Source organism: Pocillopora verrucosa, chromosome 9 (assembly GCF_036669915.1).
Source record: "Pocillopora verrucosa isolate sample1 chromosome 9, ASM3666991v2, whole genome shotgun sequence".
Lineage (NCBI taxonomy): Eukaryota > Metazoa > Cnidaria > Anthozoa > Scleractinia > Pocilloporidae > Pocillopora > Pocillopora verrucosa.
In genome coordinates this window covers 3,976,772-4,119,238 of record NC_089320.1, presented here as the reverse complement: position 1 = coordinate 4,119,238, position 142,467 = coordinate 3,976,772, and the positions used below count along the sequence as shown (strand labels likewise).

Genomic DNA, 142,467 nt, shown 5'->3' with positions numbered 1-142,467 from the left:
TCCCGGCAAAAAGTAATACCCAAGCGTAATATAATAACCGAAACAGCTTATTGGTCTTATGAAATCATAAATAAACAAGGTAAGAGTGTTATGTTAGATTTTTTTACAAATTGTAGTGATTTATGCCTCGATATGCAAATAAACGGTGGCGACAAGTAGGCACACTATGGATATTTCATGTTCGCTAGCAAGTAATCTGTTCTCTTATATTAATCGTGCTCATTTGTCCAACTATGCCGATGATAACCAAATTTTTTTAAGTGATCGCGATCCTGAGGTGGTCCGTAAGTCCGTAATCAATGGCGATATTGCTGTCGCAAGTCTTTGGTTTGATGATAACAAGCTAGTGCTCAATCCCGAGAAATGTAAGGGTATTATTCTTCGAAAAAGCTATCCTGGTGATCTTTCCTTTAGTATTAATGATGTGCAGGTTCCAATCGTAGACCATTTAGATCTTTTAGGTGTAACTATCGATAACTAGCTAAATTTTAGCAAACACATTGCCAAGATTACTAAGAAAGTTGGAAAGTAGTTAAATGTTTTGAGCAGACTTAGGAACATGCTATCAATCTCCTTGAAAATGTGCCTCTACAACTTGTACGTAATGTCTTACTTCACTTACTGTTCTGCTATTTGGCTCAACTGTAATGAGTCTGATAATCAGAAGCTGGAAAGGCGAGAGTTTTAAGGTGTGTCTACAACAAACGGGTGCCCCTTTATGATAATTATGACTACGGTTTAACTTTGTCTAATCGTCGACTACAGGACATTGCTATATTGATTTTTAGAGCTCTAAACGGCATGTTACCGGAATATAAGCGACTTGTTTATCGTGCGAAATTATGTGAAAAACTTAGGAGGCACCAACAAGCTCGTCGCCCCACGTAAGAATACTACAACCTTTGGCTTAAAATCTACATCTTTTATTGGTGCCAAAGTGTGGAATTCCTTACCGGATGAACTACGCTCAACGACAATTCTTAAAGAATTTAGGAATGCTGTAAGAGAGCTACATTTGCAATGTACAGTCTATTAAGATCTTCTCACTGTTATAATTTTAAGAGTTAAGATTGTTTACTTACTTTAACTAGTTGGAAAGTTAGTCATTAGTCATTTTTCAATTTTTTGTCAGTTATTTTACTTTTCTCGGCATATTAGCATGTACTGCTAGGGGCCTAATCGGCCTCCTTAACCAGAGTTGAAATAAAATTACGTACTTACTTACTTTTTCGCAGGTCTTGCAGATAGGCGAATGGCTGGGTTTTGTAATCAATACCAATACCATGGCTTTTTAAATTCCAGAGAAGAAGGTGCTCAAGCTTAAAAATCTTCTGAGCACCGCAATCATGGACGAGTCGTCTACGTATCGCAAATTTGCTAGAATAGCGGGCTCCATAATTTCGCTTTCCTTAGCAGTGGGTCCTATTTCGCGTCTTTTCACCTGACAAATGCACCTAGCGATCGAGTCTCGATCAGGATGGGATCAAACCTTTCGTTTCCCTGCAGCACTTTTGGAAGAGTTGAAATTCTGATATTCGTACATCGGTTCATTTAATAGTTACTCTCTTCGACCTCCGCCTGACACGTCTACCGTCGTATTCTCTGATGCAAGCGATGTCGCCTTTGGCGGGTTTTCAGCATCGTTAGACGGTTTAGCGGCCACCGGTATGTTCACGTTCGGTGACCTCGGTCAAAGCTCTACTTTCCATGAACTGAAAGCTATCTACGATGTGTTACTGTCCTTCGCGGGCCAGCTTACGCACCAGAGGGTAAAAGTTTTCACTGATAATCAGAGAGTTTCCAGAATAGTGTCCATAGGTAGTTCTAAAGTTCGCCTCTAGTTGGTTACATTATCTTTATTTCAGTTTTGTTCTGCACGGGATATATCCCTCGAGTCGCAGTAGATTCCCAGATCGCTGAATGAGAAAGCTGATCAGCTCGGTAGGTTTTGCGATTAAGATGAATCCATCTGTTTTCCGGCTAGTGGATGCCAAGTGGGGTCCCCACACAATCGACCGTTTTGCAGCCTATGACAATGATCCAAGATTTAACTCGAAGTTCGCTTCTCCTGGTTCCAATGGGGTGGACGCCTTGGTGCAAGACGGGAGTGGTAAGAACAATTATATTGGATTTGTCCCCCAGTCAGCCTGGTGGTCAATTCCGTCCGTCATCTGACATCATGTGTTAGTCGCACAACCTCGATCATTGCAGAGTGGCCCTCGTCATATTTTTGGCCTTTTTTACGTCAGGGATGTCAGTTTAAGCCTTTCGTGGTAGAAGTTTTTGCCCTCCCGGCTATGAGCAACCTTTTGCTAGAAGGGCCAGGACAGAAGCAAAGTCATAAATCACATGCGTCAGTCTTTCGAGGCTGCCCAAAATTCAGAATGTTATAGCTTTACGCTTAGATTTTCAGTGAGATTCTTTTCTATAGCCGCGTAGCATGAGAGTGGGCCTTAATCGGCGTGTGTAACTTATTTTTTGCGTTTTTTGACACGTGTTTAGGCCTCTTTGGTCCGTGTTTTTGGCCAGAGTTCGTCCATGCTTTTGGCTAGATTTGGCCTGTGTTTGTGGCCTGATTTTTCCCGTGATTTTGGCCCGATTTCGCCCGTATTTGTGGCCTGTTTGACCCGTAATTTTGGGTTGATTTGGCCGAAGATCAAGTTGTTTGAGCGTTTTGGGGGGATTTTTTCCCTTTCCAGGCCTTCTACGTTTGCAGCTAGGATCGAAGGCTCCCTCCACTGTCTCTATGTATAAGTCAGGCTGGTTAAGATGGCGGAAGTTGGCTTCTCCAAAGAATGGTATACCTGTAAATGCGGCCAAGCCTTTGTAGATCGCCTTGTTTATCAATGAGCTTACGAAAATGTAAGTGGAAAACAATATGTGTGTGTCACCCATTGAACCTACGCTCTATGGTATTAGATGGGGTCATACTATGGCCAGGATGGAATCTTGCCCCACTGGTCGTCCACTCGTGATCATCTGTCGAATCATCTGTCGAAGCAGCGAATAGGAAGCTGGCTCGTCCAGTGCAGCCAAAAGAGCCTTTGTTGGCAGATAGAGTGCAAGCAATTGCTGATGCTTGAGGGTCGCCAACAGGTTTTTCGGGATCCGGGATTGGGCTTATTTAAAGGCCGGGATCCGGGAATTTAAAGTAAAAGGGGAGCGAGATGTGGGATTGCTATCATAAACGGGACTCGGGAATCGGCGATTTTGAGGAGCGGGATTCGGGAAATAATCACTTAAACGAACCGAGAACCGGGACGTCCGTTGACGAGAATTTATGACGAAATCGATCTTCTCAGTCCACGAAAAGCACCAGGCGAACAGGCTCTTTAGCATTCAGGAGGCGGTCGGGCTGTTCCAGCGACACTCTTTGAGTTATTGTGTGGCAATGAAAATTATATCAGAAGCGAAGTTGCCAATTAACCAAAAATCCTCAATGGCCCAAAGGGTAACCAGGCATCTAAGACTGCTACGTCAGTTGAAATGCTTAACGGCCTCGAAAACCCCCACGGTGTTAGATTACCCAAGAAACTTTGCAAATGCAGCAAAAGATGGCTTAAAGGGGACAACCCGTTGGGCGGTGTACTATTTTACAAATCGAAATTCTTAGTATCCTTTACTTGAACGTGCCATGATCCTGTCGGCCATACCAGCAATTCAACTGTTACTACCTTTACAGGTGACAGTACAGAGCATATAGAAGGTGAGGGACTTAAACATTTGTTGCAGCAGTGCGTCAGCGCTCTGTCAGACAGGAAACAACGGTGGCAATAGCTGAAACTTCTTCCTTTGTACCTCTATCAAAGAGAAATTTAGCCAGGCGAACCGGTCAGCCTCGAACGCTCTGACTTCGAGGAGCAGCAAGGAAACAGCAGAAAACAAGACGAATAGGAAGATGGAATATTATCGTACGATTCCCCGTGTGATGATGATGACATGGTGACATTCCATCTTTGGAACGAGAGGCTGATTGACATTGATTCGCTATAACTTTGATTCGTGTTAAACCGCAACAATGACGTTACTGTGATCTTTTAAGTTCCACCCGGAACCGCATTTTAGTTGGTTGTCTTGCTTTGGGCTAATGATAAGACGTGTTTACCGGAAGAGCGTCTTTTTGCCCACCTACGTTTAAGTTATTTTTATTCATTTCAAACAAACATTTTACAAAAAATATTGAAATCAGTCAATGAAGAGTTCCAGTTGCTAATTTAATTAGTTTCTGCCTCAATTCTTTTGAAGTGCATTATGTACGTTCTGTTTACTATGAAAAGAGTTTCAATTGTGTCACATTGTCTTTGCCCTTGTGGCATTTAAGATCGATGTTATTGAGGAATTAAATATCCTCAAGTATAAATTGGTGTTTGTTTTTTTCAGTCTGCAAGATTTTAATCTTGCTTGCACATACTTCAGCAATATCAGTATTGTATTGCTGTGCCAGTAAACACCATAAGGCTCTCTGGAGCTAAATATTTCTTGTTTGTGTTTAAAATAAGTACCAAGTTTTGTGCAGAACTTAATTTATAATAACTTTGAATAAGATGCATTCTTAAATTGCAGTATTGTCAGCATCAGTTCAACATAATTTTTTGCCTTTGTGTTCCTTGTAGCTGATCAAGCTTTGTGGTGGAATGGTAGAGACAGGGAAACAGTTCAACTCATCCACCAGGTAATACTAGTGCACAATTAAAGAACTCTGATCTCTTTTTGTGGTTTTTCTCTTGGTCTTTCACTTCTCCCTCTTTTGAAAGCTCTACTCTTTAACCCTTTTGACTCTTAACAGTGGCTAACATTGAATTTCTCCTTAACGTATCACTTCTAAATCAAATATTAAGGTGATGAGAATAAAGGAAATGTTTGCCAACAAAAGAAACCTTGATTGTCCAACAAATTCTCCTGCTCAGCACTATGGGAAATGTATAGAGAACAGTATGGAGAATTTGTATACAGATGCAGGGGTGTAAAGGGTTAAAGGATTACTGGGTTTCTAAAGGATCTTGTTTCACATATGAGGGTTGTCCTGACCAGGTCATAACATATTTTATATAACAGCAAAGTGATACAGGTCACCCAATGATATAAGTTGGTTTCCTGTGGCACCTGAAGTCTAAGATAGCACAGTTCGGAATTGAATAGTTCAGACAAGAATTGTTTGTTAGTTACATGACTGTATTTTCACATAAAGGCTTTCGTCACTTTTCCTTCAGTGCTTTAGTGAGTGGTATTGACAACCTGACAAAGTACTTTGCAGGAGATGAGCTGGTGTCATTCACACTGGACAAGTTTTCTTCTGCTCTGACTGAGCTTCAGAGCTTCCTATCAGTGAGTGAGATTTCCTCAATTGTCAACTCTATAATAGTCCATAGTCCTTCCTTAAAATCAAATCTTATTTAAAAAGTAATATTTCAATTAGTAAAAATGATTTATAGAAAAAAAAATTTTCTACATGGAATTGTTTCCCTTTGTGATTTTGTTGTGTTTGTTTTCTGGCAGTCATGGAGAACAATATGTTGATTATATCATTAGACTGGTGGTAAACAGAAGCTGTTACAGTGGAGATTTGCGAACCTTTTATATGGCTTCACATACCCCACACCCAGCCTTAAACAAGAACAAGCATAAACTGATAACTCTTTTATTTGCAATACATTTTGTATATGTGTACATCGTGTTTTTGACAGTTCACTTTTATCACCATTGACTTCATACCTTGCATAGAGAAAAAATGTTTTCTTCTCTCACATCACCTAGAATTGGATATTCGATGACATGTTTGGTGAAATAACCAGTATCTGTATTTTCCTCAGATTCTTTTAGAGCAAGCACAAAAATCAATCTCAAGCACACTGAGAACTTTTATCAAAGAGTAAGTGTGGTTGTGAAAATTCTTGTCAGGTTTGTCTTAAAAAGAGAAATTGGATAACCTGCATTGCACTACAAAAGGGTTAACACCCACCTGTATTTTGAAAATTTTGATGAAATCACATCTTTTCAATTCCTTAACCTTTCTAAATCCATCTCCTCTCTCTGTAAAAGTTTTTTCCTTCTAAGATTTGCATAGTTCTTACACAGCAATGGACAGTTTGAAGTGGGGAGAGGTACATTGTGGGAGAAGTTAAATGGAAAGTAAAGAAGAAAAAAGTGAATTTTTCATTTTTTTACATTGATTGTACAATGTAGTTGTGACAGTTGATTTGTTTGCCTCCTCTGGTAAAATGAGCCTATTTACAACTGTTTTAATTACACAATTCAAGATTGATTCAAGATTCCAATTGACACTGTCAGCTGTTAAAAGCAGGAATTAAAACAGTTGTTATGATGCAACTTCAATTAAATAATAGTTATTGAATCAAATATACTCTTAAAAGAAAATTAAGTGTGTTGTCATTGTTACAATTTTAGAACATACCTGTAGCTGCTCAAAAAGTAGATGAACATCAAAAATCTTTGCAAAACTAAATACTATTTATTTTCTCTCATTTACAGGGAAGTCAAGAAGGTTAAGGATGCTAAAAAGCTGTTTGACAAAGTCAGTGATGATTTGGATAAGTGAGTGTGTAATACTTGACATGTATACTGTCCTTTTTGACATGAGCTCAATAATTGGTGCTGTAACTAAAGGGTCATGTTGGATTTTCTCTTATTTGCCCATTGGCTTTTGAGATAAGGCTCTTTAGCACTCTAAGCTCAAAATTTTATTGCCATTTGGCAACTGAAAATCAGAAAAAAGTCATCAGAGTTGCAGGCAACACCACAGTAGCCAGCAGTCATTGTAAGGTTCACTTAATTTAACATCTCAGGACTCAACACTTGAATAAGGAAAGAGGAAGTGGCAACAGCCTGGAACTGGTTTATGACTGTGCATGTAGATCATAAAGATTTTTGACAAATGCAAACCTTTCAGATTTCTATGTGGCATCTGCACACAGATCGGCCATTTAGCGACTTTTGCTAAAAATGTATCAGCCAAATTTTTTTCCATTCAATTTGGTGACAAAAATGGTCACCACTTGAAACACTACTCCATAGTATGACTGAGTGAATTTTTTTTTGGTTTTGTTTTCTTTTTAGTGCCTTGACAAGAAATGCACAGCTTCCACATCACTGTAAGGCCTCTGAAGTGGAGGAGGTTAGATTATTGTTGTAGAGCTTCATGTGTAGTTGCTAAAAATTTTGCATAGCCACCTAGATGTTTGTACATGTAACTTGCCGTGTGTTACTGTGCCTACCAATCTGTATTATATATGACGATTGAAGGACCACACTGAATACTTAGTAGTTAATTTAATGGTTTTTTTTTTTATTTTTTATTTCCACAAAACAGGTTAAGAATGCAGTGAAAGCTAATCAGACATGTTTTAACCACACAGCATTGGACTATGCCTTCCAGGTTGTAGATAAAGTGTAGAAGTGACGATTTTGAGCTTGTTATGTTCATTGAATCTCTGTCAATAGTTGCTGTATTGTCTAGTAAGCAAGCATGAAATTTATCCCCCTTCCAAGAACTATTGTCAGTTTTTTAAAACCATGCTTTGTATTGCAGATCAACATTTTACAGTCACGAAGAAGGATTGATGTTCTAGACACTGTAAGAAGTAGAGAATAATAGATGGATGCACAGAGATATGGAATTCTTCTTGCAGTGTTTAGTTGAACACTTGAAGGAAAATTCCTTATATACGAGAGACCACATATTATTTTGTTTACTATTTAATCACTATAGGCCTTAAATGACAAGAGTATAATTGCCCATTCCATGATCAAGCCATGCAATTGGAACGGTTTCGCAAACCATTTAAGCAACTCATTCATCCATATGATTGGTAAACCAATCGCACAACCAATCATGGTTTAATAATATTTTCATTCATTTGAATGGCTTGCCAGTCCATTTGACATTATCCGTTTTATTCATTCATTTGAATGGCTAAGCAAACCGTTTGAAGGGCTAATCAAACTGTTCAATTAATTTATTCACCCATTTGAATGGTTTGCCCATCTGATAAAAATTTTTACTCATCTGTTCAAATGGCTGACCAAACCTCTCAAATAATTTATTCACCAGTTTAAATGGTTAGGCAAACTGTTCAAATGCCTCAAGGACTGTTCATCAACCGTTTGTCATCTGTGTGTTTTTGCTATTCTAACAGTTTTCCATTAGTGTCTGTTTTGCCTTCCATGGTCACAAATTTACCAAACAACCTTGTATTAAGAATGGTGAATGTTTAGCTATTCATTTATTAGCCTGACAGAGTGGCACAATAAACAAGTGATGTGTCAGCAGCTGATTGTGATGTCAAACACATTTAAAATATAATTATAATTTTACACATGTGCAGTTGCAGGTTTTCTCAGTGCTGGAAATCCTTGTAGAACATGGCAGTGTTAATTAGACCTCTTCATGCATATAGTCCATCTTTTCTAACAGGTTCTTTTGTCCTTGCAAATGCGAAAAGAAGTCTTAGCACAGATGGAATGAGTAGGACTGACTGGGAGAAGAAACTGAACTTGTCTGTTTTTGTTCCTGTTATAGATTCTGAAGTTTATGCATGCCCAGTCAACATATTTTCATCAAGGTTATGATTTGATGAATGATTTAGATGCATACATGAAGAGGGTGTCAAATCAAGTGGGTTGAATTTGATTTACTATTAATAATTTGATAACTAGATATTGGCTTCTATTATACCATTGGTGCAACATTCAACAAGTTTGGTGTTCTTTGTCTTGTTCTGTCAGACCTTTTAGGATTTTTTGTTCCTTGATGGAAGAGTTTGTATATTAATTTTAAACAATGATTCATTATTTCAGAAGCAGTTGTGAACTTAAAAATTGAAACACTTTCACTCTTAGGATCTAAAGATTTATTCTTCACACCATTTGCCATATATTTCTTATAATTTAAGCTCTGAGAATTTGGTTGTAATTATCAACCAGTATCCCCCATCAGATATTTTTCAATCTTCTTATCAACTTTACTCCTGGGAGTGAAAGGGTTAAAATATTAGAGGACAGGTTTTGATCAATTGGAAATAGTCTGCTGATAGTGACTCTTAACAACTGTGTATCAAATTCTGTAATCCAGGTGGAAGAAGTGTCAGTCCAGTTTACAATGGACAAAAAAGAGATGGAAGAGAGACACACATTGGTCCAGAAAATGGTGGGTATAATATCAATTATTACGATAATGATTTAAGATCTTGAAAATTTTGCTCTGTCCTTAGAGCCATTTAAAATTTCCTAACATGGGCCTTCGAATTTTGTTTAAAAACAAGGTAAAGACAGGCAAAAAAATTGTACAGTTGGGTACAAAACTTATGCATTGGTTATTGTTTCCATACATTTATCATTTACTAGTAATTTTCTATTTCCCATTTTCATTCAATTTCCCCCTAATAAAGTGAGATTGAGTCTTGTTGCAAGGCTTTGAGAAAACAAAAAAAGATAGTGAGATTAGTGGGTGAGTTGTAATTGATTTGGAATGTCTATGAAACCATTCCATTAGATTTCTATGGTCGAATGTGCAAAAAACAAGGGGCAGAAAATTTGTCAAACACCAGATTATGAGATTCATGGTTTTTACTCAAGGCTTGCTATCTTGGATTTGTGATTTTAGGAGGAGAGTGGATGCATAGGAAGAAGAAACCTGAATGATGCAAGGTAAACTGTTATAATTGTTGATGGTGTCTGAACAATACTCAATACATGTTTTACATCATTCACAATGGGAAGTCTCAAAGTTTGTAACTTCTCTGTTTACTTTGAGGAGTGAATCTTGTGCATTCAGTTTGGTGAAAATCATGTTTGTGTTCATGTGCTTATGGGTTAATTTTCATCTTCTATTTGTTTGCAGTTGTTTAGTAATGGAAGGCTACTTATTTAAAAAGAGCAGTAATGCTTTTAGAAGTTGGCATAGGTGAGTGTGTGGTAGCAGTGAGTTAGGGGTGAATTTAGACTGAAATATTCTACAGGTTAGATCTCTGACTCTCAGAAGTTGTAGTGGATCTGAGTACTTTTTAATGGGATACTGATTGACACTGAAGTAAAACTGCAGCAGCTGATTTACCCTCTAACTCCTAAGAGTGACTAACATCTAATTTCTCCTTACAATATGACACCTGAATCAAGCATTAAGGTCTCAAGAATAAAGGAGACGATCACTGACTAAAAAGCTATTGATTGTCAGGCAAATTCTCCTTGTTGGTCCCTTTATGAAATTTGTAGAGAACAGTATGGAGAATATGCATACTGATATTAGGGTGTAAAGGGTTAAGGTCTTAAATAATTTCATTTTAAAATACCTCATTTTTATTTTCCCAAAGGCGATATTTCACAGTTCAGAAGAGATTAAAGGTGTGTATGACTGGATGAATGTAATATTTAGATTACACACACTCACGATTGTGATCACTAAGTGCAATTTCTGGTGTCACATTCTGATTATGTCAATCACATGCATGCTGCAAATGTCAACAGCCAGGTGCATACACCTATTTATGCACATATGTTATCATGCTTTGAATTGTGAATACTTAGTAAATTTATTGAAGTTTTTAATTAAAACCTTTTTTCAGTTGTACAGTCAAATGATTGAAGGGATTCGATGATGACATGCAGTTAATGTATCACTTGCATTCAATTTTGCAGGATGATCAAACAGTACTTGTTGAAGATCTTCGATTGTGTAAAGTTAGGCTTGCAGAGGAAACAGTGGAAAGAAGATTTATGTTTGAAGTGGTATCACCAACAAAGTAAGGCTACTGAATTCTGTTTTTGCAAATCTGTCAAATACACAGTAGACAACTCAGAATTGATAGCATCTGAGTGACCAATAGTTATTGTTTCCAAGATCTGATTGTTAATTCTCCCCTCAAACTGCAAGACATTTGTAAATTGGTTACAGGAATTGGTGTTAGATCAAGATAACAACTTCTTCCTAACAAGTTTGAGTATTCTCTTTACCTGATAAGTTTGAGTATTCTTGTTACCCATTTGCTGGATAATGTGTAGATATTATAGGGAGAAGTGACATGTTAATCACTTTTTGAGTTTAGAGTTAACTGAAAATGATATCTTCTACTCTGTATCACTAGATCATGGTATTTACAAGCAGATAGTGAAGCACTGCAAGTGGAATGGATGGAAGCTATGCAGGTAAGTTTATCAAATTGAGGCAAGTGGAATACATAGGAACTGAGTCTAAGGATGTACACTAAATGTTGTGGGTGAATTTCTGCTGATGGTGAACTTGAGTGAGGTGTGGAGTGAGGTTGGTGACAGGGTTTTGTTTTGTTTGTAAAATAATGTTGTTTTCAAGGGCAACCTTCCTTGTTTCCAATGTTAACCAAATCTCAAGAGCAGTGTATCATAAACTGTCAAGCATGTGAGACAGTGTTAAGAAATCAAATGACACAAATGACCCTGAAAACAGCACCAGTTGCCCATGATAACAACCCCATTTTTAACATCAAAATGTGGTCACCAAACTTTTGTTGCCCCTCTCTCAACTGAAACTTGTAGTAAGTAGGCTTGAAGTAGAAGTAAACAAGTTATCAGCTTTTATAGAAATTGTTGTGTTGTGTTGGCAGAGAAGTGAATCCTTAACTTGGTGATCAATAAGAAAGTTTCTAATAAAATACTGTTACTAAAATTTTAATTGGTGATCAATAAGAAAGTTTCTAATAAAATACTGTTACTAAAATTTTAATTGTTATGTGGTGATTCACAGGCCAGTATTGACAAGGCTTTCAATAGCTCAACCAGTATTCAAAGTAACAATGATAAGGTGGGTGAATTGAAATTACTTACTTGCGCATAGTGCATGTGATCCCTGTGGGTAGTTTTTAAGTCATGGTTCCTTGACCTCAGGATTTCAGAGACAATCCAAGAAAATGTGACTGAGGACAAGGCAGTGCAGTTTTGATGAATCCAAGCAATATATATTTATTTATTTATTTGGCATATTAAAGTTCATTAATTAGCAGCTACCCAGATTAATTGCATGGTACCTTTCAAGATTGCCACATGTACTTTCAGTCCTTTTCTCCAAGAACCTTCCTTAAAACTACTGTATAAAAATTACATGACACAGGGACAAGTTGTTCAATTTATACCTTGAATCAATTTCACTAGCTGCACATGAAATAGATTATTGGCTACTTTTTTGGTCACTGTTACACTGTTCCATTTTTTTTTTCTTTTTTCATTAGCTCTTGTTTAAAATGTTCACAACTTTTAAATTGATTCTTTACACTATGAACTCAAAACCCATGAAAATCTTGTGAAATAATTCATTGTAAATTCACAGATTTTTCACAGGATTTTCATGGTTAAATCAATGACATTTTCATGGTCTCAGTGCCATGAAAAAGACCTGAAAAATCCCATGAAAAACCTGTGAAAATTTCCATATTCACGACCCATGAAATATTGAGTAAAGTGACCTAGAAGCCATGAAATACCCATGAAAATGGCATTTCATGGCCTTTTCAAAGGTACTGAGAAACCCATGAATTTCAAGCCCAAAATTTCATGGTGTCAAAGTTCACTAGTTTTTAATGAGTTGCAGCAAATCATGACCCATGAATATCCTGTGAATATGTTAAAAATTCATTGACCATGAAAATTTTCCTTGAATTTTCAAGAGTCCAAGAAAGTCAGAGCTGACATCGACAGTGATTCCTGTGAAAGCGATCACGAAATCAACAACGATGTTGTAGAAGGCAATCTCAATGAATACATGAAGGTAACGTTTCATCCCGACTGAGAAGATGGCCTGACTCTGTTAACCGGCGACTCTATGAACGAGGTAAAAATAGCATTTTTTTCAGGTTACATTTGCACACTATTCAAAGTTCCAAATTGAGGTGACAAAGTGATTGATTTTTCATTGTTTTGTTCCACATTTCGTGTAGATGCAATGCGTACTATTGCTGTGCAATTTAAGCATCTGTACTCTGCAGCTGCTTTACGGGAAAAGCCCTAGAAGATTCCTCAGCCGTAAGAATGTAAGAGAAGGCCTTGAACAGGTTTCCAGAGTCATTGCTAACAATCAAAGCCAGTAGTGAGGCAGAAAAAAAATCAACAAAGTCGTCCAGGCATGGCGAAGGCAAAAATGCCCCAAAAAATCAAAGTGAGGATCAAACATCTGGGTCATTGCCTCCAGCCCCATTTGTCTCAACAAAGGAGCAAATTGAAGATCCATTGTTTTTAGTCATTGTTTTGTGATTTCCTGTACATTTTACGTTAACAAAGGCCACTTAAGATGTTTAGGGACATTTTCATTCGACAGTTTTCGCGCTGTACACCAAAATTCCATCAGTGGATAGATTTATAACAAGTCAGTTCCACGGATCATGAAAGTCAGCTCGTTGATAAATCAGTGACTGTGATGAACTCATTAATACCACTTTTAATGGCCTATGGATTTATCAATGAAATTCATGGGCAACAGATTTCAGGGAATATTCATGGCCCATTAATTTTGTTCTCCCAAAACAAATAAATTGTTAGCCCATGAAATGCTGTGTGATTGCAATTCATGGGCATGAAATTCATTCTGATGACTTTCTGGGGAAACTAATGGGTCATGAAAGTAGACTTTGAAGAAATTCATGGGTCGTGAAAGTAGGCATATAAAGAAATTCATGGGTCATGAAATTAATTCTGGTGACTTTCATGGCAAATCATTGGGTCATAAATATAGACTTTGAAGAAATTCATGGGTCATGAAAAAAATTCCCCTAATTCATGGAAAATTCAGGGCTAAAAATAACCCCATGAAATTTCATTTTGCAGTATTCATGGGCCATGAAATGATCTTCATGGGTTTTTCACATGAAATTCATGGAATTTTCATAAAACTACAGTTCATAGTGTTACACACTTTCTCTGTGAGCTGTCACTGATGTGCACCTTACCTATAATTTGTGATTTCAGGGAATATCCCTATACTGTCTATACTGAATTTTTTTTCAGAGTGATTTACAAGGGCCAGGCTCTATGAGCAACAGTATGGATTCTCTCAACAAAGTTTCTGGACCATCAAGGTTTGATTGTCTTGCTTTTTGCATACTGTTGCTGGAGATTTCTTTGATGTAGTTAAAAGCAATTTAACAGAGTTGACAACTAAGAGGATCAGTAGTATTCAGCAGTTTTTGCATATGCGCACATGTCAGAATTCCATGTGCTCTCTGATTGAGGCATTCTTGCACGTGCTTTGAGCATGAGCTTGCAGCATGGTTTGGACTGACAGTTCATCATCCAGGTAGTTTTCCCCACCCCTTTCCCACTCTTTCCACCATTTATTCAGTGTGACTGAGGTCTGCTTCCCTTTTCTGCGTGGGGGGCTCATGGCTGGGTTGCATGGATTTGCCATGGTCCCTGCTCTCATCACTGTGCCATCCCTGCACTCATCACTGTGCCATCCCTTCTCCCATCACTGTGCCATCCCTGCTCTCATCATTGTTCCGTCCCTGCTCCTATTACTTTGCCATCCCTGCTCTCATCAATAATGCAAGGGTCTATGCTTCCATCACTGTGCCATCCCCGCTCTCATCACTGTGGCCCAGGTCCCTGCTCTCATCACTGTGTCATCCCCACTCCCTTCACTGTGCCATTCCTTCCTGTTATTTCATAGACAGTACTCTCTTGGATCATACAGATGACACTCCATTTTGGACCTGGTTCACTAAAAGTTAATATTAATAATTACATTCATTTGGTGTTTTAACAGTTTTTATTACTTTTCAATGACAGAAGTAATCTTGATGTTATTAGAGCTGTCTCTGGTAATGACAAGTGTGCAGACTGCAGCAGCACTGGTGAGCATAGTACAACAATCTGTGGGAGAGGGTAGCTTTGAGGTCATAGGATCGTGTAAAAAGTTAACTTTTAAATACCATTTGGCCTTTGCAATGAAAATGTGGGTTTTTTTATTATCCTCCTTTCATGGGTTAGAATGTTTGCTTTTGCCTTTCTTTTTCTTTTTCTTTTTCCTTTTTTTTTTTTTAATTTAATGGTTTATATTTTGTGGTTACCAATAGTAAGTAACTCTAATGCAAATTATTTTTTATCCTTTAGATCCAACCTGGGCAAGTACTAACATGGGAATTGTACTGTGTATAGAATGCTCAGGTATTCACAGGTACTGTTACAAAAAAAGTTCTTTTTTTATGAATAGCCCTTGCTTTTACCATAATGACATGCTCTTAGTCATGGTTACATCAGATCTGTAATATTAGAAGGATCTCAATATGCATTGTAGAGTGCATGTGTTGTCAATAATCTGGTTTATGCCATGATCCTTAAGATCAGTGGTGCAGACAAAAGGCTCAGCTTTGCTGCTGTGTAGTTTTTCTTAAGTCCAATTAGCAGGTAAAACAACCAAACAAACATTCAGTAAATTCATGCCTCTGGGTCCAAATATCATCAGTTGAGGGCAGTGTGTTTGACTGAGTCACAAACTGTCCAGTGCATAATTACCTAAGTATTTAAATTTGATATATAATAATATTATGAGAGATCAAAAAGTAGTTTAGTCATGTAGTTTAAGAAATGACCCACCGGTAATGCTTGTTTTAATAGGAGTTTGGGTGTCCACGTCTCCAAGGTTCGCTCATTGACCCTTGATGCATGGGAACCAGAGCAAGTCAAGGTAATATAGGATGCATACTTTTGTTATTTGTAAGCACAATGCTTTGGATTTACAACTGTTTTACTGGACAATGTGCTGACATAATGTTAATTGAGTTTGTGTCTCAAAGTGATCAAGGCATAATCTCTAACTTGGTGACAGAATATTTTTAATTTTAAAGAAAAGGACTTGGTAAAATAGAACAAAATGAATGTTATAGTAACTTAAGGTTTTGTTTTTAGTTAATGACAGAATTGGGAAATGAATTGGTCAATGGAATTCTTGAAGCAAAAGTCAACTCCCATACAAAGAAGCCAACTCCTCAAAGTAGCAGGTACTGTTTGTTGTTTTAAATAAATTATGAATTCCTAAATTTATATAGTTAACATTTTTTGAAAATAATTATCAAATGATTTTTGTCAAAGGGGTGAAAGAGAGACTTGGATCAAGTTAAAATATGTACAACATAAGTTTGTTTCCCTGGAAACCTTTCTAAAAAACTGTCAAACTTTGGACAAAGGGATCATTAGAAATCTTGCAAGAATGAAAGTTCACCACGAGGAAAGGGGCACAAATTTGGCTGTTGAGAGAACAGACTCCAAAAAAAGTAAACTTTTCAAACGGGAACTTGCCGTGAAGTCAAAGTCAAAGATGGACAACCGAAAGAGTGCCCCTGCTGAAATACTCTCAGCAGATGTTGCTAGTGAAGACTCTGAAAAGTTAGAACATGTTGCTTCAAGTTTTCTCAGTGATGAGACTGCTAGCAGTGACTCACATGATGAGGACAGACCGGGAACTAGTGCTCCATCAACATCATGTCAAGACAGTGAGAGGAGACGGGCAGCCTCCATCGGAGCAGCTATGTCTTCTGACAAGGGTAGAGATAGGGGAGTTTCATTTGATTCAACCATAAGTGAAGATGGTCTGACTCACGAGGCAACCATTTGTGAAAGAGTGCAGAATAATGGGGATGGTGACCTGGAGAAAAGACTGAAGGAGGACAAGGAGAAAGCGATTGCTGTGTTGAAAAGAGTTCATCCCAGTAGGGTATGCACCTTTAATTACCAAATAAAGAGGTCCGCACTATCTATTTATTTATTTGTTATATGATATGCTGTTTTGTAATGTCCTGAGAGTTATTAAGATGATACTTAGTGGTGATTATTGACCCTTTACACTCAAACATCAGCATGCATATTCTCCATACTGTTCTCTATACATTTAGTGACATGATGACAAGGAGAATTTGTTTAACAATTCAGTGCCTCTTTAGTTGGTGATCATGTCCTTTATTCTTGTGATGTTAATGTGTGATTCATGGGTGATACTGTAAGAAAAAAGTAGATGCTGGTCACTCTCAGGGGTCAACAGTTTAATGGTACATGACATTGCTTGTGGCTTGTTTTAATTGTGGGTTTTTTTTGCAGTTACTTTTCAAAGCAGCAGAATGGAAGAGTCTTCCTCTTATGGCTGCATCACTTGCAGAAGGTAGACAAGAACATGCTGCACTTATTGTTTATTTAATGGCTGCACAGACATTTCTGGAAAGTGATACTTACAGTAATCGCACAAACTGTGTGTAACTTTCTACTCTCCTCAAAAATGTACAAGTCATGAAAGTGTTTATGGAAAATTTTCAGGTGCCAAAGTGAACTGGGTAAATGAGGAAGATGAATGAAAAACAGCACTTCACCAGTCTGTCTTAGGGGTAGGTTTGACTCTTTCTGTTGACGGTGTTCTGCTATGCTGAGTAGTTGCAATTCCTTCATGGAAGGGTAATCATGTAATGAAATTATTATTTTTCTTCCTCAAGGGATCATTACCAGCTTGTGAGTTCCTTTTACAAAATGGAGCTAAAATAAACCAGAAAGACAAGAGGGGAAGAGGTGCACTTCATCATGCAGCACTTCTTGGGCAGACAGGGTGAGTTGATCAAAAAGAACATTCTATTAAAACCATTTTCTCTCTTACCATCACTGTTTTCTGCAGTCATTGTGAGTGTATTGAGAACCTTGCTTGTGTCTGTAAGGCAAATAATTTTACTTCTTTTTCTTTCTTGCTTCAAGTCGTTATTATCAGTATATGAATATTGGTAAGGTTAAGACTTACAACCACATGTTTCAGTAAAAGTTCCATAACTGTGTGTACTTAAACCTAGTTCCTGTAGGCTTCTCTCACCTATAAGATTGGAAAACACAATCCTTTGTGGCCTGTGACTATTTTGTTAGAACAATTTTTGTTCTGACCTTCACTATTTCCTGCAGTCTTTGTGAGTCTATCAAAAACGTTGCTTGTTTCTGTAAGGCAAAGCATTTTATTTCTTTTTCTTTCTTGCTTCAAGTTGTTATTATCAATATATGAATATTGGTAAGTTTAAGACTTACAACCACGTGTTCCAGTAAAAGTTCCATAACTATGTGTACTTAAACCTAGTTCCTGTAGCTCTTAGCAACCAGTTCTTTCCTTAGCATAGTGTCTATCTCCAGAACACAATACAGTGGTGTGGCCAGGGCTTAAAACAGTTCACCCAGCTGTGGCATCATCTGTCATCACTTATATTAATACTGCTCCTTTATTTTCAGTCCTATCCTCTTGTTCCTGAAGCGAGGAGGTAACCAGCATGATGTTGATGAGAATGGAGAGGTGAGTGTGAACATAATGTAGCGATGCATGAAAAAAGCCCTTGGAGACAACTTCCCATGAACTGCCAGTCTTTCCTTCCAAATTAATCTGTGTTCCCCTGGAAAACAGAGGAAGCAGTAGATGTTGCATGAAAGGTCACAAGTGGCGGTAAAAACAGTGCTCATGAAAGTTTCTTGATCAATTTCTTTTGTTAATTTCAGGACCCTCTTACAATTGCACTAAAACAAACAAATGCAGATATTGTTACTCTGTAAGTATACAATTGCAATATAACAGTGGATATTGCCTGAATATTATTCTGTTCCTAGGAATTGGTTTTTTTATTTATCCTTCAAGAGGGGAATGAAAGAATCCCAAAAAATTGGAATTGGAATTCACACACAGCAGTCTTTAGTCATTGTCTTCTTTTGTGAAAGAATCATTGTTAGGAATTGTAAATTTTATATCTACACCTTGTTTTTGGATGTCAGGTTATTTTGGTATCTATTACAGTAAACATATAGCTGCTTTTGGTCCATTTCTAACTTGTCAACATTTACTAGACGGTGAAAAATGAAATTGTTTATAGGTTGAGACTGGCAAGACTGAATGAAGAAATGAGAGAAGATAATGAGATTGCCCAGGGTAAGATCTTTTTAAGAGTACTCCATCTATTTTTTTCTGATTTGTTTTGTTTGTTGTTGTTGTTGTTGTTGTTGTTGTTTTAATTATCAGTGAATTTAAGGAGTGGTAAGCAATGTAATCTAACCACTGTATTGTTCATCATGTTTGTCTACAATGAAAGTGCACTATCCCTGGATATTTCTGGGCAAGCAGTATGATGAAAATATTATGATATCATAAATCAAATGCACTCTACTTATCCATGATTATAATTAGTTGCAGAGGGAAATTACTCATCAATCACTCAAAGGGGTGTAAAGGTTAACCCTTTACACCCCAACATCATTATGCATATTCTCCATACTGTTCTCTATACATTTCCAAGGGTCTAACAAGGAGAATTTGTAAAACCATGAAGAGCTTTGTTAGTTGCTGATCATTTCCTTCATTCTCGTGACTTGAACATTTGATATAAGGGATAGATTGTAAAGAGAAATCAGAACCTTGTCACTCTTATGGATTAAAGGACTAACTGCTGTCATTTTTTTTGTTTCAGGTGATGTTACGTTCAATGATGTGTTCAGAGATTTTTCTAATATGGCATCCAGAGACCCTGACAGGCTTAAACACAATTTTGATTCAAGTGGACCAAGTAGACAGACACAACTGTGATAACAAAATCAATTTGTTCCACCTTAAATTGAAAACAAATATTTGAGGTCACTTCACATCAAAATGTTTCATTCCTCAAAAATAAGCAAACAAATTCTCATTTCATCGAAGAAACCAATTTGAATATTCACTCTAGATTTAATCTTACCACAAACACAAAAGGAGTAAAACATTATTTCCAATTTATGTTTAGTTTTGTAGTAATTTGCATCAATCAGGAATTAATGTTCACACTGACAATATTACTAACTGTCATGTAATGTAAGAAAACTGAACTGTACAATTAACATATTTTTTATTCATTAGGAATTTAAAATTATCCCCATGATAATAACAGCATCGTTTAGAACAGAGAATAGAATCTTGCACTGAATAACTTAAGGAAAGAAAACATATCAGTAAATCATTGTAAAAAAAAATAATGAAATTTGTAAATAAAATTTCCCCTATGACAACTGAATGGAAGGAAGGACATCAATGTTTAATGAAGAGTTGACTGTATGAATACTATGGTCAAAAAGTCAAAGTTGAACATGATTATATTAATATTACAATGCTCAGTTATGAAAAATTGTACAGACTAGCTAGTATTGAATCATTATTTAGTTGATTTTGACCAGACTAAGTGGTATCCTCCATTAGATTGATATTGATTTAAAAAAATAAAAACAGAGTGGTCTCTGCCTTTTTGTTTGAAGTCCCATCAGCTAATTTTTGTCATTTTGAATGGTGAAATCTTAAGGTTTGATATATCCTGTCATTTATGTTTACCTTTTTACACCCTGACATCAGTATACATATTCTCCAAACTTTTTGCCATACATTTCCTGAGGGGCTGGTAAGGAGAATTTGTTTAACAAACAAGAGCTGATTTATTTGGTGATAATTCCCTGTATTCTTGTGACCTCAATGTTTGATTCAGGTGTGAGGAGAAATTAGATCCTAGTCACTTTCAGGTGGGGTATTGGGATTTTCGGTTTTGCGGTTTTGGCTATTTTTAAGATTGGCTTTTCGATCTTTGTGCCAGAAAACTTCGGTTTTTCCTATTTTAGTCCCGTTTCTCTGCGATCTGAGCGGCAATTATGCGTCTCCACTGATCTCGAATAGCCCCAAAAAGCTCTGTATGCTCCACTTGTCACCACTGCATCAGATCGATCAGGGTTTTGATCACAAGGATGTTGAAATTTTTAAGACTGTTTTGCATGCGGTTTTCGGTTTTGATCCAATTTTTTTGCGGTTGTGTGGTTTTGGATGATTGCGGCTGCTAATAGACCCCGATGCCCCCCTTCCTCAGCGGTTTAACAGGTTTAAGGGCGTGCATGTCAACTTTTAACAATGCCTCTCAAATATTTTAATTACGACCACTGTCAATTTGTCTCTTAGTCTGATTAGCAAATCAAAAGGTCCGCGTCAGGTTTCATTTATTCTCTTCTTTCGAAGAAGCCAACATAAACTCAAAGGAAGCAAAGATAAATACTTCTGAAGTTGTAGTTGACGCAAATAAAGCATTTTAGAGACTTCAGAGAAAAACAAGGTGCCAAGTAGAAAAAAAAGCACTTCCAAAACTGTTTTGTTTTGTTTTCCATTTCAAACTGTGGTAATGTGGTTTGTTTATGACACCAAATGCTTAGCTCTATAATTATGAATGCAGACAAAACTTGGGATCTAATACTTTTATTTCAATTATTTTAATTTGAAAACAAATCTCCCTGAAAACATACTCCACCTTTCACATTCTTGCCAGAAACAAACCTAAATAAAACTACGAGGATTGCCAACTGTCCATATCATTTTATAATATAGCATCTTTCAGGCTCTAGCGCAGCTCCCCAAGCCCCAACCATTTTGGTCGCCATTGCGAGAGAACATTTGGCGACTGAAATTTCGACAAGTCGCCAATTGGCAACAAACAGGAGAACATGTTGAAAATTTGTCCAACGAAAAACAAAACGTAATCTTTCGATTTCTTTACGTTGGTTCAAATCAGTCAAATGTAAACTTAGCAGCATCATAACGTTGAAACGGTTAGATTGAATTCGTTAAATTTTTCCTAACAGTGGCGCGTTATCGCGAAAAAGAAAATCTTGAAGTTGCGAGGATACCGCTCGAGGAGTTTCCGATACAGTCCGCAAAAATTGTTTAATAACATTAGCATAATAATAGCGATTGCCAAGTCACGCACACTATTTCAATCCTTTAGTCAACAAGTGTGAAATTGGTTCAACCTCAGCGAGGAGACCGAAGAGGGAGTGTTGGTTTTTGAGCGCTTCCAATACAGTCAGTAGGTGTTTCGGAAACTGTTTTCAGCCACCTTAAACTAAAAGAAAATTTAAGGAAAATGCTGTTTTTATTAAAAGAATTACTCGATGCGCGTTAATATTCCGATTTGTAAGACCGACGTGTATAGCGATACTGTTAACTTCAATAAATGAGATCTACGATATTTTGACTTGTGGGTGGTACACATTATAGGTGTTTAGATTCTCGCTATCATCTTCATCTGAATCGGCTAGATTGGTCAAACTCCTTCGAATATCTTTCGTCCAGTCGTCAAAAGTTACGACATTTTGGAAACTAAAATGAATTTGAAACGCTTGAATCGCGAATTTTAATTCCCTTCTTTTGTATCTGCCGGCCTTGTTTTGAGATCGCAAAAATATAACCTCGCAAAATACCGTCTCACCAAAATCATAAAAGTTCTCGCCACATAAAGTACCACTGAGTAAGGTAGAAGAACCGATCTTCTCAGATAAGTTGCAGTTGAAGTGATTGCCAAAAAGAAGCCTGAAATCCTGAGAAGGTTCAAAATCGGAGGAATTTCAAGCCTGTGCCTTCCGAGACTATAACTGAGCTGCGTAGCCGCATGAAGGAAGAGGGAACGGCCAAATTTAAGTAGGTCCTCAGGTTAGATGGTCCGACGGTGCTCAATTAGTATCTGGGAGGAGCGGGTCCGAATCCCGTCGAAGCCTGAATTTTTTCACAACCTACTATTCTGCAACTGCATCGTTTCTTCACTCTTAGTGCTTATTCTTATCCCTTAACTTTCGCAAAAAAAATGCGTGTTTAGAGGCGCTCGTAATTAGTTAGAAAATTACTTTGGCTTAGGTAGAGGGGGGAGGTGAAGGAGATTGTGCAGCGATGAGTCACATCTCTTCTGGTTACACTACTAAGCGTGCAATTTGCCTCAGAAAGCAAAAGCCTTCGCCATACTTGTGATTGTCATTTTAAAGCCTCTATCAAAATAATTTCTGATTAATGACACTTTTAGCACGTGTCCATTTCAGTTTCTGAAAGAAGTCTACAAATGCGTGCAGTAACAAAAACGGCGAAAATTCGTCAAAATCGCTCTGACGAATTTGACTACAATTCGTCAAAATCGCCAAATCCATGAACAACCACTCGGTTTGACAAAGTTTCGTCAAATCTGCCATTTCGGTCACCGCGTGCATTTCTGCACTTAAGTAGAGATATGTTGAGGGAGTTTACTCTCTCCGTTTCCCATATCAGCTTCCTGAGTAGTCGAGAAAAGATGGCAGGCGAAAACAAACCATTGGCTAGATGACAGCTGTAACTTTGCCAAGAATTAAAATTGTAGCTCTTCCCATAGAGAGAAACTGTGAAATCTGTAGCAATGACTGACCGGAAGTCACCATACTTTCATTATTTCAACTTACGACATAATGCGATTTTCATCTGATTGAAAACAGTGAGAATACAAACGCTAACAATGGATAATCTCAAGGAATTACTTAAACCAAAAACGTTTAACACAGTTAGCCACGCTGCAGTTGTTATTTGGATCCTGATCGGTGTAATCTTCCTTGGCATTTTTGCAGACGCAGAAAACAGCGAATCCAGGTATGATTTCCGCTGTGGCGGGGCGAAGAGTGAAAACATCGACCTTGTCCGTGGAAGATGTTTCGAGTTATACGAGAAGCGGTATAACAAACACGATGTTCCTATCTATGCCTTCGTGATCATGAATTTCTTCCTCATCGGAACTGTCTGTGCTATTTACTCCCAAATAGCGAGCCTCACAATCAATCGACTGTCGCCAAGCGCTCGTAACGGTGATCTCGAGGGGCAGTTGCGCGACCAAGGAAACGCACTTTCTAGTAAAAAGCTGTTTATCGCTTACTGCTGTCAACTTTTCGCAAGGATTGTTTTAGGAGTTCTCTTCATGGTTCTACAAAAACAGTTTCTCTATCCTCTGGACTTCCCCCCCAACTTCCCTTGTTATCTAACCTCTGGAGGGATTCAGCCAAGGAATTTTACTGGCGTCTGGCACGATTGTCATAATCAACGAGCAACTAAGAAAAACTCCTGGATGCGCGCTGTTCTTGTCATTAATGGAATTTTTCTCTTTGGCATTCTGTTAGAAACCGCCTATATTTTGCTACGAGCCTGGAAAGAGGATAGTTTCATGAAAAATTCCAAGTTTCTAAAGGCTCACCTGAATCCCTTCCATGCTGACTCGCAAAATGCTACCACATCGACTGTGTTGAGACCTGAACCTCCGCAGCAAGAAGAAAGAACAGAGCAAGAAACGAACGTCCCACAAGAACTGCACCAGGAAGAGGAAAGTAAAGAACATGAAACGAACATCCCACATCTGCCAGGCAAGCCTCAACAACTCCAAAAACCACCGCTTCAGGAATTCATCGAGAATACAAAAGAAATTATTAAAGAGGAGACCAATCAAACTCCCCAACTCCGGTCGCCTTTTTCAAGTACTCCAGGCGAAGGACACCGAGTTAAACATTTGACTCTGGATCAGATTTACACAAAACTTGTCGTTGTTCCAGACATGGCTAATTATGACTTTACTGGAGACAGACTGGAGAAACTGGAAGTCTACACCAGATCGGTTGAGGAAAACACAACACCAAGAGGGCCGGAGGACATTCTTAACCACAAAAACAAAAACGTTTTGATCGTTGGTCGTCCCGGAATCGGTAAGACACTATGCTGTACCAAACTTCTCAGAGACTGGGCATTTAACAAAGTATTCCATAAATCACCTGATTCCAAAATCCATTTTGATGCTACTTTCTTCATCAAATTCAGAGCATTCAACGCGAAAGCCGACCTTAGCCTGAGGGAACTGCTCACATTGTCAGAACATTCCCCCTCAGATCACATGGATGATAAAGTCTGGAAATACGTCCTTGATAACCCCCAAAGAGTTCTCATTATTTTCGATGGAATCGATGAATTTAAACATAATTCAAAAATCGGCGACGAAAATTTCGAGCCTAAATTCAGAAACCGCGCAGACGAGAAGATGCCCCTATACGCCTTGTACGAGAAACTTGCGACTGGGAAACTTCTCAACGGAGCTGCCGTTTTAACAACCACAAGACCCACAGCTTTGTCATGCATCGAACGTGTTTCTTTCGACAAAATATTCGAGATCCTCGGCTTCTCGTCCGAACAAGTCAAAGAATACGTAACCAAATTCAGTGCTGAAGAAGACAAGGATGCGGGAGAAACAATATGGCGACACATCGGCGGCAACAGGAACATTCTCTCCCTATGCTACATTCCTGCGAGTTGCTTCATCATTTGCTCAACTCTCTTTCAAATGGTGAAGTTCTATGGTTCCAAGAGTCTTAGCCTACCAACGAATCTAACAGTTATTTACAAGAAAGCGGTGAAAATTTTTTACTTCAGACACAACGAAGAATTCCGCGGCAAGAATTTCGCTAGTAAATTCTTGGAATCAGACAAGTTACCCCCTGAAGTGGAAAAGAAATTCTCGAAACTTGAAAAAATGGCATTTCAAGGAATTAAAGAAGGAAGGCTGGTCTTTGAAGGACACGAAGTACGCGGAATGGAAGACAACGCTCTTTTTCACCGCTTACCCGACCGTCGGCCTGACACGTTTGAACGCGAGGAAAAATTCTGTTTCATTCACTTAACAATGCAAGAGTTTTTCGCTGCGAGGCACCTAGCAAACATGAATGAAACAGAACTGAGGAACTTTGTTTCTACGAACATCGCGGACGGCAAATGGCAGCTGGTTTTTCAGTTTCTAGCAGGACTAATGAACGAGAAAGAAAACCTACCGAGCGAAATCATCACAGACCTTCTTCCTGTGGAAACTGAAGAGGAAGAAAGCGAGTTGTACAACGAAGTGTGGACAGAGGATATGGAGCCAAGGAAAGTAACTTGTTGGCCGACTAAAGACAAAAAACATTTAGCAGTGACATTATTTAAATGTACTAACGAAAGTAGTGAGATGGAGACAATTGTTCAGAGAAAACTACAACAAATTAACTTTAATTTTGTAAATTTTAATGATTGTCAACTCACACCTGTTGATTGTGCTTCAGTAGTTACTGTAATTAAGAATGTTCAACAAATTTCACATTTAAATTTGGCCGTCAATAACTTTGGTCCAATAGGTTGTTTTGAAATTTGTAAGTTGTTAAAATGTAGTAAATCTCAACTGAGCTGGTTAAACCTCGGAGGAAATCAATTGACAGACGAAGCAGCAAAGTATTTAGCTGAAGCCATCAACAACAACAACTGTCAGCTACGCACGTTAAACCTCACAGCAAATAACATCTCACACATTGGAGCACAGCACTTGGCTGAAGCCATTAACAACAACAACTGTCAGCTACACACGTTATACCTCATGGAAAATAACATCTCAGACATTGGAGCACAGCACTTGGCTGAAGCCATCAACAACAACAACTGTCAGCTACGCACGTTAATCCTCGCAGAAAATAACATCTCAGACATTGGAGCACAGCACTTGGCTGAAGCCATCAACAACAACAACTGTCAGCTACGCACGTTAATCCTCGCAGAAAATAACATCTCAGACATTGGAGCACAACACTTGGCTGAAGCCATCAACAACAACAACTGTCAGCTACGCACGTTATACCTCATGGAAAATAACATCTCAGACATTGGAGCACAGCACTTGGCTGAAGCCATCAACAACAACAACTGTCAGCTACGCACGTTACACCTCACATACAATAACATCTCAGACATTGGAGCACAGCACTTGGCTGAAGCCATCAACAACAACAACTGTCAGCTACACACGTTACACCTCACATACAATAACATCTCAGACATTGGAGCACAGCACTTGGCTGAAGCCATCAACAACAACAACTGTCAGCTACGCACGTTAAACCTCACAGCAAATAACATCACAGAAGCAGGTAAACAACACGCAGAGAATTTACTTAGCAATAGTCAGTCTAACTGTCGCCTTACTATCTAACATCGCCAATTCACAAATAATTGCTTAATCTGGAAAAAAAGTTAAATAATCACTTACAATTCAAAATGTGAGGCAACCAGCTCAGTGACAATTACAACACAACCATTAAAATCGTGAATGAACGAAAGAAAACAAAGTTTGTGAAGCGCTCAGAGCAGAGAGATTATTTGAACCGGATCGAAATGAAGAAAAATGAACCAATGAACATGTTTATTGAGAACAAAGGATGTCAAAGTGTCTTTTTTTGTAAACGAACCAATTAACATTGAAGTTAATACACAAAACTTACTGCATAGAAAACAAACAAACCTCGGACCTCTCAGGAAACTTTATCATTTTATGATTGGTTTATTTTGATCCTAAATTTACTGTATGCTTTTGTATGATTTGATCGTTTATGTCTGTCACAAGAAATAGTTTCTTTTAGTTTATTGAAGTTTTTTTGGAGATTATAGGCGGATCAGATGAGTAAATACGATTCAGATCGCTTGCAAGGATAAAAGTTTTCTTTTTTTTTGGGTTTGTTTTTCTTTTCGATCAAAAGAATCCGGTTCAAGTAGTTTCATACTGTACACAAATTGTAAATATGTAAACCCATTACTTTTCAAAGACAAAAGACTTTATTGTAGGTTAGTGGTGTGAGACATATATTACGTTACACAATTTTTTAAGGCGTATGCAGTAGCTTTAAAGATTGGAGTGTTTTTGCACATATTTTTTGCCTGTTACTATTACCATGATAAAATGAAAAACTTTGACAGTTGAGATTTCACTGACTAGTATTTGTAGATAAGAGCAGAACTCCTAAGTTTATCAGATGATTGTTGAATAAATCATGTAAACAGATTTATTCTTTGTGTTGCTATCAATTCAACCCCTATGGTTAGACATATCAGACAGAGTAAAGAGCTTTACAAAAAGTTTTGAAACAAAACAAAAATTGGACAAAGGAGGACAATGGGGTGGGGCAGGGGAAGGGGGGGGGGGTTGGTAAAGCCTTCTCAATATCAAACAAAAGTAGCAATAATTTATCTGAGAAACATGATCAGCTCAAATAGAGGCTTTTTTCAGTAGTACCTTTTCTTTAGCAGAGATAGCACCCTTCTTAAAATCAACTGTTGCCCTGCCTTAGGTTGAAATACAAAATTATTCCAACCCTATTTTAAACCTAGACCAAAATTCCACACCCTGTCTTAAACCAGCAATAAAACATCTTTAAAAAAATTAAATGAAAATAGCTTATCACCTCAAATAAATGCCCAACCAGATATTGAAAATTCTGGTCCAAATTTTCATCATGTTTAATTTTTTCATAATATGCATGTTTAGTTTTGAGAATTTGGTATTGGATCAACTAATAATCCCCTTCCCCTTCCCCTAGCTGATATTTTCTCGAATCCCATCACTTGTCTGCTTGATATTGTATTGATATGGTAAGGAGAAATTCTGTCTTGGTCAATCATGGGAGTGAAAGGCTTAAAGGGTTAACACACAATGAAAAATTGCTTGACCCTATTTTTAATCAAGCTTCTTTCACAAGTTAACAAATATTCAATACCTTATTTACATGAACATGTGAATCTGTCACCTACTAACAATTTTAATCTTAAGTATTCATAACATCTATAACCTTAATGCTTTCTTTTCTCTGAAGCTTATAACCCATTAACTCCAAGGACTGATTGCTACTTCTCCCCTTCAGCTGCTATACATTTCATTGTAAATTAATTAAAAGAATTTGAGGTTAGATCAAGATAAAAACTTGAAGGTATTCTCATTACCTTATGAATACAACAAGGAGAAGCTACATGTTAATCACTTCCAGGAAGTAAAGGGTTAAGATGTGCACATCTGCAATTATTGTTAGGAGTTCTTTGTCTCAATATAAACAAATTGGGCTTTAACTTGGGGTAGAAGAGCACAGAACATGTCATCACAATGGAATGTGCTGCACATCAAATTCATCACCTTAGAGAAAAATGTGTAAAAATATGTGATATGTCAGTTAGCTTACTCACAAGCATATTAACTTGGTACATCTAGAAATATGCAAATTAGTCTTTAACTTACATTTATCTCAGTAGTCTGGAAATGTGGAATTCTGGAAATATGCCAATAATTCTTTATCTAGGTTGCATGTATCTTAACTGGTGTTAACTTGGCAGTCTATAAATGTGAAAATCTGGAAACAGTAAAAGGATATGGTTTTAACTTTGGTTCTAAAAACATTCAATTTTCTTTGTAGCCCACTGTCTTGCTTCCTCTACTTCATTCAGTAAAGAAAGATCCTTAATCTATCAAACACCTTTGTTTTGTTCAATTTCCCAACAGAAACATGGGAGAAGAGAGGGACAAAAGTTCAAAGAGAGGGGAGAGGGGGGAATAGAGGACCAAGGGGGGAGGTATGGCAAAGGTTACAAAGGTGACAATGAAAACAAAAATGTTGACCTTGGTAAAATGAAGATCAACTGTACCAATACAACTCAATAGAAAAGGGCTTAGAAATAACAATTACCTCAGCATATATGGTTTCCCTTTTTCTTGATATCACTTTTATGGCACAATTCACAAGTTTTCTTGACCTTTTCTTTGAACCATGTCAGCAGATATGATGGGTGCATGTGTTTTACTGAGCCAGAACAGTAGCACTGAGTTTTAGGGGCTTGTTCCCCTGAAGACTGATAAATAAAGCAGATGCACTGACTCAGACAGATCATTATTTTCTGAACAAAATTGTAAAGAGTAAAGATTAATTTTTTAATAATTTTTGAGTTAGTAGCCAAAATATAAAATGTATGGGTGCGTTCCTTTGGGAGAATCCAGATCAGGATTTCTGATCTGTGGTTATCCTTTTGAGCAAATCCATTTTCAGATCAGTGATCTATCAAATCCACTCTGGACAAGGATTCATTGCATCACTGATCTTCATGATCTAAAGACGGATCATTGGATCATTGATGTGTTCCTTTGGATAAAGGATCTGAAATTAATCATTTTGCCCAGCGGTGCTTAATTTCAAACAAGTAGGTACTTCATATATTGACTGGACAGATTGTTGGCAATCACTCCACAAATTCTGTGAGAAACACGAAATAAAATCAATTTTGTAATGTTAAATTGATCAACCACTGATCACAGGCATTCATTCCCAAGTACCCATATCGTAATCAATACTTGCTTCTGTTTTAATTCCATTGTTTGAGTTTATCATGAAAAAATGTGCTTCTAATGAATAGTTGCATGCTAAAAGCCCTTGCAGTAAGACAAGCCATTCAAGGAAGAGCTCAGTAACCCAGATGCATACAAAAGTCTTAACACACTTACACTTTTTGGAATTCTCTGAGAGCTCATCTAAAACTCTATTCCTTTTATGCACTATGATCTGTGTGATCTTTGATCACAAATCTAAATCTGGATCCTCTCAAAGGAATGCACCCTTAAAATAGCACACTTTTTGGAATTCTTTGAGAGCTCGACTAAAACTCCATTCCTTTCATGTACTGTGATCTGTGTGATCTTCAATCACAAATCCAAATCCGGATCTCCCAAAGGAACACACCCTATGCCCCCACGTTGGCATATCAAAAGGTATTTATCTTGGATGGGTGCATTAGGGTATGTATCTCAAATTAATCTGACTTCAGCAGTAGGGTATGTATCTCACACTAATCAGATCACAGCAATAAGGTATGCTTGCACCAATTTTTTGTGTAACACTCCTTCACTTACAACGCACATGCCATGAGCTTAAGGCCTTTTATGAAATTATCACTAGAACCTTTGTTTTGGAAGGGCTAGTGTTTAGCTGACTACAGTAAAAATTGTGCAAAGCATTTGCATAAAGCATAGTTGATCAATAATCTAGTTTTTGCCTTTTGTTTGCTCCTTTTACAAAAGCCGAAAAGATCACAAAGTTATATTTACTTTCTGCGTCAACTGTGATGTGGACTATCTGCTTTTTTTTGCTTTTAAAAGTTCTCCATGCTTCTGTAAGTCATCTTGTGTTTAAAAGGTACTTTCCTGGTACAATTACATGTTAAATTGTTGCTATGGACTAGACTTTCTCAGATAGTGTGCCATTTTCCAGTAAACAACCTAAATTTTACAATATAACCTCACTCCACTGAAAAAATTTCACTTGGAACTAAATGCTACTGTTAGTCAATTTTCCATGCAGTTCTTGCGTGCTAAGATATTATCTACCGATCAAATTCGCTTTTAGCCACCTAGGACTTCACCCTATCACATGTCAATTCTAGACAGCCTGCATCTTATCATGTATTGCACACAAATGGGGCAAAGTACAGATCGACAATTACCAAATAAAGAGCCCATGTTGTTATGTTTTGAAATATGATACTTTTCTCACCACTTTTCTGCATTAATGTGTTAATTTTTGCTAACAATTATTCAGACACCAGTGGCAATAGACCATAAAATGTTTCTGAGTTTATTTCTGATAAATTGGAAGGTTTTATTGTTTTGCTCTCCATTTAACAATGTCTTCATTGGAATCTTTCATAGGTAAATACTCTTTTTCTTTTACAAAAATGCAAAAATTAGTTGCTTGGTTTCCCATTTTGACCCACCCATTAAAAAAAAAAAACATGTGGAGTGGGTCAACAACTACACATTCAAAAAAACTATCATTCAAATGGAGTAAAATTATCACGTTCAACACGAACATACTGATCTACTGCGAAAAATAAAGTTAATCTTGATCATTCTCGTGGATATACATTAAAAAATCACAGTTGCTATATGTTGAATTTGTACCAGATGAAAACATTTCACTCACTAGAAGCTGACTGTGACTCTTCCTCCGGCAGCTCCTCGACGTCAACACCTTCTCCTTCCCTAAAATTTCAACATGACGATGTTTTCGTTCCGCTTGTTCCTTGGAGTTAACCAATACAAAATAAAAGCCAGTCTATGTCTTCACGTGCATCTGATTTATGGTTAAGGGGAGTAAAACGTACAACTGTAAGAACGTTTGATGAGGCAGCTTTCATGTTCAAATCAATAACAATGTCAACATGCAGAGGTGAGACCCTGAAAACCATGATTCAGAAGAGCGATGGCCAGTGTCGGGGCTGAACCAGGACGAATCACAAGAGATATGATTTAACGAGTGTCTCATGATAATTCGCCATTTTGAAAACCGCGAGGGGCTTTAGGACGAAAATAACCATCAGCTGTGCTACACTTGATGACACATACACAATCTCTTAAAGGGGACCATTCATTATGGCGGAAAGAAACGGGGTATTGTTTTAATCTTATCACATTTTGTAAAAAGGAGCAAGTACATTTCTCGGCGCTGACATTCATTCTTCCATCGCTCTTTTTTTTGTTACAATGAGCATATCAGCATTTCCCAGAGAGTCTTAATCATGTGGTATTTTTGTATTTAACTTTTTCAACTCGCATCGATCTATTTTCGATATTCTTTAATTATTTTTTTTAGGAAGCTAAGAGTGACGAGGAGGATCCCCCAGCTACTGCTGGTCGTGCAAGAAGAAGAAAGAGGGTCCTTTGTTTTTGTACGTTTTGTGTTTCACGTGTGGGGCATGATTTTATTGTTCAGCTTGTAAGCTGTTGCATGTGAGATGTTCATTTTCTATTTTCTTTCAGGTGGCGTTTGAGACAGATTCAAACAAGCGCAACCAGATGGATAGACGGTACATGAAGTCTATGCAAACAAAAGTATTTCAGTGATTCCTTTTTTTGATTTGATATTTGTGTTTTTATATTTATTTATTTGAATTTCCCAATGTAATTTGATAAGACTCTGAATAAAAAATTGTTTTTTAAGCTTGTGATATCGGGGTTGAAACTGTTTGTGTCTACATCCCTAACAGTGCAGTACTTCAGGATTTTTTTTTATTCTAAACTAGCCCTACCTTCCTTCCTTCCTTCCTTCCTGTCTGTCTGTCTGCCTGGCTTTCTTCCTCTATTTTTGCTTTACTTCTCTCTTTTTGCTTTTAACTGCTAGAATGGTATGCATTTAGCAACACGTTTAATACGTTGACAGTCTAAAGCACTGATTTATGTTATTTATAGCCCACAGTATATTTTAAGTCTTGGAAGATATGGGACATTTTTCTGATTTCCCATTCACTTCTCTATAAGTAATACTTATTTTAACTTGTTTAATTCATTAAATTCTGAGTGCATTTTAACATCATTTTGTTTTGCATCTGTTATAAGTACTCACCTTTCTGCTTCCAGATTTTGATTTACAGCACAATACAGTTTGAATGTTTATTTCCTATAGTGCAACAAGTTCAAACTCAAGAAATGGCAGCTGATGATGACATACCACCAGAAGACCCTGTGCAATTTAGAGTGGTAGATCTGAGGAAAATGGTTGTTAGGGAAGTCAAAAAAGATGGTAAAGAAATTTAAGAAAGCAAACTGGATAAACATTTTTTACAAATGCAAACAGTTTTGGGGGTGATGTACTTAAAAGGCTATGCAATTTGTCTACTCTAATCATACAACCCACAATTTTGTTTCTTTAAAGTGCCAAATTGAATAGTAGATTTGCGGAATTTACATGGTGTATTTTCATGTAGGGAGATCTGAGCCTGGATAGGGGAAAGAAGCATGCTGACCAGTTTGGTGGCCTGAAGAAGTTGAGTTCATAGATGTAAATAAAAGCTGCAAGGGACCACATCTGGATGATTTAATTTCAATTATGCATTCATACAGAAATTGGAATCAACAACAGCACCCTCAAGAGGTTGACATCACAGTAGATGATTCTGCTCATAGTCCTGTGATTCCCATTCCTGTATCATCAGCACCAGCTTCTACTTTTATTTCAGATCCTCCCTCATCTGCCCCTGAAGTTTTTGCAAGCCCCATTTGCCCTCCTGCTCCTTCATCAACACATGCTGTCACCACTTCCATTTCTGATCCTCCCTTTGCAACTCCCGAAGGTCATGTTCAACCTTCTCATGTATTTGAGGAAATTGTGGAGAGGAAATTTGGGAGTGAATCAGTTTACTATGGTAATATGTGGCAATCTGTACTGCAAACCTGCAATGAACTGAATCAGATCCAAACATCAAAGGTGCAGAGTATTCTAGGAAAACTGAATGAAGTCATAAGTTTCCTGTTATTAATTGAACTCATTTTTGTACAATACTTTTTTGTGCATGTATGTGTGGCAAACAAACATACTATTTCATTTATTTATTTCACAATTTAATCTTGTCTAGGATGCAAGTATTTTGTTTTGAATTTACCATTCCTGAACATTCTCTATGTCATTTCATCAGCTGCCAGCTTAAGTTTTAATACCAGTTGTTTAGCTAGAAACTTGGTAAGGAGGCTATGTCCAAGCAGTTTGGTCCTACTAACTCTAAAAGGTGGATATTGTTTGTTTAAGGGTCCACTAATGCCAGGCCAATTCCAGCTCTTTAGTGTGATGTTCAAAAAGTTTTTTTTTCAACTTGATGATTTGGGTTGGGGCATTTAATGAGGAATCCATCATGAGGGCAAACATTCATGAGAGTTAATTAGCAGCCTTTGACTATTAATATTAATTTCATTTTGTTTACCAATTTGTGATCTACCTATTAATGCAAGGTGTTTTTTCCTTTCCTAGACTGAAATCCATACAATCATAGAGCCCCAAATTGCAAGGGACATTTTAGGATGCATGGTCAGATTGCCTTGGGAGGTGAACTTAAGTTTATCTCCTCACAGCCTGGAACATTTACCAAAGATCTCTTCACATCAGTTTATCAGCAGCAAGAATCAGCACAGACTTCCTGAGCGATAAAAAGTTCAGTAAAAGTTATTAACTTGGAATGATTATCATCATCATTGTTATTGTTACTATTATCATTATTTTCATTCATAAATTTTATTTTATTGGTTGTTATTAACTTCAAATTCTATTGCCTTTAGAGATTTTCCAGCTATGTTGACCAGTCCATTTATGAGCTTGGTCTGGAGCCATTCTCCTCAAGTGGGGATGGAAACTGCTTTTATAATTCACTATCCATACTCATGTCTGCACATGAAAGTGACGGTGAATTTTTTAGACTGGGTGCAGCAATGTATGGTCTTGCTCACTATAACCACATTGTTGATGCAGTAAGAACAATCAGTTATTTTTTGTTATGTTAGCTAAGCTTATTAGTGTACAATTTTAATGTCCTTGTTTCATGTTTTACGTGAACTTTAACAGAGGTCAACCTCTGGATCTCTTTTTCAAAGCAGAGACTGAGGCATAATAAATCAATCTTAAATTAATCTTTAAAAATTAATTCTTTAGTTCTTTCTTTAGGTGCTTGTTTATGTGGTTGCTTGTTATACAGAAATATTTTAATCCGGCTGTTAGAGAAATTTGCTACTTTGATATTCTTGGATTACTTAGCAAGCAATATAAAAGGTTGTGATTTTTTTCTTTATCCTGTAAACACTAACTGCCATTCATGTCAATTCATTTCTTTTCATCAACTTCATTTGTTTCATTGACTTCTTGCAAAATCCAAAATCCTTTGATCGCTTTTGATAATTACACAATGATTTTTTTATGCACATGGTTTTCAATCATATTTGACAACTGTCCAATAAACTAATATTTGTAGTAGCTGGATAGATAGCTTTATTAAAAATCCCATGGCAGCCTAATAAGGCTGAATTGCATGATTATTTACAATACAATACTGGCTAAAATTGTAGGAATGGTAGTCATCTCAGTGTCGTGTTAACCGTTCCTGTAGTTACTTATAACCCTCTCTTTAGAAGTAACTAAACTGCATTTCGAAAAATTATATTCCATTCTCAATATAACTTTAAAAGGAGTTACTTTGTGCTTCTGTCATATTTCTTTTTACAGAATGCGTGGTATTTTAGTGATAGAGGCGATGCTTTGTAGTGGGCAGCCAGTGTGAGCCTTTCACCAAACGAGGTTCAGGAAATTAAAGACAAATCCATTCAGGAAATTGTTGCAAAAAGTGTCCAAAGCCAAGTCTTTAATGCCCTAAAGAATTTTACTGATATTGCTAACTAACTTGAGACTTTTTTGTTTTAAGGACTGGCTCACATTCTTTTGAATCAATTCCACATCTTCATCATCTTATTACAACCAGTTACCAGCTCGTTTCTCCAGGCAAGTTGGCATTACAATACTGACATCCGCAGTTTTTTTTTTAGAACTCTTGCAGGTAACCTCTGCTGCCGGCTTTTTGAAGAAACTAATACAACAGCACTGCGAACTGTCTGGGGCTGTATGGTACAACACAAAACAAAGTCCTCCTTGTTGCTTCCAGTCAGACAGGGAAGAGGGGCCTTTTCACATCATCTGGCTGGCACTTACAGGACAAGGAAACACTTTCAACCATATATGCCCCCTTCTGCCATGGAAGTGTGTTGCATTAGATGCTTTCTTGTGTGTGTTTTGGCGAGTATTTAACACCCAACATTCAAGTCGCAATGAGATGGTGCAGTGCCTTACCTACTTTGAGTGCTACCACTGCGTTTGTTTGGGCATTTCTCTCGAAGAGGCCAACGAATTCCACGATAGTGGATTGTGGCTGCACGTTGCCCCACCCATATCGGAGCCACGACATGTGAGTGTACAGTGGAATCCCTACTTTTCGAACCTCCTGATAACTCGAACCCTTGAAATGCTGTTTCCCTTCCCTCAGTCAAACAATGTAACTTTACACTGATTCCTAAAGCTACCTTATTATTTGAACAAAGTTTTGTTTATCTTGAATGTTGGAAAAAATCTTGATTCCACTGTACTTTCTCTGATGCTTTTTTTGTTTTGGCTCGTTTATAATGTTTTGAAACGTAGCATACTGTTCATTTTATCTATTATATTTTGTAGATCGGTGTACTCAAACCAAGGTAGCATTCTGCGGTTTGTAAGGAAGGCGTATTTGAAGGTTTGTACGTTAAAGATACACTTATTATAAAGATTTTATTAAATCTAAATTATGGGTTAAAGTTTGCATTGCATCCTTTCATTTTCAGACATTAACAACAGAACTCCTAATTAACAAAAGTATACATTAAGGTTAGCATTGAACACCGAACATTGTCTTTTGTCGCACCGAGACTTGGTGAGGTTGGTAGCAACTGGACCCCTTGGAGGACACGCGGCAATTCCATTTGTAGATTTTAAAATATCTAGGACATCGACAATTACTGACTGTATACAGGGACAAGTTGCTTTGCGACGTAATTTCGTTTTTTCAGTGTTCTTTAAAATATAATTGTTTAAATGCCATTATTCCGCATAACGCGAAAATAATATGCTCGCACGGCCTTAGTTTAGTTTAGTTTCGCGATTTTTGGCTATCATGGTACACAACATGCAGGGTGTTTAAAACTAACAAAACAGTAAAGCGACCTTCGCGTTTTTTTATCTAGTTCCTATTGACATTATGATCCTTTCGTTTTCAAACGAACAGGCCGAGCGCATGACAGCAGTTGCAATGCCTATCATTGCCTCACTTACGAAAGACCTTTCCCTACAGACCTGGCTCTTTATGGATGTGATGCTACCAGAAGTATTGTATTTGAAATTGTTTCTAGTACAGCACGGCTAGAACTACGGCTTATCGTTTAGTAACTGAAGACTTATCATATTTTAATCTTTCAATTATATACCGCGACTTTTCCAGCTTAAAAAAGGGAGTTTTTGATAACAAGCCTCATCTGTGACGGTCACCTCCAAACTTGCCTAGTGTTTTACATGTAAGTTTTTGGGTTGACAGATTTCCAGTATGCTATATTTCCAGAGGGTGTACACTGCAAACCGTTTTTTTTTTAGGAAGTTATTTTAAACCACAATTGTCTAAAAAGTTCATGCTTTTTCTTCTTATCTTTCAGAGCATAATCAAGTTCATCATGGAAAAAGAGGATCTCAATTATTTTAGAGCTTCAATTTTCTTTCAAAATAGTCTTGTTTCGGCAGCAACTTCATGGATAGTTTTAGGCTCACTTTGCCAAACATAATTGTCGGTTTTATTACATCATCATGACAAACCACATATCAAATTGTGGTCAGCAATACATTGGCGAAAATTTTGATCCAGGTGCTTCAGGAAATTAAATCCAGTCCGCTCTTAACTTCGTGTATTTTATCGTGTACTTTCCTATGTTTGATACAAATAGAACGGTGGTTTAGTTATTGAAAACCCTTAATAACAGGAACAGATTTAAAGAAAATAATACAGTTGTTGGTGGTTATACGTCTTAGGTTATTTAAAATGAAATAATTATTAGGTGCTACACCAGGTCACTTCTTTAAACCAACGAGAAAAATTCCTCATCTTCACACTTCAGATACGATGTACCTTTTCTGTGCAGCCTTGTTTCCTTAATGCGGTAAATCTATCCATCATAAGCATTTGTACCAAAACAGGAAGGGTATTTAAACGAAACCGCAACCCGAAAAAGGCCCAACTCATTTGATAAGTATGTTTAAATTACTCGGAATAAACCAGAATAATGACGTTACGCGGACAAAACAATCGAAACTTTCTCCGACTTAAGAGAATCATTTACATTGCAATGAACAGCCTTGTAGTCAGTCAAGTGTTACTAATCATGATCAAGATAAGAAAGGGAAACAAAAGGCAAGAAACTATTTTCTATCATTTAGTCTTGTTAATATATATATTTAGGCAAGCCTAAAAGCGGAGCTCCACGGTTATGTGTTGTTTACTGCACTTAAGAATATATTTTTTTCCATTCTGGTAAATAAACGGCTGAAATATTAAAAGTACAGTTTATAGTGGATCATCGGTGTTGAATTAAAGTCGCCTACGGTTAAACTAAATACTTTCATGACAAAGCAAAATCTGCCCATGGCACCTCAAAGGATCTTGAGACGCAATCAGTTAAATGAACTCAAGATGTTCAAAATTAGCTCACGGCAACAGCAAAAGACAAAACACGTAAAAATCAAAACAAAACAGAGAGTAGAAACCAGTTTTGAAACTATAAGAAATCAAATCATTTCTACGCAGCGCGAGAAAATGCCGAAATGTGAAAATAAACAGAAACAAGAGATCAATTACTTTATGAGATGAAGCCTCAAATTCCCAACTAACAGTCGCCGAATGAAACAAACTTGAAAGAAACTTCAAAACGATTAATTTTCATTCAAGATGCAGACAAGAAAGAAATTGAAAAGGGCGGGAATGTTCGAAATAAAATAAGACAGGCCGTTTTGCATTGGACAGCCTGTTCAAATTAATTTAAATCCACACTGTATTACCACGCTAAAATAAATAACGGTCAATTTTCATTCAAGATAAAGCTTGAAATGTATCGACAAACTAGAGACAATTCGTTACACAGTGGCCGCCGATCTGTTCAAATTAGTCGAATTAATTAAGGCGACAGATCTGATTCTCAACCGACGGCTTCAGCAGGCACTTGACGCTAAAACTAGCTAAAACTGTAAAACCACTAAAAACTGTTTTACTTTAACCACCGCGTTCTTTTCTACCATTTATTCCAGTTTCTAAAACTGCATAACCACCGAAAACTGTTACATTGCTACGCCTCCGGACTCGAGCTGCTTACGCCGTAGCGAATTTCGATACCAAATGAATATTTTACAATGAGTCATGAAGTTCTTTTCGTTCATATATGACAAGGATCCTTTGAGAGACTTCAAGCATGAATTGGCTTGTTCTGCTGCCTGACTGTTTAAGGTGTCCCACTGAGGATAACGGGAGAGGTTGTAAGCATGAGAGCAACCTGAAAAAGGAAAAAAAAAACAGTTTCGATTGCTTTGCATTGGTACTGACAAAGTTAAGATTAAAACATTACTTCGAATGTGCTTCAATAAATGTGTGTAATGTGCCATTAGATTAGTAGGAGGGGATAGACCCGAGAGCATAGTTAAATGAACACCGAAGATGAAAGACGGCCAAACCAAAAAAGCCAGTTTTGGGGTGATTTACGTACCTGTATGATTCCGCCAACGCAATCGATCCACAAGGAACTGAGTTCTTGAAAAAGACAGGATCCCAATTTAACAATACGAATGCAAATTGTAAGCGTTGTTGTAGACAATCTGGCAGGGACCTGTCAAAAAAAGGCAGAAAAATTGTAATGAACCTACATTTATTATGAGTCGTTTAATATAAAATCACTCTGATAGAGGAAATCAAGAGAAGAAAAACTCCCAAAAAACCAGGCCCCGGTTGTCCAACGGGTGGATAACGCTATCCACAGAATTAATCACTACTCACCTTTAAGTGTTGTTATAACATACAACGCTATCCACTGGATAGTGATTTTTCCGGTGGATAGCGTTATCCATCCTTTAAACCGGGCCCTGGTAATAAAAAGAAATTTTCTTCACACACAACGGCATCCAATCAAAGGCCACAACATACACATGCACATTAAATCGAGCTTACCTCCTGAGAAACGCATTCGAAACACTGTAAATGGGATGTTGGGAGATTCATTGCAAAGCATTACACTAAATCCATAAGTTGTACCTAAAATGGAAATCAAAAGAGAAGATATAAAACCGTTTTAAACATAATCACAGCAACACTGCGTACACTGAGTGCATGAAAGCATGTTGTGTAAGAACATGTAATGAAGGCTGAAGAGAGGGTGTAACTGGGGTACATCACTACACAATAGAAATCAACAACCTTTATTTATACAGGTCGTTATGCCATTTAGCCAATAAATTGTAAGAAAAACTTCGATTTAGTCAGTAAACAGCAAAAAACAAAACAAAACAAAACAGTTAAGTTAGTTAATTTGTGCGATTCTTTGACTTGACAGCTGCAGATGTTATACTTCTGAAAACTAAGCGTTACAAACAGTTTCGGTCTTTCAAGAAAATGACATTTGTTGAGAAAAACCTAACCCTGATAACTGAAACCACAGGTAGAACGTAAACCCGGTGCTTGTCAGGATAATCTGGAATAAACAAAGGGTAACAATAGCTAGTTGGGGGTCAGAGTGAACTGAAATTTACATTTTTTAAAATCAGAAGTAATGTTGTTCGTCGTAGAAATTAATACAAATATTAATACAAACTTATAACATTATTGTACCGTGTTTACAGTGCACTAAGAAAACTCCAGGAAGTAAGGATGGGTGTCGAGTACTCCTCTTTGCGCAGATGTTTGGAGTTGTGTCATCCAGGCAATAGTCACCACGACTTCTTATCACAGGCAGGCAAGGATAGTATTCTACATCATTTGTGCGGTGTACATCCAATTGCACAGCATTTGGTATTGATCCATTTCTGCTGAACGGAGACTTTGCCTTTTCCAACAGATCACTAATAAATGCAGTCAAGGCCTCAGGAAGCTGATCTCCCTCTCCCTTGTTTTAAGTTTGTTTGCTGGAGTAGAAGCATGTCTTCAGGACACTGCTCGACTGGTCCGTTGCCAATGAGTCTGCGGTAAAATGTTTCCAAGGAGTCCAATTGGGGGAGAAGTGCACACATCGGGGAAGCTTTTCCTAATGCATTCAAAAGTCCAGTAATAGATGTTGGAAAAGAGACATCAGATCCACAGAACAAAATGCTCCAGGAAAGAAAACTACCCAAGGCAGGTGCACAACGCTGCAACCAGGTGTAAAGAGGTCATTACTGTGTAATGTAACCTTGCTAACATCACGGCCTACTTGATCCATCATCTGCCTCACATGTTTTTCTGCAAGGTAAACCCTGTCACGATGCTTAGTGATGTCATAAAATATTAAATAATTAGCCTAAATGCAAATCTCTTCAAACAAAGCAAATAAAAACAGGTGATATTTAGACACATTAAAAGTCCATCTCACTGAATGTAGGAGTAACTGGAGCTGGTCTTAGTCTGGTCTCAACCCCTCAACTGATCCAGAAAAAGAAGACCTCATTCCAAGGTCTTTGCAGGGTCAATGAGACACACAAGCTTCACCACCACGACAAGGTGCCAGCCCAAGGTGAAGGATTAAAAATATTTAAAATGATTATATTAATCAGTAATCAAACTGAATCAAGTCATAGTCTTTGCATCAACAGATTAATATATTATATCATGCTCACATTCTAAAATAGAACTCCTTGAATCATACTGGGAACCAAAATAATAAGATAAATGATGCATAAAATATTTGTTAAAAAAATCATAAGCATAAATAGCAACTTATCTTCCTGTTTCTCATGGTTCAGTGGATGGACTCTGTGATGAATAACTAGACTTCAGAGAAGTACAAAGCTTTCATTTGAAGGATAGTGCAGTAGCATCACAAATGACAGTGTCCAGACTGTTATCTTTGCCACAGATGGCACAACAAAAACTTTCTTCATACTTTATGTCAAGAAGGTTCAGGAAACTGTACCAAGCAAAACATCAGTGGTGGTATGATAACAACCTCTTGAAGTCCAATACATCTGCATCAGCCATGATCTCTTGCCAGACACTGTAGTATGTAAATAGAATGCACCTAAAAAAAGAGAACATAATTTAAATATAGCTTTTTGAAAGACAATGGAATGACATACATGTACAATTTTATATCATTCTTAATACAATGATTTTCAATTAATGTCACAGGCAAAACTTCGGAGATACAACAAATCAGAACCCTCAGCTAATAATTTGTTGATTATTTGTTTTTTTCTGGTACCTGATTTTCATTGTAAACCATCATGTGCAGACAAATGAGTCTTAGATTATATTAAAGTTCACACGGCAACCAGGTGGACAATCAGACATAGTTTGAAGCTACACTGGTTTGCAGATTTAATGAATGTAACCGAAGAAGTTACAATTCATAGACCCAACGTTTCGACACTCCTGTCTAGTGCCTTCATCAGGGGTGATCTAAACGCTGCAACAAGAGGTCCTTTTTCTGGAAACGATATGTCGATGATGTTATTTCTGCGGTATCCGGAAATGAAGCGGAGCGCCTCTTGTCGCATTTGAATTCAGTAGAGCCGTCGATCCAATTCACCCTTGAACGTGAAAAGGATAGACATTTGCCCTTTCTTGATTTAAATGTGTCTAGAGGGGTTCAGGGTAATTTAGAGACAAGTGTCTATCGTAAACCCACCCACACCGACAAATACCTCGCCTTCGATTCTCACCATCCTATTTGCCATAAAAAGTCTGTAGCCAAAACTTTACTTAGGAGGGCTGATTGTCTACCATCATCACTCGATTCGAAGGCTGAGGAGAGGAAATATGTTTCCAATGTCCTAAAGGCAAATAGCTATACCTTTCTCCGTAACTGCCAAAAACCAGTTACAAATAGTAACGCTCTTGATGAAAGGGAACCAGCGACTGGTTTTGCTGTTATTCCTTACATACAGGGTGTTACTGAACCCATCAAGAGAATTTTGAATAGCCACAACGTTAAAGTTGCTCAAAAACCTTTTCAGACTTTGGGGCATATTTTCGCCAAACCTAAGGATCCTGTCACGAAAGAACAACGAACCGACGCCATTTATTCTATTCCTTGCAATGACTGTTATAACGAATACATCGGACAGACCAAACGCCAGTTTGGTACACGGTTAAAAGAGCACCAAAAAGCGGTTTTTCTTTGCAAAAAGGAAAATTCAGCTTTATCGGAGCATACTTGCCTAACCAACCATACAATTGGGTGGGATAATTCTAAAATTATCACTACTAATCGGCGTTACCACCAGCGCCTTTGTTTGGAGGCTTGGCACATAAACTCCGCCCACGCTCCTTTAAATCGTGACGATGGCGGTCTGCTTCCTGACGCCTATTTACACCTCGTCAGAAAAAAAGGCCGCTAATTAGTGATCATATAAAAGGACCTCTTGTTGCAGCGTTTAGATCACCCCTGATGAAGGCACTAGACAGGAGTGTCGAAACGTTGGGTCTATGAATTGTAACTTCTTCGGTTACATTCATTAAATCTGCAAACCAGTGTAGCTTCAAACTATGTCTGAGTCTTAGATTGTTTAGTATAATTGTTGTCAATTATAATTGTTGTTATAAGTGCATCTGCTGGGTGTGTTCCAGAAACATTTAAATTTACTGAACTCAGTACATACTTGATATTCAGATGTCATAATCATGTCATTTTCAAATCCATTGTAACCTTTTAGGTGGTATGTGATTACTTGGAAAAATTTCAACATAATGTAATTTTCATAATGCCATTCTCAACACAACATCAAAGAAATGTGCAATAAGTGTGAAGCCCTGTAAGACTTCAACTTTTAAACTGCAACAGAGAATTAATTTATGATACAGAATAAGTTACATGTACCTCCCCTTAAGAAAATGAAACAAAATCCCTCAAGATGTCATAAGAAACAATGTAGGATGCCATGTTTAACAAAGTGAGCTCTGAGCCATCAAACTCCACTTTTCCATCACAGATTTCCTCAACACAAGTATAATATAACACTGAAATGAAACATACAGAAATCATTATTTGCTTATTACAAAAATTTAATGATAAGATGACGTAAAATTACTCATACATGATGTGTTAGTAGCCACAGGTATGGACCTTTTCATATTGTATTCAGAACATTGATGCTTGGATAATATATATATTTAAGTTATATTATTATTGTAAATAGGGAGCTTAAGCACAGACAAGTAGTTTCATCCCTGGACAACAACTGGAAGGTGGATGTTGTTATTTTTGATGTATTGATAACTTCACCTACAAATTTGAAAGCTCCAGTTTTAGAAATTAAAAAAAAAGACTACAAATGAAAAGTCAGTAATAATTATGCAACAAAGTGGAGAACATTTCTGAGTTCTGGTTGCCATCCATGGCTGAAAAATATCTGTGCTAGAGCTATACAAAAACCTTGTGTTGGTTTTTAGCAGTCCATCTGTATTCACCTTGAGCTGAGGCAAAATAATAACAATAATTTACTTGGCTCACTGTCAGCTGAGGGTTTTCCTCCTGATGGATGCCTCATGCCAGGCTGTCGACAGCTATCATCCAATCAATTGGTTTGAAATCTGAATGAAATTTTCACATTACCTGGACAACCTTCCCTGTATGGTTTTCATTTTTCAGTCATTTCTATCCCATTCATGATAGTGAACACTACTTGAACACTTTATGAGATAAGATAATTCATGCAAGGAATTTCTTATGTTCACATTGTCATGTCTGCTTTTTCAAAAAGCTCAAAGCTTGTGTAGTCTGACTAATGCATTGCAATGAACACTTTGGGCAGGAGGGAGACAAGTTGGGAGTAAGCAGCACCAAATCAGTAGTTGACATTTTGCCACAAAGAACATCTTCCAGAGAGAATACTTTTTTTTGTGTTGTTGATAGATGGAATAGTATTTTTTTTACAAGATACTGATCTTATTTTCCACTCTTTATGAGTGGTGGCTGCTGCAACTGATTCAGTAGACTCTTGAAAATTTCTCTCAGCAAACAAATCGACCAGAAAATCAGGCATTTCATGTCCCATTATTTCCTCAGATTCTGCTACTTTTGTTACATGTCCACAGTTGTGACACTGGTGATCACAGATAAAGCACGTGATACATGTAAGTGCACCTTGGAGGCCAACTACTCCATGCTGTTTATTTCCACATACAAAAATTGTAAAATTATTCCCATTCAAAGGCAACGAATCATGATGTTCCTCCTGAGATAGAAAGACAGCAAGAACAACAAGCAAGTAGACTGTGGAAATGCTACAATCATTTCAGATAGTCTTTACTTAAATAACAGATACAAATGGAAAATATGATGTTTACAGCTACTTACAGCAACTTACAGCAAATAATGCACTTGTAATTTCTCCAAGAATATAATAACCTAAGATTCACAAATAGCTCTACTTTGAAGGGGACCTAGCTGTTTAAATACACAAATTATGTTTTAACATAATTTAACTTAAAACAAAATCATTAGGATGAGTGAAAAATAACCAGAAAATGTTGACAAAAGCAAGATTAATGTTAGTAATAATTCCAAAATTTAAACATTCAAAAGCTAAAAAAAATCATTCATCTTACTTGGTAAGTGTGATCATGAGAATATGTGTCTCTGGCAAGTGAAAGGGTGACGTTGTTTTCCCTGTCAAAGCTTTCCATCAACTTTTCAGTGGCTTCAATATGGATGCAATTCTCATAAACAGAACTAGCTGCAGTTAAACCTGTGAGAAACATTTAATAAACAATACTTATTATTACATATAATTTATTACTCAATTTAATACTGAAATGCAAAGAAGAAAATTATGGCACAGGGGCATGGGGACACAGTCAAAGACACAGGGGTCAGATTCAAAACAAAATAGCTAAATGAAGACAGCTTATAATCCTGTTACTAGTAGTTGGGGCCTTTCATTTCACAACTCAGGTTGTTAGAATTCAATAGAAAAAACATTTGACTAGCACATGAGGGTGCTTAAAGGAGGCTGGAGAAATAGTTGGTAGCAATAAAAAAGAGAAGCTGTAAAAAAGAGGATGGGAACTGCAGTTGCCTCCTAATGTATAAGCAGAAATAAATGGCACTTAATGAATGTGTACATGAGATACAGTTATTGTCTACATTAAAACTGTGACTTGGATGAACAATTTTATTGGAGCATTTTTATAAATTATTTATCTCAGTTTATATGCTTGTATTAACTTTCTCCTGTGACTGTTGATGACAGTGCAAATAATTTGTTAGCCTTGTGCCTTCGACACATTTGCAATGATAGATCTAAATGTTATCCCTGGGTTCTCTTTCAACAATCATATGGCTTCTTGATGGTAGAGGATAAAAATATATAAGGTAAACAATTGATTTTGTTTGGCATAAGCACAAGTACCACATTATATCTAGTTATGAGTAATCTACATAGCTACTGTGCTAACCAATAAAAAAACAGACATTTTTAATGTGCCTCAAGGGCACAAACCACAAACGATTTGTGCCACATCACAGAATGTCTAACCTCCTTGTACATGTACAAGATGCACTAGAAACTACAGAACAGAGAACCCAAAACATAAATAAATATTAAACATTGGATATAAAATATTGAACAAAATCAAAACTAATTATGAATACCAAAGGTGAGCAATTAGGATATTTTATATTGTATGTATACAGCGATGTATTAATACTACCAAGGTTTGAGTCTTGTTTAGGTAGAAAGGTCTACTTTACTACGTGAAATTTACACTCCTATGTATGGTAAGAGATCTGTTTTTAATTAAAAAATGCATGTAAAATCTTCTTTGGAAAAGAGGAGGTATTAATTATATAAGCTTCAACCCAATATAAAAGAAAATAACGAGGAATAAAAAAATTAATGCTGTCATTGTGTGTGATTCATCACAACTAATAAACAAAACAGTTTCCCATATATATGTGGAAAAAAAAAGTCTGTCGAATGAGAAATATCTTGGTTACTACAGATATCAGTTTTCCTTGACTTTTTTTATACATGCCAACTTCCCATGACTCAAAATAAAATTCCATGGCTTCTTTCCTGATCTTTTCCTGACATGTAGCACACCCGAATATAATTTATGGAGTACATGCTGGAAGAACTTAAGCTTAAAATGACTGTAAAAAACAGAATCGAAAACATTTTTAATACATGCAAAATTAAGACTTACCAGCAAAGCATCTAAAGTTGGTCTAGGTTGCAACGCCTGATGAGAAGGATTTTCGAAATCATCTTTACCAGTCGAGGTGTTGACCGCAGTAATCAAATCAGATGTCTTCTTTGATCCTCTACGTCTAATCTTCTTTGGCACAAACTGCGAAAAATTGCACGGGCCTCTTCTTTTATTCCTCTCGCTTAATTCATTTTCATGAACGGCGGGAAATATTCAAAAAGGTGGAGTGCTGTTTTTCATCCGCTATTTTGTGCAACGCGGCAACATATGTGTTTATGTATCATAAAGTGTATCAACATCTAGTGATTATTTTCGTGGTTTCGAGCAGAATCTCTGTAACAGAATACACCTCCGTAGTTACGTACACTCGACACCATAACGTAGTACACGTGCGTACGGCCTTCTTAGCTATTAGGCACAGGAAGGGGTCCTGACACAGGCTAATAAATGCATTTATTTAAGACAAAAAACAGCCGTACATGCACGTATTATATTACGCGTGACACTTGTAAATAAAGTTCTGAAAACTGCATACCCAAATTACCTTTCGGTCTAACTATCTCAATTAAATTATAATTGTAAATTAACTCATTTGCCGTATTTCTTTTGGCCTTCATGGACCGTTTGAAGTGTCTTTTTACAAATTTACTCTTGGCCGGAGACGGTTTAGGTTTGATATTACGTGACCATGAATACGATGGTCACGTAGTCAAAGCTGCAAATGGAAACTTTTTACACCCAAACATTACTATGCATATTCTCCCAACTGTTCTCCATACATGTCCTAAGGTGCTGACAAGGAGAATTTGTTCATCAATCAAGAGCTGCTTAAGTTGGTGATCATTTCCTTTATTCTTGAGACCTAAATGTGTGATTAACGAGTGATATTGTAAGGAGAAATTAGATGCTGGTCACTCTTAGGGGTCAAAGAGTTAAGGGAATCTTAGTGTCCATGAGTTTGGGGATTCCCCTCATCTCTTTTGGAAACATGCCTTCCAAACATTTATTTCCATCCATTGTCATTTTGTTGTCTGCCAGTCTGACTTGCAAGGCAAAGAGCTTGGCTCAGGTTTTTTTCAGCATCATTTTCTTCTCTTTTGGTGAAGAAGCCAATTCAATCCCACATAAACCAAAAATAAAAATGTGTGAGGATGTAGTTGACATAAAATAAGTATTTTAGGAAGAAAGAAGATGGCAAGTAGAACGAAACACCAAAACTCTTTGTTCCTTTTAACTTTCACTTGATTTCTCCCCCTGCTTCAGTTCCTGCCTTGCAGTTGTGTTCTCAGGAGTTGTGTCATTAGCTCTTGCAGGCTGCCAATATGGACAGAAAAATAAAAGTCAAATGAACCTTCATTGCCCTGTAACTGCCTGCATTACCACTAATAGGCCACAAGAATATGATCACGATAACAGGGTGCTTGTATTAATGAATAGAATCACCTAAGGTTGTGATATGGATGCTGATTGTAAGTTTTACGCAGTTAATTGACACCATGAAAAGTTCATTATAATTAAAACTTGTCTTGCATATGTAGCCACAGTCAAATGGACAGAACTCAGATAATTCCTTATGACTGAAAGACGTCACAAGACAGAGATATGGTAAGGGAATTTCATATTGTACCCATTCCACTGGTCACGTGGGTTAAAATTAGAATCTATAGAAAACAACTCCTATGGAATCTAACAACTTGCTATTGGTTCTAATAAAAAGGTAGGCTGATTGACATTGGTTTCAAAACTAACAAAAAGACCAGGTCAACCCCTTAAGTCCCACTAGTGACCAAGACAGAATTTCTCCTTACACTATCAGTACAATATCAAGCAGACGAGTAAAGAGAATAAAGAAAATATCAATGAGGAGATTATTAGTTGATCCAATTCCAAATTCTCCAAACTAACATTATATGAATTGTATGGCAGACAGTAAGGAGAATTACTAATGAGATCTTGGGAGTTTAAGGGTTAAATAAAACTGACTGTGGCATTTATTGGGTGGTGTGACATGGTTTTACTCGATCATGACATTATCTTGATTGGCCAGGACTTCCCAGTGTTTCTAAGTAACTAGAATAAAGAGAAAAGTGCTTTGTCCTGATGGTGAAGCACCTTGCATTGGTTGTTGAAAGGCTGAATGGTGCTATCCACTGAATAAATCTCTATCTGATGGATAACGCTATATGCTTTGTAACACCTATCCACTGGATAGGGATTTTTACTTTTTTCTTAGAGGTCACTGAAACGAATCCTGCAATCTGATTGGTTCTTAGTACAGTCCATATTTTCCTATCTCTGCCCACGGGCAACGGTAACACTTTCATAAGTCACCGAGTACATCCCTACACCAGTGACTAAATACAGGAATGGCTCCAACCTGTAATTGGATGATAAAAATAGTAAAAGTTAATAAGTTATATCTTAACTCCTTGCTCGTGAGTATTGTTTACCCGTGTGTCTTGAAGTAGAACACTGAAATATCAATGCAAGTGAAAACACCGATGTATCAAACAAGAAATGGTTACTAACATAACGAAGGGATTGCAGAGCCTTTCTTGTCCAATGAGGTAGTTTAGCGTTACTCTGCCGATGACAGAGTTATTCACTGACCAGCTCCACTGACTAAGCTTATTTAGCCAGTTCAGGCAGACGATCAGAGACTGGAGCCATTCCTGTATTTCACCACTGACAGGAATAGCTCCTACTCATCCGTTCATTATTTTATTTATTTTATTTTTTTATTGTTTTTTGCCATTCGTTTTGGCTAAATAATTTACACACTGAGATAAAAACTGAAAGAGCGTTTTACTACCTTCTTCCTATATTGAACTCTACAATGCTTTTAAATGAAGCCCTCTTTTATTAATGCAGGGCCATGTACTTCTTCAGTAATATTTATAATATGATCAGTACGACCCCCCCTCCCCCGGGCGCTTTTATCAAAACAATTATAAGTAAATCCCCGTGTAGGGGTCTGCGAGATGCGAAAGTAGAGAGATGACACTCATATAATAAAATTCTTAATGATTGAGTAAGGTCGTGAACAGATGTTTGAATGCGGGTAGCTTCTTGAAGACAACCCTAGTCAGTTCCCATGCCCAGAAAATAGCTCCATGGATCCTGACTACCAGGAAGCATCTAGTGATACTGCATACCACGACAGCGCCAACGAGATAAACCTCTACGAGACTGTCTTAATAAAGGAATTGTGGGCTAGAATGGGGAAAGTACCATAGACAGGACAAAACAATCCCTCAAGGCGAAATTGCTCAGAATGATCGATGATGTCGAAGTCTGTGAAGATGAAGATGCGCTGCAACAGTTAGAGAAAAGTGTCAATTCCTCTTATAGTTTGTTCACTTCGATGGTGCTGCACAAACATACGACAAGTACACTGTCGGCTGCTATACCTAAAGGGAATGCTCCTGAATCAGAAAATTGAGTTCCAGAAACATTTCTTTTCCACCAAACGAAAGACACAGAAGAGAAATGTCAGGTTGGAAAAACCAACCAAGGAACAGAAGATGGAGATGATTGAGAATTGGAAGAATAATGAGCAATCAGAGCAGAACAACAGCAAAGCAGCTGTCGATTTCACATCCGGAAAAACGATGGCACACAAGGTTTGTTGTGCTTCACTGTTTGAAATTTTTTCTTCCTTGCCTATCACACCTGTCTCACCTCACCATCTTTCTATTTCTCTGGTAGGGTTGCAAGAAATGCTTCACTGGTTTACTAAGGAAAAACATTACTCCATTGAAGACCTGGTTAAATCTGCCATTAAACTGTCTGTTTCTGACGTATTGGATACAAACGAGGCATCTTTGATACCCGGAGAGGCAGTAGAAGCTAACTTGGCAGATTTGAAGAGGTTTATTACAGATGGTGCCTGGAAAGCAGTTTGCAAATTAGGTTAGGATGGCTCGTGTACCTTACAGGAAACGTGGTCTATGTTACAGTACACTAATTCTTTCTTAAATTTACGTGGTATAAATACCTTGTCTAGAACAGTAGTAATATAATAGCAAACGAGATGTATACGTTCCAAAACAGCGTCATGTGATGAACAGTCTTCATTAGTTTTGAACAAGTTTCCTAAAATCATTTTACTCTTTCTGGTTTTAGCCGAAAACTGTCCGAAGACTGATTGTGCCATCACTAGGAAAAAAAAAAAGAATTAAAAGCACCAGTCGGAGCCATTCCTGTCAGGTATGAAATGTAGGAATAGCTCCAGTCTCTGATCGTCCACCTAAACTGACTAAATGAGTTTAGTCAGCGCAGTTAGTCAGCAGATGACTTAGTCATCACCGGAATATCGTTGGAAGACCCCGCTGAATGAGAAAGAAAGGCTCTGCCTTCCTTTCGTTATGTAATCGGTGTTTTCACTCGCAGTGTTATTTCATTGTTCCGCTTCGAGACACACGGTTAATCAATATTCACGAGCAAGGAGTTAAGACATAACTTATTAACTTTTACTATTTTGATCATCCAATTACATGTCGGAGCCATTCCTGTGTTTAGTCGCTAGTCATCCCTACCTTCGCAGCCATTTTTCATAAAAATATCTTGTTTTTCCGGCTGGGCAGTATTTTTAAGCAAAGACGTTGGTCACTACCTCAAGCCGATAAATAACTTATTGATCCTCTCTTTTTTCTCTCTCAAATCACTTTGGTGAACAGAAAAATATTGGTTTCGAAATGAATTCGTATGAGAAAAAGTGTCATTAAATTGGTTGACAAGCAGCTTAAAACCCGCCTGTAAATAATTTGAATCCTTCACAGAAAGTAACTAGAAAGTTAAAACGTGAGGAATTTGGTTAAAATTGAATTAATCGATGGAACTTTCATTGATTTGATATCTGAATTCTCTCACAATTTCTTCGTTGTTAAAAGGCGAGCGAAGTTTTAAGTTCTACTACAAAGACCCTTTTGGTGAGTCTTTGCAAGTCCGTATAGTTAGAAATTTGGGAATTCAACAAGAAAAAGCCGCATTAATTCCCCTTGTGCCTAATTGAAGTGTCCCATTCGAATATGGTTTTTGTGGAGAAAAGACCAGATTTACACATGCCAATGCAGTAAACAAACGAGCAAACTCTCACAACTTCAAAATCAAATATTTGAATTTACTTACAGTTACTTTCCTTGCCATTTACTTACTGAACGGAGGTAAATCTTCGTGTTAGTTTCGAAACACTTAGTTAATTACACCTTATTATAACTTTGATCTGATTCATTTCTAAGTCTTTCGTTAGTTAATGATTATTACAGTAAGTTTGTTATCTCCGATCAAATTTCCACTTAAGTGCACGTGTAAAGATTCTATTTCAATCGTCGCTTTTAGTCATCGCTCCTAAGTCATCACTGCTAAATCATCACTGCTAAATCGTCGCTGCTAGATAATGGCTACAAGCTATTTACTGCCGTTAGGAGCTAGACCAAAGTAAGTTTTAATTTCTTTTACATTTACGTTATTTACCTTTTGTATGTATTATTGGTATAATTTTCGTATTCTGTTTTCCGTGCAATCCCTTCATTTCTAGTTAGGTTAATGTTACATTTAGCAACGCATTTTTCTTAGTTTCTGTTGTAATTTCCTTTAGTTCGAACCACACGCACGCAACCTCAACCGCTACTCTCATCAAGCAAATTTCGTCTTAGCACTAGCATCTGAAAACAATAAAGATCACTGTGTGCGTTTGAATTGTCCGCTCGATGTTTTGGATAACCTTTTGAGGTTACATTCGTTCGAGTTTGGCAAATCTCCAGTTATTCTTACATCTACCACGTTTGGTTCGAGTTTTTAAGCGAAGTTACTGAAGAAATAGCCATTTGTCACATCAAACCTTCGACCCCGCTTTCACGTGTGGAAATTCACGACGTGACAAACGGCAAGATATGTAACAAACGATCACGTCCTCAGGAAATCGATTTAAAACATGTCGAAGGAAAGCGAAGTCGAATAAATAAATCCACGCATTGGAGAACGAAATCCCACCCTCGACAGGGACGGAATCGACTCAGAAAGTTTTGATAGATTAAAGAGAACTAGAGGCGCAAAGAAAGGTATCGTTACAAAAGCACAAAATGAAATACGCGAACTTATGTTAGATTTCGGAAACATTGAACTAGTCCAAAGAAAGGTGCAGATTCTGCAAGAATTCGAGGGCGCCTACGCCGCTTATCACGAGCAGCTAAAAAAAAAGTTCGCGATATCGATGAGTCGAACGCCTACTTTCTCGAAGTAAAGCGTGGAATAGAGGATATCACAGGAGATGTAACTGGGTAGTGTCATCGGAACACGTCAAGGACTTCGGTAGATTATTATCGCCAGCACGTGCCATTACGGCGGGGCCGGATACCGAGATAAATCCCGACGATTCAGCGAGTAATAATGTACCTTCTCGAGCGTCCCACCTCATGGGGCTCCAAAATCTCTCGTTGTTCCAAGTCAAGTTCGGCGGCGAGCTCTCGCGCCTCTTCAGCATCAGCTGCAAAAAAAAAGGCCAATCTACGAGGCTATGAGGCAATTCAGAAGGAGGAGCTAGCACCACAACTTATGAAGAAAGCTCTCTAGCTACACACAGAAATCGCAAAGGCACAAGCAGAAGAACTCGTTTACGGCGCAGCTGAAGCGTCTTATGTCGAAAATTCTGCCTCGCTTTTAAGACAGGAAGATAAATCTGTGGCACTCCTACCTCCTCAAGAATTCACCGCAAAACAGCAGCCAATACCTCCGAATGAGCTACGTTTAGTTCAACGAGAATCTCGACCTCAGCATGACCAAGAGGAACCAAAAGCAGAACGCGTAGAGAGAGAAGCTCTGAATCCTAACGCGAAGAGCTGGGTCCCGTTCCACGATGGAGAAATTGATCGTAAGCCACGCTTGAAATCGCTCGACGCCCTCAAGGCTGAAGACATGCACGATGTCAAACTGGTTCTCCGCGACCTTACCGCGACTGACGGATTGGCCTGCAATACCAGCAAAATCAGCGAATTCAGGAGCTCATACAGCAACAACAGCATAGTACACTTGCCCTCACTTTACCGGAGTCAGAAGTGCCAACCTTTAGTGGCAACCCTATTGAGTATTGGTCCTTTGGACAAGCATTAGAGAACCTAATCGAGAGTAGAATGACCAGTAACAGTGCTCGCCTGTATTACTTAGTAAAATACACCTCAGGCGAAGTGCGTGAGTTGATGAGGAGTTGTCTAGCTATGAAACCCGAAGACGGATATCAAGAGGCGCGCACTTTGCTGAAGGACAGATATGGCCAAAGTTATCGCATAGCGACAACGTACGTTGAAAGGCTCACCAATGGACCGCCCATCAAAGCCGAAGATAGCGTCGCATTACGTCGATTCTCAGTTCTTCTAACTGGATGGTCGAACACCGTTGGTGACACTGGATATCTCAGCAAAGCCGAGAACCCGGAAACACTAAGAATGATCGTCAAGAGACTGCCCTAAGGCCTAAAGTTGAAATTGCGTGATATTGCAGGAGGCATCACCGAAATTCAGAAGAGAGAGACTTGAACGACTTCGTTAAGGCCAAAGCGAGAGTAGCCACGCACGCTATATTCGATAACGTATCGAGTCATCCTCCGACGCCACCATCAACTATGAAAGAGAAGAAGCCTTCCCCTTTGCGACCTGCGTCACCGTACGGAACGAAGCCCGCACCGATCAAGTGAACAAAGAAGCCAGCAAAAAACGCATCCAAATCATATGTCTGCTTTGTAATTCTAATCATTGGCTCTTACAATGCGTCAATTTCAAGGCTAAATCCCTCGATGAGAGCCCCAAGTTCGTACACTCCAAAGACCTCTGCATTAATTGTCTTGTTCATGGCCATGCTGTTAGTTCCTGCCCCAACGAGAGTTTTTGTCGAGTAACCGGATGTAAGGAAATTCATTCGAGCTACCTTCATCCCTGCGATGCACCTGCTGTGACTGGACGCGATTCTGCACATGCAGTGACTAACCTCTCAAGTCAACCCAGCAACCAAGCGTTGAATGGCTATGTTAAGGGAAAAGGTGATAGTCGCTGCGGCGAAAATGACGGCAAACTTGCGTCCTCAGCCGGATTAGCATTACTGCCTCTTAAGGTTAAAGCACCAGGTCTCGACAAGATTGTGGAAACCTACGCATTTTTGGATAATGGTTCCAATACTTCTTTCTGTTCAGAGGGACTCATTGAAGAGCTTGGCATTAATGGACGAGAAACAGCATTGTCACTGACAACCATGGAAAGCAAAAACACCAGCATCAAATGCTTAGCAGTTGACCCTGACATTTAGTTTTTAGGCCGAAGCGTTTCAACCTTGTTTTATGTTTTTAGTTAAAGGCAATCAGCTGGTTCCGCCTTTAAAGGGGCCGGAATGTTAGTTACGAAACGCTTAGTTAATATACACTTTATTATAATTTTTTTCCGGTTCATTTTTATCAATAAGTCTTTCGTTAGTTAATGATTATTACAGCAAGTTTGTTATCTCTGATCAAATTTTTATTTAAGCCGGTGCACGTGTAAAGATTCTATTTCATCGTCGTTATTAGTCATCGCTGCTAACTCATCACTGCTAAATCGTCGCTGCTAGATAATCGCTACAAGCTATTTGCTACCGTTCGCTGCAAGCTATTTACTATCGTTAGTAGCTAGACCAAAGTAAGTTTTAATTTCTTTTACATTTACGTTGTTCACCTTTTGCATGTATTATTGGTATAATTTTGGTATTCTGTTTACCGTGCAATCGCTTCACTTTTAGTTAGGTTAATGTTACATTTCGCAACGCATTTTTCTTAGATTAGTTCTGTTGTATTTTCTTTTAGTTCGAACCACATGCACGCAACCTCAACCGTGACTCTCATCAAGAAAATTTCGTCTTAGCGCTATCATCTGAAAACAATAAAGATCACTGTGTGCGTTCGAATTGACCGCTCGTTCTCTTAGGTAATCTTTCGATGTTACACTTCGCACACTAATTCATCGTCGTTGAGAGCGAATAATACTTTCCGTTTGCTTTTAAAGTAAACAATGTCGCGACAGTCGTTGCCAAACTAGTTCCGTTGTTTTTTCAAAAGTGTACCTGCGTTTTTCTTTCTTACGCGCTCTCTAATTGGCAAGTGTCAGAGTGTGACAGATACTTGTAAAAATAATGTTTCAAAGTTGTTGAAAACCTTTTAAGTCACCTTTATCAGTACGCAAATGAAAATGTTTCGATGAAGCCTCTCTCTTTAGTCTGCATCACCTCTATTTTAACTACCATTTACTTGCTCAAAATTATTCAGTTTATGGTTACGAGCAGCCCCTTCATATTAAAGTAAAAAATATTAGAGGAAGCTACAATCATGTGGAAACATCCAAACAAATATACTCATTGTGAGAGAAGCAGTGATAAGCTGGTGTGAACAAAAACAACCCTATCAATGGATTTCAAACCTTTCATCCTAATAAGGCATTTTTCTCTTGTTTACAGGGAATATTCCAGTGTCTAAGAGGTAACTTTACCTTCCAATCCAATTTTTCTCTTATTTACAGGGAATATTCCAGTGTTCAAGAGGCAACTTTACCTTCCAATCCAATTTTTCTCTTATTTACAGGGAATATTCCAGTGTTCAAGAGGCAACTTTACCGTCCAATCCAATTTTTCTCTTGTTTACAGGGAATATTCCAGTGTCCAAGAGGCAACTTTACCTTCCAATCCCTTCCATGGTACCCATAAATGAGAGTTAGTTTCATTCAAGCTATAATGAATAACACTTTAGATAAACTTTTCACTTTTTATGGAGATGCTAAGGGTGTAAAAGAGCCATGGGTATTTAAATTCCTTTAACCCTATAACTCTCATGAGTGACCAAGACAGAATTTCTCCTTACGATATCAATACAATATCAAGCAGAAGAGTGATGGGAATAAAGAATAGTATCAACTGAAGGATGGGGTACACCGACTGCAACTGCCGCAGGCTGAGCATCCTTATATGGACTATCTCTGTAACTCCAAATCACCTGACACCTCATTCTTTTTCAAACCTGTTACTCCACATGAAGTGAAGCTTGAAATTTTATCCATACCGAACAATAAGTCATCTGGCCTTTACTCATGTTCTGCACAACTTCTTAAACGCTCTTGTGACATAATATCCCCTGTCCTCATATTTCACAAATCGTACTCAAACAACTGAGATTAACTCTTTTATTTCGGATAAAGAAGTAGTTAGGTGTGGTGTACCCCAAGGGTCCGTTTCAGGGCCGCTCCTCTTTTTGCTATATGTCAATGATATTCAATATTGCTCCAGGAAACTTAAATTTTTTCTTTTTGCAGATGTCCTTTACTCTCACGAAAATCTCAAGACATTGGAATTAATTGTAAATATTGAATTGAACAACCTATTCAATTGGCTAACCGCAAATAAACTTGTACTTAACAGAAAGCAATCAAACTTTGTTATTTTCCGCTCATACCGAAAAAGACTTAATTACCTGCTACAAGTTAATATTTCTGACAATGAAGAAAATAAGAATATTACCCTTGAACATAAGAATTGCATGAAATACCCTTACAACAAAAATAAACAAAACTGTCGGTCTTATTGCGAAGTTAAGAGATATTGCTCCTAATCGAACTCTTCTTGATATTTATAAGTCCCTCATTGCACCTAATATAACGTATGGATTAACTTCTTGGGGAACTGCATCTAAGACCTTGTTAAATAACATTCTTGTCCGTCAAAAACGTGCACTCCGTCTTATTCACTTTGCTCCAGTAAGGGAGCATGCATACCACTTTTCTTGAAAGCGAAGCTTCTACCGCTAGAATTCCAATATTATAAAAACATTTCTAATTTAATGTACGACATCAAAAAATCTGCACTTAATGTTCAAAGTAAGGCCTTTTCACGTGTTGGCGTTAAAATCTGGAATGGGATGCTGACTAGTCTCAAAAACTCATCCAAGAACTCTTTTAAAAAATCCATTAGAACAAGATTAATCGAAATTCTAGAAACTGAAAACTCCTATGTCGACATAGACACTCTAGTTAATGAGATGAAAGATTAATTAACGTCTAGCACTTTCGATTTGAGCTTAATTGACCATCACCTGGACTATGTTGTCAGCAGGTCACACTGTCCGAGGACTTTCCCTATAACCGTCGAATGACGCACTATTAAGAATTACGATCCCGAACGATTTTGCGATGACTTGCATTCGACTCAATTTGACGTCGCATATATATTTGAGGACATTGACGACATCTACTGGGCTTGGAGTTACTTGTTATCTAGCGTTCTTGAAAACCACGTACCAATTAAACGTAAAACAGCAAATCGTGGGCACGTGTCATTCATGACACCTGAGGCAATTAGGAAACGCAACAAATTAAAGCGCCTTTACAACGAGTCTAAGCGCCGGCTAGATTGGGACAGATACAGGACCCAGCGAAACCTCACATCTTCATTGAGACGTTAGGCTGTATCCAACCATTTTCGTACCACCGCCTCAAAAGCCAAAGGCAACCCCAAGAAATTTTGGCAAACGATCAAGTCTTTCATGCACTCAAAGAAAAACATCAGCCGGGATTCCATTCATCTTAAGGAGGCTGACAGTCTTGTTGTCAATAAACTGGAAGTAGCAGTAATTGTTAGTGCACGCTTTTCATCCTTTTTGAAGGATAACGATAGTGATGGGCATTACAATGATAACTCTCGTTTTACCTGTCATCCAAGTATCTCGGCTATACAGACACACTACTCTGCGAGAGAGGCTTTTCAGTTCCGCTCTGTCAAGTCCATGCACCTGAAGTCGAAAATATACTTAAGTTGCTTGATCCAAAAAAGGCAACTGTTTATGATAAGATACCGCCTGGAACATTGCGGGATGGTGTGATGATGATGCTCTTGCCTATCCGCTATCTGCTCTAATCAACAAGATCATTGATCTCCGACTCTGTGCCGGCTGCTCGGAAGCTTGCCGAAATTGCTCTATCCTCAAAAAGGACAATCCTCATAATAAATCTAATTATTGGCCAATGTCGATTCTAGTCCCTCTGGATAAAGTTTTTGAGAAGTGTCATAAACGCCAACTCTCTGATTATATTAGATCGATGTTGTCACCGTTCCTGTTTGCGAATAGATGGGGTTACAGCTGTGAGGCGGTACCTCTACGTTTGAGTGAGAACTGGAGGAATGGCGCAGAATTGGCGCAGTTTCTATTGGTCGGAGTAAAGCTTTTGATATGATCTCGCACGACCTCCTCCTTGCCAAGCTGGCTGCCTATGGTGTTTCTCCACCTAGCCTGGTCCTCGTACACAGTTACCTTAGAGACAGGTCCCAGCGCGTGAGGATAGAAGATGTTACTTCAGATGTTGTTGTTTTCTCTAAGGGTGTACCCCAGGGATCGGTTTTAGGGCCCCTCCTTTTTAATATTTTTCTTAACGATCTGTTCTCTTATATTAATCGTGCTAATTTGTCCAACTTTGCTGATGATAACCAAATTTTTTTAATGATCGCGATCCTGAGGTGGTAAAGTCCGTAATCGATGGCGATCTCGCTGTCGCAAGTCGTCGGTTTGATGATAACAAGCTAGTGCTCAATCCCGAGAAATGCAAGTGTATTATTCTTCCAAAAAGCTATCCTAGTGATCTTTCCTTTAGTATTAATGATGAGCAGGTTCCAATCGTAGACCATTTAGATCTTTTAGGTATAACTATCGTTAACTCGCTAAATTTTAGCAAACACATTGCCAAGATTACTAACTAGAAAGTTGGAAAGTAGTTGAATGCTTTGACCAGACTTAAGAACATGCTATTAATTTCCTTGAAAATGTGCCTCTGCAACTCGTTCGTAACGTCTTGCTTCAATTACTGTTCTGCTATTTGGCTCAACTGTAATGAGTCATATAATCAGAAGCTGGAAAGGCTTAATGCGAGAGCGTTAAGGTGTGTCTACAACAAACGGGTGCCCCTTTATGGCAATGATGAGTGCGGTTTAACTTTGTCTAATCGTCGACTACAGGACATTGCTATATTGATTTTTAAAGCTGTAAACGGCATGTTACCGGAATATAAGCGACTTGTTTGGCGTAGGAAATAATATGAAAAACTTAAGAGGCACCAACAAGCTCGTTGTCCCACGTAATAATACTACAACCCTTGGCTTAAAATCTACATCTTTTATTGGTGCCAAAGTGTGGAATTCCTTACCGGATGAACTACGCTTAACGACAATTCTTAAGGAATTTAGGAATGCTGTAAGAGAGCTACATTTGCAATGTACAGTCTATTAAGATCTTTTCACTGTTATAATTATAAGAGTTAAGATTGTTTACTTACTTAAAGTAGTTAGGAAGTTAGACATTAGTCATTTTGCAATTTTTCGTTAGTTTATTTTACTGTTCTCGACATATTAGCACGTACTGCCAGGGGCCTAATCAGCCTCATTAACTCGAGTTGAAACAAAATGAGTCCCCGTGAGGAATCGAACCCCAGACCTTCGGATTCCACGCTCTGACGCGGAATCTGAGGTCTGAACCTCAGACCTTCATAATAGACCTCGCTCACCGTAGAGTCTCTGTGGCTCAGTGGTAGAGCATCGAAGCGCGGAACCCGAAGGTCTGAGGTTCAATTCCTCATGGGGACTCAGAATTTTTCTTTCTCCCACGCTCGTGACAAGACGAAAAACATCTTTCTTACGATTGTTTACTCACTTAAAGTAGTTAAAAAGTTTGTCATAAGTCATTTTTCAATTATTCGTTAGTTTCTTTCACTTTTCTGGGCATATTAGCACGTACTGCCAGGGGCCTAACCAGCCTCATTAACCCGAGTTGAAATAAAATTACGTACCTACTTACTTAATTCGCAGGTCCTTTTGTTAACGAAGAAAAGTCCCATTTGCAACCTATGCAGATAAGCGAATGGCTGGGTTTTGTAATCAATACCAATACTATGACTTTTCAAATTCCAGAGAAGAAGGTGCTCAAGCTTTAAAATCTTCTGAGCACCGCAATCACGGAAGAATCGTCTTCGTATCGCGAATTTGCTAGAATAGCGGGCTCCATAATTTCGCTTTCCTTAGCAGTGGGTCCTATTTCGCGTCTTTTACCAGAAAAATGTACCTCGCGATCGAGTCTCGATTAGGATGGGATCAAACCTTTTCGTTTCCCTGCGGCACTTTTGGAAGAGTTGAAATTCTGATAGTCGAACATCGGTTCATTTAATGGTTACTCTCTCCGACCTCCGCCTGACACGTCTACCGTTATATTCTCTGATGCAAGCGATGTCGCCTTTGGCGGGTTTTCAGCATCGTTAGACGGTTTAGCGGCCACCGGTATGTTCACGTTTGATGACCTCGGTCAAAACTCTATTTTCCATGAGCTGAAAGCTATCTACTATGTGTTATTGTCCTTCGCTGGCCAGCTTACGCACCAGAGGGTAAAAGTTTTCACTGATAATCAGAGAGTTTCCAGAATAGTGTCCATAGGTAGTTCTAAAGTTCGCCTCTAGTTGGTTACATTATCTTTATTTCAGTTTTCTTCTGCACGGGATATATCCCTCGAGTCGCAGTGGATTCCCAGATCGCTGAATGAGAAAGCTGATCACCTCAGTAGGTTTTGCGATAAAGATGAATCCATCTGTTTTCCGGCTAGTGAATCGGTCGCAATCGACCGTTTTGCAATCTAGGACAATGCTTAGCTCCCAAGATTTAACTCGAAGTTCGCTTCTCCTGGTTCCAGTGGGGTGGACGCCTTGGTGCAAGACTGGAGTGGTGAGAACAATTATATTGGATTTGTCCTCCAGTCAGGCTCGTGGTGGATCTGACATCATATGTTAGTCGCACAACCCTGATCATTGCAGAATGGCCCTCGTCGTATTTTTGGCCTTTTTTACGCCAGGGATGTCAGTTTAAGCCTATTGTGGTAGAAGTTTTTGCCCTCCCGGCGATGAGCAACCTTTTGCTAGAAGGGCCAGGACAGAAGCAAATTTATAATCACATGCGTCAGTCTTTCGCGGCTGCCAAAAATTCAGAATGTTACAGCTTTACGTTTAGATTTTCAGCGAGTTTCTTTTCTATATCCGCGTAGCATAGCATACCTTAATTGGCGTGCATAATTTATTTTTTGCGTTTTTTGACACATGTCTTTGGGCCTCTTTGGTCCGTGTTTTTGGCCGGAGTTCGTCCATGCTTATGGCCTGATTTGGCCTGTGTTTTTGGCCTGATTTGGCCTGTGTTTTGGCCTGATTTCGCCGTATTTGTGGCTAGATTTGGCTCGTGATTATGGCCTGATTTTTCCCGTGATTTTGGCCCTATTTGGCCCCTACTTGTGGCCTGTTTGGCCCGTAATTTTAGGCTGATTTGGCCGAAGATCAAGTTGTTTGAGCGTTTGGGGGGATTTTTCCCTTTTCGGTTTTATTATCAAACACCTATTCAAATTAAATGGTTTTGAGATGACTCCTTGTTTTTGTTTCAGACGTTCTTCTTTCCGGGACCAATCATTACGTCGTTTGGTTCCAGGCCTTCAACGTTTGCAGCTAGGATCGAAGGCTCCCTCCACTGTGTCTATGTCTAAGTCAGGCTGGTTAAAATGGCGGAAGTGGGCTTCTTCGAAGAATGGTAAACCTGTAAATCTGGCCAAGCCTTTGTATATCGCCTTGTTTATCAATGAACTTACGAACATTTGTGTGGAAAAATTTATGGGTGTGTCACCCATTGAACTTACGCTCTATGGAGGGTCATACTATGGCCGGGATGGAATCTTGCCCCACTGGTCGTCCACTCGTGAAATCATCTGTCGAAGCAGCGAAAAGGAAGGTGGCTCGTCCAGTGCAGCCAAAAGAGCCTTTGTTCGCAGACAGAGTCCAAGCAATTGCTGATGCTTGAGGGTTCGGGACTGGGCTTATTTAAAGGCCTGGATCCGGGAATTTAAAATAAGAGGGGAGCGAGATGCGGGATTGCTATCATGAACGGGACTCGGGAATCGGCGATTTTGAGGAGCGGGATTCGGGAAATAATCACTTAAACGAACCGAGAACCGGGGTGTCCGTCGACGAGAATTTATGAAGAAATTGATCTTCTCAACCCACGAAAAGCACCAGGCGAACAGATTCTTTAGCATTCAGGAGGCGGTCGGGCTGTTCAGCGACACTCTTTGAGTCATTGTGTGGCAATGAAAATTATATCAGAAGCGAAGTTGCCAATTAAACAAAAATCCTCAAGATGGCTTAAAGGGGACAACCCGTTGGGCGGTGTACTATTTTACAAATCCAAATTCTTGGTATCCTTTACTTGAGACGGGAAAAAACGGTGGCAATAGCTGTAACTCCCCCTTTGTTCCTCTATCAGAGAGAAATTTAGCCAGGCGAACCGGTCAGCCTCGAACGCTCTGACTTCGAGGAGCAGCAAGGAAACAGCAGAAAACAAGACGAATAGGAAGATGGAATATTATCGTACGATTCCCCGTGTGATGATGGTTACATGGTGACATTCCATCTTTGGTACGAGAGGCTGATTTTTACCTGGTGAAGATGAAAATCAACTTCGAAAGAAGTATTTGCTTCAACTGCAGTGTAACGGCTGCCACGCCTTTGCCACCGGACATTGATTCGCTTTAACTTTGATTCGTGTTAAACCGCAACAATGATGTTACTGTTTGTCCATTAGGGACGTGATCTTTTAAGTTCCACCCGGAACTGCATTTTAGTTGGTTGTCTTGCTTTGGGCTAATGGTAAGACGTGTTTACCGGAAGAGCGTTTTTTTGCCCACCTTATCTTGAAGTTCGTTTTGGTTAAACTCTTACAAGCGGGACTGTTATGCAAGTGCCTTTGTTCCTTTTCTTTGTGCTTGTCTAAATATCTAGTATTTTGCTCGTTTTCGCAACCTTGTAACACGTGGCTTACGTTGTTCACGCTTCGTTAGAACGCTACACGTTTTTCCCACTTGGCTATTAGTTTTTGTTAGAGTTCGTTTTCAAGCGGTTTTCCTTTATCCTTTTTTTAAATTGAGCTCACCTTTTTCCTTACTACGTTAAATAAAACGATTTTGTGCGCAAAATATATCCTCGCTTCATAGTGTCTTCATTTGCGAAACTCGTAGTTGTCGTCGAAATGTTGCTTCGCTTCTGTCGTCGGCTACAAGCAGAATTGTGTTCAATTTAGTCTTCTTTATCTCCCTTGTTATGAAACTATGGGATTGCCGTCATCTTTTGTGTTTTATGCACTTATAGACATTGTTCTTCGTTTCTTTGATACCGACTTGTATGTATTAATTCGTTTGTCTGTGATCGAAGTTTAACGGAAGGAAGTCGTTACCGTGACTAGCGTACGTTATTCGGGCAAAACTTTGAAAACTTCTAAAGTAAACGATATCATTACCGTTGTTCGTCGTATGGTTGAGGCTAAGTCTCGCGAATATTTCCACTCTAGCAAATAAGTTTCCGTAACTACGCTAAGAGATAATTTTACAAAGCACATAGAACCTTTCGTGGACCATGTTTCCACGTTCGGTAGAAATTTCATTATAGGAGAGGTACTGATCTAGAAACACTCCAAGATCCTTTGCTACAGGTGTTGGTAATATTGGTTTACCACAAAGTGCTTTTGTAAAGTCAAGTAATCGTTGTAGCAATTACAGCACGCCTACCATAAGAAGTTTGGTTTTATCTGGATTCATAAGCAGTGAATTGTGACAGCACCATCGACAAATTTCTCTAAAATCGGAGTTAACTGCGGAGACTGCGTCACATAACTCATTAGTTTTAAATTTCAAGTAAAGTTGAGTCATCAACATAACAAGCAGCTTGACAGAGTTTAGGCACAGTTAACAAATCATTTACATAAACAGGGAACAGGAAGGGGCCAAGAATGGACCCCTGCGGAACGCCATAATCAACTAGAAGAGACTGCGAGACTACATTCCCGATACGAACGTGCTTCCTCTGAGGTAGCTTTTGAACCATGCTAATGCTGATGGTGACACACCAAGGCTACGAAGTTTCAGCAGCAACATCGTTCACGTCCCTTGCAAAATAAGACATGAATATTCTTGTTATTTCTAGAAAATTTCAAGAAATTTCTAGAATTTGCCAATTTTCTCTCCGGAAAATTCTAGACCATTCTAGAATGTTAATGAAACATGCTAATCAAGGTAGAATCTGCCAGAATTTGCCAGCTTATTCCAGAAATCACAAAATAGGATAAAATCAGGTTTTTTCCAGCTTATTACAAAATGTAGATTTCTAGAGTTTTCTAGAAAATTCTTTCATGCTCCTTAAAGAAGCAGTGATATAGATAATGTATCAATTTCCAGCTTTTTCTAGCATTTTCTAGATTTTAAATTTTTTTTCAGCATTTAGTCCAGCTTTTTCAGGTGTTTATTTCATGATGATTCACTCTGACTAATGACGATAATAACTTTTACTTGCAACTAATTTATTAGATGTATCAAACAAGACCAAGCCTGTAATCTACCATGAATCTTAACAGGCTTTTTGTTTGTAGCATCCACATGCCCAACAAAAACAAGAATAGTGCTTTTTTTTTGGCCAGCAATACCCTGAACAAATTTATTTGAAATTCTATACAGTAAAAATGAATTATCCAAAATATATGTTACATAAAGTCTTTTCTTTGTTGCTATGACTGTCCTCAACTGAAAAAACATTGTCTTTTTTGATTAAAAAAAACAAGGACAATAAAATGTTTCTCATAGCTTTCTCTGTTCTTACCCTCTGCATTTGGCCTTGTTTTCTTTATTTGCTCTGGCCTTGTTTTCTTTATTTTCTCTGGCCTTGTTTTCTTTATTTGCTCTGGCCTTGTTTTCTTTATTTGCTCTGGCCTTGTTTTCTTTATTTGCTCTGGCCTTGTTTTCTTAATTTGCTTTGGCCTTGTTTTCTTTATTTGCTCTGGCCTTGTTTTCTTTATTTGCTCTGGCCTTGTTTTCTTTATCTGCTCTGGCCTTCTTTAGAACCAGGCCAAGTTTCTTTCTCACAGATGACCTTGTAGCTGCAGTGAATCCTTTCCTTAGCACAATACCTGTAAAAAAGAAAAAGTAAATGTAAGCAGTTTAAGTAAAAAGTATGTTACATTTGAAACTGTATAGTGAAAAACATAAATTAACAGGGGAACTCTTCCTGAAAGAACTTGAATTATTTTTAATCATATGTTCATTACTGAATTTTTAATTGCTGAATTTAAACCAGTAAATAGATGCAGTCAGCTTACATGTGTGCATCCTTGTTGCCACCCAATTCATATTATGTGCTGATTCATTCAGGAGGCTGCAATTGTTCTGTTTGTAGATACTCCCTTGCACTCCATTCCACGCGCCAAATGGCACAATCTATGAACTGCACCCTCCCAAGTGAATCTTCAGGTAATTTTAATTGAGTGGCAAAAAGGCTCTAAACACATACATGTAAGCTGGTTTGCCTATGTTATTTGAAGTGCAAATGTAGTTGGAAATGTTGACCATTTGACAGCATGTAGTATGACAGTATGTATGTGCAGTATTTTGACATGTGACCATAATGATGAGAACTTTTCTTTCAGCTTCCATCAATGTCTAATGCATATATTTTTTAAACAAAAGTCAAGGAAATGCAGCCAAGACCTGTGACACAAAACCAAAAACAGTGAGCACATATAGGTGTATATAAATAGTTAAAGAAATACACCTTTAAAAATTAACTCACTTTCTAAAAGGCTCCACCTTGATGGACTCAGGCCTGGTCTTGCTTCATAATCTTTATTGCACTGAAAGCCAGCGACTGATGAATTCTGCAGTTCCTCACTTGAGAACAGCTGCCTTGCTGGTGCCTCCACAGCTGACTTTGCATCGGTAGCATCCTCTATTAACTTGACCAATGTCTCCTGACTATAGTTTTGACATGAAAAAGATATTAACAAGAGAGCATAGACATAAAGCTAAGAATGAAAAGAACCATCAAAATCGAAAACCTGTTTGAAGTCAAAATTCTTGAGATTTATGTTTTAATGAGCAGTGATGTGAAGATCAGGTATCTGGTGATTTCGCCAACGAGTGATTTCGCCAACGTCACGTTCGCCAATGTCTTTGGTCGCTTGGCCAACGCGATGAGTCGCTTGGCCAACGTCCTACTGGTCACTTTGCCAATGTATTAGTTTACTCTAAATAAAAATTTACCATTACTTCTTCTTGCTTCTGTGTGTTATTTACTTGACTGAGCTGACTTGATTTCCCCGTTCGAACTTAGTTTCCTTCCGTTATTTTGTTCGGACTTAGTTTCCTTCTCTTGTACGCGCAACTTAAAACACAGTGGGCCCACATAAATGCACGGCACGCCACACGTCACCAGCGCTGTACGTTGCTGAATTTAACTTAGAGCAATAAAGTCGCGTGTGTGCAACCTTTTCCTTAAGTTCTTCTATAAGGTTTATTTGTCGATAACAGAGATTTATATAATTACCTTTGAGACTTCTAGAACAGAGATTTATATAAATACATTGTAGACTACTACTACTACTAATTCTATAACTCCAGTGCATATTATAACTTCGATCAAGAGTATATAAGTATTACAAGAAACACACGCTTGTATATTACCATATGAATAGACGCGTAAACTCATTGTGTTAAAACTTGTTAATTTTACCCTATTGTTCTAAATAAACCAATCCAATTGCTTGAAACTAACTGGTATGATATTTTGATCCTTCGAAGTGTATAAAACACACTGGCATGCGAAGAATGTTCATTTCAATCATACGATTACGACACACTCTACTACTCATAACGAATTATCTCGGAAACCTTTATCTCGGAATACTATTAATATCAGGATGGCTACTGCGCAGATTTTATACTGTATTGTTTGTCAGGAACTGGTATGGCCTCGGCAGCAAGCGGTTCAGTGCGATGGATGTTTTCGCTGGAACCATCGAATGTGTAACACTGGTAAGTTATATTTACTTATATATACTCTGATACTCTAAAAAGTAGAGACCTGGGCCAGGATTATAAGTTGATGGAGGATCTAATTTCTCTTTTATACAACTGTTGTTGCTTATCTTACACCTAACAGAAGACATCTAAAAGTAAAAAAAAACTCATTACGCTGACCAAAACTGAACCGTGACCAATGTTATTTAGTTTCTTATATCATCTGACAGTGAACTTACTTAAAATGAACTTACTTAAAATCCGTGCATTTTGTAAATAGGTTTTCCACTAAAATATTTTGCACTTGTAAATATTTATAAAAGTACGTATTGTTATTAAAATGTTGTTGATATTATACATGTTATATTTTATTTCTGACTCGTTTTGAAGGCTGGAAAACAAACTCTGATTGTTTCTGAAAAATGTTAACTCGTTAACTGACATCGTAACGCATTTTTCAAGTAAAATTTTGAGTTATACATTTTTGGAACACATTTGGAAGCCATCGGAGTTTGTTATTCAACAGTTTTAAATTACCGCGATGTTAGTGCTCACACGCCGGCTTCTTCTGGATCTGTCAAAAATATGCAAATTGTTTGGAAGTCAGCCAAGCGAAACTAGCATTAACTTAAAATTGTTCTGACCCAAGTATCAGCATTACATCCGAAGTATCAGTAAGCACCCTTTTTACTAAGCTATTACTAAGTTATTACTAGACATTTGGCGTTGGCGAAGTGACCAGTAGGACGTTGGCCAAGCGATTCATCGCGTTGGCGAAGCAAACAAGGACGTTGGCGAACGTGACGTTGGCGAAATCACTCGTTGGCGAAATCACCGCAATTCGAAGATCAAACCAAGGAATTCGAAAGAAAACGGGTTTACCAAGCATTTGTAGCACTTCAAAACGAAAATCAATGTAATTGAGAAAAATACTGGGTGTATAAACTCACCAAATACTGCAAGAATATGTCCCTGAAACAACATGGGTCTCTTTGTCGCTGGATCTGTTCCTTGCAGTGAACATTCATCTCCTTCTCTCACATTGAAGGGATCACGAACGATGATCTTCGAGGAACTCTGCGCCTCCACTCCCCACGATCCCCAGTCAACAACAACGTACCTGTGCTTTGGCATTTTCGGAAATCAAAACTAAACAGAACTCAGCTGAACAGGACGAAACTGAAAGTTAAAACGGACGCCAAGGACGATCACGGTAAAACACGTGGAGATATGAATGTCACACCGCGAACAGACGCTTCCAAATTCAAATCTGGTGGAACTTTTGCTTTGATCGTATTGAAAAGCTGTGGTCACTTCAAAGTCGGCGAGAAATATCACAATCTGGCATGGGTCGAAAATAAACACGTGTGAAATTCTTCAGGGGCAAGGTTTGCCAGATGGTTATTCTTCTTGTTCGCTTCGCGCCCATTCTGTCCAAGCATCACTCTTTCTTGCAAAGTTAATAAAAAAAATTCGTAACAAAGTCCTCCGCTACAAAGTAAAGGATTCCCTGGACACAATTCGCATTTTTTGTGAAGCAAGCGGCCGTTGCAGCCACAACTGCCGATCCGCCATGTTTGTTTACCAAATGCCGACGAATTTCACCGCTGACCAGTTGATCGCTGCAACGACGGCTCTTATGTACGCGATCGCTGTGGACTGTATCCTTGAGGAAATCATTCACCTTTCTGGCAACCCAAACGATTGGTGTGTTGCTAGGGCTCCGAATTGCTGTGGTCATTGTCGATAAAGTTGTTTGTAATGAACAAAAAAGTGAGTAATTTACTTATTTATCATTGTACTTGTAGTGTTAAGTATCTCTCTGCAAAGTTGGCTCTTCATAATGTGAGCCCTGACAAAAGCAACCATTCTCAAGGTGTCAATGGTAGTCACAATGTGACTCTCAATTGTTCATTCTCAAGAAAAATTTGGACTAAAAACAAACAGGAAGATAACAGAAACAATCTATTCTAGCTGTATCTTGTATTTTCATTAGTGTAAATGCCCTTATGCAAATTTCTTATTCAAAACTCTGCGGTGAACAGAATTTGTCGGAGTTCTTAATTGATTAAGAGAAACTTGTTTAAAACCAACAATGTTAGTCACTGATTAGATGACTGTATAATCAGACAAATCTGCTAATAAGTATTGAATAGTGGCTTTGCATTATGAAAAAAATCAGCATGTTGAGAATCCACTTTTCAATGACAGGTGACTTATAACTGTACATCAAGTGTACCTGCCCAAAACTGATTAATCTAATTACTCAGGGTTTCCAGAAACATTATTGTAAATATCAAATCACTGATCACCGCTACTAACAAAAAAGAAAAGATCTCACTGATCTTGAAAAGGTAGATCTAGAATTAAAAAAAAAAAAAAAAGAGCCAATGATAGTTGTGTAAAGTTTTACTACTTTGAATCTATTATGTATGGCAAGCTGTAAGGTAAAGTACATCTTTTCATTTTCTTATTCAAGACTTTAAAATAAAATGAAACTGACTAAGCTGACAATTTCTCTCAGTTTTGCTAAATGTAAATTAGTTGTTAACTATTTCTAGCTTATTCCAGTTTCCTGCAAGAAATATAGACTGGAAAAAGCTATCAATTTCTGGCAGCAGCTAATGCATGTGTTAAATTCCAGCTATTTCCAGCTTTTGAAAGAACTTAAAACTTGGAAAATGTTTTCTTGAAAGAAGCTAGAATAGGATTCTGGAATAAAGCTGTCATATTCTAGAAATTTTGAGAAACTTCCAGAAATTATCAGAAAGCTGCACATCGTTCTTATAGCTACTTAGTTGTAGTCTGGTTATACAGTGTATGTCAAACGTAGTATAGTCTAATGGTGGGAGATGTGAGTTGTGCTTGGCCTGTCTCAGATTTTCTGCCTTATTTTCTTTTAGAGCTTTTTGAGGACAGGTTTTTCTGGCCACTCTGGCACGCTTGCAAATTATTTTGTCAATTCTTTATTTCAATTTGGTAATGCTTGTTTTAACAGGAGTTAATGGGTGTACATGTCTTTAAAGTTTGCTCATTGACTCTTGATGCATGGGAACCAGAGCAAGTCAAGATAACATGAGATGCATACCTTTATTATTTGTAAGCACTATGTTTTGAGTTTGCAACTGTTGTACTGGACAATGCTCTGGCATAATTTTAAATGGGCTTGCATCTTAAAGTGATCAAGGCATAGTCTCTGACTTGGTGATGGAATATTTTTAATTTTAGAGAAAAGGTACAGGTAAAATAGAACTAAACGAATGTTATGTAGTAATTTTAGGTTTTGTTTTTAAGTTAATGACAGAATCGGGAAATGATTAGTCAACAGAATTCTTGAAGCAAAAGTCAACTCGCATACAAATAAACCAACTCCTCAAAGTAGCAGGTACTGTTTGTTGTTTTAAATATTAATTCCTAAAGTTTTATAGTTTATAACATTTTTTGAAAAATAATTATTAAATTATTTTTGTTGAAGGGGTGAAAGAGAGACTTGGATCAAGTTAAAATATGTACAGCACAAGTTTGTTTCCCTGGAAACCTTTCTAAAAAACTGTCAAACTTTGGACAAAGAGATCATTAGAAATCTTGCAAGATTGAAAGTTCACCATGAGGAAAGGCGCACACATTTGGCCTTTGAGAGAACAGACTCTGAAAAAGTAAACTTTTCCAAAGGAAACTTGCCATGAAGTCAAAGTCAAAGATGGACAACTGAATGAGTGCCCCTGCTGAAATACTCTCACAGATGTAGCAAGTGAAGACTCTGAAATGTTAGAACATGTTGCTTCAAATTTTCTCAGTGATGAGACTGCTAGCAGTGACTCACATGATGAGGACAGACCAGGAACTAGTGCACCATCAACATCATGGTGAGATAGTGAGAGGTGACGAGCAGCCTCCATCAGAGTAGCTATGTCTTCTGACAAGGGTAGAGATAGGGGAGGTTCATTTGATTCAACCAGAAGTGAAGATGGTCTGACTCACGAGGCAACCATTTGTGAAGGAGCGCAGAATAATGGGGATGGTGACCTGGAGAAAAGACTGAAGGAGGACAAGGAGAAAGCAATTGCTGTGTTGAAAAGAGTTCATCCCAGTAGGGTATGCACCTTAAATTACCAAATAAAGAGGTCTGCACTATCTATTTATTTATTTGTTATATCATATGCTCTTTTGTAATGTCCTGAGATTTATGAAGTTGGTACTTAGTGGTGATTATTGACCCTTTACACTCAAACATCAGCATGCATATTCTCCATACTGTTCTCTATACATTTAGTGATATGATGACAAGGAGAATTTGTTTAACAATTCAGTGCCTCTTTAGTTGGTGATCATGTCCTTTATTCTTGTGATGTTAATGTGTGATTCATGGGTGATACTGTAAGAAAAAAGTAGATGCTGGTCACTCTCAGGGGTCAACAGTTTAATGGTACATGACATTGCTTGTGGCTTGTTTTAATTGTGGGTTTTTGTTGCAGTTACTTTTCAAAGCAGCAGAATGGAAGAGTCTTCCTCTTATGGCTGCATCACTTGCAGAAGGTAGACAAGAACATGCTGCACTTATTGTTTATTTAATGGCTGCACATACATTTCTGGAAAGTGATACTTACAGTAATCACACAAACTGTGTGTAACTTTCCACTTTCCTCAAAAATGTACAAGTCATGAAAGTGTTTATGGAAAATTTTCAGGTGCCAAAGTGAACTGGGTAAATGAGGAAGATGGACAAAAAACAGCACTTCACCAGTCTGTCTTAGGGGTAGGTTTGACTCTTTCTGTTGACTTTCTGCTATGCTGAGTACTTGCAATTCCTTCATGGAAGGGTCATCATGTAATGAAATTATTATTTTTCTTCCTCAAGGGATCATTACCAGCTTGTGAGTTCCTTTTTTACAAAATGGAGCTAAAATAAACCAGAAAGACAAGAGGGGAAGAGGTGCACTTCATCATGCAGCACTTCTTGGGCAGACAGGGTGAGTTGATCAAAAAGAACATTCTATTAAAACCATTTTCTCTCTTACCATCACTGTTTTCTGCAGTCATTGTGAGTGTATTGAGAACCTTGCTTGTGTCTGTAAGGCAAAGAATTTTACTTCTTTTTCTTTCTTGCTTCAAGTTGTTATTATCAGTATATGAATATTGATAAGGTTAAAACTTACAACCACGTTTCAGTAAAAGTTCCATAACTGTGTGTATTTAAACCTAGTTCCTGTAGGCTTCTCTCACCTAGAATATTGGAAAACACAATCATTTGTGGCCTGTGACTATTTTGTTAGAACAATTTTTGTTCTGACCTTCACTATTTCCTGCAGTCTTTGTGAGTCTATTAAGAACCTTGCTTGTTTCTGTAAGGCAAAGCATTTTATTTCTTTTTCTTTCTTGCTTCAAGTTGTTATTATCAATACATATGAATATTGGTAAGTTTAAGACTTACAACCACATGTTCCAGTAAAAGTTCCATAACTGTGTGTACTTAAACCTAGTTCCTGTAGCTCTTAGCAACCAGTTCTTTCCTTAGCATAGTGTCTATCTCCAGAACACAACACAGTGGTGTGGCCAGGGCTTAAAACAGTTCACCCAGCTGTGGCATCATCTGTCATCACTTATATTAATACTGCTCCTTTATTTTCAGTCCTATCCTCTTGTTCCTGAAGCGAGGAGGTAACCAGCATGATGTTGATGAGAATGGAAAAGTGAGTGTGAACATAATGTAGCGATGCATGAAAAAAGCCCTTGGAGACAACTTCCCGCATGAACTGCCAGTCTTTCCTTCCAAATTAATCTGTGTTCCCCTGGAAAACAGAGGAAGCAGTAGATGTTACATGAAAGGTCACAAGTGGCGGTAAAAACAGTGCTCATGAAAGTTTCTGGATCAATTTCTTTTGTTAATTTCAGGACCCTCTTACAATTGCACTAAAACAAACAAATGCAGATATTGTTATTCTGTAAGTATACAAATGCAATATAACAGTGGATATTGCCTGATTATGATTCTGTCCCTAGGAATTGGTTTTTTTATTTATCCTTCAAGAGTTGAATGAAAGAATCCCAAAAATTGGAATTGGAATTCACACACAGCAGTCTTTAGTCATTGTCTTCTTTTGTGAAAGAATCATTGTTAGGAATTGTAAATTTTATATCTACACCTTGTTTTTGGATGTCAGGTTATTTTGGTATCTATAACGGTAAACATATAGCTGCTTTTGGTCCATTTCTAACTTGTCAACATTTACCAGACGGTGAAAAATGAAATTGTTTATAGGTTGAGACTGAATGAAGAAATGAGAGAAGATAATGAGATTGCCCAGGGTAAGATCTTTTTAAGAGTGCTCCATCTATTTTTTTCCGATTTGTTTTGTTTGTTGTTGTTGTTGTTGTTGTTGTTTTAATTATCAGTGAATTTAAGGAGTGGTAAGCAATGTAATCTAACCACTGTATTGTCCATCATGTTTGTCTACAATGAAAGTCCCCTATCCCTGGATATTTCTGGGCAAGCAGTATGATGAAAAATATTATGATATCATAAATCAAATGCACTCTACTTATCCATGATTATAAGTAGTTGCAGAGGGAAATTACTCATTAATCACTCCAAAGGGTGTAAAGGTGAACCCTTTACACCCCAGCATCATTATGCATATTCTCCATACTGTTCTCTATACATTTCCAAGGGTCTAACAAGGAGAATTTGTTAAACCATGAAGAGCTTTGTTAGTTGTTGATCATTTCCTTCATTCTCGTGACTTGATCATTTGATATAAGGGATAGATTGTAAAGAGAAATCAGAACCTTGTCACTGTCATGGATTAAAGGACTAACTGCTGTCATTTTTTTTGTTTCAGGTGATGTTACGTTCAATGATGTGTTCAGAGATTTTTCTAATATGGCATCCAGAGATCCTGACAGGCTTAAACGCAATTTTGATTCAAGTAGACCAAGTAGACAGACACAACTGTGATAACAAAATCACTTTGTTCCACCTTAACAAATATTTGAGGTCACTTCACATCAAAATGTTTCATTCCTCAAAAATAAGCAAACAAATTCTCATTTCATCGAAGAAACCAATTTGAATATTCACTCTAGATTTAATCTTACCACAAACACAAAAGGAGTAAAACATTATTTCCAATTTATGTTTAGTTTTGTAGTAATTTGCATCAATCAGGAATTAATGTTCACACTGACAATATTACTAACTGTCATGTAATGTAAGAAAACTGAACTGTACAATTAACATATTTTTTATTCATAAGGAATTTAAAATTATCCCCATGATAATAACAGCATCGTTTAGAACAGAGAATAGAATCTTGCACTGAATAACTTAAGGAAAGAAAACATATCAGTAAATCATTGTTAAAAAAAAATAATGAAATTTGTAAATAAAATTTCCCCTATGACAACTGAATGGAAGGAAGGACATCAATGTTTAATGAAGAGTTGACTGTATGAATACTATGGTCAAAAAGTCAAAGTTTAACATGATTATATTAATATTACAATGCTCAGTTATGAAAAATTGTACAGACTAGCTAGTATTGAATCATTATTTAGTTGATTTTGACCAGACTAAGTGGTATCCTCCATTAGATTGATATTGATTTAAAAAAATAAAAACAGAGTGGTCTCTGCCTTTTTGTTTGAAGTCCCATCAACTAATTTTTGTCATTTTGAATGGTGAAATGTTGAGGTTTGATATATCCTATCATTTATGTTTACCTTTTTACACCCTAACATCAGTATACATATTCTCCAAACTTTTTGCCATACATTTCCTGAGGGGCTGGTAAGGAGAATTTGTTTAACAAACAAGAGCTGATTTATTTGGTGATAATTCCCTGTATTCTTGTGACCTCAATGTTTGATTCAGGTGTATTATTGTGAGGAGAAATTAGATCCTAGTCACTTTCAGGTGGGGTATTGGGATTTTCGGTTTTGCGGTTTTGGCTATTTTTAAGATTGGCTTTTCGATCTTTGTGCCAGAAAACTTCGGTTTTTCCTATTTGGGTCCCGTTTCTCTGCGATCTGAGCAGCAATTATGCGTCTCCACTGATCTCGAATAGCCCCAAAAAGCTCTGTATGCTCCACTTGTCACCACTGCATCAGATCGATCAGGGATTTGATCACAAGGATGTTGAAATTTTTAAGACTGTTTTGCATGCGGTTTTCGGTTTTGATCCAATTTTTTTGCGGTAGTGTGGTTTTGGATGATTGCGGCTGCTAATAGACCCCGATGCCCCCCTTCCTCAGCGGTTTAACAGGTTTAAGGGTGTGCATGTCACCTTTAAAAATGCCTCCCAAATATTTTAATTACGACCACTGTCAATTTGTCTCTTAGTCTGATTAGCAAATCAAAAGGTCCGCTTCAGGTTTCATTTATTCTCCTCTTTCGAAAAAGCCAAAATAAAACTCAAAGGAAGCAAAAATAAAAACTTTCGAAGTTGTAGTTGACGCAAATAAAGCATTTTAGAGACTTCAGAGAAAAACAAGGTGTCAAGTGGAAAAAAAAGCACTTCCAAAACTGTTTTGTTTTGTTTTTCATTTCAAACTGTGGTAATGTGGTTTGTTTATGACACCAAATGCTTAGCTCTATTAATTATGAATGCAGACAAAACTTGGGATCTAATACTTTTATTTCAATTATTTTAATTTGAAAACAAATCTCCCTGAAAACGTACTCCACCTTTCACATTCTTGCCAGAAACAAACCTAAATAAAGCTACGAGGATTGCCAACTGTCCATATCATTTTATAATATAGCATCTTTCAGGCTCTAGCGCAGCTCCCCAAGTCCCAACCATTTTGGTCGCCATTGGGAGAGAACATTTGGTGACTGAAATTTCGACAAGTCGCCAATTGGCAACAAACAGGAGAACATGTTGAAAATTTGTCCAACGAAAAACAAAACGTAATCTTTCGATTTCTTTACGTTGATTCAAATCAGTCAAATGTAAACTTAGCAGCATCATAACGTTGAAACGGTTAGATTTAAGTCGTTAAAATTTTCCCAACAGTGGCGCGTTATCGCGAAAAAGAAAATCTTGAAGTTGCGAGGATACCGATCGAGGAATTTCCGATACAGTCCCTAAAAATTGTATAATAACATTAGCATAATAATAGCGATTGCCAAGTCACGCACACTATTTCCATCCTTTAGTCAACAAGTATGAAATTGGTTCAACCTCAGCGAGGAGACCGAAGAGGAAGTGTTGGTTTTTGAACGCTTCCAAGACAGTCAGTAGGTGTTTCGGAAAACTGTTTTCAGCCACCTTAAACTAAAAGAAAATTTAAGGAAAATGCTGTTTTTATTAAAAGAATTACTCGATGCGCGTTAATATTCCGATTTGTAAGACCGACGTGTATAGCGTTATTGTTAACTTCAATAAATGAGATCTACGATATTTTGGCTTGTGGGTGGTACACATTATTAGTGTTTAAATTCGCCTTTTTCGCAACTGCAGAAAAAAGGTTAAATCATTGTCCAGCGGATGAAAATTCTCGCGAAATTTAATTCCCTATAGAACATTCAAATAACAGAAAAAATGATCTGAAATGTGAAAAAAACAACATATACAAGATGTGTATCGGCAAATACATAAAAATTTTATTAACTGGTCTTACTGGTAATTCAGTTTATTTTGTACCTTCTGTTGCGAAGTGTTGTCTTTAATTTGCAAAGGTTTTCGCATATGGAGTAGAGATTCTCGCTATCATCTTCATCTGAATCGGCTAGATTGGTCAAACTCCTTCGAATATCATTCGTCCAGTCGTCAAAAGTTACGACATTTTGGAAATTAAAATGAATTTGAAACGCTTGAATCGCGAATTTTAATTCCCTTCTTTTGTATCTGCCGGCCTTGTTTTGAGATCGCAAAAATATAACCTCGCAAAATACCGTCTCACCAAAATCATAAAAGTTCTCGCTACATAAAGTACCACTGAGTAAGGTGGAAGAACGGATCTTCTCAGATAAGTTGCAGTTGTGATTGCCAAAAAGAAGCCTGAAATCCTGAGAAGGTTCAAAATCGGAGGGGTTTCAAGCCCGTGCCTTCCGAGACTATAACTGAGCTGCGTAGCCGCATGAAGGAAGAGGGAACGGCCAAATTTAAGTAGGTCCTCAGGTTAGATGGTCCGACGGTGCTCAACTAGTATCTAGCATCAATGTAAATCTCTAAAAAGCAGTACAATAGAGAACCTTTGACGCTGGAAATGATCCGTGGTTTCATTTTCATACGGGTATGTCTCCTATGTCTTCACTTTTGTATCACAGTTGGCAGTCGCACAAGTCAATCGAAAAAAACGATCTTGAAAACTGGTGAGAAAAATGAAAGTCGAACAACCAAGGCGTGTTTAGAGGCGCTCGTAATTAGTTAGAAAATTACTTTGGCTTAGGTAGAGGGGGAAGGTGAAGGAGATTGTGCAGCGACGAGTCACATCTCTTCTGGTTACACTACTAAGCGTGCAATTTGCCTTAGAAACCAAAAGCCTTTGCCATACTTGTGATTGTCATTTTAAAGCCTCTATCAAAATAATTTCTGATTAATGACACTTTTAGCACGTGTCCATTTCAGTTTCTGAAAGAAGTCTAAAAAATGCGTGCAGTAACAAAAACGGCGAAAATTCGTCAAAATCGCTCTGACGAATTTGACTACAATTCGTCAAAATCGCCAAATCCATGAACAACCACTCTGTTTGACAAAGTTTCGTCAAATCTGCCATTTCGGTCACCGCGTGCATTTCTGCACTTAAGTAGAGATATGTTGAGGGAGTTTACTCTCTCCGTTTCCCATATCAGCTTCCTGAGTAGTCGAGAAAAGATGGCAGGCGAAAACAAACCATTGGCTAGATGACAGCTGTAACTTTGCCAAGAATTAAAATTGTAGCTCTTACCATAGAGAGAAACTGTGAAATCTGTAGCAATGACTGACCGGAAGTCACCATACTTTCATTATTTCAACTTACGACATAATGCGATTTTCATCTGATTGAAAACAGTGAGAATACAAACGCTAACAATGGATAATCTCAAGGAATTACTTAAACCAAAAACGTTTAACACAGTTAGCCACGCTGTAGTTGTTATTTGGATCCTGATCGGTGTAATCTTCCTTGGCATTTTTGCAGACGCAGAAAACAGCGAATCCAGGTATGATTTCCGCTGTGGCGGGGCGAAGAGTGAAAACATCGACCTTGTCCGTGGAAGATGTTTCGAGTTATACGAGAAGCGGTATAACAAACACGATGTTCCTATCTATGCCTTCGTGATCATGAATTTCTTCCTCATCGGAACTGTCTGTGCTATTTACTCCCAAATAGCGAGCCTCACAATCAATCAACTGTCGCCAAGCGCTCGTAACGGTGATCTCGAGGGGCAGTTGGGCGACCAAGGAAACGCACTTTCTAGTAAAAAGCTGTTTATCGCTTACTGCTGTCAACTTTTCGCAAGGATTGTTTTAGGAGTTCTCTTCATGGTTCTACAAAAACAGTTTCTCTATCCTCTGGACTTCCCCCCAACTTCCCTTGTTATCTAACCTCTGGAGGGATTCAGCCAATGAATTTTACTGGCGTCTGGCACGATTGTCATAATCAACGAGCAACTAAGAAAAACTCCTGGATGCGCGCTGTTCTTGTCATTAATGGAATTTTTCTCTTTGGCATTCTGTTAGAAACCGCCTATATTTTGCTACGAGCCTGGAAAGAGGATAGTTTCATGAAAAATTCCAAGTTTCTAAAGGCTCACCTGAATCCCTTCCATGCTGACTCGCAAAATGCTACCACATCGACTGTGTTGAGACCTGAACCTCCGCAGCAAGAAGAAAGAACAGTGCAAGAAACGAACGTCCCACAAGAACTGCACCAGGAAGAGGAAAGTAAAGAACATGAAACGAACATCCCACATCTGCCAAGCAAGCCTCAACAACTCCAAAAACCACCGCTTCAGGAATTCATCGAGAATACAAAAGAAATTATTAAAGAGGAGACCAATCAAACTCCCCAACTCCGGTCGCCTTTTTCAAGTACTCCAGGCGAAGGACACCGAGTTAAACATTTGACTCTGGATCAGATTTACACAAAACTTGTCGTTGTTCCAGACATGGCTAATTATGACTTTACTGGAGACAGACTGGAGAAACTGGAAGTCTACACCAGATCTGGTGAGGAAAACACAACACCAAGAGGGCCGGAGGACATTCTTAACCACAAAAACAAAAACGTTTTGATCGTTGGTCGTCCCGGAATCGGTAAGACACTATGCTGTACCAAACTTCTCAGAGACTGGGCATTTAACAAAGTATTCCATAAATCACCTGATTCCAAAATCCATTTTGATGCTACTTTCTTCATCAAATTCAGAGCATTCAACGCGAAAGCCGACCTTAGCCTGAGGGAACTGCTCACATTGTCAGAACATTCCCCCTCAGATCACATGGATGATGAAGTCTGGAAATACGTCCTTGATAACCCCCAAAGAGTTCTCATTATTTTCGATGGAATCGATGAATTTAAACATAATTCAAAAATCGGCGACGAAAATTTCGAGCCTAAATTCAGAAACCGCGCAGACGAGAAGATGCCCCTATACGCCTTGTACGAGAAACTTGCGACTGGGAAACTTCTCAACGGAGCTGCCGTTTTAACAACCACAAGACCCACAGCTTTGCCATGCATCGAACGTGTTTCTTTCGACAAAATATTCGAGATCCTCGGCTTCTCGTCCGAACAAGTCAAAGAATACGTAACCAAATTCAGTGCTGAAGAAGACAAGGATGCGGGAGAGACAATATGGCGACACATCGGCGGCAACAGGAACATTCTCTCTCTATGCTACATTCCTGCGAATTGCTTCATCATTTGCTCAACTCTCTTTCAAATGGTGAAGTTCTATGGTTCCAAGAGTCTTAGCCTACCAACGAATCTAACAGTTATTTACAAGAAAGCGGTGAAAATTTTTTACTTCAGACACAACGAAGAATTCCGCGGCAAGAATTTCGATAGTAAATTCTTGGAATCAGACAAGTTACCCCCTGAAGTGGAAAAGAAATTCTCGAAACTTGAAAAAATGGCATTTCAAGGAATTAAAGAAGGAAGGCTGGTCTTTGAAGGACACGAAGTACGCGGAATGGAAGACAACGCTCTTTTTCACCGCTTACCCGACCGTCGGCCTGACACGTTTGAACGCGAGGAAAAATTCTGTTTCATTCATTTAACAATGCAAGAGTTTTTCGCTGCGAGGCACCTAGCAAACATGAATGAAACAGAACTGAGGAACTTTGTTTCTACGAACATCGCGGACGGCAAATGGCAGCTGGTTTTTCAGTTTCTAGCAGGACTAATGAACGAGAAAGAAAACCTACCGAGCGAAATCATCACAGACCTTCTTCCTGTGGAAACTGAAGAGAAAGAAAGCGTGTGGTTCAACGAAGAGTGGACAGAGGATATGGAGCCAAGGAAAGTAACTTGTTGGCCGACTGAAGACAAAAAACATTTAGCAGTGACATTATTTAAATGCATTAACGAAAGTGGTGCGATGGAGGAAATAGTTCAGAAAAAACTACAACAAATTAACTTTAATTTTGTAAATTTTAATTTTTGTCAACTCACACCTGTTGATTGTGCTTCAGTAGTTACTGTAATTAAGAATGTTCAACAAATTTCATATTTAGAATTGGCCGGCAATAACTTTGGTCCATTAGGTTGTTTTGAAATTTGTAAGTTGTTAAAATGTAGTAAATCTCAACTGAGCTGGTTAGACCTCATAGGAAATCAATTGACAGACGAAGGAGCAAAGTATTTAGCTGAAGCCATCAACAACAACAACTGTCAGCTACGCACGTTAAACCTCTACAGAAATAACATCTCAGACATTGGAGCACAGCACTTGGCTGAAGCCATCAACAACAACAACTGTCAGCTACGCACGTTAGAACTCTCAGCAAATAACATCTCAGACATTGGAGCACAGCACTTGGCTGAAGCCATCAACAACAACAACTGTCAGCTACGCACGTTAATCCTCACATACAATAACATCACAGAAGCAGGTAAACAACACGCAGAGAATTTACTTAGCAATAGTCAGTCTAACTGTCGCCTTTTTATCTAACACCGCCAATTCACAAATAATTGCTAAATGTGGAAAACAAGTTAAATAATCACTTACAATTCAATATGTGAGGTAACCAGCTCAGTGACAATTACAACACAACCACTTAAATCGTGAATGAACGAAAGAAAACAAAGTTTGTGAAGCGCTCAGAGCAGAGAGATTATTTGAACCGGATCGAAATGAAGAAAAATGAACCAATGAACATGTTTATTGAGAACAAAGGATGTCAAAGTGTCTTTTTTTGTAAACGAACCAATAACATTGAAGTTAAAATACAAAACTTACTGCATAGAAAACAAACAAACCTCGGACCTCTCAGGAAACTTTATCATTTTATGATTGGTCTATTTCGATCCTAAATTTACTGTATGCTTTTGTATGATTTAATCATTTATGTCTGTCACATGAAATAGTTTTCTGTTTAGTTTATCGAAGTTCTTTTAGAGATTATAGGCGGATCAGATGAGTAAATACGATACAGATCGCTTCCTAGGGTTGTTTTTTTTTTTGTTTGTTTTTCTTTTCGATCAAAGCGATCCGGTTCGAGTAGTTTCATACTGTCTGCTGATGAAATTGTAAACAAATTGTAAATAAGGAAACCCATTACTTTTCAAAGACAAAAGACTTTATTGTAGGTTAGTGGTGTGGGACATTTATTACGTTACACAATTTTTTTAAGGTGTATGCAGTAGCTTTAAATATTGGAGTGTTTTTGCACATATTTTTTGCCTGTTACTATTATCATGATAAAATGAAAAACTCTGAAAGTTGAGATTTCACTGACTAGTATTTGTAGATAAAAGCAGAACTCCTAAGTTTATCAGATGATTGTTGAATAAATCATGTAAGCAGATTTACTCTTTGTGTTGCTGTCAATTCAGCCCCTATGGTTAGACATATCAGACAGAGTAAAGAGCTTTACAATAAGTTTCGAAACAAAAAAATAATTGGACAAAGGAAGGCGATGAGGGTGGGGTGGGGGAAGGGGGGGTTGGTAAAGCCTTCTCAATATCACACGAAACTATAAATAATTTATCTGAGAAACATGATCAGCTAAAATAGAGGCTTTTTCCAGTAGTGCCTTCTCTTCAGCAGAGAGAGCACCCTTCTTTAAATCAACTATTGCCCTACCTTAGGTTGAAATACAAAACTATTCCAACCCTATTTTAAACCTAGACCAAAATTCCACACCCTGTCTTAAACCAGCAATAAAACATCTTTAAAAAATGAAATGAAAATAGCTTATTACCTCAACTAAATGCCCAACCAGATATTGAAAATTCTGGTCCAAATTTTCATCATACACAATCATGTTTAGTTTTTCATAATATGCATGTTTAGTTTGGAGAATTCGGTATTGGATCAACTAATAATCCCCTCCCCTAGCTGATATATTCTCGAATCCCATCACTTGTCTGCTTGATATTGTATTGATATTGTAAGGAGAAATTCTGTCTTGGTCACTCATGGGAGTGAAGGCTTAAAGGGTTAACACACAATGAAAAATTGCTTGACCCTATTTTTAATCAAGTTTCTTTCACAAGTTAACAAATATTCAATACCCTATTTACATGAACATGTGAATCTGTCAGCTACTGACAATTTTAATCTTTAGTATTCAAAACATTAATAACCATAATGCTTTCTGTTCTCTGAAGCTTATAACCCATTAACTTCCAAGGACTGATTGCTACTTCTCCCCTTCAGCTGCTATACATTTCATTGTAAATTAATTACAAGAATTTGAGGTTAGATCAAGATAAAAACTTGAAGGTATTCTCATTACCTTATGGATACAACAAGGAGAAGCTACATGTTAATCACTTCCAGGAAGTAAAGGGTTAAGATGTGCACATCTGCAATTATTGTTAGGAGTTCTGTGTCTCAATAGAAACAAATTGGGCTTTAACTTGGGGTAGAAGAGCACAGAACATGTCATCACAATGGAATGTGCTGTACATCAAATTCATCACCTTAGAGAAAAATGTGTAAAAATATGTGATATGTCAGTTAGCTTACTCACAAGCATATTAACTTGGTACATCTAGAAATATACAAATTAGTCTTTAACTTACATTTATCTCAGTAGTCTGGAAATGTGGAATTCTGGAAATATACCAATAATTCTTTAGCTTAGTTGGATGTATCTTAAGTTGGTAGTCTAGAAATGTGAAAATCTGAAAATAGTACAAGGATATGGTTTTAACTTTGGTTCTGAAAAAATTCAATTTTCTTTGTAGCCCACTGTCTTGCTTCCTCTACTTCATTCAGTAAAGAAAAATCCTTAATATCAAACACTTTTGTTTTGCCCAATTTCCCAACAGAATCATGGAAGAGAGAGACAAAAGTTCAAAAAGAGGGAGGGGGGAAAAATAGAGGACCAGGGGGGGAGGGGTATGGCAAAGGTTACAAGGTGACAATGAAAACAAAAATGTTGACCCTGGTAAAATGAAGATCAACTGAACCAATACAACTCAATAGAAAAGGGCTTAGAAATAACAATTAGCTCAGCATATATGGTTTGCCCTTTTTCTTGATATCACTTTATCTTGATATCACACACAATTCACAAGTTTTCTTTACCTCTTGTTTGAACCATGTCAACAGATATGATGCATGCATGTGTTTTACTAAGCCTGAACTGTAGCACTGAGTTTTAGGGGCTTGTTCCCCTGAAGAGTGATAAATACAGCAGATGCTCTGACTCGGACAGATCAGAATTTCCTGAAAATTCACATTTCCTGAAAAAGAGTAAAGATTAATTTTTTAATGATTTTTGAGTTATTAGCAAAAATATTAAATATATGACCCTATGTTGGCATATCAAATGGTATTTATCTTGGATGGGCACATTAGAGTATGTATCTTGCATAATCTGACTTCTGCATTAGGGTATGTATCTCACACTAATCAGATCACAGCAATGAGGTATGCTTGCACCAATCAAAGTGTCACAGTATTGTCACTCATGCCAATCACATCATAAAATTAGGGTACTGTCATATGTTGCAATGGAATCAAACTAACATTGATAAACACCAAGAATAGCATTAACAAAGAATTATGAGCTCATCTACCTAGTGTAATAGTTAATTTCTTCTAAGAACTTCATTGCTATGACCTGTAGGAGGTTAGAAAGGTGATCAGGGAATTTTTTTCTACCATTTAGAAGTTAAAACATGTTTTGTGTAACACTCCTTCACTTACAATGCACATGCCATTGGCTCAAGGCCTTTCATGAAATTATCACTAGAACTTTTGTTTTGGAAGGGCTTGTGTTTTGCTGACTGGGGTAAAAATTGTGCAAAACATTTGCATAAAGCAGATTTGATCAATAATCTAGTTTTTGCCTTTTGATTGCTCTTTTTGCAAAAGCTGAAAAAATCACAAAGTTATATTTACTTTCTGCGTCAACTGTGATATGGACTATCTGTTTTTTTTTTTGCTTTTAAAAGTTCTCCATGCTTCTGTTAGTCATCTTGTGTTTAAAAGGTATTTTCCTGATACAATTACATGTTAACTTGTTGCTATGAACTAGACTTTCTCAGATAATATGCCATTTTCCAGTAAACAACCTAAATTTTACAACATAATCCCACTCCACTGAAAAAATTTCACATGCAACTAAATGCTACTGTTAGTCAATTTACCATGCAGTTCTCATGTGCTAAGATATGATTTACCAATCAAATTCACTTTTAGCTGCCTAGGACTTCATCCCATCACATGTCAATTCCTTCTAGACAGCCTGCATCTTATCATGTATTCCACACAAATGGGGCAAAGTACAGATAGGCAATTACCAAATAAAGAGCCCATGTTGTTATGCTTTGAAATATGATACTTTTCTCGCCACTTTTCTGCACTAATGTTGTTCATTTTTGCTAACTTTGCTCTCCATTTAACAATATCTTCATCAGAATCTTTCATAGGTAAATACTCTTTTTCTTTTACAAAAATGCAAAAATCAGTTGCTTAGTTTCCCATTTTGACCCACCCATCAAAAAAAAAAAAATACTCTTGCATGCATAGCATGTCTATGTTTTAAGTATGCCCTTGTCAGTAACTAATATCAACAGTGAAAGAGTATTTTTGGACAAAAATAAGGGGTGTTTCAGCTCAGGGACAGTACTTGAAGTTTTACCAAGTGAATAATTTTGCCTTTCACTATCCCTACAATTTAATGGGAGGCCCGTCCGACAAATTAAGAATTAAAACACAACTATCATACCTCATGGCTAACAAAGATAAATGCTATAAAGTGGCAACTATGGTATTCTGTATTTCCTTTCTTCACATTTTCAATTTGTTTTTTTCTCATTCTTTATTCTTCTTTGGTATTTTTCTTTAAGGAAACAAAAAATCTTAAACCACTACCTATGGTTAAAATCAAGCAGTGGGTAAAATAGTATGCTAAATATTTAACTATCATAACAACACTCCTTAGTATGACACACTGTGCAGCAATTGGAATCATCATTTGCATGAATGTACTTCTGACACTATGGTAAGACTTAACTCTTAAAGATTCCCTGCCTTTCTGTAGACATACCACCAAGCATATCTATTTCCCAGAGAAAACTGGAAAACTGAAATACTCCTAAACTCCACCAACTTGGGGAGGAGGTTGGTTAGGAAGAGGAACAGGGGGCTGGTTTCACTTTGGTATTCACAGGTGACTCATAATTCTCAAAAACTGTCTCACAATGTCATTGGGAAATCATGAAAAGAATAATTTACAGGCCTGTTAACAGCTTCATCATCTGAAAAATTAGCCTAATGCTCTTTGAAACGTCTAAAGCTACTAACTACAGGGGAAGCAGAACTGGGAGCAGCAGAAGCTGAGGGAAACGTGGGGGGGGGGGGTGGGTCAACAACTACACATTCAAACAAAACTATCATACAAATGGAGTAAAATTATCACGTTCAACACGAACATACTGATCTACTGCGAAAAATAGAGTTAACTTTGATCATTCTTGTGGATATGCATTCAAAAATCAAGGTTGCTATGTTGAATTTGTACCAGATGAAAATATTTCACTCACTAAAAGCTGCAGACTCTTCCTCCGGCAGCTCCTCGTCGTCACCACCTTCTCCTTCCCTAAAATATCAACATGACGATGTTTGCGTTCCGCTTGTTCCTTGGAGTTTACTAATACAAAATAAAAGCCAGTCTATGACTTCACGTGCATCTGTTGTATAGTTAAGGGGAGTAAAACGTACAACTGTGAGAACGTTTGATGAGGCAGCTTTCACGTTCAAATCGATAACAATACAGAGGTGACACCCTGAAATACATGATTCCGAAGAGTGATGGCCAGTGTCAGGGCTGAACCAAGACGAGTCACAAGAGATATGATTTAACGAGTGTCCCACGATAATTCGCCATTTTGAAACCGTGAGGGGCTTTGGGACGAAAATAACCACCAGCTGCTGGTACACTTCATGATACATACACCACCTATTACAGAGACCCATCATTATGGCGGAAAGAATGCGTTTTAATTTTATCACATTTTGTAAAAAAGAGTAAGTATATTTCTCGGCGCTGACATTCATTCTTCCGTAGCTCTTTTCTTTTGTTACAACGAGCATATCAGACTTTCCCGGAGAATCGTGATCGTGTGGTATTTTTGTATTTAATTTTTTTAATTCACACCGATCTATTTTCGATATTCCTTATTTTTTTTAGGAAGCCCAAAGTCACGAGGAGGATCCCCCAGCTATTGCTGGTCGTGCAAGAAAAAGAGATTCATTTTTTTGTAAGTTTTATATTTCACGTGTGGGAGCATGATTTCATTGTTCAGGTTGCAAGCTGTTGTATATGAGATTTTCATTTTCTATTTTCTTGCAGGTGGCGTTTGAGACAGACTCAAAAAAGCGTAACCAGATGGATAGACGGTACATGAAGTCTATGCAAACAAAAGTATTTCAGTGTTTCCTTTTTTTTATTATATATATATATATATATATATATATATATATATATTTTATATTTATTTATTTGAATTTCCCAATGTAATTTTAAAAAGGCTTTAAATAGAAACTGTTTTTTAAGCTCATGATATCGGGGTTGAAATTGTTTGTATCTACATCCCTAGCAATGCAGTACTTCAGGATTTTTTTTATTCTAAACTAGCCCTACCTTCCTTCCTTCCTTCCTTCCTTCCTTTCTGTCTGTCTGCTTGGCTTTCTTCCTCTATTTTTTTACTTTATTTCTCTCTTTTTGCTTTATTTCTCTCATTTTGCTTTTAGATGCAAGAATGGTATGCTAGGACTAAGCTGTCAGCACTCTGCTTTGTATTTTGGAAAGGCCAGTTCTGGATTGCAACAGGTTTAATGCTCTGACAGTTTAAGGCACTGATTGATGTTATTTACAGCCCACAGTATATATAAGGTATGGAATATATGGAACATTTTTCTGATTTCTCATTCACTTCTCTATACAAGTAATACTTATTTTAACTAGTTTAATTCATTAAATTCTGAGTGGATTTTAACATCATTTTGTTTTGCATCTGTTATAAGTACCCACCTTTCTGCTTCCAGATTTTAATTTACAGTAGAGTACAGTTTGAATGTTTATTTCCTATAGTGCAACAAGTTCAAGCTCAAGAAATGGCAGCTGATGATAACGTACCACCAGAAGACCCTGTGCAATTTAGAGTGGTAGATCTGAGGAGAATGGTTGTTAGGGAAGTCAAAAAGGATAGTAAAGAAATTTAAGAAAGCAAACTGGATAAATGGTTCGTTTTTCACAAATGCAAACAGTTTTGGGGCTGATATACTTAAAAGGCTATAGAATTTGTCTATTCTAACCCACGATTTTGTTTCTTTAAAGTGCTAAATTGCATAGTAATGCAGTTGTTAACTGTAAAAATTTAAGCACCCACTGTCAATTTTCCTGTAGATTTGCAGAATTTATATCGTGTATTTTCATGTAGGGAGATCTAAGCCTGGATGGGGAAGGAAGCATGCAGACCAGTTTGGTGGCCTGAAGAAGTTGAGCTCACAAAGCAGCCAGCGACCACATCTGGACAACTTAATTTCAATAATGCATTTATACATAAATTGGAATCAACAACAGCACCCTCAAGAGGTTGACATCACAGTAGATGGTTCTGCTCACAGTCCTGTGATTCCCATTCCTGTATCATCAACACCAGCTTCTGCTTTTATTTCGGATCCTCCCTCATCTGCCCCTGAAGTTTTTGCAAGCCCCATTCGCCCTCCAGCTCCTTCATCAACACCTGCTGTCACCACTTCCATTTCTGATCCTCCCTTTGCAACTCCTGAAGGTCACATTCAACCTTCTCTTGTATTTGAGGACATTGTTGAGAGGAAATTTGGGAGTGAATCAGTTTACTGTGGTAATATGTGGTAATCTGTACTGCAAACCTGCAGTGAACTGAGTCAGATCCAAACATCAAAGATGCTGCGTATTCTAGGAAAACTGAATGAAGACGTAAGCAATGTATGGTCTCGCTCACTATAACCACATTGTTGATGCAGTAAGAACAATCAGTTATTTTTTGTTATGTTTGCTAAGCTTATTAGTGTACAATTTTAACATCCTTGTTTTATGTTTAAAGTGAACTTTAACAGAGATTTACCTCTGGATCTCCTTTTCAAAGCTGAGACTGAGGCATGATAAATCAATCTTAAATTAATCTTTAAAAATTAATTTATTAGTTCTTTCTTTAGGTGCTTGTTTATGTGGTTGCTTGTTATACAGAAATATTTTAATCCAGCTGTTAGAGAAATTTGCTACTTTGATATTCTCAGATTACTTAGCAAGCAATATATAAGGTTGTGGTTTTTTTCATTATCCTCTAAACACTAACTGCCATTCATGTCAATTCATTTCTTTTCATCAACTTCATTTGTTTCATTGACTTCTTGCAAAATCCAAAATCCTTTGATCACTTTTGATAATTACACAATGATTTTTTGTACACATGGTTTTCAATCATATTTGACAACTGTCCAATAAACTAATATTTGTAGTAGATGGATAGATAGCTTTATTAAAAATCCCATGGCAGCCTAATAAGGCTGAATTGCATGATTATTTACAATACCATACTGGCTAAAATTGTAGGAATAGTAGTCATCTCAGTGTCATGTTAACTGTTCCTGTAGTTACTTATAACCCTCTCTTTAAAAGCAACTAAACTGCATTTCGAAAAATTATACTCCATTCGCAATATAACTTTGAAAGGAGTTACTTTGTGCTTCTGTCATATTTCTTTTTACAGAATGCGTGGTATTTTACTGATAGAGGCAATGCTTTGCAGTGGGCAGCCAGTGTGAGCCTTTCACCAAACGAGTTTCAGGAAATTAAAGACAAGTCCATTTAGGAAATTGTCGCAAAAAGTGTCCAAAGCCAAGTCTTCAATGTCAATGCCTTACAGAATTTTACTGATATTGGTAACTAACTTGTGACTTGTTCGTTTTAAGGACTGGCTCACATTCTTTTGAGTCAATTCCACATCTTTATCATCTCATTACAACCAGTTATCAGCTCGTTTCTCCAGGCAAGTTGGCATTACAATACTGACATCCGCAGTTTTTTTTAAGAACTCTTGCAGGTAACCTTTGCTGCCGGCTTTTTGAAGAAACCAAGACAACAGCACTGCGAACTGTCTGGGGCTGTATTGTACAACACAAAACAAAGTCCTCCTTGTTGCTTCCAGCCAGACAGTGAAGAGGGGCCTTTTCACATCATCTGGCTGCCACTTACAGGACAAGGAAACACCTTCAATCATATATGCCCCCTTCTGCCGTGGAAGCGTGATGCATTAGATACTTTCTTGTGCGTGTTTTGGCAAGGATTTAACACCCAACATTCAAGTCGCCATGAGATGGTGCAGTGCCTTACCTGCTTTGAGTGCTACCACTGCGTTTGTTTGGGCATTTCTTTCGAAGAGGCCAAGGATTCCACCATAGTGGATTGTGGCTGGACGTTGCCCCACCCATATCGGAGTTACCACATGTGAGTGTACAGTGGAATCCCTACTGTTCGAACCTCCTGATAACTAGAACCCTTGAAATGCTGTTTCCCTTCCCTCAGTCAAACACTGTAACTTTACCCCGATTCCTAAAGCTACCTTATTATTTGAACAAAGTTTTGTTTATCTTAAAAGTTGGAAAAAATCTTGATTCCACTGTACTTTCTCTGCTGCTTTTTTGTTTTGGCTCGTTTATAATGTTTTTAAATGTAGCGTTCTGTTCATTTTATCTATTATATTTGTAGATCGGTGTACTCAAACCAAGGTAGCATTCTACGGTTTCTTGCGAAGGCATATTTGAAGGTTTGTACGTTAACGATACACTTATTATAAAGATTTTATCAAATCTAAATTACGGGTTAAAGTTTGTATTGCTTTCTTTCATTTTCAGACATTAACAACAGAACTCCTAATTAACAAAAGTATACATTAAGGTTGGCACTGAACACCAAACATCGTCTTTTGTCGCACCGAGACTTGATGAGGTTGGTAGCAACTGGACCCCTCGGAGGACACGCGGTAATTCCATCTGAAGATTTAAAAATGTCTGAACAAAAAGAATTGCCATACTTAGAATCGCTTGTAGGACATCGACAATTACTGATTGTGTACAGGGACAAGTTGCTTTGCGACGTAATTTCGTTTTTTCAGTGTTCTTTAAAATATGATTGTTTAAATGCCATTATTCCGCATAACGCAAAAATAATATGCTCGCACGGCCTTAGTTTAGTTTAGTTTCGCGATTTTCGGCTATCATGGTACACAACATGCAGGCTGTTTAAAACTAACAAAAAAGTAAAGGGCCTTTAGTCATCACTTTAGTCATAAAGTTTCTTAAGTTTACAAAAGGTTGGTGGGTATGAAATGAGTGAATACCCAACAGATAGTGCAATGCTTTTAGAGTCATTATTCAAATATATTTCAATTCTGACCATGTGATCGATTTTTGTGTACAAATCAGTCTTCATGGCGTTGTTAGAAACTAACACCGCTTGAGTGGTAAAGTTTCTCAAGTTTATGAAGCGTCTGTGAGTACGAAATGAGTACACAACAAACAAACAACTGATCATTTTGTTTTTAGAAACGAATAACGCTTCTAAAGTTGTCTCTTAAACATATCCCTATTCTGATCATCATCTTTACGATGTTCTCGCAAACAAACAGCACTTTAGTGCATGATAAAGATTTCTCACCTATATAGCCTATTTACACTGTGTAAGTCTGATCTTTTAAGTATTTGTTTCTTTAGACGACTTGTCTTTTTATTTAGGGCGACATGAATAAAATTTTGGGCGACACAACTCAGGTTCCAGGCTACAGACTTTAGGAGAGATGACTTTCGAGCGACTTGACCGGTTACTACTAGAAGCTGCAGACTTTTCCATCTTCAACATCTTCTCCTTCGTTAAAAATATAAAAACGACAATTTTTTCGTTCCGTTTGTTAATTGAAGTTAACAAAGACAAAAAGCATACTCAAAATCGCCGTTGCATCGCACATAATCAAAAAATACACTCCTCTATGACAACTAATCAGCTGATCGGATTACGCGTCACGTTCGCTTTTGCATCAAATTCATCGTTTAAAGGGTGCCCTTAGCGAAAATTATGGAATATTCTGGTCTCAGATACGAGTTTTTGAATACAACTTAAATAATACACGCGATGTCAAACGCAAAAAAGGCTACTGGAGGTAAATAACTTTGCTTTTCAAAACCACGTGTTCGCTGTCGGTCGTTTGCGAGGGCTTTAGCTAAGTTCTCACCTCGATTTCTTGCCGCCGATCTCGACTGTTTCCTTCACCACTGTCTATTCCTTCGACAGAGTATTTGGTAATAAATATAACCACTAGAACATCCTTAGCGGGAACAAGATGGACCCTAAATATCCCCAACGCCGATGTAATCAATCACAGCAGAGGCCTCCCAAGCTTATGTCTCGAGAAAAAAAGCGAATGATTTTAAACTTCATGAAAGCGTCACGCTTTCCCCAAGTTTTTCACTGGAAGTCAACAATATTATCCCATGTACAAATATCGCATTTATTTTGATCAATTTCATTCTTTTTATTTTTTACGAGACAATTTTAAAGGTCACCCAAAACTGCTCAATTTGTCTTCTGTGGCCCCTATAATTAAGCTATAAATATCGAGCGCTTCCAAATCCTTATTTCCCAATCTAGAAAGCTGATTATTTTACATATTTAAGAATGACTTTATTTCAATACTTCAAAGGTGAAACGATTGCATTCTGTAAAATTTTGACCGAGTTATGAAACTTTAAACTAAAAGGCTCAAAGGTGCAGGAACAATTATGTGAAGGAGTATCAAGATCGATGTTAATCATCATTTTGGCCTTTTTTTAACGAAATGAAAATACTTTTTAATTCCTATATTCAAATTAACTGCAGCCGATCGTGTTTTTACGATACACGTCACAAACAGTTTCCGTAACAACATTTAGCCATTCAAAGAAGTGTTTTTAAGAATGTGGAAACTCAATTGTTGTATCCTTTCTTGAATACATTACGTAAAATTTCAAGAGCCATTTTCTTTGAACACAATGCGCTAACGGAATCCAGTTTGTTTTGATAAATAAAGTTGTTTATTTCGCTCAAGTGTTTTAATCTCGATAAAACACGGTCCGACAGTTTATTAATATCGGGGCTGAGAACCACCTTAAAATCAAATAATAAATGATGAGAGGTTGGTTTGTACATCAGAAATAAGTATTATATCACGTTTACGCCGTTGTATTTGAGATATAGGTGTGCTGAAGAACAGACAAGGATGGAGAGCTTTCTTGCGGTTAATAAATTATGCAAATTAGCTACAGAAAGTTAGTTTAGGACACATTTTTTTTTGGCGTTTTCTTGATGACCAAGAGTTCTGTGTGTGTGTGTGTTTTTTTTTTTTTTTTTTTTTAGGAATTTTTTCCGCATTTTCAAGACAAAAATTTTGTATTATATTTTTATGACCATTTTCATTTTCTATGAGGCGCTAAAAAAGAGCCATGTGTTTCTGATTTTGATAGAGAAATTCGACGGTAGTTACATTTCCTTTTAATACAGGTACATCTCTTCAAAAACACACGAAATGTTTTTTGCTTAAAGCTTATTAAAGTGAAGACTTTTTAACTTTTCTGTGTGGCATTTCTATTTTTTGCGAAAGAATATTTTGCAAACTTGTTTATTTCTTCCTAGTTCAATTAAAATCTGTCGGAAACAAAACGATCTGTCGGCAACATTTTCAGACAAATCCGAGACAGTGTTTCTTGGGACGTTTACTTTGTTAACACTAAAAATGCCTGCTGTCCCCCCAAATTGTTCTCTTTACGAAATACTGCAAAGTCGGTTCTAGTGGGGAGGAAGTAGAGCATGCTTTGTTCTCCGAGTGTAACGCAGATATATCCGCCCATTTGGCGAACCGCTACTTGTCAAAATACAGCGAAGTTACAGAAGCCAAGTTAATCATAGCGAGAGCGGGAATTCAGCATTTGCCGAGAAGTGAGCTCGAGGGAATGACCATCTGCCCGAGGCACAGACACTTGCTAGGAAGATTCTAACGAATGCCTAAAGAAATCTTGCGCTTTTTTGGAATACCATTTAAATCAAGAGACAGGAAAAAAGACCTGATTGAGCAACTGATGTCCTTTATACAAGAATGTCAGTGCTTTAATGAAGTGTGACACACGGGCCGCGGTTGGGATGACTGTCAGCATGGAGCCCTGGCAAACCAGTGATAGGGCATTTAGAGTGAATTTGTTGAAGAGCAATGTGCACCACCTCTAAGTACCCTGATGTACAGTTCTATATCGATGAATGAAAGTGCTTAAAGCATTAACATGTAATTAAACCCGTGAAAATTATTTTTAAATTGGCGCCTGTTATTTTGTAGTCATGCCTTTAATGTCAAAACAAAAAATCATAAGTCTACCGTGACCGTGAATCATGTTGACCCTCACTCTATAGCATGTACGAGCATTTACAAAAGAGATTTTCTCTATTGGCTCCTCTAAATTTTCTCAATGATTTATGCCTTTAACTTAAATTACTAAATTCGCTCACCTACTTTTGGAAACGTTTATTAAATTAAATATACCAATTTCTATCGGTTACATAATTTCTCAATTTCTTCTGGGAGATTTTCATACTCTCGATGAAACATCATCATATCATGATTTAAATGCCGAACTAAATGTTTCTTTAATTTGAGTTCACCAGCCGTGAGACAATCTTTTAATGCTGGTATTGCGTGACTAGGCTAATTCACGGCAGTCCACAGTCACGCTTGAAAATCTCTCTACGGCGTTAATCATGAGAACCAACTAGCTCACAATCTAAAAAACTTTCACAAATAGTAAGACGAAATTTTCCCCAAGTACGGGTGAGTTATTTTCCCAAAGAAAAACGGCAAAAGAGGTCTGAAAAGATTATGCACAAGATAAAAACACTTGCGCGAAATGAACAACTTGGTTGTCAAAAAAAACTGGATTCCCCTAGCGCATTGTGTTCAAAGGAAATGGCTCTTGAAATTTTACGTAAAGCTGTCAAGAAAGGATACAACAGATGAGTTTCACATTTATAGGAACACTTCTTTGAACGGCTAAATGTTGTTACGGAAACTATTTTTGACACGTATTATAACACGAACGCATGAAGCTAATTTGCATGTGAAAAAATGGCCGAAACGATGAATTATATCGATCTTGATACTCCATCAGATAATCTTTGCGGCACCTTCAAGTACTTTAGGGCTGTTGCGCTTTAGAAACCTGTCTGCAGGTCGGATCACCTTATCGTTGGTTTCAATCAAGATGGCGAATATTTATAAAATTCGCCAAGCTCTCTACGGTGCAGGATGAGGAGTGCCCAAAAGTTTTATTCTATGTTTAACTTTCTGTTTCTAAGTAATTTTGAGCTGCAATAGACTTGACTCTAGATCAGGTCCCACGTAAGAGAAAATAGCTTTCAACCGCATGTACCTCACTCCTCACAAATTTCAATGCTCACGATAAGGTATTTTGAAAGTTTCATAACTCGGTAAAAATTCTATAGAACGCAATCATTTTACCTTTAAAGTAATGAAATGAAGTCATTCTTAAATATGTAAAATAATCAGCTTTCTAGATTGGGAAATAAGGATTTGGTAGCGCTCGATATTTATAGCTTAGTAATAGGGGTCACAGAAGGCAAATTGGGCAGTTTTGGGGTGACCTTTAAAATTGTCTCATAAAAATAAAAATAATGAAAATGATCAAAATAAATGTGATATTTGTACATGGGATAGAATTTTCGACTTTCACTGAAAAACTTAGGGAAATCGGCGGTCGGCCGAAATTTGCCTTATCCGTTCTTACGCGGACAGCCTCTTAAGTTGCGGGAGGAACCGTCGAACACGTTGTCAGGAATAGTGTGGGGGTGGAATATGGTCGATTTACAACTTGAGATATTTTGGAATATGAACTTTTTACACGTAAAATTAATAAAACTTACTCCCATCTTGTCTTTTCGCGGTTATTTTAGGCGATTTTTGCCATTTTAAGGTTGATTTGCTGTAACAAGAATATCTTACTCAGCAAATAATATTGAGATAACAGGTGTGAATTTAGAGCGTCGGTAACAGAATGGCTACGAACTCAGTCAAACTCACAACGTGGCTCCTGCAATTGTTACAACTCACGCTTCTTTTCATTGACTCCTCTAAAGACAAACTACCTAGAGAAAAAGTTTGTTATCTGAGCGGAGAAAACCGCTTCACCTGCAGAGGTGGGACGAGGAAATTTTGTGTGAATTTCACTGTAACGTCACTTACGAAAAAGGAACAAGATCTGCTCGTGTCCGCTACCTTGGGCAATTGTTAGATCAATTGGGTAGTTTAAGAAGGAAATCAACCGCGCACTTGAAACATTCGATTCCCACTCGGCAATCTTGTAAATCAGTTTTTATAGTTATTTTAATTTTTTACAAATGATTGTAATTAAAATACTATTGGTATAACTGAAGATTCTTAACCGAGTTTAAATAAAGATCTACTACTACTACTACTTCTACCTTCACATTCTTCCACTCCTCTGAGTAATACACCTATTCCCACGTGACTGTACGAACTATTTGATGAGGCTGGTTAAAGCATTTGCTCTGACGAAGGGCCAACCCTCAAAACGTCAGCTTTGAAACTCTTTACGGTGGCAAATTTACGTTATCAACTCAGTTGATAATACCAAATTACCTTGTAATTCTATCCCACCGACGTGGCGACACAGTTTCTTTAGAAACCTACCCCTTTGTTTGACTGGTAAAAGTATGGTATGTTACCGTCGGAGAAACGCCTGCCTCAGGCCCCTTTCTGTACTACTGCCGTTTCGTTTGAAAACGCATACTTCTTGATGCGTTTTTGCCGGTTATCCACACTAAACTACTCGGATCGTGTAGCGCTGGGAGAACCATATGTGATTTTAGTGCGCCTTTCGATTGAGTTGAAAAATTAAAATCCAAATAATTCCCGCGACCAATGAAAACAAAGTCTAACTCTATCATTTACCAAGAGAATTAAAATTAATCAAATTAAGCGAAAACAGGTGAAGGGCGGGAAAACGCGAGTGATCAGGTCGAGATTGGTTTTAGTTTTATATCTGGTTGGTTGGGAGGATTGCACGAGTTTTCTGGACCAATCACAGAGCAGAGTTGAATAAAATTACCGGATTTTTTGTAAAAACTGAAACTGTCCTAGTCATTTTGATTGATAGGTTCTCCCCGGTTTTCACCTTAGAGCTTCGTTTTACATATGAACACCTTAAACAGGTTACTTTGATGACAGTCCAACTTACCAATTATTTCCCTAATTAAAAAAGGTCTGGTTCCCACAACACAGACTGACAACAATTGAAAACGATCATGTTTATTTTTGCACAAGGCCAGAAAAATAAATTAAATACCCCGTTATTTGGACTTCTATCTTAATTGAACGCTGGGAAATCTTCAAGGTGACATATTCAGTGGTTAAAATTAGATAATTGATTTATTTATTCGTTTTCCTCAAGACATTTGTTCTTGATAAGAAACCATGCACATTTTCACTACGTATGGCTTGATATCAATGCATCTTCTGTACAAAATTTTCCCAAAATTATTCGAATTAAATTTCAAGTAAATAGAGCAATCTCATTCCCAACGTTTTTGAAACGCTTGTTAAAAAATCGTTCATTTAAAACTGCAAATCATTTGCGATGATTTCTGGACAGTTTCCGATTTCTTCCTTACTTCCTCTACTGCATTCACTCCCGCCCTTAGCGAGTGCAGAAATTTGCTTTGAAACCATCGAATACATTCTGTTCTTCTCAGAAAATTACAACACCGACTGAAGTAATTCATGATTGATGCGGATATTTGTAGTCATCGATTGGTACCACGGTTTCTTTAACACTTTGTGGTGAGACCCATCTCAAGATGTAATGAGAGCTGCCTGCCTTGTCATTTGTTCCTGGAATAAAGCCACTGGTTACCATGGGGACAAATCAAACACTTTACTACTATGAATAAAGGGGTAAGTTTCTAAAGAAACTGTGGTGCTGCCTCGGTGGGAGAGTATAGCAGGTAATTTAGTGTTAACAACTGAGTTGAAAACGTAAATTCGCCACCGTAAAGGGTAAAAAAGCTGACGAAGGGCTAACGCTCGAAACGTCAGCTTTTTTACCCTTTACGGTAGCGAATTTACGTTTTCAACTCAGTTGTTAACACTAAATTACCTACTTTACTACTATGAACGGCAAGCCACAAAGTGACCGCAGCGGTCAATAGTCTACGCATGTGCAAACGTTAAAGCGACTACGAGGCGGCCCAAAATCTAGCTGTCAGGCAATCTCGAGCCCAGGATCATTTTAGCTCCTTGTCACCGATATGGTAGCCAGAAAGCATGCTGTCTCGCAGGAATATTAATCAAAACTATAAACAACCACACGAGCCAAGGAGTTATATTGTTTTAAAAGTGTATAGGAATATGGAAAGGGATGAGATAGTGGCGTGGAAAACTAACCTGAAAGACGCGCGCCTCCAAAAGGTTGCTGACCCACAACAGATCCAGTTGATTTGTCGTTGATATAAAAGTTACCAGCTGCATCTTTCAGAATATCAGCTGCTTCTTGGATAAAATATCTGCAAGGTTTTTCATCCCAAAATACAAGAGTAAACGCACTTTCGGTTCACTAACATATCTAATTTCGACTCAAAGCAGATAAATACTAACCTGTCTTTTGCAAAAATGGACCCGGTCAGAGCAAATGGAGAAGTCTTGTCTACCTACGAGGCAGCAATAGTGAAATATCAAATCTAAAGCACAGGAAAACTTCTGTAAGTATTTCCTCCACAAGATGGTCACAGATTCAGACTCATTCAAGATGGTCGCAGATTCAGCGCATTTCGTTTGCGCGTCGTAAACCAAAACCAAATTTAAAAAAACAGCGCCCATCAAAACAAACGAAAATTAAGCGATTTTCATTTGAGTGTCAAAAGTAATCGAAAATTTTCAATGACGTTGCTTTACTTCGCATTGTGATTGGTCCAGAAAACTCGCGCCACTCTCAACCAATCAGATACAAAACTAAAACCAATCACGACTTGGTCGCCCGTGTTTTTCCCGCCCTTTAGACTATATGGTTGTTTTCACTTGTAGTCCTCATGAGCTCATAGGTCGTAGGTCGTTGTTTTGAGTTAACGAAACTCAATCGAAAACTGCTCCATCAGAACCCAGAGTATAAAAAAGTAAAACTGACAAAGGTGCCGGAAAACAATTAACCGGGTTTGAAATCGGTTTTAAATTTATCAGCTGATTGGTTGAGAGTCTGCCAAGCACAAAGTGAAGTAAATTAAAAAAACCAATACAATGCTAAATAATTTTCAACAAACCGTTGACAACTACACTCCTATATTAGCTAACAGTGCTCTTACTAATTGAAGCGTCTCCTTGCATTTTTGGTCTGGGTATACGTATACGGTAAGAACAGGGCCGAAAATTTCCTGAAGAAGAAATTAGACAGAATCAAACAAAATTAAAAGAAATGAATGAGGCAGTAATCAGAACAGTACAATTTATAAATCGTAAAGAAGAAAACTTTTGACAGAAATGCGTTTACCTCGTTCATGAGTTTGTCATCGGGTTTCTTAGTCTCGATGATAGTTGGTTCAACAAAATAACCCACACTAAGGAAGAAGAAGAGAAGGATTTCAAATTACTTAAGAACACAGTTTTCTAAAGGTATACGAAGTACAAGTTATACCTCGCAAATTTCATTATTGTTATTTCCACTTTTGTCGTGTATCGACTTCTAGAAGTGTCTGAAATTAGCGGATATCGTTACGAAAACGGACCCAGTTTTTGAAATTGGACCAAAACGTCTGAAAACCGATGTCCGAAACCAGTCAATACCGTCCAAGAACGGACGCAAGTGTCCGAAAGCGGACGAAAGTCTGCTATCTTTTTTGGCTGAAGTGTCCGAAGCCGAACGGTACTGTTCAAGAACAGACGCGATCTTCTGCAAACGGAAGCAAGTGTCCGAAACCAGATGGTATCGTCCAAAAACATACAATTTTCCGAAACCAGAAGCACAAAAAGTCTACTTCAGGAAGATATCGTCAGTTTGCGTTTACTTGCGTCAGTTTCCGCATGTTTCCATGTGATCTGGGACTCCTGCGCCCTTTTTTCTAGCCCGCAGAACAAGCGTAATTTTGTGTGGCAGGCGGAGGCAAGTGCGTGGCGAGCGCGAAGTGCGAGTCGCGCGAGGGAAGAGCAATTCGCGCTCACCTCGCGCATGCCTCCGTTCGCCTACAAAACGGATGAAAATAAGCCCGTTCTGCAGGCTATAAAACGGGCGCAAGTGTCCGAAATCAGATGGAAACGGACGCAAGTTTGCGGAAACGGACGATGTCGTCCTGAAGTAGAACGGTACCCTCCGAAAATCAAATTGTAAATAATCGGTGTCATGCAGAGGAGGGTATGAACAAGAAATCACTGAGCAACTTAACATTTACTTAATTATCATAATGTACTATTATCCTAATAATAACACTATGAGCAGCGCACAGGAAACATCCTTCTGGTAAACTCAAGTCAATCTCACCTGTCATCGCACTTTCCTCCGGCAATAATACTGAGATCTGGGCTTTCTTTGGCATAATCGATGTACTCTTTTATTTTCTTGTACGACTGAAAAAAAAAAAGACAAAAATCACTGGAATGTTTATCACAAACCTAGCTATGTACTTCCTCAGGATCACAAATTAGGTAAAAGGGTTTTACCTTGCCATCAATAACCGCTGATACAAAGGTATCATAATCCTCTGGCTGCAATGAGAGATAACATTTTAACAACTGGTTACAGCGCTTTTCGTTCAAGTGTCGTTAAAGCAAAACCAAAGTCATCACAACAATCAATTAGAACTAGGAAAAATAACACAAGAAGTCAATGAAAAGGCAAAGTAAATACGAGTAAATCGCTTATCAAAAGCGCAGACAAACGAGGGCAAAAAAGACGAGATCGGTGTTAGTTTCGAATCTGATCGTTTGAGAGAGTGGCACGAATTATCTGGACCACTCACAAAGCAAATTGAAGCAAAACCAATGCAATCCCAGATTACTTTCGACAAACATTTGAAAATTACTGTATGAAGCGTGACAATCAAGGCTTGTTAAAATTAAAGATTGTATCAGTGTACCCTAGATAAGATGTCGAGAAAACCTGTTATGTAGCAAGCTTACTTACCGAACCCATTTTCAGTTCTTTGTGTTTTTGAATAAGAAGTTCCTTAACCTAAAGTATGAAGAAAAAGGACTACTAGTAAAAACCAAAAAATCACAGGTATATTAATTGTATTAGTAATTAAGTAAAGACTTTATTTATAGGGCCGGTGCTTAACTCCGGTTTTCTTAGCATGAAGCGGCTAGCTACTCCCCCCTGGGTGGGATGCTAGTCCATCGCAGGGTTACCCCCAGCATATTTGCTGGTACCCATTTGTATACCTGGGTGAAGAGAAGCACTGTGAAAGTTTCTTGCCTAAGAACACAACACAATGACCCCGGCCAGGGCTCGAACCCTCACCACCCGATCCATAAGCCACCGCGCCTCCACACTATTAATTGCATTAATTGAAGTTAATTATTTAATCAAACTCATTTTCTAGGTCTGTACAGTAACCTACGGAGCCTCCTTTTTCCTCTCTAATCATAAATTGGGATGCAAAATAATCGGGGCCTTAATTTACAGTATGCGCGTTAACCTCAAGCTTGGGAGCATGAGGTATGTACCATTTGATGGAAATTTCTAACTAGGAATTCCATTCATATGGCTAGCGCCCCATTATTTGAAAATCCTTCCTTCGCCTTATACAGACAGCACCTTATTACATAAACTTTTCAAACAATTTTATTTAGCGATTACAACATTCGTGGCGTTTATTGTTCAAGTTACCTTATTATGGCATTTTTTCAAAATAATGAGATTTGCGAGTTTATCCTGCCATGCAAATTTCAAACAATGAGGTAAATGGAAAGCTTACCTCTGCCCACTTGGATTCTGGAACATAAATTCTTGAACACGCGGAACATTTCTGACCACTATACCCATAAGATGCTCTAATGGTACAGTTAACCACCGTGTCTGAAATATTCAACGAGTTGAAAATTGAATTAGTATTTTTAAAAAACTTTTTCAGAGTATAGAGTTGATCATTTAAAAGTTCCACGTACAATGTTCTCCTTGATTTAACGAAAGGAAAACGGGTGTGCGCGAGGCTTGCATGAATAAGGAGGATTTACCCTCCTAATGGTATTCTGAAGACTTTCAGAAAACTATTAATATCTTTAAGGAGTTAAACTCTTCGATAGAACATACTCAAGACTGTAAGGCTGATTTATACTGACGCCGCTGTGGTTATGCCGCTTGTTCGACGTCTGTGCGGCAAGTTACGAACTGAGTTTCCTCTTTTCGGATTTATGGCCCCTAGGCGAAGCCCTCGAGCCATACGGAGTGCTGCTATTTCATTAGTTAGTTACTATTAGCAATTATGAAACTCAAACTCAAACAAACTTTACCTATGTCAGCAGACTCGTGTAAAAAGTGGAAATTCTTTCCTCCACATTCTGCAACCACATACACAAGATAAAAAAAAAGGTTAAAGAGTTTTAATCTTCATATTAAGAACCTTTTCAAAAACACCTTGCTTCAAAACTGAGATTTCACAAACCTCCAATTAATCTTGGGAAGGTTCTGCAAACAAAATAACAAGTAAATCAACAGTTTTTAGTAACTTCCAAGGCTGGGTTCTAGATCTAATTATATATGCCTACCAACCTCACTGGTTGGTAGGCAAAATGGTTCCTCCAAAATCATGGCTTTCCCAAACTTTTTATACAATCTTGAATTCTCAAGATACTGTATGTGATCAATGCTGTTTGAAAATAGCAGGATGATTGTACCTCAGAAAATCACTAAAAAGCAAACACCTTTTTGATTTTTCCTTTATTATCTGAACAAGATTAAGGCTGGTGGTTTTCAACCTGCTTGAAACAATGTTTCCAAGATTTCTGAGCCATTTAACACTCTCTCTCAAACAGTGCCAAAACATTTTCAACCAAAAGGGAGAAGTTATGTAAAGAAAGGAAACTATCAATACTAAAGGGACATAGTTCCATTTAACCCTTTAACCTCTATGAGTGACCAGCATCTAATTTCTCCTTAAAACATCACCCCTGAATCAAATGTAACGGTGACAAGAATAAAGAAAATGATCAACAACTGAAGAAGCTCATGATTGTTAAACAAATTCTCCTTGTCAGCTCCTTAGGAAATGTACAGTGAACAGTATGGAGAATATGTACACTGATGCGACAGTGTAAAGAGTTAAAACATCAAATTTTTTAGTCAAAATTGCACAAAAAGAATGGCAGACTGAGTGGAGCATTGACTGAGTGTGGATAAAGTATTTTTAGACCTTAGAACTGAAATGGTTAACAATAATGTATGAGCTGGCATGGTTGGTTTACCTGTATATATCAATGTTCTCTGCAACGTTTTTCCAAATGTGTCTAAATGTTCTAAAGAAATAAACCAAAGTGATCACAATAGTTTACACAGTGAAGAGATGGAAAATTAGCCTGCAGTGCAGGTGTCTTATTAGGGTGAATTAACGTTAAGAAGCATGCAGTCATTTGTTCAACTGGCCATGTCTGATTTGGATTTAGAGTCAACCATGGGGAGAGGGGATGAGGAGAGGCAAAAATATTCACTCCCCCATCCCACCCCTCTCCTCATTTTTACTGCTGCTCACCCCCAAGGTACAAATTTCTTTCTCTCCCCAGCCTTCTGTTGCCATTAAAATTAAAGATGACAGTCATAATTTTGCTAAGAAAATTCTGAGCACTTGCTTCCCAAAATTACACCTGCCCTGCAGGCTGATGGAAAATTAGCAGCATTTCTTTATGCATACATTTTAAAATCAATTGTAAATAGACTATGTATAATTTACTTGAGGAAAAGTTGAAAAATTATTCAATCAATATAAAAATTGCTCATACTTGGTACCCAACTGCTGATTGCAAGGTGAGCCCACAATTCTCTTTTTCTCAGAGAGGAAAAAGGGGGGCAAATGACACAGGAAGGAGATATGGTTCTGTGACTTACTCAACGCTGCCAGTAAAGTTAATTCCTGCTAAATGAGGTGATGCTGTTATCACATCTCCAAATGTCTTGCCAGATGATGGAATAAAGTTCACAACACCTGCCAAGAAAATAATAAATAAATCATTGATAGATCACACCAACAGCTCTGAGGATTTATGTTCATTTATTACTAATCAACTGAGAAAACCCTAGATCATTTCCAGCAACAACAGCACAGGAAACAAAATGTATGCCCTGTATTTATAGTAGGATGGTCTCTGTACAGTCTCCTCAGAGGATCATAGAATTTGATTTTCTGAGAGAGAATGGTTATGAAAAGATAGGGTGTTGTTTTGATTTACAAAACCTGAGTGGAAGTCATTGTCTGAGTCAAGCTCCTTATTGATGTCACATAATGACTGCAGAGCTGTCATAAAAAAGTTTTAATGTTTTTTGCACCTCAGCAAGTTACCAACCTCTCAAAAACTCAACCCTGACAATTGTGTAAACGTACATTTTATTCCTTGGATTTGTATTTACAAGTCTTCATGTGCCCACAATTAGCTTGAGTGCTATTATAAGTGGGTTGCGTGGTTGACCTAAAACTATTATATAAGCATTCACAAATTACTTATAACCTTATAGGATTGTGAATAGGACAAATTTACTGTTACAGAATAAATAAATTTACAATTCATATAGGGATTTTGAGGTACAAATTTAACAATTGACAAAGGATATAACATGTCGTGCCAAGGGTTATAGTGGGTCACAGTCTTTATCCCTTCTGAGTGATAACTAAATTGTCTTGCAAAATAAAACTTCTTTGTCTAGCAGGCAGGTAAGGATGATTATGGAGTTTATCAACTCAATAATCAAAGCAATATTTTATTTTGTTCCGCAACAAAATTCTCACAACTAGCCAACAAAGAAATGTATGGCAATGAATGGGGAGGATTTCTAGCTTAGTACATTTCTCAAGAGTGAAGAGGTTAATGACAGCCTTGGTCTCTAACCACTATTTGATTCTAGACTAGCATTATTTTCAACCGCATATAAATAAACAATAAAAAAAAAGATTCATTACCATTAGGAACACCAGCCTCTTGGAAGATTTTGTACACCAGGTAACTGGCCAACATTGTTGTTAAGGCAGGTTTCCAGAGAACAACATTGCCCACAATTGCTGGGGTACCAGCCAAGTTTCCACCAATAGCAGTGAAGTTAAAAGGTGAAATAGCAGCAACAAAACCCTGGGGGTAGCAGGGGGGAGAGAGAATATATACATGTTAATTGATGGTTTAACAAATAACAAAGGCAGATAACTCAAAGTACCATTCAATACAGTCATTTTGTTACCCTACTTTCCACCAGTACTTTGGCCCTGTTTTTCAGTGTATTAATGTACATAAAAAAATTATGCACGTCTGACTAGCTGAAAACAAGTGCATTCTCAAATAGTGTGCGCGCTGCCGAAATTTACATTATTTTGTCTTGACTCTCTGTGATGTTTCTTCATGTATATTATTAACAAGTAAAAATATGATTTCTCGTGCAATTTAGCATTGTAAGCACTTTTTCAATGCTTCAAAGATTGCAACTTGCACTTGCCCTAAGGGCTCATGCAATTTTGTTGTCTTCAAAAAATTTTTTTGTGCTTATTAAAACCAAATGGCACCCAAAATCATGTTATTACCTATACTAATAACATGATAATCTAATTTTATGTATTTTGATGCCCTTATAAAATAAAATGGCATAATGGTGGAAAGACAACAAAATGTATTTTAAATTTTTATTTAATTTTTTAATAACACTGGATGAATTACCTCCAGACCTCTGTATTTGAGTTGGTTGATTGCCCCTCTAGATTGGTGAAGCTCTACACCATCACGCAGTTCCTGCAACCACATCCACATAAATTTGTGACTTGAAAATTGTCTCTTACTGAATATCCATTGTGACTTCAATTCTGAGATAAAAATTTTACTTGCAACTTCAAATCCCTCTAGGCAAGTTGAAGAGTACAATCATGTAAACTGGATTAAATTGAAAGCCATCACAGAAAAATCTATAATTTAGATATATTCACAGTCATAATATGAATAAATGTACACATTTGAGGCAAAGCAATGAATAAAACCTGATTAGAAACAAAACAAATCATGTACTGGTACTGTTCACTGAGTCCATGAACTTGAATGTTAGACCACATTCAATAGCCTATTGCTTCAAAGGTGCCCACCCTCTAATAAGCACCCTACCCTAAATAAGTACCCACCCCCCTTGGCCAAAATGTCAACCAGGCACCCCTCACAAATAAACAACCCCTCCTCCCTCCCTTTCTTAAATAGTAAGGATACAAAGAAAACCTGTTTCTCTTGCCACTTTATGTACAACTTTTTACACTTCTACTACAGAAAAATTAGTATAGGAGATAAGTTTCTTCTCCATTCCAGTTCTTTCCATCTCCTTGTGCCTGCAGAGTTCCTTTATGTGCATCATCCGTTCTTTTAGTTAGTGGTTTAGTTCTGGTTCATTTTTAGGTCTTTTGTTAGTTAATGATTACCACAGTAAGTTTGTTATCTCCGATCAAATTCCCACTTAAATGCACGTGTAGAAATTTTATTTCAATCGTCGCTGCTAGTCATGGCTGCTAAATCATCACTGCTAAATCGTCGCTGCTAGATAATCGCCACAAGCTATGTGCTACCGTTCGCTGCAAGCAATTTACTACCGTTAGGAGCTAGACCAAAGTAAGTTTTAATTTCTTTTACATTTACTTTGTTTACCATTTGTATGTATTATTGGTATAGTTTTCGTATTTTTTTTCAGTGCAATCGCTTCCTTTTTAGTTAGGTTAATGTTACATTTAGCAACACATTTTTCTTAGATTAGTTTCTGTTGGTTTTCTTTTAGTTCGAACCACACGCACGCAACCTCAACCGCTACTCTCATCAAGCAAATTTTGTCTTAGCGCTATCATCTAAAAACAATAAAGATCACCGTGCGCATCCGAATTGACCGCTCGTTCTCTTAGGTAACCTTTCGAGGTTACACTTCGGACATTAATTAATCCTCGTTGGGAGTGAATAATACTTTCCGCCTGCTTTTAAAGAAAACAATGTCGCGACAGTCCTTGCCAAACTAGTTCCGTTGTTTTTTCAAAAGTGTACCTGTGTTTTTCTTTCTTACGCGCTCTCTAATTGGCAGGTGTCAGAGTGTGACAGATACTTGTAAATATAATGTTTCAAAGTTGTTGAAAGCCTTTTAAATCTCCTTTATCAGTACGCAAATGAAAATGTTTCGATAAAGCCTCTCTCTTTAGTTTGCATCACCTCTATTTTAACTACCATTCACTTGCTCAAAAATTATTCAGTTTATGGTAGATCTTGCTGTAATCACAGCCCTAATTCATTTGGGTTCTTCAGGAAAGAATTTCGTTAAGTTTAAGGAAAAAAATTGAAAATGTTATTCACCAGCTTAGGTCGGTCCGTATTGGGAAAAACTGTGCCCTCTGTCTTGAGTACTGCCCTCAGCCTATAGCCTCTGGCGGTACTCAAGACCTTGGGCACAGCTTTTCCTAATACAGACCTCCCGGCTGGCGAATAACATCAAAATCCATTCGATAGCGTTATTCACCCTTTGAACGAGTGGGCCCTCATCTGTGACATCTTTCCATGTAAGTTACCCTACCTTGAAAGGGGGTCGTCTTTCACCACCTTCACCAGGCCTGCCCCAAAAAGGCCTTCCAAATGGGAATCCAGGAGGACTCTGCCAGTACAACTGGTGTTTACAGTTTGAATATCCAGCTTCAAGGCCTACACCAACTCCTAATGTGACAGGCCATGCAACCCCTTCATATTAAAGTAAAAAATATTAGAGGAAGCTACAGTTTTGTGGAAACATCCAAACAAATATACTCATTGTGGTAAAAGCAGTGATAAGCTGGTGTAAACAAAAAACAACGCTTTCAATGGATTTCAAGCCCTTCATCCTAATAAGGCATTTTTCTCTTGTTTACAGGGAACATTCCAGTGTTCAAGAGGTAACTTTACCTTCCAATCTCTTCCATGGTACGCATAAATAAGAATTAGTTTCATTCAAGCTATAATGAATAACACTTTAGATAAACTTTTCACTTTTTATGGAGATGCTAAGGGTGTAAAAGAGCCATGGGTATTTAAATCCCTTTAACCCTATAACTCTCATGAGTGACCAAGACAGAATTTCTCCTTACAATATCAATACAATATCAAGCAGGAGAGTGATGGGAATAAAGAATAGTATCAACTGGAGGATCATTACTTGATCCAATACCAAAGTCTCCAAAATCATATTACAATAATTGTATGGCAGACAGTAAGGAGAATTGCTAATGAGATCTTGGGAGTGAAGAGTTAATAGTTATGATTTCATGTCAGGAAACACTTAATCTTAAAAACTGTTGGTGTATTGCTACTTTATATTGGTCACCTTTGTATCTCTTGTTCATTAGATAGATTCATGTAAGTCAAATCAAAAAATGGAATCTGGTAACCGAAGGAATTTCATTGAAATATCCAAAACACCGCACCCTAAATAGGGGACCCTCTCCTCCCCCCTAGAAGACCTCCTAGCTAGACCCCTATTCCCGCGAAGTGTATGTTGGACTATAAAAATATCTGCGTTACGAAGTTGAGCAGATATTTGTTTCCGTAAGTTCTGAAGGGAATTTTATGTTTCTTAGTGAGTGTTTCAGTGAGTCTCTTAAGTGTTAAGTTATTTGAATAGCGCTATAAAAGTGTTGATTAATTGAGTGTTTGTCCTTCGGGTCTGTGAACGCATCCGCATAAGCTGTTAATTTTAAGTCGTTTGTGTTATAGTGTGGAGAGTTTGGTCATTTGAGCGCCTTCTGCTCAAGCTCAAAGTCCGCCGATTCAGCGAGAAGCACTTCTCACCGGGATGACTGACTTTTGGTCAGTGTCGGATGATCATCATCATTTGCAGGTTGGTTATGACTTTCCTTGTTTTTTTTTCTCGGAAATTTTGACGAATTCAATATTTGGAATAACAGCTGAGGTGTGAAAGGCCGTTTCAATTCTGCCACGGGTTTTTGGAAAACCACCTTACATGCGCCTGCGTTTGTTTAAGATGGTGTTCGGCGGGGGTTCAGACTTCCTTTTGCGGAGTATCCGCCCCCGTGTTTGTTGCCCAATAACAAATCGGCCTTAGCTCATGGCTGCATCGTTGAACACAGCGTTCCTATATTCTGTGTTAACCCCTTAGCAGTAGCAGAGGGTAAAAAAGCTGCGCTTAGCAATTGATCCAAGACACGTTAACAATTATGTGGTCAAATTTAAGTTCAAGTATTAAGATCTTTCCTCTTTGTCTCAAGTCCCAGAGGAAGGCCACTGGTGTTTTACATGGGGCTTTAAATCGAGGTAGCACCACGTGGATATCTGTTCAGAGCATCAAGCGTTTCTCGGCTTTGCGTGGTCAATCGATGGCGTGCTCAAATATTTCACCTTTACAGTTTTGCCTTTCGGCCTTAGTAGCGCTAGTTATTGTTTCACCAAATTATAGCGCCTCTTATTGAAGCGCTGGTTTTCCATGGAGCATACTAGTTTTGTGTATCTTGACGACGGTTTTGGAAGTCAGTAGTGTTATCGATGACCCATTGCGTATGCCCAACGTTATAAATAAGTATTTCTCATCTGTAATAACTTAGCAACCAAACTGCCGCAAGCTGAGCATCCTTATATGGACTATCTCTGTAACTCCAAACCACCTGACACCTCATTCTTCTTCAAACCTGTTACTCCACATGAAGTGAAGCTTGAAATTTTATCCATACCGAACAATAAGTCATCTGGCCTTTACTCTTGTTCTGCACAACTTCTTAAACGCTCTTGTGACATAATATCCCCTGTCCTAGCAAATTTTCTCAACAAGTCTGTCAGTCTGGGGGCATACCCTTCTAAACTGAAAATGTCCAAAGTTATACCCGTCTACAAAGCTGATGATAAAAAAGATGCCTGCAATTATAGACCGATTTCATTACTGTAAAACTTCGACAGGATTTTTGAGAAAATTATGTACAACAGAATGAAAGTTTTCATACAAAAACACCAACTATTATCTTCATCCCAATACGGTTTTCGCAAATTGAACATTGTTCTGATCCTTTGGACCCTGATCCATAAGTTTGCTCACCGTAACAAAAGAGACGTAAATCCTTCATCAGTCAGTGTAACCAGATTTAATCGAAGTAAATTTTCGCGGTGAAACGAGAAAGGGTTTTCACCAGCGAGCACGACAATACAATGACAATCCCTAAATCACATGGAAAATCAATACCATGATACCTTGTTACAATGCTAAACTGTGTGGTAACGCTAGACGCGTGACACGCGTGACAGAACAAACATGCTATACTTGACATGGTGGAATCCATCCGTACCAATATGGATGAAAGATTTTTTTCTTGTAGGGTATTCATCGACCTTAAGAAAGCTTTTGACACGGTGGACCATAAAATATTACTTGCTAAACTTAATTATTACGGCTTTCGAGGAATTGACAATCAGTGGCTTTCCTCATATTTAACAAATAGTACTCAAACAACTGAGATTAACTCTTAAATTTCGAATAAAGAAGTAGTTAGCTGTAGTGTACCCCAAGGGTCTGTTTCAGGGCCGCTCCTCTTTTTGTTATATGTCAATGATATTCAATATTGCTCCAGGAAACTTAAATTTTTTCTTTTTGCAGATGATACTAATGTCCTTTACTCTCACGAAAATTTCAAGACATTGGAATTAATTGTAAATATTGAATTGAACAACCTATTTGATTGGCTAACCGCCAATAAACTTTAACAGAAAGCAATCAAACTTTGTAATTTTCCGCTTATACCAAAAAAGACTTAATTACCTGCTACAAGTTAATATTTCTGACAATGAAGAAAATAAGAATATTACCCTTGAACATAAGAATTGCATTAAATATCTTGGGTTATTGATTGATCAAAATCTAAGTTCGAAAAACCACATCTATACCCTTACAACAAAAATAAGTAAAACTGTCGGTCTAATTGCGAAGTAAAGGCATATTGTTCCTAATCGAACTCTTCTTAATATTTATAAATCCCTCATTGCTACTTATATATGGTATGGACCAACTTCTTGGGGAACTGCATCTAAGACCTTGTTAAATAACATTCCTGTCCTTCAAAAACGTGTACTCCGTCTTATTCACTTTGCTCCAGTAAGGGAGCATGCATACCACTTTTCTTGAAAGCAAAGCTTCTACCATTAGAATTCCGATATTATGAAAAAATTTCTAATTTAAAGTACGACATCAATATTAGTTCTGCACCGATTAATATTTCGATTTCGTTTCCTAAAATTACCAGCGTTCACTCTTACGGCACACGTTCATCAACGTCTGAGCATTTTTATACTAAAACATCTGCACTTAATGTTCAAAGTAAGGCCTTTTCACGTGTTGGCGTTAAAATCTGGAATGGAATACCAACTAGTCTCAAAAACTCATCCAAGAACTCTTTCAAAAAATCCATTAGAACAAGATTAATCGAAATTCTAGAAACTGAAAACTCCTATGTCGACATAGATACTCTAATTAATAAGATGAAAGATTAATTACTAACTGTAATTATGTTTAGTCTGTAGTTTTCCTCTTTACATATTAAACTAATACCTAGATGTTTGTAAGCACGAAGATTAATGTCTACATGTTGTAATTGTGTGTGAATATTATTGTATAAAATTGTGTAAAATTCAGTTATTTGTCAACTGTCTGGCTTGCCGCGATTAGCTCTTCGCTATTTGCAAGCCAGCCTAGTATCCATCGCCTGGACTATGCTGTCAGCAGGTCAAACTGTCCGAGGACTTTCCCTATAACCGCCGAAAGACGCATTATTAAGAATTACGATCCCGAACGATTTTGCGATGACTTGCATTCGACTCCATTTGACGTGACATATATATTTGAGGACATTGACGACATCCACTGGGCTTGGAGTTACTTGTTATGTAGCGTTCTTGAAAACCACGCACCAATTAAACGTAAAACAGCAAATCGTGAGCACGTGTCATTCATGACACGTGAGTTACTTGAGGCAATTAGGAAACGCAACAAATTAAAGCGCCTTTACAACGAGTCTAAGCGCCGGCTAGATTGGGACAGATACAGGACCCAGCGAAACCTCACATCTTCATTGAGACGTAAGGCTGTATCCAACTATTTTCGTACCACCGCCGCAAACGCCAGAGGCAACCTCAAGAAATTTTGGCAAACGGTCAAGCCTTTCACGCACTCAAAAAAAAACATCGGCCAGGATTCCATTCATCTTAAGGAGGGTGACAGTCTCGTTGTCAATAAACTGGAAGTAGCACAAATTTTTAATGCACACTTTTCATCCCTTTTGAAGGATAACGATAGTGATGGGCATTACAATGATAACTCCCGTTTTACCTGTCATCCAAGTATCTCGGCTATACAGACACACTGCTCTGCGTTTGAGGCTTTTCAGTTCCGCTTTGTAAGTCCATGCACCTGAAGTCGAAAACATACTTAAGTCGCTTGATCCAGGAAAGGCAACTGGTTATGATAAGATACCGCCAAGAACATTGCGGGATGGTGCTGATGCTCTTGCCTGTCCGCTATCTGTTCTTATCAACAAGATCATTGATCTCCGACTCTGTGCCGGCTGCTTGGAAGCTTGCCGAAATCTGCCCTATCTTCCAAAAGGACAATCCTCATAATAAATCTAACTATCGGCCAGTGTCGATTCTAGTCACTCTGGATAAAGTTTTTGAGAAGTGTCTTACATGCCAACTCTCTGATTATTTTAAATCGATATTGTCACCGTTCCTGTTTGCGAATAGATGGGGTTACAGCTGTGAGGCGGTACCTCTACGTTTGATTGAGGACTGGAGGAGTGCTCTTCACAGTAAATGTTTTGTTGGCGCAGTTTCTATGGATCGGAGTAAAGCTTTTGATATGACCTCGCACGACCACCTCCTTGCCAAGTTGGCTGCCTATGGTGCTTCTCCACTTAGGGTGGCCTTCGTACACAGTTACCTTAGACACAGATCCCAGCGCGTGAGGATAGAAGATGTTACTTCAGATGTTGTTGTTTTCTCTAAGGGTGTACCCTAGCGATCGGTTTGAGGGCCCCTCCTTTATGTCGGCATCCATCGAACAAATTTGAAATATTGTGGCAAGTCGCCCAAAATTCGTTTTCTCTCTTACTTTCATATTTTGTAGCCCTGTATCTCCCAATAATTGTGGTGTAGTTTTTTTGTGAAAATATATTTTAGTTTTCGAGAAATGATATTTTTCGTTCTACCGCTCAAATATGCAAATTTTCATCCTGAATATTACCCAAGTTGTGTGACCTCGTGTAACGAATTTACTTGACCTCCGGTATTTCTGTCGGCATAATCCTTTGTTTTATCATCTAAACTTAATCCGTTGTCATTATTGAAGCTGGCAAAGAAATATTTATTTTTTGGTGAATATTTTTGTCCGACATACTTTTTCTATGTCGAAAAGTAGTATCAAAACAAAGACAGTTTTAACAATGACCGATACGACAGACTCTACTGAGCTTCTAGCTTTTAAAAGACAAAAGGATGGTTATAAAGTTACTGTAAAAATTTCCTTGTTTATTTGTCTCGTTCTATCGTGAGACGAACTCAAGGTCCGGCAAAATTTACCTGCTAGCGACTATGAAATATACATGGTGTGCCTACCATAAATCACTACAATTTGTAAAGAAATCTAACATAACACTCTTACCTTGTTTATTTATGATTTTATTAGCTGTTTCGATGATCAAGTTATGCTCTACCGCATTTTAGCCAGATTTAATTTGCAGTTTGTAAATCTTCTCCACATTATTATATTAGTTGCATGACAAGCGTGACACATATAAATTCAAAGATGAATCAACCTCAGAATTACCAAGAGATGGGTTTTTTTCCCCTCATTTCATATCTATTAAAACCTTCCAAGAATTACTGTATTCAGAAAACTAAAATGTCCAGATCCATCAATGATTCCTTTGCCGGCGGAAGTCAAAGAATGTTTACAAAAGTCAGTTCGATTGATTGTACCACAGATGGTACGCAGGACGTCTGGAAAATTCATATAACCTGGCTAGTTACCACCTTGTGAAAAATTACGCGTCCCGTCAGACTTAGGCCTCGATTGAGAATTGGTCAATAGGCTACCAAAAATCCAGGCAGAGGCGGAGTTTGCTATACTAATGCACGCACTCTGTTGGCTTCCTGCTATCTGGCGGGACGCGTAATTAAGCGCACAGTGGTAAAGGGCCCTTCTGCAGTAGCTTCAAGACGCTGACGAAACTTTTCCCTTCACCGAAAATCACATCATAATTTGTCTTGCTAAATTTCAAGTGTACTGCACGTATCAGCACCCCCCGGGAATCCCTATACATAAGAGGGCGAGGATGCGCGCCGGGAATTTCGAAAAGTACCCCTATAAAATTATAAAAGGTACCTGAGTCTTATCCGTGTGGGAGTGGCAACAACTGATATCTACCCCTAAAAGGTACTAGTTTAAACACAAAAAAAAATTGAAAAATCCCACAAATAAGAACACTCCTCTATCGATGTGCTCCAGAGGCTCAAGTCAGATCATTAAAATTGTCCTAGTAATGCTTATTTCAGGTATTTTATTGAGCGAAAAACACCCTAAAAGGTACTAGCTAGGTCTCTGGTAGTGCACTTAAGTTTGAGACACCGTAAAAAAGTTCCAGATCACTGATTTTGACCCCTGCAAGGTACGACAGGCATCCTCACTCATTTCCGATCACCTCCCCCCCCCCCCCTCCCCTACCAACCCTGTCAGCACCTAAAACCAAAAGATGTGATTTGCCAACTACAAGCTGTCAGTCTCACCTCGTAAAATTCACGTGAACTGGTTATTTCCTTATAAAAACTTTTAGGCACTGATCTGTCAGATTTTTATGCTGACAAAATCTGTCCTGCTTCGAGGCAGGACGGCTTAATTTTTTTGTTTTGTTCGTCTTGTCATAATTTGGTAGGTATGAAAATAACTGCACGTCTGCATTTGTTAAACAGACTATTCAAGTGCATCCAGAACTCGATGCATGCACTTCTAGTGCTTTTGGAACATAGCCAAAGATCTTGCGATGTCTACTGTTCAAGCCTTTTTTTCTTTCCAAAGAGGCATAAGAATTATTTTCATGTCAAATTTGTAGTAAACTGCTTGCGTGTCATCCTTTGTTTTCAAGGTGTCCGACCAGGTATGACTGAAAATGGGGCTCGCTTTGATAGGAATCCTGAAATTATCACTTGGAATTCGCTCGGTAATATTTAAAAAAAAGTGAGTAATACATATATATATATATATATATATATATATATATATATCCAAATTCTTTCATCACATAAAAAGTTGTAGGAGAGGGGGGTGGTGTCGGGGTATAACCCCCCGAAAAAATCGAGCACATACTTAATGGAAGAAAACACATAGTGCAATTGGCAAGAATCTAATGGTCCGTCCCTAAGGTACCTTTTACATTATTCCAAACTGGGTTTCGTTCCGGAAAGAAATGAATTTCATACCGCTTTTACATGCAAAATAATTTAGCTTGTAAAAACAAGTATGTACGTCCTTTTTCTATGCTTCCCTCGCTCCTAAAGAGGATTCATACACATATGAGAGCCGTACCGCGTTTACTTTATACAGTACAAAAGGTCGTCCAGAATAAGTGTTTCGTTCTGTAATGAAAACCTTAATAAACTCATTCAGAAATCACTCGTTTCGAATAATTTTACTATGGTATCATGTGACAAACGGGATGAACTCGTTCTTGAACAAAACTCATTCCGATATCATGTAAAAGGTCCCTAAGAGTTTTTATTCCCAGAGCCTCACGCTTTGCTCTCCAGCCAGAAACACTATAAATTTCAGCAACAACCCGCTTTGAACTGCTGCGCTGCTACTGAAACAACGATTAGTGACCACAAAAGTAACGCATTGTAATATTGTCAATGCAACATAAACAAAATCCTCATACAGGGTAAATATTAATTTGTGTTGGTATCAATTATTGCATGACCAGCTTCTGATATAAATGGGAGAGGGGAAAACACAACGTAAAACCTGGGCTCCCGGCAAAAAGTAATACCCAAGCGTAATATAATAACCGAAACAGCTTGTGGTCTTATGAAATCATAAATAAACAAGGTAAGAGTGTTATGTTAGATTTTTTTACAAATTGTAGTGATTTATGCCTCGATATACAAATAAACGGTGGCGACAAGTAGGCACACTATGGATATTTCATATTCGCTAGCAAGTAATTTTGCCGGACTTTGAGTTCGTCACACGATAGAACAACACAAATACACAAGGAAATTATTACAGTACCTTTATAATCATCCTTTTGTCTTTTAAAAGCTAGAAGCTCAGTAGAGTCTGTCATATCGGTCATTGTTAAAACTGCCTTTGTTTTGATACTACTTTTCGACATAGAAAAAGTACGTCGGACAAAAATATTCACCAAAAATAAATATTTCTTTGCCAGCTTCAATAATGACCGGGGATTAATTTTAGATGATAAAACAAAGGATTATGCCGACAGAAAAACCAGAGGTCAAGTAAATTCGTCACATGAGGTCACACAACTCGGGTGATATTCAGGGTGAAAATTTGCATATTTGAGCGGTCGAACGAAAGAACTCATTTCTCAAAAACTAAAATACATTTTCACAAAAAAAAAACCACACCACAGTTATTAGGACATATTGGGCTACAAAATGTGAAAGTACGGGAGAAAACGAATTTGGGCGACTTGCCGCTTTTTGTCTGATGCATGTGACATTAGCTCTTAATATTTTTCTGAACGATCTGTTCTCGTATATTAATCGTGCTTATTTGTCCAACTATGCCGATGATAACCAAATTTTTTTAAGTGATCGCGATCCTGAGGTGGTTAAGTCCGTAATCATTGGCGATATCGCTGTAGCAAGTCTTTGGTTTGATGATAACAAGCTAGTGCTCAATCCCGAGAAATAAAAGGGTATTATTCTTCGAAAAAGCTATCCTGGTGATCTTTCCTTTAGTATCAATGATGTGCAGGTTCCAATCGTAGACCATTTAGATCTTTTAGGTGTAACTATCGATAACTAGCTAAATTTTAACAAACACATTGCCAAGATTACTAAGAAAGTTGGGAAGTAGTTAGATGTTTTGAGTAGACTTAGGAAAATGCTATCAATTTCCTTGAAAATGTGCCTCTACAACTTGTACGTAATGTCTTACTTCACTTACTGTTCTGCTATTTGGCTCAACTGTAATGAGTCTGATAATCAGAAGCTGGAAAGGCGAGAGTTTTAAGGTGTGTCTACAACAAACGGGTGCCCCTTTATGATAATTATGACTACGGTTTAACTTTGTCTAATCGTCGACTACAGGACATTGCTATATTGATTTTTAAGGCTGTAAACGACATGTTATCGGAAAACAAGCGACTTATTTATCGTACGAAATAATGTGAAAAGCTTAAGAGGCACCAACAAGCTCGTCGTCCCATGTAAGAATACTACAACTTTTGGCTTAAAATCTACATCTTTTATTGGTGCCAAAGTGTGGAATTCCTCACCGGATGAACTACGCTCAACGACAATTCTTAAGGAATTTAGGAATGCGGTAAGAGAGCTACATTTGCAATGTACATTCTATTACGATCTTCTCACTGTTATAATTTTAAGAGTTAAGATTGTTTACTTACTTTAAGTAGTTGGAAAGTTAGTCACTGGTCATTTTTCAATTTTTCGTTAGTTATTTTACTTTTCTCGGCATAGTAGCATGTACTACCAGGGGCGTAATCAGCCTCATTAACCCGAGATGAAACAAAATTACGTACTTATTTAACTATTTCGCAGGTCTTCTTGTTAACGAAGAAGAGTCCCATTTGCAACCTATGCAGATAGGCGAATTGCTGGGTTTTGTATTCAACACCAATACTATGACTTTTTAAATTCCAGAGAAGAAGGTGCTCAAGCTTCAAAATCTTCTGAGAACCGCAATCACGGACGAGTCGTCTTCGTATCGCGAATTTGCTAGAATAGCGGGCTCCATAGTTTCGCTTTCCTTAGCAGTGGGTCCTATTTCGCGTCTTTTCACCAGACAAATGTACCTAGCGATCGAGTCTCGATCAGGATGAGATCACACCTTTCGTTTCCCTGCAGCACTTTTGGAAGAGTTGAAACTCTGATATTGGAACATCGGTTCATTTAATGGTTACTCTCTTCGACCTCCGCCTGACACGTCCACCACCATCCGTTTTCAGCATCGTTAGACGGTTTAGCGGCCACCGATATGTTCACGTTTGATGACCTCGGTCAAAGCTCTACTTTCCATGAGCTGAAAGCTGTCTACTATGTGTTATTTTCCTTCGCGGGCCAGCTTACGAGTCCTTCCCTCGAGTCGCAGTAGATTCCCAGATCGCTGGATGAGAAACCTGATCAGCTCAGTAGGTTATGCGATAAAGATGAATCCATCTGTTTTCCGGCTAGAGGATGCCAAGTGGGGTCCCCACACAATCGACCGTTTTGCAGCCTATGAAAATGCTCAGCTCCCAAGATTTAACTCGAAGTTCGCTTCTCCTGGTTCCAGTGGGGTGAACGCCTTGGTGTAAGACGGGAGTGGTGAGAACAATTATATTGGATTTGTCCCCCAGTCAGCCTCGTTGTCGATTCCGTCCGTCATTTGACATCATGTGTTAGTCGCACAACCTCGATCATTGCAGAATGGCCCTCGTCGTATTTTTGGCCTTTTTTACTTCAGGGATGTCAGTTTAAGCCTTTCGTGGTAGAAGTTTTTGCCCTCCCGGCTATGAGCAACCTTTTGCTAGAACGGCCAGGACAGAAGCAAAGTTATAAATCACATGCGTCAGTCCTTCGCGGCTGCCCAAAATTCAGAATGTTATAGCTTTACGCTTAGATTTTCAGTGAGATTATTTTCTATATCCGCGTAGCATGAGAGTGGGCCTTAATCGGCGTGCATAACTTATTTTTTGCGTTTTTTGGCACATGTGTTTGGGTCTATTTGGTCTGTGCTTTTGGCCGGAGTTCGTCCATGCTTTTGGCCTGATTTGGCCTGTTTTTTGGCCTGATTTGGCCGTATTTGTGGCTAGATTTGGCCCGTGATTATGGCCTGACTTTCCCCGTGATTTTGGCCCGATTTGGCCCCTACTTGTGGCCTGTTTGGCCCGTAATTTTGGGTTGATTTGGCCTAAGATCAAGTTGTTTGAGTGTTTTGGGGGGATTTTTTCCCTTTTCGGTTTTATTATCAAACACCTATTCAAATTAAATGGTTTTGAGATGACTCCTTGTTTTTGTTTCAGACGTTATTCTTTCCGGGACCAATCACTACGTCGTTTCGTTCCAGGCCTTCTACGTTTGCAGCTAGGATCGAAGGCTCCCTCCATTGTGTCAATGTATAGGTCAGGCTGGTTAAGATGGCGGAAGTGGGCTTCTTCGAAGAATGGTATACCTGTAAATCCGGCCAAGCCTTTGTATATCGCCTTGTTTATCAATGAGCTTACGAACGAACGTGTGGAAAACAATATGGGTGTGTCACCCATTGAACCTACGCTCTCTGGTATTAAATGGGGTCATACTACGGCCGGGATGGAATCTTGCCCCACTGGTCGTCCACTCGTGAGATCATCTGTCGAAGCAGCGAAAAGGAAGCTGGCTCGTCCAGTGCAGCCTTTGTTCGCAGATAGAGTGCAAGCAATTGCTGATGCTTGAGGGTCCGGGATTGGGCTTATTTAAAGGCCTGGATCCGGGAATTTAAAATAAGAGGGGAGCGAGATGTGGGATTGCTGTCATGAACGGGACTCGGGAATCGGCGTTTCTGAGGAGCGGGATTCGGGAAATAATCACTTAAACGAACCGCGAACCGGGATGTCCGTTGACGAGAATTTATGAAGAAATCGATCTTCTCAGTCCACGAAAAGCACCAGGCGAACAGGCTCTCTAGCATTCAGGAGGCGGTCGGGCTGTTCAGTGATACTCTTCGAGTTATTGTGCGTCAATGAAAATTATATCAGAAGCGAAGTTGCCAATTAACCAAAAATCCTCAATGGCCCAAAGGGTAACCAGGCATCTAAGACTGCTGCGTCAGTTGAAATGCTTAACGGCCTCGAAAACCCCCACGGTGTTAGATTACCCAAGAAACTTTGCAAATGCAGCAAAAGATGGCTTAAAGGGGACAACCCGTTGGGCGGTGTACTATTTTACAAATCGAAATTCTTGGTATCCTTTACTTGAACGTGCCATGATCCTGTCGGCCATACCAGCAATTCAACTGTTACCACCTCTACAGGTGACAGTACAGAACATATAGAAGGTGAGGGACTTAAACATTTGTTGCAGCAGTACGTCAGCGCTCTGTCAGACGGGAAACAACGGTGGCAATAGCTGAAACTTCTTCCTTTGTACCTCTATCAGAGAGAAATTTAGCCAGGCGAACCGATCAGCCTCGAACGCTCTGACTTCGAGGAGCAGCAAGGAAACAGAAGAAAACAAGACGAATAGGAAGATGGAATATTATCGTACGATTCCCTGTGTGATGATGATGACATGGTGACATTCCATCTTTGGAACGAGAGGCTGATTGACATTGATTCGCTGTAACTTTGATTCGTGTTAAACCGCAACAATGATGTTACTGTGATCTTTTAAGTTCCACCCGGAACCGCATTTTAGTTGGTTGTCTTGCTTTGGGCTAATGATAAGACGTGTTTACCGGAAGAGCGCCTTTTTGCCCACCTACGTTTAAGTTATTTTTATTCATTTCAAACAAACATTTTACAAAAAATATTGAAATCAGTCAATGAAGATTTCCAGTTGCTAATTTAATTAGTTTCTGCCTCAATTCTTTTGAAGTGCATTATGCACGTTCTGTTTACTATGAAAAGAGTTTCAATGGTGTCACATTGTCTTTGCCCTTGTGGCATTTAAGATCGATTTTATTGAGGAATTAAATATCCTCAAGTATAAGTTGGTGTTTGTTTTTTTCAGTCTGCAAGATTTTAATCTTGCTTGCACATACTTCAGCAATATCAGTGTTGTATTGCTGTGCCAGTAAACACCATAAGGCTCTCTGGAGCTAAATATTAAATATGTCTTGTTTGTGTTTAAAATAAGTACCAAGTTTTGTGCAGAACTTAATTTATAATAACTTTGAATAAGATGCATTCTTAAATTGCAGTATTGTCAGCGTGAGTTCAACATAATTTTTTGCCTTTGTGTTCCTTGTAGCTGATCAAGCTTTGCAGTGGAATGGTAGAGACAGGGAAACAGTTCAACTCATCCATCAGGTAATACTAGTACACAATTAAAGAACTCTGATCTCTTTTTGTGGTTTCTCTCTTGGTCTTTCACTTCTCCCTCTTTGGAAAGCTCTACTCTTTAACCCTTTTGACTCTTAACAGTGACTAACATTGAATTTCTCCTTAACGTATCACTTCTAAATCAAATATTAAGGTGATGAGAATAAAGGAAATGTTTACCAACAAAAGAAACCTTGATTGTGCAACAAATTCTCCTGCTCAGCACTATGGAAAATTTATAGAGAACAGTGTGGAGAATTTGTATACAGATGCAGGGGTGTAAAGGTTAAAGGATTATTGGGTTTCTAAAGGATCTTGTTTCACATATGAGGGTTGTCCTGACCAGGTCATAACATCTTTTATATAACAGCAAAGTGATACAGGTCACCCAATGATATAAGTTGGTTTCCTGTGGCACCTGAAGTCTAAGATAGCACAGTTCGGAATTGAATAGTTCAGACAAGAATTGTTTGTTAGTTACATGACTTTATTTTCACATTAAGGCTTTCATCACTTTTCCTTCAGTGCTTTAGTGAGTGGTATTGACAACCTGACAAAGTACTTTGCAAGAGATGAGCTGGTGTCATTCACACTGGACAAGTTCTCTTGTGCTCTGACTGAGCTTCAGAGCTTCCTATCAGTGAGTGAGATTTCCTCAATTGTCAACTCTGTAATAGTCCATAGTCCTTCCTTAAAATCACATCTCATTTAAAAAGTAATATTTCAATTAGTTAAAATGATTTATAGAAAAAAAATTTTCTACATGGAATTGTTGCCCTTTGTGATTTTGTTGTGTTTGTTTTCTGGCAGTCACGGAGAACAATATGTTGATTATATCATTAGACTGGTGGTAAATAGAAGCTGTTACAGTGGAGATTTGTGAACCTTTTATATGGCTTCACATACCCCACACCCAGCCTTAAACAAGAACAAGCATAAACTGATAACTCTCTTATTTGCAGTACATTTTGTGAATGTGTACATCATGTTTTTGACAGTTCACTTTCATTACCATTGACTTCATACCTTGCATAGAGAAAAAATGTTTTCTTCTCTCACATCACCTAGAATTGGATTTTTGATGACATGTTCGGTGAAATAATCAGTATCTGTATTTTCCTCAGATTCTTTTAGAGCAAGCACAAAAATCAATCTCAAGCACACTGAGAACTTTTATCAAAGAGTAAGTGTGGTTGTGAAAATTCTTGTCAGGTTTGTCTTAAAAAGAGAAATTGGATAACCTGCATTGCACTACAAAAGGGTTAACACCCACCTGTATTTTGAAAATTTTGATGAAATCACATCTTTTCAATTCCTTAACCTTTCTAAATCCATCTCCTCTCTCTGTAAAAGTTTTTTCCTTCTAAGATTTGCATAGTTCTTACACAGCAATGGACAGTTTGAGGTGGGGAGAGGTACATTGTGGGAGAAGTTAAATGGAAAGTAAAGAAGAAAAAAGTGAATTTTTCATTTTTTTTACATTGATAGTACAATGTAGTTGTGACAGTTGATTTGTTTGCCTCCTCTTGTAAAATGAGCCTATTTACAACTGTTTTAATTACACAATTCAAGATTGATTCAAGATTCCAATTGACACTGTCAGCTGTTAAAAGCAGGAATTAAAACAGTTGTTATGATGCAACTTCAATTAAATAATAGTTATTGAATCAAATATACTCTAAAAAGAAAATTAAGTGTGTTGTCATTGTTACAATTTCAGAACATACCTGTAGCTGCTCAAAAAGTAGATGAACATCAAAAATCTTTGCAAAACTAAATACTATTTATTTTCTCTCATTTACAGGGAAGTCAAGAAGGTTAAGGATGCTAAAAAGCTGTTTGACAAAGTCAGTGATGATTTGGATAAGTGAGTGTATAATACTTGACATGTATACTGACCTTTTTGACATGAGCTCAATAATTGGTGCTGTAACTAAAGGGTCATGTTGGATTTTCTCTTATTTGCCCATTGGCTTTCGAGATAAGGCTCTTTAGCACTCTAAGCTCAAAATTTTATTGCCATTTGGCAACTGAAAATCAGAAAAAAGTCATCAGAGCTGCAGGCAACACCATAGTAGCCAGCAGTCATTGTAAGGTTCACTTAATTTAACATCTCAGGACTCAACACTTGAATAAGGAAAGAGGAAGTGGCAACAGCCTGGAACTGGTTTATGACTGTGCATGTTGATCATAAAGATTTTTGACAAATGCAAACCTTTCAGATTTCTATGTGGCATCTGCACACAGATCGGCCATTTAACAACTTTTGCTAAAAATGCACCAGCCAAATTTTTTTCCATTCACCTTGGTGACAAAAATGGTCACCACTTGAAACACTACTCCATAGTATGACTGAATGAATTTTTTTTTTGGTTTTGTTTTCTTTTTAGTGCCTTGACAAGAAATGCACAGCTTCCACATCACTGTAAGGCCTCTGAAGTGCCGAGGAGGTTAGACTATTGTTGTAGAGCTTCATGTGTAGTTGCTAAAAATTTTGCATAGCCACCTAGATGTTTGTACGTGTAACTTGCTGTGTGTTACTGTGCCTACCAATCTGTATTATATATGACGATTGAAGGACCACACTGAATACCTAGTAGTTAATTTAATGTTTTTTGTTTGTTTTTTTTTTAATTTCCACAAAACAGGTTAAGAATGCAGTGAAAGCTAATCAGACATGTTTTAACCACACAGCATTGGACTATGCCTTCCAGGTTGTAGATAAAGCGTAGAAGTGACGATTTTGAGCTTGTCATGTTCATTGAATCTCTGTCAATAGTTGCTGTATTGTTTAGTAAGCAAGCATGAAATTTATCCCCCTTCCAAGAACTATTGTCAGTTTTTTAAAACCATGCTTTGTATTGCAGATCAACATTTTACAGTCACGAAGAAGGATTGATGTTCTAGACACTGTAAGAAGTAGAGGATAATAGATGGATGCACAGAGATATGGAATTCTTCTTGCAGTGTTTAGTTGAACACTTGAAGGAAAATTCCTTACATACGAGAGACCACATATTATTTTGTTTACTATTTAATCCCTATAGGCCTTAAATGACAAGAGTATAATTGCCCATTCCATGATCAAGTTATGCAATTGGAACGGTTTCGCTAACCATTTAAGCAACTCATTCATCCATATGATTGGTAAACCAATCCCACAACCAATCATGGTTTAACAATATTTTCATTCATTTGAATGGCTTGCCAGTCCATTTGACATTATCTGTTTTATTCATTCATTTGAATGGCTAGGCAAACCGTTTGAAGGGCTAATCAAACTGTTCAATTAATTTATTCACCCATTTGAGTGGTTTGCCCATCTAATAAAATTTTTTTCTCATCTGTTCAAATGGCTGACCAAACCTCTCAGATAATTTATTTACCAGTTCAAATGGTTAGGCAAACTGTTCAAATGCCTCAAGGACTGTTCATCAACCGTTTGTCATCTGTGTGTTTTTGCTATTCTAACAGTTTTCCATTAGTGTCTGTTTTGCCTTCCATGGTCACAAATTTACCAAACAACCTTGTATTAAGAATGGTGAATGTTTAGCTATTCATTTATTAGCCTGACAGAGTGGCACAATAAACAAGTGATGTGTCAGCAGCTGATTGTGATGTCAAACACATTTAAAATATAATTATAATTTTACACATGTGCAGTTGCAGGTTTTCTCAGTGCTGGAAATCCTTGTAGAACATGGCAGTGTTAATTAGACCTCTTCATGCATATAGTCCATCTTTTCTAACAGGTTCTTTTGTCCTTGCAAATGCGAAAAGAAGTCTTAGCACAGATTGAATGAGTAGGACTGACTGGGAGAAGAAACTGAACTTGTCTGTTTTTGTTCCTGTTATAGATTCTGAAGTTTATGCATGCCCAGTCAACATATTTTCATCAAGGTTATGATTTGATGAATGATTTAGATGCATACATGAAGAGGGTGTCAAATCAGGTGGGTTGAATTTGATTTACTATTAATAATTTGATAACTAGATATTGGCTTCTATTATACCATTGGTACAACATTCAACAAGTTTGGTGTTCTTTGTCTTGTTCTGTCAGACCTTTTAGGATTTTTTGTTCCTTGATGGAAGAGTTTGTATATTAATTTTAAACAATGATTCATTATTTCAGAAGCAGTTGTGAACTTAAAAATTGAAACACTTTCACTCTTAGGATCTAAAGATTTATTCTTCACACCATTTGCCATATATTTCTTATAATTTAAGCTCTGAGAATTTGGTTGTAATTATCAACCAGTATCCCCCATCAGATATTTTTCAATCTTCTTATCAACTTTATGCTAAGAGTTGCACTTAAATTGTGAGGAGAAGTTCCTCTTTGATCACTCCTGGGAGTGAAAGGGTTAAAATATTAGAGGACAGGTTTTGATCAATTGGAAATAGTCTGCTGATAGTGACTCTTAACAACTGTGTATCAAATTCTGTAATCCAGGTGGAAGAAGTGTCAGTCCAGTTTACAATGGACAAAAAAGATATGGAAGAGAGACACACATTGGTCCAGAAAATGGTGGGTATAATATCAATTATTACGATAATGATTTAAGATCTTAAAAATTTTGCTCTGTCCTTAGAGCCATTTAAAATTTCCTAACATGGGCCTTCGAATTTTGTTTAAAAACAAGGTAAAGACAGGCAAAAAAATTGTACAGTTGGGTACAAAACTTATGCATTGGTTATTGTTTCCATACATTTATCATTTACTAGTAATTTTCTATTTCCCATTTTCATTCAATTTCCCCCCAATAAAGTGAGATTGAGTCTTGTTGCAAGGCTTTGAGAAAACAAAAAAAGATAGTGAGATTAGTGGGTGAGTTGTAATTGATTTGGAATGTCTATGAAACCATTCCATTAGATTTCTATGGTCGAATGTGCAAAAAACAAGGGGCAGAAAATTTGTCAAACACCAGATTATGAGATTCATGGTTTTTACTCAAGGCTTGCTATCTTGGATTTGTGATTTTAGGAGGAGAGTGGATGCATAGGAAGAAGAAACCTGAATGATGCAAGGTAAACTGTTATAATTGTTGATGGTGTCTGAACAATACTCAATACATGTTTTACATCATTCACAATGGGAAGTCTCAAAGTTTGTAACTTCTCTGTTTACTTTGAGGAGTGAATCTTGTGCATTCAGTTTGGTGAAAATCATGTTTGTGTTCATGTGCTTATGGGTTAATTTTCATCTTCTATTTGTTTGCAGTTGTTTAGTAATGGAAGGCTACTTATTTAAAAAGAGCAGTAATGCTTTTAGAAGTTGGCATAGGTGAGTGTGTGGTAGCAGTGAGTTAGGGGTGAATTTAGACTGAAATATTCTACAGGTTAGATCTCTGACTCTCAGAAGTTGTAGTGGATCTGAGTACTTTTTAATGGGATACTGATTGACACTGAAGTAAAACTGCAGCAGCTGATTTACCCTCTAACTCCTAAGAGTGACTAACATCTAATTTCTCCTTACAATATGACACCTGAATCAAGCATTAAGGTCTCAAGAATAAAGGAGACGATCACTGACTAAAAAGCTATTGATTGTCAGGCAAATTCTCCTTGTTGGTCCCTTTATGAAATTTGTAGAGAACAGTATGGAGAATATGCATACTGATATTAGGGTGTAAAGGGTTAAGGTCTTAAATAATTTCATTGTAAAATACCTCATTTTTATTTTCCCAAAGGCGATATTTCACAGTTCAGAATAACCAACTGATGTCTCAGAAGAGATTAAAGGTGTGTATGACTGGATGAATGTAATATTTAGATTACACACACTCAAGAGTGTGATCACTAAGTGCAATTTCTGGTGTCACATTCTGATTATGTCAATCACATGCATGCTGCAAATGTCAACAGCCAGGTGCATACACCTATTTATGCACATATGTTATCATGCTTTGAATTGTGAATACTTAGTAAATTTATTGAAGTTTTTAATTAAAAACTTTTTTCAGTTGTACAGTCAAATGAATGAAGGGATTCGATGATGACATGCAGTTAATGTATCACTTGCATTCAATTTTGCAGGATGATCAAACAGTACTTGTTGAAGATCTTCGATTGTGTAAAGTTAGGCTTGCAGAGGAAACAGTGGAAAGAAGATTTATGTTTGAAGTGGTATCACCAACAAAGTAAGGCTACTGAATTCTGTTTTTGCAAATCTGTCAAATACACAGTAGACAACTCAGAATTGATAGCATCTGAGTGACCAATAGTTATTGTTTCCAAGATCTGATTGTTAATTCTCCCCTCAAACTGCAAGACATTTGTAAATTGGTTACAGGAATTGGTGTTAGATCAAGATAACAACTTCTTCCTAACAAGTTTGAGTATTCTCTTTACCTGATAAGTTTGAGTATTCTTGTTACCCATTTGCTGGATAATGTAGAGATATTATAGGGAGAAGTGACATGTTAATCACTTTTTGAGTTTAGAGTTAACTGAAAATGATATCTTCTACTCTGTATCACTAGATCATGGTATTTACAAGCAGATAGTGAAGCACTGCAAGTGGAATGGATGGAAGCTATGCAGGTAAGTTTATCAAATTGAGGCAAGTGGAATACATAGGAACTGAGTCTAAGGATGTACACTAAATGTTGTGGGTGAATTTCTGCTGATGGTGAACTTGAGTGAGGTGTGGAGTGAGGTTGGTGACAGGGTTTTGTTTTGTTTGTAAAATAATGTTGTTTTCAAGGGCAACCTTCCTTGTTTCCAATGTTAACCAAATCTCAAGAGCAGTGTATCATAAACTGTCAAGCATGTGAGACAGTGTTAAGAAATCAAATGACACAAATGACCCTGAAAACAGCACCAGTTGCCCATGATAACAACCCCATTTTTAACATCAAAATGTGGTCACCAAACTTTTGTTGCCCCTCTCTCAACTGAAAATTGTAGTAAGTAGGCTTGAAGTAGAAGTGAACGAGTTATCAGCTTTTATAGAAATTGTTGTGTTGTGTTGGCAGAGAAGTGAATCCTTAACTTGGTGATCAATAAGAAAGTTTCTAACAAAATACTGTTACTAAAATTTTAATTGTTATGTGGTGATTCACAGGCCAGTATTGACAAGGCTTTCAATAGCTCAACCAGTATTCAAAGTAACAATGATAAGGTGGGTGAATTGAAATTACTTACTTGCGCATAGTGCATGTGATCCCTGTGGGTAGTTTTTAAGTCATGGTTCCTTGACCTCAGGATTTCAGAGACAATCCAAGAAAATGTGACTGAGGACAAGGCAGTGCAGTTTTGATGAATCCAAGCAATATATATTTATTTATTTATTTGGCATATTAAAGTTCATTAATTAGCAGCTACCCAGATTAATTGCATGGTACCTTTCAAGATTGCCACATGCACTTTCAGTCCTTTTCTCCAAGAACCTTCCTTAAAACTACTGTATAAAAATCACATGACACAGGGACAAGTTGTTCAATTTATACCTTGAATCAATTTCACTAGCTGCACATGAAATAGATTATTGGCTACTTTTTTGGTCACTGTTACACTGTTCCATTTTTTTTTCTTTTTTCATTAGCTCTTGTTTAAAATGTTCACAACTTTTAAATTGATTCTTTACACACTTTCTCTGTGAGCTGTCACTGATGTGCACCTTACCTATAATTTGTGATTTCAGGGAATATCCCTATACTGTCTATACTGAATTTTTTTTCAGAGTGATTTACAAGGGCCAGGCTCTATGAGCAACAGTATGGATTCTCTCAACAAAGTTTCTGGACCATCAAGGTTTTATTGTCTTGCTTTTTGCATACTGTTGCTGGAGATTTCTTTGATGTAGTTAAAAGCAATTTAACAGAGTTGACAACTAAGAGGATCAGTAGTACTCAGCAGTTTTTGCATATGCGCACATGTCAGAATTCCATGTGCTCTCTGATTGAGGCATTCTTGCACGTGCTTTGAGCATGAGCTTGCAGCATGGTTTGGACTGACAGTTCATCATCCAGGTAGTTTTCCCCACCCCTTTCCCACTCTTTCCACCATTTATTCAGTGTGACTGAGGTCTGCTTCCCTTTTCTGCGTGGGGGCTCATGGCTGGGTTGCATGGATTTGCCATGGTCCCTGCTCTCATCACTGTGCCATCCCTGCACTCATCACTGTGCCATCCCTTCTCCCATCACTGTGCCATCCCTGCTCTCATCATTGTTCCGTCCCTGCTCCTATTACTTTGCCATCCCTGCTCTCATCAATAATGCAAGGGTCTATGCTTCCATCACTGTGCCATCCCCGCTCTCATCACTGTGGCCCAGGTCCCTGCTCTCATCACTGTGTCATCCCCACTCCCTTCACTGTGCCATTCCTTCCTGTTATTTCATAGACAGTACTCTCTTGGATCATACAGATGACACTCCATTTTGGACCTGGTTCACTAAAAGTTAATATTAATAATTACATTCATTTGGTGTTTTAACAGTTTTTCTTACTTTTCAATGACAGAAGTAATCTTGATGTTATTAGAGCTGTCTCTGGTAATGACAAGTGTGCAGACTGCAGCAGCACTGGTGAGCATAGTACAACAATCTGTGGGAGAGGGTAGCTTTGAGGTCATAGGATCGTGTAAAAAGTTAACTTTTAAATACCATTTGGCCTTTGCAATGAAAATGTGGGTTTTTTTATTATCCTCCTTTCATGGGTTAGAATGTTTGCTTTTGCCTTTCTTTTTCTTTTTCTTTTTCCTTTTTTTTTTTTTTTTAATTTAATGGTTTATATTTTGTAGTTACCAATAGTAAGTAACTCTAATGCAAATTATTTTTTATCCTTTAGATCCAACCTGGGCAAGTACTAACATGGGAATTGTACTCTGTATAGAATGCTCAGGTATTCACAGGTACTGTTACAAAAAAAGTTCTTTTTTTATGAATAGCCCTTGCTTTTACCATAATGACATGCTCTTAGTCATGGTTACATCAGATCTGTAATATTAGAAGGATCTCAATATGCATTGTAGAGTGCATGTGTTGTCAATAATCTGGTTTATGCCATGATCCTTAAGATCAGTGGTGCAGACAAAAGGCTCAGCTTTGCTGCTGTGTAGTTTTTCTTAAGTCCAATTAGCAGGTAAAACAACCAAACAAACATTCAGTAAATTCATGCCTCTGGGTCCAAATATCATCAGTTGAGGGCAGTGTGTTTGACTGAGTCACAAACTGTCCAGTGCATAATTACCTAAGTATTTAAATTTGATATATAATAATATTATGAGAGATCAAAAAGTTACAATCATGTAGTTTAAGAAATGACCCACCGGTAATGCTTGTTTTAATAGGAGCTTGGGTGTCCACGTCTCCAAGGTTCGCTCATTGACCCTTAATGCATGGGAACCAGAGCAAGTCAAGGTAATATAGGATGCATACTTTTGTTATTTGTAAGCACAATGCTTTGGATTTACAACTGTTTTACTGGACAATGTGCTGACATAATGTTAATTGAGTTTGTGTCTCAAAGTGATCAAGGCATAATCTCTAACTTGGTGACAGAATATTTTTAATTTTAAAGAAAAGGACTTGGTAAAATAGAACAAAATGAATGTTATAGTAACTTAAGGTTTTGTTTTTAGTTAATGACAGAATTGGGAAATGAATTGGTCAATGGAATTCTTGAAGCAAAAGTCAACTCCCATACAAAGAAGTCAACTCCTCAAAGTAGCAGGTACTGTTTGTTGTTTTAAATAAATTATGAATTCCTAAATTTTTCTAGTTAACATTTTTTGAAAATAATTATCAAATGATTTTTGTCAAAGGGGTGAAAGAGAGACTTGGATCAAGTTAAAATATGTACAACATAAGTTTGTTTCCCTGGAAACCTTTCTAAAAAACTGTCAAACTTTGGACAAAGGGATCATTAGAAATCTTGCAAGAATGAAAGTTCACCACGAGGAAAGGGGCACAAATTTGGCTGTTGAGAGAACAGACTCCAAAAAAAGTAAACTTTTCAAACGGGAACTTGCCGTGAAGTCAAAGTCAAAGATGGACAACCGAAAGAGTGCCCCTGCTGAAATACTCTCAGCAGATGTTGCTAGTGAAGACTCTGAAAAGTTAGAACATGTTGCTTCAAGTTTTCTCAGTGATGAGACTGCTAGCAGTGACTCACATGATGAGGACAGACCGGGAACTAGTGCTCCATCAACATCATGTCAAGACAGTGAGAGGAGACGGGCAGCCTCCATCGGAGCAGCTATGTCTTCTGACAAGGGTAGAGATAGGGGAGTTTCATTTGATTCAACCATAAATGAAGATGGTCTGACTCACGAGGCAACCATTTGTGAAAGAGTGCAGAATAATGGGGATGGTGACCTGGAGAAAAGACTGAAGGAGGACAAGGAGAAAGCAATCGCTGTGTTGAAAAGAGTTCATCCCAGTAGGGTATGCACCTTTAATTACCAAATAAAGAGGTCTGCACTATCTATTTATTTATTTGTTATATCATATGCTGTTTTGTAATGTCCTGAGAGTTATTAAGTTGATACTTAGTGGTGATTATTCACCCTTTACACTCAAACATCAGCATGCATATTCTCCATACTGTTCTCTATACATTTAGTGACATGATGACAAGGAGAATTTGTTTAACAATTCAGTGCCTCTTTAGTTGGTGATCATGTCCTTCTTGTGATCTTAATGTGTGATTCATGGGTGATACTGTAAGAAAAAAGTAGATGCTGGTCACTCTCAGGGGTCAACAGTTTAATGGTACATGACATTGCTTGTGGCTTGTTTTAATTGTGGGTTTTTGTTGCAGTTACTTTTCAAAGCAGCAGAATGGAAGAGTCTTCCTCTTATGGCTGCATCACTTGCAGAAGGTAGACAAGAACATGCTGCACTTATTGTTTATTTAATGGCTGCACAGACATTTCTGGAAAGTGATACTTACAGTAATCACACCAACTGTGTGTAACTTTCCACTTTTCTCAAAAATGTACAAGTCATGAAAGTGTTTATGGAAAATTTTCAGGTGCCAAAGTGAACTGGGTAAATGAGGAAGATGAACGAAAAACAGCACTTCACCAGTCTGTCTTAGGGGTAGGTTTGACTCTTTCTGTTGACGGTGTTCTGCTATGCTAAGTACTTGCAATTCCTTCATGTAATGAAATTATTATTTTTCTTCCTCAAGGGATCATTACCAGCTTGTGAGTTCCTTTTACAAAATGGAGCTAAAATAAACCAGAAAGACAAGAGGGGAAGAGGTGCACTTCATCATGCAGCACTTCTTGGGCAGACAGGGTGGGTTGATCAAAAATAAGATTCTATTAAAACCATTTTCTCTCTTACCATCACTGTTTTCTTCAGTCATTGTGAGTGTATTGAGAACCTTGTTTGTGTCTGTAAGGCAAAGCATTTTACTTCTTTTTCTTTCTTGCTTCAAGTTGTTTTTATCAGTATATGAATATTGGTAAGGTTAAGACTTACAACCACATGTTTCAGTAAAAGTTCCATAACTGTGTGTACTTAAACCTAGTTCCTGTAGGCTTCTCTCACCTAGAAGATTGGAAAACGCAACCACATGTTTCAGTAAAAGTCTTCTTTTGTGAAAGACATTGTTAGGAATTGTAAATTTTATATCTACACCTTGTTTTTGGATGTCAGGTTATTTTGGTATCTATTGCGGTAAACATATAGCTGCTTTTGGTCCATTTCTAACTTGTCAACATTTACTAGAGAGTGAAAAATGAAATTGTTTATAGGTTGAGACTGGCAAGACTGAATGAAGAAATGAGAGAAGATAATGAGATTGCCCAGGGTAAGATCTTTTTAAGAGTGCTCCATCTATTTTTTTCTGATTTGTTTTGTTTGTTGTTGTTGTTGTTTTAATTATCAGTGAATTTAAGGAGTGGTAAGCAATGTAATCTAACCACTGTATTGTTCATCATGTTTGTCTACAATGAAAGTCCACTATCCCTGGATATTTCTGGGCAAGCAGTATGATGAAAAATATTATGATATCATAAATCAAATGCACTCTACTTATCCATGATTATAAGTAGTTGCAGAGGGAAATTACTCATTAATCACTCCAAAGGGTGTAAAGGTTAACCCTTTACACCCAAACATCATTATGCATATTCTCCATACTGTTCTCTATACATTTCCAAGGGTCTAACAAGGAGAATTTGTAAAACCATGAAGAGCTTTCTTAGTTGCTGATCATTTCCTTCATTCTTGTGACTTGAACATTTGATATAAGGGATAGATTGTAAAGAGAAATTAGAACCTTGTCACTCTTATGGATTAAAGGACTAACTGCTGTCATTTTTTTTTGTTTCAGGTGATGTTACGTTCAATGATGTATTCAGAGATTTTTCTAATATGGCATCCAGAGACCCTGACAGGCTTAAACGCAATTTTGATTCAAGTGGACCAAGTAGACAGACACAACTGTGATAACAAAATCAATTTGTTCCACCTTAAATTGAAAACAAATATTTGAGGTCACTTCATATCAAAATGTTTCATTCCTCAAAAATAAGCAAACAAATTCTCATTTCATCAAAGAAACCAATTTGAATATTCTTACCACAAACACAAAAGGAGTAAAACATTATTTCCAATTTATGTTTAGTTTTGTAGTAATTTGCACCAATCAGGAATTAATGTTCACACTGACAATATTACTAACTGTCATGTAATGTAAGAAAACTGAACTGTATAATTAACATATTTTTTATTCATTAGGAATTTAAAATTATCCCCATGATAATAACAGCATCGTTTAGAACAGAGAATAGAATCTTGCACTGAATAACTTAAGGAAAGAAAACATATCAGTAAATCATTGTTAAAAAAAAATAATGAAATTTGTAAATAAAATTTCCCCAATGACAACTGAATTGAAGGAAGGACATCAATGTTTAATGAAGAGTTGACTGTATGAATACTATGGTCAAAAAGTCAAAGTTGAACATGATGATATTAATGTTACAATGCTCTGTTATGAAAAATTGTACAGACTAGCTAGTTGATTTTGACCAGACTAAGTGGTATCCTTCATTAGATTGATATTGATTTTAAAAAAATAAAAACAGAGTGGTCTCTGCCTTTTTGTTTGAAGTCCCATCAGCTAATTTTTGTCATTTTGAATGGTGAAATGTTGAGGTTTGATATATCCTGTCATTTATGTTTACCTTTTTACACCCTAACATCAGTATACATATTCTCCAAACTTTTTGCCATACATTTCCTGAGGGGCTGGTAAGGAGAATTTGTTTAACAAACAAGAGCTGATTTATTTGGTGATAATTCCTTGTATTCTTGTGACCTCAATGTTTGATTCAGGTGTGATATTGTGAGGAGAAATTAGATCCTCGTCACTTTCAGGTGGGGTATTGGGATTTTCGGTTTTGCGGTTTTGGCTATTTTTAAGATTGGCTTTTCGATCTTTGTGCCAGAAAACTTCGGTTTTTCCTATTTGGGTCCCGTTTCTCTGCGATCTGAGCAGCAATTATGCGTCTCCACTGATCTCGAATAGCCCCAAAAAGCTCTGTATGCTCCACTTGTCACCACTGCATCAGATCGATCAGGGATTTGATCACAAGGATGTTGAAATTTTTAAGACTGTTTTGCATGCGGTTTTCGGTTTTGATCCAATTTTTTTGCGGTAGTGTGGTTTTGGATGATTGCGGCTGCTAATAGACCCCGATGCCCCCCTTCCTCAGCGGTTTAACAGGTTTAAGGGTGTGCATGTCAACTTTTAAAAATGCCTCCCAAATATTTTAATTACGACCACTGTCAATTTGTCTCTTAGTCTGATTAGCAAATCAAAAGGTCCGCTTCAGGTTTCATTTATTCTCCTCTTTCGAAAAAGCCAAAATAAAACTCAAAGGAAGCAAAGATAAAAACTTTCGAAGTTGTAGTTGACGCAAATAAAGCATTTTAGAGACTTCAGAGAAAAACAAGGTGTCAAGTGGAAAAAAAAGCACTTCCAAAACTGTTTTGTTTTGTTTTTCATTTCAAACTGTGGTAATGTGGTTTGTTTATGACACCAAATGCTTAGCTCTATTAATTATGAATGCAGACAAAACTTGGGATCTAATACTTTTATTTCAATTATTTTAATTTGAAAACAAATCTCCCTGAAAACATACTCCACCTTTCACATTCTTGCCAGAAACAAACCTAAATAAAGCTACGAGGATTGCCAACTGTCCATATCATTTTATAATATAGCATCTTTCAGGCTCTAGCGCAGCTCCCCAAGTCCCAACCATTTTGGTCGCCATTGGGAGAGAACATTTGGTGACTGAAATTTCGACAAGTCGCCAATTGGCAACAAACAGGAGAACATGTTGAAAATTTGTCCAACGAAAAACAAAACGTAATCTTTCGATTTCTTTACGTTGATTCAAATCAGTCAAATGTAAACTTAGCAGCATCATAACGTTGAAACGGTTAGATTTAAGTCGTTAAAATTTTCCCAACAGTGGCGCGTTATCGCGAAAAAGAAAATCTTGAAGTTGCGAGGATACCGATCGAGGAATTTCCGATACAGTCCCTAAAAATTGTATAATAACATTAGCATAATAATAGCGATTGCCAAGTCACGCACACTATTTCCATCCTTTAGTCAACAAGTATGAAATTGGTTCAACCTCAGCGAGGAGACCGAAGAGGAAGTGTTGGTTTTTGAACGCTTCCAAGACAGTCAGTAGGTGTTTCGGAAAACTGTTTTCAGCCACCTTAAACTAAAAGAAAATTTAAGGAAAATGCTGTTTTAATTAAAAGAATTACTCGATGCGCGTTAATATTCCGATTTGTAAGACCGACGTGTATAGCGTTATTGTTAACTTCAATAAATGAGATCTACGATATTTTGGCTTGTGGGTGGTACACATTATTAGTGTTGAAATTCGCCTTTTTCGCAACTGCAGAAAAAAGGTTAAATCATTGTCCAGCGTATGAAAATTCTCGCGAAATTTAATTCCCTATAGAACATTCAAATAACAGAAAAAATGATCTGAAATGTGAAAAAAAACAACATATACAAGATGTGTATCGGCAAATACATAAAAATTTTATTAACTGGTCTTACTGGTAATTCAGTTTATTTTGTACCTTCTGTTGCGAAGTGTTGTCTTTAATTTGCAAAGGTTTTCGCATATGGAGTAGAGATTCTCGCTATCATCTTCATCTGAATCGGCTAGATTGGTCAAACTCCTTCGAATATCATTCGTCCAGTCGTCAAAAGTTACGACATTTTGGAAATTAAAATGAATTTGAAACGCTTGAATCGCGAATTTTAATTCCCTTCTTTTGTATCTGCCGGCCTTGTTTTGAGATCGCAAAAATATAACCTCGCAAAATACCGTCTCACCAAAATCATAAAAGTTCTCGCTACATAAAGTACCACTGAGTAAGGTGGAAGAACGGATCTTCTCAGATAAGTTGCAGTTGTGATTGCCAAAAAGAAGCCTGAAATCCTGAGAAGGTTCAAAATCGGAGGGGTTTCAAGCCCGTGCCTTCCGAGACTATAACTGAGCTGCGTAGCCGCATGAAGGAAGAGGGAACGGCCAAATTTAAGTAGGTCCTCAGGTTAGATGGTCCGACGGTGCTCAACTAGTATCTAGCATCAATGTAAATCTCTAAAAAGCAGTACAATAGAGAATCTTTGACGCTGGAAATGATCCGTGGTTTCATTTTCATACGGGTATGTCTCCTATGTCTTCACTTTTGTATCACAGTTGGCAGTCGCACAAGTCAATCGAAAAAAACGATCTTGAAAACTGGTGAGAAAAATGAAAGTCGAACAACCAAGGCGTGTTTAGAGGCGCTCGTAATTAGTTAGAAAATTACTTTGGCTTAGGTAAAGGGGGAAGGTGAAGGAGATTGTGCAGCGACGAGTCACATCTCTTCTGGTTACACTACTAAGCGTGCAATTTGCCTTAGAAACCAAAAGCCTTCGCCATACTTGTGATTGTCATTTTAAAGCCTCTATCAAAATAATTTCTGATTAATGACACTTTTAGCACGTGTCCATTTCAGTTTCTGAAAGAAGTCTAGAAATGCGTGCAGTAACAAAAACGGCGAAAATTCGTCAAAATCGCTCTGACGAATTTGACTACAATTCGTCAAAATCGCCAAATCCATGAACAACCACTCGGTTTGACAAAGTTTCGTCAAATCTGCCATTTCGGTCACCGCGTGCATTTCTGCACTTAAGTAGAGATATGTTGAGGGAGTTTACTCTCTCCGTTTCCCATATCAGCTTCCTGAGTAGTCGAGAAAAGATGGCAGGCGAAAACAAACCATTGGCTAGATGACAGCTGTAACTTTGCCAAGAATTAAAATTGTAGCTCTTACCATAGAGAGAAACTGTGAAATCTGTAGCAATGACTGACCGGAAGTCACCATACTTTCATTATTTCAACTTACGACATAATGCGATTTTCATCTGATTGAAAACAGTGAGAATACAAACGCTAACAATGGATAATCTCAAGGAATTACTTAAACCAAAAACGTTTAACACAGTTAGCCACGCTGTAGTTGTTATTTGGATCCTGATCGGTGTAATCTTCCTTGGCATTTTTGCAGACGCAGAAAACAGCGAATCCAGGTATGATTTCCGCTGTGGCGGGGCGAAGAGTGAAAACATCGACCTTGTCCGTGGAAGATGTTTCGAGTTATACGAGAAGCGGTATAACAAACACGATGTTCCTATCTATGCCTTCGTGATCATGAATTTCTTCCTCATCGGAACTGTCTGTGCTATTTACTCCCAAATAGCGAGCCTCACAATCAATCAACTGTCGCCAAGCGCTCGTAACGGTGATCTCGAGGGGCAGTTGGGCGACCAAGGAAACGCACTTTCTAGTAAAAAGCTGTTTATCGCTTACTGCTGTCAACTTTTCGCAAGGATTGTTTTAGGAGTTCTCTTCATGGTTCTACAAAAACAGTTTCTCTATCCTCTGGACTTCCCCCCCAACTTCCCTTGTTATCTAACCTCTGGAGGGATTCAGCCAATGAATTTTACTGGCGTCTGGCACGATTGTCATAATCAACGAGCAACTAAGAAAAACTCCTGGATGCGCGCTGTTCTTGTCATTAATGGAATTTTTCTCTTTGGCATTCTGTTAGAAACCGCCTATATTTTGCTACGAGCCTGGAAAGAGGATAGTTTCATGAAAAATTCCAAGTTTCTAAAGGCTCACCTAAATCCCTTCCATGCTGACTCGCAAAATGCTACCACATCGACTGTGTTGAGACCTGAACCTCCGCAGCAAGAAGAAAGAACAGAGCAAGAAACGAACGTCCCACAAGAACAACACCAGGAAGAGGAAAGTAAAGAACATGAAACGAACATCCCACATCTACCAGGCAAGCCTCAACAACTCCAAAAACCACCGCTTCAGGAATTCATCGAGAATACAAAAGAAATTATTAAAGAGGAGACCAATCAAACTCCCCAACTCCGGTCGCCTTTTTCAAGTACTCCAGGCGAAGGACACCGAGTTAAACATTTGACTCTGGATCAGATTTACACAAAACTTGTCGTTGTTCCAGACATGGCTAATTATGACTTTACTGGAGACAGACTGGAGAAACTGGAAGTCTACACCAGATCTGGTGAGGAAAACACAACACCAAGAGGGCCGGAGGACATTCTTAACCACAAAAACAAAAACGTTTTGATCGTTGGTCGTCCCGGAATCGGTAAGACACTATGCTGTACCAAACTTCTCAGAGACTGGGCATTTAACAAAGTATTCCATAAATCACCTGATTCCAAAATCCATTTTGATGCTACTTTCTTCATCAAATTCAGAGCATTCAACGCGAAAGCCGACCTTAGCCTGAGGGAACTGCTCACATTGTCAGAACATTCCCCCTCAGATCACATGGATGATGAAGTCTGGAAATACGTCCTTGATAACCCCCAAAGAGTTCTCATTATTTTCGATGGAATCGATGAATTTAAACATAATTCAAAAATCGGCGACGAAAATTTCGAGCCTAAATTCAGAAACCGCGCAGACGAGAAGATGCCCCTATACGCCTTGTACGAGAAACTTGCGACTGGGAAACTTCTCAACGGAGCTGCCGTTTTAACAACCACAAGACCCACAGCTTTGCCATGCATCGAACGTGTTTCTTTCGACAAAATATTCGAGATCCTCGGCTTCTCGTCCGAACAAGTCAAAGAATACGTAACCAAATTCAGTGCTGAAGAAGACAAGGATGCGGGAGAGACAATATGGCGACACATCGGCGGTAACAGGAACATTCTCTCTCTATGCTACATTCCTGCGAGTTGCTTCATCATTTGCTCAACTCTCTTTCAAATGGCGAAGTTCTATGGTTCCAAGAGTCTTAGCCTACCAACGAATCTAACAGTTATTTACAAGAAAGCGGTGAAAATTTTTTACTTCAGACACAACGAAGAATTCCGCGGCAAGAATTTCGATAGTAAATTCTTGGAATCAGACAAGTTACCCCCTGAAGTGGAAAAGAAATTCTCGAAACTTGATAAAATGGCATTTCAAGGAATTAAAGAAGGAAGGCTGGTCTTTGAAGGACACGAAGTACGCGGAATGGAAGACAACGCTCTTTTTCACCGCTTACCCGACCGTCGGCCTGACACGTTTGAACGCGAGGAAAAATTCTGTTTCATTCATTTAACAATGCAAGAGTTTTTCGCTGCGAGGCACCTAGCAAACATGAATGAAACAGAACTGAGGAACTTTGTTTCTACGAACATCGCGGACGGCAAATGGCAGCTGGTTTTTCAGTTTCTAGCAGGACTAATGAACGAGAAAGAAAACCTACCGAGCGAAATCATCACAGACCTTCTTCCTGTGGAAACTGAAGAGAAAGAAAGCGTGTGGTACAACGAAGAGTGGACAGAGGATATGGAGCCAAGGAAAGTAACTTGTTGGCCGACTAGAGACAAAAAACATTTAGCAGTGACATTATTTAAATGCATTAACGAAAGTAGTGAGATGGAGGAAATAGTTCAGAGAAAACTACAACAAATTAACTTTAATGTGGTAAATTTTAATTCTTGTCAACTCACACCTGTTGATTGTGCTTCAGTAGTTACTGTAATTAAGAATGTTCAACAAATTTCACATTTAGATTTGGCCTTCAACAACTTTGGTCCATTAGGTTGTTTTGAAATTTGTAAGTTGTTAAAATGTAGTAAATCTCAACTGAGCTGGTTAGACCTCGAAGGAAATCAATTGACAGACGAAGGAGCAAAGTATTTAGCTGAAGCCATCAACAACAACAACTGTCAGCTACGCATGTTAAACCTCTGGGGAAATAACATCTCAGACATTGGAGCACAGCACTTGGCTGAAGCCATCAACAACAACAACTGTCAGCTACGCACGTTATACCTCTCAGCAAATAACATCTCAGACATTGGAGCACAGCACTTGGCTGAAGCCATCAACAACAACAACTGTCAGCTACGCACGTTAGACCTCAGAGCAAATAACATCTCACACATTGGAGCACAGCACTTGGCTGAAGCCATCAACAACAACAACTGTCAGCTACGCACGTTAAACCTCACAGCAAATAACATCTCAGACATTGGAGCACAGCACTTGGCTGAAGCCATCAACAACAACAACTGTCAGCTACGCACGTTAGACCTCTCATACAATAACATCTCAGACATTGGAGCACAGTACTTGGCTGAAGCCATCAACAACAACAACTGTCAGCTACACACGTTAGACCTCACATACAATAACATCACAGCAGGTAAACAACACGCAGAGAATTTACTTAGCAATAGTCAGTCTAACTGTCGCCTTACTATCTAACATCGCCAGTTCACAAATAATTGTGAAATCTGGAACAAAATATAAATAATCACTTACAATTCAAAAGGTGAGGCAACCAGCTCAGTGACAATTACAACACAACCACTAAAATCGTGAATGAACGAAAGAAAACAAAGTTTGTGAAGCGCTCAGAGCAGAGAGATTATTTGAACCGGATCGAAATGAAGAAAAATGAACCAATGAACATGTTTAT

General features: G+C 37.9%; 8 protein-coding genes, 3 long non-coding RNA genes and 4 pseudogenes across 31 annotated transcripts in view; 11 read left to right on the top strand and 4 right to left on the bottom strand.

Moving 5' to 3' along the window:
• Positions 1-1,283: 1,283 nt before the first annotated feature.
• Positions 1,284-2,416, top strand: LOC131795163 (uncharacterized; annotated as a pseudogene).
• Positions 2,417-2,711: 295 nt separating this feature from the next.
• Positions 2,712-20,261, top strand: LOC136283263 (arf-GAP with coiled-coil, ANK repeat and PH domain-containing protein 3-like). 3 transcript variants are annotated; one of them, XM_066171802.1, is made up of 29 exons: positions 2,712-3,706; positions 4,614-4,672; positions 5,211-5,325; positions 5,811-5,869; positions 6,490-6,552; positions 7,075-7,132; positions 7,328-7,393; positions 7,547-7,591; positions 8,537-8,632; positions 9,089-9,163; positions 9,620-9,663; positions 9,857-9,919; positions 10,326-10,356; positions 10,651-10,754; positions 11,088-11,157; positions 11,732-11,788; positions 13,981-14,051; positions 14,761-14,825; positions 15,085-15,148; positions 15,589-15,658; positions 15,880-15,971; positions 16,063-16,679; positions 17,065-17,125; positions 17,278-17,345; positions 17,451-17,560; positions 18,220-18,280; positions 18,481-18,530; positions 18,849-18,904; positions 19,440-20,261. In XM_066171802.1, exons 2-24 carry the CDS (start codon positions 4,635-4,637, stop codon positions 17,300-17,302), a joined length of 2,049 nt encoding a protein of 682 aa, XP_066027899.1. In that variant the 5' UTR covers positions 2,712-3,706; positions 4,614-4,634; the 3' UTR covers positions 17,303-17,345; positions 17,451-17,560; positions 18,220-18,280; positions 18,481-18,530; positions 18,849-18,904; positions 19,440-20,261. The 3 variants fall into 3 exon arrangements, with proteins under 3 accessions (XP_066027899.1, XP_066027897.1, XP_066027898.1); XM_066171800.1 differs by having other exon boundaries at positions 2,715-3,706; positions 16,063-16,684; XM_066171801.1 differs by lacking the exon at positions 18,481-18,530 and having other exon boundaries at positions 2,715-3,706; positions 16,063-16,684.
• Positions 17,424-19,555, top strand: LOC136283320 (arf-GAP with coiled-coil, ANK repeat and PH domain-containing protein 2-like). The gene is made up of 5 exons (XM_066171919.1): positions 17,424-17,560; positions 18,220-18,280; positions 18,481-18,530; positions 18,849-18,904; positions 19,440-19,555. The coding sequence occupies exons 1-5, from the start codon at positions 17,424-17,426 to the stop codon at positions 19,553-19,555; spliced, it is 420 nt and encodes a 139-aa protein (XP_066028016.1).
• A 3,013-nt stretch (positions 20,262-23,274) lies between the features above and the next one.
• LOC131786185 (NACHT, LRR and PYD domains-containing protein 3-like) lies at positions 23,275-27,642 on the top strand. Its single transcript, XM_066171684.1, has one exon. It carries the CDS (start codon positions 23,283-23,285, stop codon positions 26,805-26,807), a length of 3,525 nt encoding a protein of 1,174 aa, XP_066027781.1. The 5' UTR covers positions 23,275-23,282; the 3' UTR covers positions 26,808-27,642.
• A 4,283-nt stretch (positions 27,643-31,925) lies between these two features.
• LOC131786177 (uncharacterized) lies at positions 31,926-94,624 on the top strand. 17 transcript variants are annotated; one of them, XR_010718647.1, is made up of 11 exons: positions 31,926-32,072; positions 32,275-32,350; positions 32,442-32,513; positions 33,085-33,201; positions 33,386-33,885; positions 34,423-34,602; positions 34,728-34,916; positions 35,665-36,397; positions 36,661-36,718; positions 37,247-37,532; positions 37,668-37,907. XR_010718647.1 is itself a non-coding variant. In XM_066171694.1 (11 exons), exons 8-11 carry the CDS (start codon positions 36,207-36,209, stop codon positions 37,791-37,793), a joined length of 474 nt encoding a protein of 157 aa, XP_066027791.1. In that variant the 5' UTR covers positions 31,930-32,072; positions 32,275-32,350; positions 32,442-32,513; positions 33,085-33,201; positions 33,386-33,885; positions 34,423-34,602; positions 34,728-34,916; positions 35,665-36,206; the 3' UTR covers positions 37,794-37,907. The 17 variants fall into 17 exon arrangements, 9 of the variants coding, with proteins under 9 accessions (XP_066027791.1, XP_066027792.1, XP_066027793.1 ...); XM_066171694.1 differs by having other exon boundaries at positions 31,930-32,072; positions 37,247-37,345; XR_010718649.1 differs by lacking the exons at positions 35,665-36,397; positions 36,661-36,718; positions 37,247-37,532; positions 37,668-37,907 and adding exons at positions 90,660-90,831; positions 90,982-91,396; positions 91,658-91,715; positions 91,804-92,647 and having other exon boundaries at positions 31,942-32,072; positions 32,442-32,488.
• On the bottom strand, positions 38,160-42,238 carry LOC136283224 (uncharacterized). The gene is made up of 4 exons (XR_010718651.1): positions 40,874-42,238; positions 40,217-40,300; positions 39,759-39,878; positions 38,160-39,548 (listed from the first exon to the last, which is right to left on the bottom strand). It is a non-coding gene; the product is annotated as an uncharacterized lncRNA (long non-coding RNA).
• LOC136283226 (uncharacterized) lies at positions 45,332-47,666 on the bottom strand. The gene is made up of 3 exons (XR_010718653.1): positions 47,384-47,666; positions 45,785-45,924; positions 45,332-45,411 (listed from the first exon to the last, which is right to left on the bottom strand). It is a non-coding gene; the product is annotated as an uncharacterized lncRNA (long non-coding RNA).
• On the bottom strand, positions 64,817-70,031 carry LOC136283223 (uncharacterized). 2 transcript variants are annotated; one of them, XR_010718650.1, is made up of 4 exons: positions 69,242-70,031; positions 67,066-67,247; positions 66,100-66,406; positions 64,817-65,392 (listed from the first exon to the last, which is right to left on the bottom strand). XR_010718650.1 is itself a non-coding variant. In XM_066171700.1 (3 exons), the coding sequence occupies exons 1-3, from the start codon at positions 69,313-69,315 to the stop codon at positions 66,243-66,245; spliced, it is 420 nt and encodes a 139-aa protein (XP_066027797.1). In that variant the 5' UTR covers positions 69,316-70,031; the 3' UTR covers positions 65,423-66,242. The 2 variants fall into 2 exon arrangements, 1 of the variants encoding a protein (XP_066027797.1); XM_066171700.1 differs by lacking the exon at positions 64,817-65,392 and having other exon boundaries at positions 65,423-66,406.
• Positions 79,097-83,244, top strand: LOC136283221 (nucleotide-binding oligomerization domain-containing protein 1-like; annotated as a pseudogene).
• A 3,669-nt stretch (positions 94,625-98,293) lies between the features above and the next one.
• LOC131785884 (delta-1-pyrroline-5-carboxylate dehydrogenase, mitochondrial-like) overlaps positions 98,294-142,467 on the bottom strand; it is a 71,515-nt gene continuing 27,341 nt past the window's right edge. Inside the window, exons 15-21 of the mRNA XM_066171688.1 lie at positions 101,703-101,747; positions 101,524-101,609; positions 100,540-100,606; positions 100,355-100,423; positions 99,654-99,706; positions 99,444-99,562; positions 98,294-98,891 (exon numbers count right to left, since the gene is read on the bottom strand). Of these exons, the coding sequence (XP_066027785.1) occupies positions 98,779-98,891; positions 99,444-99,562; positions 99,654-99,706; positions 100,355-100,423; positions 100,540-100,606; positions 101,524-101,609; positions 101,703-101,747 (552 nt within the window). The 3' untranslated portion in view covers positions 98,294-98,778. The remainder of the gene's footprint in view (positions 98,892-99,443; positions 99,563-99,653; positions 99,707-100,354; positions 100,424-100,539; positions 100,607-101,523; positions 101,610-101,702; positions 101,748-142,467) is intronic.
• Positions 107,358-123,602, top strand: LOC136283225 (uncharacterized). The gene is made up of 7 exons (XR_010718652.1): positions 107,358-107,816; positions 109,087-109,136; positions 109,926-110,049; positions 120,467-121,476; positions 121,578-122,449; positions 122,995-123,101; positions 123,586-123,602. It is a non-coding gene; the product is annotated as an uncharacterized lncRNA (long non-coding RNA).
• LOC136283275 (uncharacterized) lies at positions 110,193-111,176 on the top strand (annotated as a pseudogene).
• On the top strand, positions 119,087-120,074 carry LOC136283222 (uncharacterized; annotated as a pseudogene).
• On the top strand, positions 125,114-135,534 carry LOC131794385 (arf-GAP with coiled-coil, ANK repeat and PH domain-containing protein 2). 2 transcript variants are annotated; one of them, XM_066171686.1, is made up of 21 exons: positions 125,114-125,175; positions 125,329-125,373; positions 126,319-126,414; positions 126,918-126,992; positions 127,449-127,492; positions 127,686-127,748; positions 128,155-128,206; positions 128,501-128,604; positions 128,947-129,007; positions 129,531-129,587; positions 130,149-130,219; positions 130,928-130,992; positions 131,255-131,318; positions 131,757-131,826; positions 132,048-132,139; positions 132,231-132,852; positions 133,229-133,289; positions 133,442-133,509; positions 133,601-133,710; positions 134,172-134,227; positions 134,753-135,534. In XM_066171686.1, exons 3-21 carry the CDS (start codon positions 126,331-126,333, stop codon positions 134,866-134,868), a joined length of 1,935 nt encoding a protein of 644 aa, XP_066027783.1. In that variant the 5' UTR covers positions 125,114-125,175; positions 125,329-125,373; positions 126,319-126,330; the 3' UTR covers positions 134,869-135,534. The 2 variants fall into 2 exon arrangements, with proteins under 2 accessions (XP_066027783.1, XP_066027782.1); XM_066171685.1 differs by having other exon boundaries at positions 128,938-129,007.
• The window catches only part of LOC131787504 (nucleotide-binding oligomerization domain-containing protein 1-like), a 4,698-nt gene continuing 988 nt past the window's right edge, over positions 138,758-142,467 (top strand). The window contains exon 1 of the mRNA XM_066172683.1: positions 138,758-142,467. This exon is cut by the window's right edge and continues 988 nt beyond it. Within this exon, the coding sequence (XP_066028780.1) occupies positions 138,906-142,253 (3,348 nt within the window). The 5' untranslated portion in view covers positions 138,758-138,905 and the 3' untranslated portion in view covers positions 142,254-142,467.

What these genes read in the sequence shown, in the direction of transcription:
- LOC131786185 (XM_066171684.1), top strand. Translation starts at nt 23,283, where the DNA reads ATGGATAATCTCAAGGAATTACTTAAACCAAAAACGTTTAACACAGTT.
- LOC136283263 (XM_066171801.1), top strand. Translation starts at nt 4,635, where the DNA reads ATGGTAGAGACAGGGAAACAGTTCAACTCATCCACCAG. An exon ending in AGGCCTCTGAAGTGGAGGAG is followed by an intron (nt 7,133 to 7,327) that starts GTTAGATTATTG and finishes TCCACAAAACAG; the next exon opens with GTTAAGAATGCAGTGAAAGC. An exon ending in AAAGAGTTCATCCCAGTAGG is followed by an intron (nt 16,685 to 17,064) that starts GTATGCACCTTT and finishes TTTTTTTTGCAG; the next exon opens with TTACTTTTCAAAGCAGCAGA.
- LOC136283320 (XM_066171919.1), top strand. Translation starts at nt 17,424, where the DNA reads ATGAAATTATTATTTTTCTTCCTCAAGGGATCATTACCAGCTTGTGAG. An exon ending in GCACTTCTTGGGCAGACAGG is followed by an intron (nt 17,561 to 18,219) that starts GTGAGTTGATCA and finishes CTTTATTTTCAG; the next exon opens with TCCTATCCTCTTGTTCCTGA. An exon ending in AATGCAGATATTGTTACTCT is followed by an intron (nt 18,531 to 18,848) that starts GTAAGTATACAA and finishes AATTGTTTATAG; the next exon opens with GTTGAGACTGGCAAGACTGA.
- LOC131786177 (XM_066171692.1), top strand. Translation starts at nt 89,020, where the DNA reads ATGGCAGCTGATGATAACGTACCACCAGAAGACCCTGTGCAATTTAGA. An exon ending in TAGGGAAGTCAAAAAGGATA is followed by an intron (nt 89,114 to 89,345) that starts GTAAAGAAATTT and finishes ATTTTCATGTAG; the next exon opens with GGAGATCTAAGCCTGGATGG.
- LOC131794385 (XM_066171685.1), top strand. Translation starts at nt 126,331, where the DNA reads ATGCATGCCCAGTCAACATATTTTCATCAAGGTTATGATTTGATGAAT. An exon ending in GCTTTTAGAAGTTGGCATAG is followed by an intron (nt 127,749 to 128,154) that starts GTGAGTGTGTGG and finishes ATTTTCCCAAAG; the next exon opens with GCGATATTTCACAGTTCAGA. An exon ending in TCAACTCCTCAAAGTAGCAG is followed by an intron (nt 132,140 to 132,230) that starts GTACTGTTTGTT and finishes TTTTTGTCAAAG; the next exon opens with GGGTGAAAGAGAGACTTGGA.
- LOC136283223 (XM_066171700.1), bottom strand. Translation starts at nt 69,315, where the DNA reads ATGTTCACTGCAAGGAACAGATCCAGCGACAAAGAGACCCATGTTGTT. An exon ending in ACATATTCTTGCAGTATTTG is followed by an intron (nt 67,248 to 69,241) that starts GTGAGTTTATAC and finishes TCAAAACTATAG; the next exon opens with TCAGGAGACATTGGTCAAGT. An exon ending in AAGGTGGAGCCTTTTAGAAA is followed by an intron (nt 66,407 to 67,065) that starts GTGAGTTAATTT and finishes TCTTTTTTACAG; the next exon opens with GTATTGTGCTAAGGAAAGGA.